This window comes from Syngnathus typhle, linkage group LG14, assembly GCF_033458585.1.
Source record: "Syngnathus typhle isolate RoL2023-S1 ecotype Sweden linkage group LG14, RoL_Styp_1.0, whole genome shotgun sequence".
In the NCBI taxonomy this organism is placed as follows: Eukaryota; Metazoa; Chordata; class Actinopteri; order Syngnathiformes; family Syngnathidae; genus Syngnathus; species Syngnathus typhle.
In genome coordinates, this window is record NC_083751.1 from 11,705,167 (window position 1) to 11,845,310 (window position 140,144).

Sequence of the window (140,144 nt, forward strand, 5' to 3'; positions counted from 1 at the left end):
AAAGGGTTGAGTCAGTGAAAGAATAATTAGAAATTAGAAGGGAAAAAGGGAATGTTGCAAAATGTTACTGCAATGTTGAAAGTGAAAATGTGAAATTTCAAGCTAGAAAGTGAGAGAAGGTGAATTGGAAAGTGAAAGAAGGTTAATTGGAGGAATTATGTAGAAGAAAATGAGAAATATTGAATGTGCCATGAAGAATGAATGGTGAAATATTGGCTTAAAATGTATAAATTTCTCAAAAATCGTAAATATTTAGAATATTTGGCATGAATATTTGGAATGTGTTAAAAGTGGAATGAGGTGAATCAGATGAATTCGTAGAAGTAGTTAAGTTAAAAAATGAATAAATGAAAAAGAGGCAGAAGAATGCAGAAGAAGTTGAATAATGATAAAGTCAAGGCAAGGCAAGTTTATTTATATAGCCCACAAGCAAGTCTCAAAGGGCTTCAAATGTACAAAAATTGACAATTTAAAGTACAGGAACAATAAGTGTGAGGGCCACAATGATGATCATGACAGCAAAAATATTCCTAATTGGTTTTGATAGGTAGAAAGGGGGAGCGTGGAAGGTTTTCAAACTTTGTGATATAGCGTGACTCCATTATCAAAAGTAAGCATTTAATTTTAAGAATTAGCATCAACAAAAATGAGAACGATAATCTTCAAGGTGATAGCGTAAGTGGCAGGAGGAAGCTGTGTATATTGTTTTTAAACATTATTTTTGGTATCATTATTTTTTAGGAGGGTCAGTTATGCTTGTGAGAAGATGACTGAGGGAACAAGGTAACAGTAAAAAAGGGAGTGCTCTATAAATTGTTGGTTCTTTGCCAGAGGTAGTTATTTGGAGGGATGAATTTAAACTGAAAGCCAAATGGAACTGTTTAGTGGAAGAAATATGGGAATGTGGAAATATTACAGCTCGTCACAAAGTGTCAAATAGTCTAAGTGTGAGATGTGAGCAAACTAAATGGGGAGTTAAATCATGTTCCAGCATTATGCATATTGGCAAACGATGAGAGGACAGGAAACCAGACAATTAGATATTAACTTTGGATTTAAAATAAAAAAGGGAAATTTTAATTGAGGAGAAAATTTTGCGTAGGGACGGTTGTTTTTTACAATTTAATATTGTATGTTTTTATGTGTGTGTTGTGGAATGACAGTTTGTTTGTAATGGTGTATGAATGTCAAGTCTGTGCTTGTGGTGTGGTGTTTGTGTATTGTGAATGGTTGACATGATTCAAAGTTGGGGTGATGTGATCACAGCAGAGGATAACATTCCTCTCACCTGAAAAATATAAAGATACTACAGATTTGAAAAAGCACAATTGATCAGGACTAATTTTGGACTAAATATGGGTTTAGGATTACTCAGGGGCACCATCGACAACAAAACAGTGCGATGGAGAAGGCCCATTTCAGTAATATGGTTAGACAAGACAGAACTGGTATTGAACGTTAAGACTTTGGACGATTTGACGTGTGACAACTTTGAGCTCACCCGACGGGGTGACGGACTAGGTGGACAGTGACCAAATGTTTGACGCTTGAGCTTGCTTGCGACAAGTGCACGCTCTGCTTTGTTTTTCTGTGTGACTTAATTTTTTTGCAGCAGCAGCAACAGCCACCAGCCAAGGAGCGGATTGCGCGCTGCTTGCGTAACTTGTTTTCGTTCTTGCAGGTTGTCAATTGCGTTCGTGGAAAATTTGTATTGAATTTACATGAATATGTTAACCATTGCCCTTTTGGTTTTTATGATGAACTTGTTGATGACATGGTTTTCAGGACATGATCCGCGGGCGCCAGGATTCATTTTATGACTGTTTTTATTTTGATACTTGATGTATGTTTTTGTGTGTACAAATGTCCGCTATCAGCAGGGCTATAAGCTCACTGACAGGAGTGCGATGATTTTTGTTTGTGTTGCCGAGCGTGTGGTGGACGAGCTAGAGGTTCCGCAGGCCTGGCTACAATGAGTGTGGTGATGAGAGGGGATGCTTAGCAGGTTCCTTTTGATACATAATGACACATTGGGTGAATGTGTCAAAAGGGGGAGTGGTAAAATAGAAATGGGTGAGTATGTGGTAAGATAGAATTGGGTGAGTAGGTTGTAAAATACAAATGGGTGAGTAGGTTTCAATTTGTAATTTTGATATCCAAAAATTTTTTCCAAATCCACTTGTTTTTAAGCTTTAACAGGACATGCCAGAATTCAACTAGCAGTGATGGAAGGAGCAGAGGAAGACCAGTGACAACTGGTTGTGGTGTGGTGACAACAAATTATAGCATGGCTTGCCAAAGGATGCATAGGGTATCTGTGCCCTCGTGTCTTTTGTGCCTCATAACCACTATAATGCCTGTAGTGGTTGTCCCCATTGAAACACAGAATCTCAATTGGAACATGGAGTCCCCACTGGCGGGGCTCCTGAAGTGAGCCAAAAGAGACGTTTTGCCCCCATGGTTGAGCGACAACGATCCAACATATATTGACGCCATAGGTGTGCCAGATAAGTATGAATTCGTTAATCAAGTGTCCTCGGGATTCAAAAGCATTTTCCTATGGATCACCCCCAATAAAAATGTATCATTTACAGCGGTCCATGAACAATTGGCATTGATGTCGTTCCAAAATAGAATTGCGTTGGACATGCTATTGGCTAAGGAACATGGTGTGTGCGGAATGTTTGGTGATGCATGTTGTACTTTCATCCCCAACAACACAGCGCCAGGGGGCCGACTGGCCCAGGCGGGAAGAAAGGACCGACAGCATGCTGGTCGCTGCTTGCTAGAGTAACGGGTGATGACCTCATAAATGAGGTCATGAGAGGGAATAAAGGGAAATGTACTTTCGGCAGTTTACAAACACATTTGATTAAGGCTCCGTTAGACACATATAACCATATCAATATAATTTCTAGTAGTAGTGTGGTTGCTTAATAAGTGGAAAGGAATGTGCAGGCTACATGAATTTGTTTTCTTCAAAGTATTGTGGAACAGGAGGTCCGGAAAGGGAGCATATCTCAAGGCCGATGGGAACGCGAAAAACAACTCGTCTTTGTGGTCCAGACACCTGTGCTGAGCAGGGGAAAACCCAAACGAGGAGGAGATGACCACAGACCATCGACCAATCACCACACAATCTTTTGCATGTTTGAATATTCATATTGTGTTTCTTTAAAACTGGGCAACCCGGAAGAATGTGTCGTCTTTCTGGTCACGAAGGCACACGAGTTTTTGTGTTAAGGACCCAAAGACCCAGGCGCCTGTATTAGCTTGCTTTGTCAAGATTAAACAATTGGTAAATTCGGTCTGATTGATCTACTGGTCTTCTCTTTGACAGAACGAACTCGCAAAATTGTTAGGTGCGCCAGTGTGTGGATTAGAACATAGCAATTTTTGTGTTAAGTGTTGATCACAATTTGGAGTCAGATCAATAGCTAAAATCCGTATCCTAACAGCATGCATGAGGATTACAAGTGTAACACTTTTCAATAAATACATGACTAATCATACAATCGAGAAGTGCGAATGTTTGCTGGCAACCAGTTGGAGGTCTACCTCACCTACCAGCCGCCAGAACCTAGTCGGAGTTGAGCAAAATGAATCTTTCAGGATTGGTGATAATTTCCAAGCTCTAAATGCTGCAACCTGCGTGGGGGGGGCATATTTGCCCCACCTTCCGGAAATGACGGCATTCGTGATCATTTCCAAGCTATAAATGCCACAACCTGCGGGGGCCATATTTGCCCCACCCCCACCCCCACCCTCCGGAAATGACGAGCTGTTGTTTATGTGGCGCCCCCTGCAGGCTCACATTGCACTGCAGCACATGCAGGCTTTTTTCTCCCCTAGTGACTCGTGCTTGGTTGGCGGGGGCACAGCCGCCTCGGGCTCCGCCCCGCCTCCCGAGGGTGACGTGTTCCCCTGGCGGATCGGGATGCGCTCCGCCTCCACACTGACTTGCAGACCAGGGTTTTGGCCCAGCTCAGACTGGTAAACCTGGACCGCCTCGCCTCCGCTCGCCATTGTGATTCCCTGGCTCTGGCGTGACTTGGCAAGTAACGCTATCGCCGCCTGGTGGGTCGCCCACACAGCTGCCTGGTGGGTCGCCCGCTCGGCCGACTTGTTGGTCACCCGCTTGGCCTCCTGCTCGGTCGCCTGCAGGGCCGCCTTGTCAGCCGCCTGCTCGGCCTCCCGCATGGCCACCTGCTCGGCCTCCTGCTCGGCCACCTTGTCGGCCGCCTGCTCGGCTTTGAGGATAAGCTCTTCTACCTCAGCGGTGCTGAGCAGATGGACGCCGTCCTGGCCATTGACCTCATGGACCACTAGGGGACACAAGTGCGAATGCGCCATGTTTGACGAGTGAGCCCTCCAACTTGAAACTTGCGCTTCCTCCCGCCTCTGCGATGAATCTGCACGACGCACAACATGCAGCACAACATCACCTTTCTGTTCATCCTCGTAAACTTTGATGCCTCCGTGAGAGCAGTTTACTGGAAGCTTGGTGTTTGAGGACAGGACGCGCGTTTCCCCCGTGGTCTTGTTTCGCTCCACTTTTATCTCCATCGAGTACACGGCTACGCGGGAAGAGTAAGGAGAGAGAAGCTTTGAGGCCCCGCCCGCAGATTGTCTGCCACCCGGCGCCCGCAGCCCCACTCACCTCGCTTCATCTTTGTCTACTCGCCCAAAAGCAAGATGTCTTGGGCGCACGGCAGGTCAGGCCTCGCCTCGGTTGCGTGTCGTCGTCTAGATGGCGCCGCTCCACTTGGCCGGCAGCTTTCGACTGAACGCAAGCAGGGAGCGCACATCCGTCATTTTGTTCAGGATTGGCATGTAGTATCAACATTGACAAAGCGACGCCATGCTGTTTTCGGATTGGCTCACGGCTGTCTTGCCTTCGAATGAGTCTTTTTTGTCCAATAGATGGAGTGTCTCCTCCTATGCGTCTACTTGACCAGCTCAGTGGCCTAGTGGTAGATTGTCCGCCCTGAGACTGGAAGGTTGTGGGTTCAAACCCCGGCCGGATCATACCAAAGACTATAAAAATGGGACCTATTGCCTCCCTGCTTGGCACTCAGCATTAAGGGTTGGAATTGGGGGGTTAGATCACCAACTGATTCCCGAGCGCGGCACCGCTGCTGCTCACTGCTCCCCTCTCCCCCAGGGGATGGATTAAAATCACACGGGGATGGGTTAAATGCAGAGGACAAATTTCACCACACCCAGGTGTGTGTGTGATGATCATTGGGACTTTAATCTTTAATCTTATTACACAGCAACACTGTGCAAGAGTGCCACGTGATCATTGATAGCACAGTACTTCATTGGTCAAGACAAATGTCACCGTTTTTTTTTTCATTGATTTTCATATTATGTATTACCGTTTTTTTCCGTGTATAGTGCGCAATATTTTACTAATTTATTGTCCTAAAATCTGGGGTGCGTATTATACATGGGTACAAAGAAAAAAAATTTTAATTTTTTTTTTTTTTAATTTTTTTTTTTTTTTTTTTTTTAAATAAAGTCATGGTACAACAAAACCAACAACAGGACTGACCGACAAAGTCGTGGAACAAAAAGACAGGGTGACATTACCAAAGACAGGAACAGAATGACAGTAACACATGCAATGATCCAACGGTGAGCGAGGGGCAGACAGGACTTAAATACAAAACACGTTACATCGATTGAGGTGACACAGGAAGAGCGGGGTGACACGAACAGAAACTATGGCAACCTAGACACATAGCAAAACTGGGGACGAGACATGACAAATCTCCCCCGAAATAAAACTCACCTTTCTTCTTGTTTGTTGTCAATCGCGCATCGCATTCAGCCATCCTGCCCAACACACTTAGTAAAATTCATAATTGACGACACATCGTTTGATGCGATGGTGCAATCCTCGATGGTGTGTTATTGTCAAATATTGTTTGTTTTTTAATCTCCATCGCGGACCGGACGTCATACGGAGGCCGCCATTACAGATGCGCAGAACGGTTGCGCAAGACACGTCAGCTATATAAAGAGCGAGAGTTCAGTTCTCCACCCATTAGTTTCAATTCACAGTTTAATTAGCAGTTTCAATCAGCAAATAACAAAATGCGTATTACAGGTAATATTTTATTTCACAACACTTTGCCTTGTTCCTTTCGTCTCTGCTGTTCATTTCAAACACGCTCCATACGACCGCAATGCTCTTGTATCAGACGCTCGCTCAATCACCTGCAAGTTTGCCGTCTGTCACAATGTACCCTACACAAATCCGAAACATTTGTTGCGGCTCCGAGTCACGACGAGGGGCAAGTTTTGGTTTCCAAGGGTGTTTTTATTCCTCTTCAACGTCTCTCCCATACAGAGCCGCCGTGTGCGCACGGAGCGCGGTGGTGCGTTTAGGGGCAGTCGGAGAAATCAACGCCAACAAAAAAAATGACATCCAGCCTAGTTAAGACCATACCAAAGACTTTAAAAATGGGACCCATTGCCTCCCTGCGTGTGTGACGATCTTTGGGACTTAAAAAAAAAAAAAATAATAATAATAATTTAAAAAAAAATTAAAAAAAATTCATAAAAATTGGGTGCGTATTATACATGGGTACAAGCTTTTTTCCAGCATCAGCATGCCATTGTTAGGGGTGCGTACTATACATGGGGGCGCACTATACACGGAAAAAAACGGTATTTGTGCCCTCTCTGCATCCATTTCAACCTGGTGATCCTGAAAGGGGGATCCTTCCATCTGTGGTCCCTTCTCAAGGTTTCTCATTTTCCCCTGGCAGGGGTTTTTGAGTTTTTCCTTGCCCTTTTGGGAGTTTAAGATCAGGGGATGCTTTGAGAATAATTGTCAATTTTTGTCTATGTGAAGCCCTTTGAGACTGCTTGTGATTTAGGGCTATACAAATAAACTTGACTTGAGTTGACCGTCTTCACGCCATCCCTGATTGACCACATTGTGTGCAAAATAGCAGTGTGCAAAAAGCCACAGTGAAGCTGTATTTTTTTCCCCAAGATTTGAATGAAGGTTTGACTCCCACCCCTTTATTTGGTCACAAGATGAAACCACGTCTGACAGCCACAAGGAACATTTTGCTTATGGCTTCTAGGTGGTGTCACGTTGATATTTGCAACGCGGGATGGTAGGTGCCATTTCCGATGACCAATGTGACGTCACGGCAACGGCGCCACGTTTTTGTGGATGAAGTAACATCCAGTGACTGCTATGTCCCTCTTGTCCGATAGTTGGCGCTAAGTTTCGCAAAACGTTCCTCACTAAAAGAAGATCCATTTGCATTTGTTTGAACTCGACGGAGTAAAACCTCCCCTAAACTGGGAAGAAGGGGAAGCCTTTATTGACATAGAAAGTGATATTTTAAAGTAATTTGCTTTCCTAGTGAGTAACTAGGAACTCATTAAAATCACTCCATTGTTTCATCATCAATTGTTTTGTACCGGCCAAACTACTGCACATCGTTGTATTCTCATCTATGGACGTTTTCCGTTAGCGTCATCTACAGGTGGAAAAGTGAAAGACTGGTTGTTTATTAGGGGTGTAACGATTCATCGATACACATCGATTAATCGATATAATGCTCTACGATTTATTGGCATCGATGCTAAACGTAAACATCGATTTATATCGCCGTGTTTGACCTCGGACATTAGACGCGACTTTATTTTGAAATCCAGTTCATTGTTGCTTGCGTTGCTACACGTGAAAGGGGAGTCGACAACTAGTACGCGGCTCCTGGGCTAGTGCTATGGCTAGTGTCCAAAAAGACGAGGAAATTTGCTCCCCTTTAGGCTTCAAGTCATTCGTTTGGAAGCACTTCGGATTCCAAAGAAAAGATGGCTCAAAGGACAAGACACGTGCAGTTTGTAAATCCTGCCATGCGGTGATCAAATATTCAGGGAGCACAAATCTCGCCGCACATTTAAAGAAAAAACACGACATCAAAGTTCAGTGTTAAAGTAAGCAATTTGTATACTACAATACTCTTGTAATTTCCTAAATAAAGAGTTTGCAGCACCTTGTTGATTTTGATTTTGTTCTATATTTTTTATTAAAAAAAATAAAATAAAAAAAAAGATCGGAGAGCACTATATCGCGATATATCGTGAATGAATCGCAGCAGGCTTTAAGATATCGGCAAATATCGTATCGTAGTTCTTTGTATCGATATATCGTATCGTGACAAAACCCGCGATTTACACCCCTATTGTTTATATATCTTAAAATTGTGGTCTGTTTTTTTGGGTGAAAGTGGATATTTAATTACTGTTTTTTTCCATGTATAATGCCCACCCATGTATATACTACGCACCCTAAAAATGGCATGTCGATAATGGAAAAAAGCCTGTATCCATATTACGCACCCAAATTTTGACTTTTTTTTTTAAAGTCCCAATGATCGTCGCACACACATCTGGGTGTGGTGAAATTTGTCCTCTGCATTTGACCCATCCCCATGTGATTTTCATCCATCCCCTAGGGGAGAGGGGAGCAGTGAGCAGCAGCGGCGCCGCGCTCGGGAATCATTTGGTGATCTAACCCCCCAATTCCAACCCTTAATGCTGAGTGCCAAGCAGGGGGGCAATGGGTCCCATTTTTATAGTCTTTGGTGTGACCCGGCCGGGTTACTTAAGTCCGTAAACGTAAAATTATTTCAGAAAATATATCATCTTTGGGAACAACCGGATGTTATTCTGCCAGTCAGTATCACTGCGAATGCAGTATTGCTACTGCACTCGATAGCGAAGAAATATGTGAGACTCTCAACGGGATCACCGATATTTGAGTGATGTTCCAAGTTATTTACCACAATTATTTGTTATTATAATAATATAATATATGATATATATATAATAAATATTTATTTATTATTCACAATTGTCATGGTGATCTTTCTGGTGATTTCTTAACTAGGCTGGATGTATTTTTTTTGTTGGCGTTGATTTCTCCGACTGCCCAGAAAGGCACCACCGCGATCAGTTAGGTTAAAATGAAAAGAGAGGAAAGTGACGTGCAGACATGTGAAAAAGGCGGCTCTGTATGGGAGAGAAGTTGAAGAGGAATAAAAACACCCTTGGAAACCAAAACTTGCCCCTCGTCGTGACTCAGAGCCGCAACAAATGTTTCGGATTTGTGTAAGGTACATTGTGACAGCAAACGAGCAGGTGATCGAGCAAACGTCTGATACGAGAGCATTGTGTTCGTATGGAGCGTGTTTGAAGTGAACAGCAGAGAAGAAAGGAACAAGGCAAAGTGTGTTGGGCAGGATGGCTGAATGCGCGATTGACAACAAACAAGAAGAAAGGTCATTTCAAGTTTTATTTCGAGGGAGATTTTGTTAAAAAATTGTTGTACCCATGTATAATACGCACCCACGATTTTAAGACAATAAATTGGTTAAATTTTGCGCATTATACATAGAAAAAAACAGTACTTCCTGTGTCTCCCCACCATCACTTTGTTCAGCCTTGACTTTCAACTTGAGTAGGGGGTGGACCTGGGTGCAGCACTGATAAATGTCTATTGCGACCACATTCTGTGCACTTTGTCTCCACCTTGCAGTCCTTTGCTAAATGTTGAGTAGAGCCACAACATTTAAAGCAAATCTTGTTGTCTTTAAGAAATGATTTACATTCTTCTATAGGTTTTGCTCTGAAGCTTTTGCACTTTTTAAGTGAGTGTGGCTTCTTATGTAATGGACATAGCTTGTCAGGACTCTCAGTGAGCTTCTTGTAACTGGGTTGAGAAAAACTAGAATCCGCAGGTACAGTCAAACCTCGGTTTTCGAACGTCCCGATTCTTGAACAAATCGGAATATGAACGAAAAATTCTAGATTTTTTTGCTTTGGTTGTCGAACACAATTCGGAGGTCGAACCTCGCGAGATGAGCCAAAAGGACCCGAGAAAACCCAACCGCGCGGCCCGGATGCCGACTGAGTCCGTTTGTTATTGTATTTTCGTTACTTTGAGGATTGTATTAACCCCTAATCATGCCTCCAAAGAAAGCAAGTGGGAGCAGGAAAGCCATCCTAAAACACAAAGACGCTCTTAAAGCAGCGAGACAGTGAGCGCCCGGCGCGCTGTGGTTGCACGATCGGAACAAATTAAGCTCCCTGCGCACTGAGGTTCACTTAAATTTTGGAAAGTACATCAGGACTTTAAATATATTTTCTACCGTTTTTTTCCATGTATAATACGCCCCCATGTATAATACGCATCCTAAAAATGGCATGTCAATGCTGGAAAAAAGCCTGTACCCATGTATAATACGCACCCAATTTTTTTTTTTTTTTTTAATTTTTTTTTTTAGTCCCAATGATAGTCACACAGGCATCTGGGTGTGGTGAAATTTGTCCTCTGCATTTGACCCATCCCAGTGTGATTTTGATCCATCCCCTGGGGGAGAGGGGAGCAGTGAGCAGCAGTGGCGCCGCGCTCGGGAATCAATTGGTGATCTAACCCCCGAATTCCAACCCTTAATGCTGAGTGCCAAGCAGGGAGCTAATGGGTCCCATTTTTATAGTCTTTGGTATGGTCTTAACTAGGCTGGATGTATTTTTTTTGTTGGCGTTGATTTCTCCAACTGCCCGTAAAGGCACCACCGCGATCAGTTAGGTTAAAGTGCGGACATGTGAAAAAGGCGTGCGGACATGTGAAAAAAGCGGCTCTGTATGGGAGAGAAGTTGAAGAGGAATAAAACCACCCTTGGAAACCAAAACTTGCCCCTCGTCGTGACTCGGAGCCGCAACAAATGTTTCGGATTTGTGTAGGGTACATTGTGACAGCAAACGAGCAGGTGATCGAGCAAGCGTCTGATACGAGAGCATTGCGTTCGTATGGAGCATGTTTGAAGTGAACAGCAGAGACGAAAGGAACTATTCGCATCGGATCCATAGTGCGCATGCTCAGTGATACTGCCTCCGTATGACGTCCAGTCCGCGATGGAGATTAAAAAACAAACAATATTTGACAATAACACAGGTTTCTGTTCCTGTCTTTCGTAATGTCACCCTGTCTTTTTGTTCCACGTCTTTGTCGGTCAGTCCTGTTGTTGGTTTTGTTAGAGAGTTATGTTAGTTCCAAGTCTGTGTTGAGTTCCTCCAATGAACCCTGGTCCAAGCTGCACTTGGTCGCCCTGCTCCTTTCCACACTCCATCCGTGACAAGATTTTCTTCAAAAATCGTTGTACCATGATTTTCTTAAAAAAATATATATATAATAAAAATTAAAAATATATATTTTTTTTAATTGTACCCATGTATAATGCGCACCCCAGATTTTAGGACAATAAATTTGTTAAGTTTTTCGCATTATACACGGAAAAAAACGGTAAATTGCAGCGACGGCTCTGTCACAATAATGAGACCAGCGCGGTGCAGTTGTGCGGTCGGTGGCGCACTACGGTTGCGCATTCGGCAGTGCGCTGCAGTTGCGCGATCGGACAAAAATGCGCAAATGAAAAAATGCTTAAAAAAGGCGTTTTTTTAGTCTTGGAACGGATTAAAATTTTTTCCATTATTTGTAATGGGAAAAATAGATTCGGAATTTGACTGATTCACTTCTCGAACCGCCTTCTGGAACGGATTGTGGTCGAAAACCGAGGTTTGACTGTACATCTGTTTTGTGCACGCTTACCACTCGCCTGTCATTGCCTTTGAAGCTTTTCTCATTTTTAAAGCTTGAGGAGGCAGGAGATGTAATGAGGAAACTCGTGTCATTTTTTATTTTGTCTTGTTGTCTTGTAAACTTTGAAAAGACGTTGAAAGGGGGGAAGGCGACTCTGTGGTCCTCTTTGTACCGTAATTTTCAGACTATAAGTCGCTCCGGAGTATAAGTCGCACCAGCCATAAAATGCCCAAAAATGTGGAAAAAAAAACATATATAAGTCGCTCCGGTGTATAAGTCGCATTTTGGGGGGCAATTTATTCGACAAAATCCAACACCAGAAACAGACATGAACGAGCAACAACAGGCTAAACGATACGGTATGCTAACGTGACAAACACAAACGAGGAGCTGAGAACGGGCCTGACGTAACATTCAGTTATTTAAAAAAAACTCTTACATAAATAACACGTTTATAAAACCATCTGTGTCACTCCAATTCATTAAATCCATCGATCGTCCTTTGTCAACAATGCCGTGTGCCGCGCCGCAGTTCAAATTATTCCACAGGCCCATACAACAATATATAAACTATATTTTAAATAACTATCACATAAACAACAATATTATCAAACCATTTGTGTCACTCCAAACCATTAAATCCATCGATTAAATTTCTCGTCTTTTATCGATCGTATCTTTGTCAACAATGCCGTGTGCCGCGCCGCAGTTCAAATTATTCCACAGGCCCATACAACGATATATAAACTATATTTTAAATAACTATCACATAAACAACAATATTATCAAACCATTTGTGTCACTCCAAATCATCAAATCCATCGATCAAATTTCTCGTCCTTTATGTCATCCTGGTGACAGAGGACATGTCCAGAGGATATGGCGCTTTAAAGTGTTAATTGTGTGAAGGCGAAGGCCTTCACACATATGTTATTCTACACCATTCTCTATTATTATTATTATTCTCTTTTATTCTCCACACTTTTTTGACACGTTTCATCTTCCACATAATTCATCCGATTCACTCCATTCCACTTTTCACGTATTCCAAATATTCACGCGACGAGCGCTTGTATTTTTCTCGTTCCGAAAATTTTCCGATTCCGCAAAATTCCCAAAATTCCGACAAATTTTTCCCCATTCATTCTTAATGGCACATTCGACATTTCACATTTACGTCGTTCCAATTTGAAATTCACATCATTCAGCACATTCTAATCACATTCGGAAGGATTCTCGACATTCCCAAAATTCCCAAATTCGAAAATTTCACGTTTTCACGTTAAAAATTCCGACAAATTTTCACAAAATTTCGTTTTTCACCTCTAACTTCTACATTTTTCAACCGATTCAACTCGTTCCAACTTTCAACTGTTCATCTTTTGCCTACCTATTCCACAACGTCCCACTTACCAAAAACTTCACATCTTTTATTTTGAAATTCAACCAAAATTCTCTAAAATTTCGTTTTTCTACTCTAATTTCTACATTTTTCAACCGATTCAACCCATTCCAACTTTCAACTGTTCATTATTTTTCTACTGATTCCACAACTTCCCACTTACCAAAAGCTTCACATCTTTTATTTTGAAATTCACACCCAATTCCTTTTCCCTTCTCATTTCTACATTTTTCAACCGATTCAACCCATTCCAACTTTCAACTGTTCATCATTTTTCTACCTATTCCACAACTTCCCACTTACCAAAAACTTCACATCTTTTATTTTGAAATTCACACCCAATTTCCTTTTCCCTTCTCATTTCTACATTTTTCAACCGATTCAACCCATTCCAACTTTCAACTGTTCACTATTTTTCTACCGATTCCACAACTTCCCACTTACCAAAAGCTTCACGTCTTTTATTTTGAAATTCACACCCAATTCCTTTTCCCTTCTCATTTCTACATTTTTCAACCGATTCAACCCATTCCAACTTTCAACTGTTCATCATTTTTCTACCTATTCCACAACTTCCCACTTACCAAAAACTTCACATCTTTTATTTTGAAATTCACACCCAATTTCCTTTCCCCTTCTCATTTCTACATTTTTCAACCGATTCAACCCATTCCAACTTTCAACTGTTCATTATTTTTCTACCGATTCCACAACTTCCCACTTACCAAAAGCTTCACGTCTTTTATTTTGAAATTCACACCCAATTCCTTTTCCCTTCTCATTTCTACATTTTTCAACCGATTCAACCCATTCCAACTTTCAACTGTTCATCATTTTTCTACCTATTCCACAACTTCCCACTTACCAAAAACTTCACATCTTTTATTTTGAAATTCACACCCAATTTCCTTTTCCCTTCTCATTTCTACATTTTTCAACCGATTCAACCCATTCCAACTTTCAACTGTTCATCATTTTTCTACCTATTCCACAACTTCCCACTTACCAAAAACTTCACATCTTTTATTTTGAAATTCAACCAAAATTCTCTCAAATTCCGTTTTTGTACTCTAATTTCTACATTTTTCAACCGATTCAACCCATTCCAACTTTCAACTGTTCATCATTTTTCTACCTATTCCACAACTTCCCAAATACTTCACATCTTTTATTTTGAAATTCACACCCAATTCCCTTTTCCCTTCTCATTTCTACATTTTTCAACCGATTCAACCCATTCCAACTTTCAACTGTTCATCATTTTTCTACCTATTCCACAACTTCCCACTTACCAAAAACTTCACATCTTTTATTTTGAAATTCACACTCAATTCCCTTTTCCCTTCTCCTTTCTACATTTTTCAACCGATTCAACCCATTCCAACTTTCAACTGTTCATCATTTTTCTACCTATTCCACAACTTCCCACTTACCAAAAACTTCACATCTTTTATTTTGAAATTCACACCCAATTCCCTTTTCCCTTCTCATTTCTACATTTTTCAACCGATTCAACCCATTCCAACTTTCAACTGTTCATCATTTTTCGACCTATTCCACAACTTCCCAAAACCTTCACATCTTTTATTTTGAAATTCACACCCAATTCCTTTTTCCCTTCTCATTTCTACATTTTTCAACCGATTCAACCCATTCCAACTTTCAACTGTTCATCATTTTTCAACCTATTCCACAACTTCCCACTTACCAAAAACTTCACATCTTTTATTTTGAAATTCGCCACAAATTCTCCAAATATTCTACATTTCTCAAGTAATTCAACACGTTTCAACATCGTTCGGCAGCATTCCCCGAAAAAGTTATTCATACATTTCGCCTTCACACGCAATTTCTCCAGAAATTGCAAAATTCTAGTTACTTTATTTGATTTTTTTTCTCTCTATTTTTCATGTTTTGAATATGTTCAAGATAAAGATATCAAAGCATGTGAAATGATCAACTATACTAAAAATAACATGTGAAGTGGTCAACTATACTTCTAAGTAAGTGACGTGTTAATGATCAAGTAAAAATTTGTGAAAAAAAACATATATAAGTCGCTCCTGAGTATAAGTCGCCCCCCCACCCAAACTATGAAAAAAAACACGATTTATAGTCCGAAAATTACAGCTATTGTACAGGATATTACAAGGTACCTAATCCGCTGGTGTTGTAGGGTTGCCATATGGATGCAGCCTGGTAGGATATTGTCTCTCTATTCCACCACTTTGACAGAAGCAAGCTGATTAGCTCAGTTGGTAGAGCAAGCGTCTCCTAACACGAGCCGTTTCGCCGTAGCGGGTTGCATTTCAAGATGGCGGCGCGTGCACATGCAGCGACCTCTCTCTGTCCCGCCCGAACGGTGTTTTGTTCGTTAAATGAGTGTTTGTCCGACAGTTTTATGTGTTTGTCTCGTCGTAGTAAGTCGTGCTACAAGTACAGCAGGCAGGTTCTGCTCGACATCGGCGAAAGCGAGGTTTGTGGCGTTCTGGACTTTGAAGCGGTGACTCTGAGTGCTCCGTTCTGTAACGTCACCGGACTCGCCTGCTATTCCTCCCCCGGATGGAAAGCGTCGGAAGCGGTGTGCGAGGAGGCAGAAGAGGGGCAAGCGCGGAGGCGTCCGGGCCAGGCTGGCGGCCAGGCCAGGCTGGCGGCCAACACAGCTCGCCCGGCCGTGCCTTCCATTCTTCTGGCGAATGTTCGATCGCTGGACAACAAAATGGATTACATTCGCCTGCTGAGATCTACGAACCGGACAGTGCGTAACTGCTGTGTGCTCGTGTTCACTGAGACTTGGTTGACTGTCAACATTCCGGACTCTGCTGTGCATCTGGAGCGGCTAGCGTGCTATCGGGCAGACCTTGGTCATTGTAAAAGGGGAAAATCGCAAGGAGGTGGAATATGCGTCTACATCCGTGACGAATGGTGTATGTGGTCTGTAGTGGTATGCAAGCACTGCTCGCCACTGGCGGAGTTTGTGATCATTAAGTGCCGTCCTTTTTACCTGCCGAGGGAATTTACTGCAATTCTGCTAGTCGCGGTTTACATCCCGCCTTCCAACGTCGAAGGAGACAGGATCGCGGCTCTTAGTGAACTGTACCAGGCTGTCAGTGAACAACAGACGTCGCACCCTGACTGTTTCACCATCTTTGCTGGGGGTTTTAATCGTGCTAACCTGAAGTCTGTTTTTCCGAGGCTTCACCAGCATGTTACTTTTCCAACACGTGGTGACAGCTTCCTGGACCTTGTCTACTCTACACATAAAGGAGCTTTCAAAGCCGCCCCCCTCCCCCATCTTGGACTTTCTGACCATCTCACTGTTATGCTTTTGCCTGCATACAGATAAACGGTGAAAGCATCCAGGCCGGTTCGCAAGCAGGTAAGGGTGTGGCCTGAGGGTGCCTCTGATGCACTTTGAGACTGCTTTGGCACTACTGACTGGGAAATGTTTAAGCAGGCGCCCACTTCCAACGATCGGACGGACATAGAGGAGTATACTTACTCTGTTTCCTCTTACATCACAAAGTGCATTGATGATGTGACCCACTCAAAATTCATTGTCACTCGTGCTAACTGGAAGCCATGGCTGACGGGGGCTGTCCTCAGGCTGCTGAGGGCCAGGGACAAAGCCTTCAGAGCGGGGGATGAGGCTGGCTTGAGGACAGTGAGGGCCGACCTGTCCCGGGGCATCAAGGAAGCGAAAAGGGCGTTCTCTTGCAAGATTACCGCCCACTTCAAGGACAGCAGGGACGCATGGCGCCTTTGGCAGGGCATTCAGACCATCACGGACTACAAGCCCACGCCGCACAGGTGTGAGGGCGACGTCCGTCTGCTCAACGATCTTAACCGCTTCTTTGCTCGCTTCGACGCTCAGAACAGCTTGCCCGCTGAAGACCCCTCCCCCTCCACACGAACAGCCCCTGTGCCTCTCTGCCGAGTGCTGATTTTGACCGAGTCCACAGAGTCCGACAATAAAAAAAATAAACATTTGTGTTTATTTTTCGTGCGTATTTGCTTCGCTTGAGTTCAATATGGTTTTTGGTCAAACGCGCATGTGCGTGAGGGGAAATCCCGCAAAGAAGGAGGGACAAACAGAGCGATTGGTTTTGCTGGCTTTTTAATGAATGGCGACTGTGACTACGGGGGCCCATTAGGTCCAGAAAAGCTGACAAGACGCTTGCCAAAATGGCAAGGAAAAAATGCACAGCTAAACGAATATATGACGATGAACACAGGACGTTTTTAACTGAGTTAAAGTTGTTTTTTGTTGAACGCTATGGCAAGCCATTCTGCCTGATATGTCGGACGTCATTGGCACATTTAAAGCTTCAAATGGTCAGCGCCACTTCAGCTCACTTCATGCCAATATCGATAAGGACTTTGCAAAAGGGACTGAATTTCGCAAGCACAAAAATAGGTACAGTTTTTCAAAAAAGAAATTACGAAGCACTCAGACTGTCACACTTGCATTGTTTCAACGGCTTGGAACATTGCACGGGCTAAAAAGCCATACAATAAAGTGGAGTTCGTTAAAATATGCCTCAGTGACGTTACTAAATTTTATTTTCCTCATGCTGCTGAGAATGCGCGTAGGAATACTGTCCACAGCGCTGCTTGCTTGTTATGAAGACAAATTTAGTTGTTGCGTGCGCGCCCGCGCCTGCCTGCCTGCGTGCGTGCGTGCGTGCACATACAATACCCAGCCTGGGTATTACATACCCCGCGCGCAGCCAAGATGGAAGAACCCGGGAGCAGCGAGAGACCAATGTTTTGCCTCTAGATTTGGGGGGGAAACGGAGCATAAGTTACGATCAATGCGGCCACGTTGAGTTGCACTTAGGCTAATGTTTACATTATGTACCAATATCAAGGACGATTATGTCACCCAGCTTATATCATTGATGTGTTTCGATAGTTGTGGGGTCGTCACTGATTATTTGCGTTTAGATAAATGTCTGAGCTATAATGGTGTAATTAATGATTAAAACTTGAAAGTATCTGTTTATTGTATTCGTTTATATGTTTAATAAAGACAAAGCCATCACAAAACTGTTGTAATTATTTAGATTTTGATCTAAATTAGCCTTGAATAAAGACTAAGCAGTCACATGAATTAACAGAAAAAATGGCCAGCCGGACTCGGACTCATGGTCAAGAGGGCGGACTCTCCACAGCCCTGGCGACCACAATTGTGAGTGATGTGAGTCACCCCGCTCACTCTTTGTTTGATCTTCTGCCGTCTGGGAAGAGGTACAGGAGCCTGCGCTCCCCCACCACCAGACTCACCAATAGCTTCATACTCCAGGCTGTTAGGATCCTGAATATTTGTCAATTTACGCACATGTCCTTAGTATTGTTAGTCACCTAAATGTTGAACAGAGGCTGTGATGTACCGAAGTCAAATTCCTTGTTTGGCACGCTCAAACATGGCCAATAAAAACTCTTGAATTTTGAAATACAACGCAACAAAGCGACGCAAAACGTCGCGCCTGGATAGCCAGCGGACTTTGTTGTGCACCAGGAGATCGGCATATTCGCTGTCAACTTCATCTAGCAATTCACAGAACTGGCGTTGGTTTAATTCTTTTGCGATTATTTTGTTCACAATATGGATGACAAGGTTCATTACCTCCATACACTCCGGTGGGAATGTTTACGCACTGTTGGAAAAATGTATATATATGTTATCATGCGTTCTCTTTTTGTTTCATTATTACTATATTACGATGAATGCTTTACCGCTATATTACTACGAATATGTGCTTGCTGCTCTGCTTTGCTGTTCTTGTTTTTACCACAGAAAAGGTGTGAGGCTACATCTGGGTCGGCGGGATGCAGCTGCAGAGAAAACAATGCCCTGCAACGGCATTGTGTCTATCAATCATCTTTCTTGGTCGAGTGGCTGTCACCGCACCCTCACACTCTCAAGGAACGGAGCGCTAGGAGCGCCCCTGGTTTCCTACCCAAGTGGTTGCTGAACTTGCTGAACTCTTAATGCCTCTTCCTGTATCGCCATATAAGTATGTCACCTGCCGTTTTTTACGTTTACCAAGCAGAAGCCTTTGCGCTTTCCCGTAGCGGTTTCTGCTACACTTTGTGGGTAGGGCAAACCCAAATAAAAAGAGCAAGGATGCAGACAGACATTAGTGTAGTTCGGTCATTGTAAGCTGTCTGTACTGCACTCCTTGCGCAAGCTAAGACTCGTTATTCTGCCTCACTTGTGGTCTGTCTGCTGATGCTTTTCTCTTAACAGTTATTCAGTCAGCGAATTAATCCTGACACGCACACAGCGCCTCTTGGTGCAATATGCAATGGAATGCAAGCAAATTTCGATCCAATGCTTACTGTCGTAAAGTCACAAACTTTTGCGACCCTCTCATACTCGGTGCGCCGTCTGTAGCGACTGAAATCAGGTAGCCAGTGTGTATCTCTGTCATTTAAACACTGCAGCACAGCCTCGCAGATGTCCTCCCCCCGTGTTTGGCCTTTTAGTGGTATCAGTTTCTTCTTGCGGTCCATTAGAACAGTGGTCCCAACCTTTTCTGTGCCACGGACCGGTTACATGTCAGAAATATTTTCGCGGACCGGCATTTATATAAATAAATAATACATTTATATAAATAAATAAATAATACATTTATAATAAATATATAAATACGATGAAATAAAATGATACGATTGACATAAAAACAATTACAGATGACAAAAATAAAACTCACCATTACGTTGAATTAGTGGGAGCACTGAGTTTGTTTCTCAGAAATGAGCCAGTCCCATCTAGACGTAGTCGGAGACAATGACACCCGAAGTGATTAAGGTTTGTCTTTTATTGCACGATGCTTGGTCTCCATGTGTTGAAGCAGTTTTGAATGCTTCATAGCCTGCTTAGTTAGCCTGTCGCCACATATTAGCTTTGCGGGCTCGACTGGGAAAACATGTCACGTGACCGGGACGAGTGTCTTGACCTGAATTAATTGATCGTCGATAAAAAAAAAATCTGTGCGGCTTGGCGGCCCGGTACCAAGTGACCCACGGACCGGTACTGGTGGTTGGGGACCACTGCATTAGAGTTCACGTACCTGCATTTTAGAGCTGTCTGTTTGATATCGGTCACGTCACACGACTCATCACAGGCAATTAAGAAAGCTGAAGCTGAATTGATGTCCTTGATTTGCTGATCGGTGATATTGTTTGCCATTCAAATTACTATTTCCTTCACAGTTTTTGCAGAGAGAGGCATGTCTTTAATTTTCTGAATGATCTCGGTTTTGTTTCTGAAGTCCGAAAATAGGCACTCTGATCTTTTAACGAATGAATCCTTCATGTACTCGCCATCGGTGAATGGTTTTCCGCGCTTTATTATCTCCCAGGCTGGAACCAAACTTGCCGCAGTAGTAGAGTTTGGAGATGCAATCCACTTCTTAGACTTAGACAGACTTTATTGTCATTTTGTAAACACTCAGTGCACACAAAACGAAATTTCGTGGCATACGGCTCTCAACAAAGGAATGATATTTCGGCTGGATAAAAAGTGACATTTCTATATAAATATGGAAGAAGATAAGATAAATAAGATAAATATAAAGTGCAGCAATGAAGGAAACAAAAACAGTATTTACAAAGTGCGCAGGGGAATGCTAAATTGACTGTTCAACAGTCTGACGACAGTAGGGAAAAAACTATTGCAGAACCTGGTGGACCTGCAGCGGATGCTGCGAAACCTCCTCCCAGAGGGTAGCAAGGAGAACAGTCCTTGGTGGGGGTGTGATGGGTCACTAATAATATTTCGGGCTCGGGACACGCAGCGCTGGGATGACAAGTCCTGAATGGAGGGAAGAGGAGCCCCGATGATCCTCTCTGCTGTCCTCACCACTCTCCTTACGTTATTCCAATCGGAGGCGCCGCAACCCCCACACCACACCGAGAGACAGCTCGTCAGAATGCTCTCTATGGTGCTTCGGTAAAACGTCCTCATGATGGGTGGGGGCAGGTGGGCTCTCCTCATCCTCCGCAGGAAGTACAAGCGCTTCTGTGCCCTCTTGACCGGTGTCGTGGTGTTCCCAGTCCAGGTGAGGTCGTCTGTGATGTGGACCCCCAGGAATTTAGTGCTGCTGACCACCTCCACAGCTGAGCTGTTGATGATCAGTGGAGCGTGGTGAGGCTGGTTCTTCCTGAAGTCGACGATGATCTCCTTCGTCTTCTCCACATTCAGGATCAGTCCATTGTCTCTGCACCAGCTCACCAACTGCTCCACCTCCTCTCTGTAGTCCAGGTCGTCGTTATCGCTGATGAGGCCCACCACCGTTGTGTCGTCTGCAAACTTCACGATGTGATTGGTGGTGAACCTGGGGACGCAGTCGTGTGTCATCAGGGTGAACAGCAGGGGGCTCAGGACACAGCCCTGAGGGGAGCCTGTGCTGAGGGTGATGACATCTGAGGTGTTCTGTCCGACCCGGACTGACTGAGGTCCGTTGGTGAGGAAGTCTAGCAGCCAGTAGCGAAGGGGGGTGCTGAAGCCCAGGCATTCCAGTTTTCCCACCAGATGCTGTGGAATGATGGTGTTAAACTCTGAACTGAAGTCCAGGAACAGAAACCGCACGTGGGAGTTCCTCTCCTCCAGGTGAGCCAGGCTCAGGTGAAGAACGGAGGAGATGGCATCCTCAGTAGAGCGGTTCTTCCGGTAGGCAAACTGGAACGGGTCGAATGTCGGGGGGAGTCTGGAGACGATGTGGTCTTGAAACAGTTTTTTCGTTCCTCAAATTGCATCTTTCCTCTCAGTTCCAACTGGGTGATCGTCAGCAAATTTAGCATGCTTTAGCTGAAAATGTCGCTCCAAATTGCTCTTCTCGTTATATTTGACAACTTCTCATCGCAACAAACATTCAGGCAATCCTTTAGCATTGGCAATGAAAGCAAATAGTTGAGTCCATTCTTTCTTAAAGCCTCTGTTCTCATCAGCAATCTTTCTCTTCTTGCCTTTTGAATGGGACATCAAACGCTTTGTGTGGCGGGCTCCATCTATTGTTGAAACTGAGAAGTGCAACAGAGTTGAGCTCAAGCTTCTTGTGCGGGCCATATTCAATTATGTTTTCAGAATTTGCTGCGGGCCAATAAAAACTGGACCGCGGGCCGCAGTTGGCACGCGGGCCGTAGTTTGGACACCCCTGGTCTACGCAATAAACGTCTAAAAAATCTTTCACATATAGACGTCTAATAGACGTCTATCCCCACGTCTAAAAAACGTTCACATATACCGTTTTTTTCCGTGTATAGTGCGCAAAATTTAACTAATTTATTGTCCTAAAATCTGGGGTGCGTATTATACATGGGTACAAAACCCATTTTAAATTTTTTTTTTTTTTTTTTAAAGAAAGTCATGGTACAACAAAACCAACAACAGGACTGACCGACAAAGTCGTGGAACAAAAAAACAGGGTGACAGTACCAAAGACAGGAACAGAATGACAGTAACACATGCAATGATCCAACGGTGAGCGAGGGGCAGACAGGACTTAAATACAAAACACGTTACATCGATTGAGGTGACACAGGAAGAGAGGGGCGACGCGAACAGAAACTATGGCAACCTAGACACATAGCAAAACTGGGGACGAGACATGACAAATCTCCCCCGAAATAAAACTCACTTTTCTTCTTGTTTGTTGTCAATCGCGCATCGCATTCAGCCATCGTGCCCAACACACTTAGTCAAAAAAATCCATAATTGACGACACATCGTTTGATGCGATGGTGCAATCCTTGGTGTGTTATTGTCAAATATTGTTTGTTTTTAATCTCCATCGCGGACCGGACGTCATACGGAGGCCGCCATTACAGATGCGCAGAACGTATGCGCAAGACACGTCAGCTATATTAAGAGCGAGATATGTTTTCTTCCTATTAGTTTCAATTCACAGTTTAATTAGCAGTTTCAATCAGCAAATAACAAAATGCGTATTACAGGTAATATATTATTTCACAACACTGCCTTGTTCCTTTCGTCTCTGCTGTTCATTTCAAACACGCTCCATACGACCGCAATACTCTTGTATCAGACGCTCGCTCGATCACCTGCTAGTTTGCTGTCTGTCACAATGTACCCTACACAAATCCGAAACATTTGTTGCGGCTCCGAGTCACGACGAGGGGCAAGTTTTGGTTTCCAAGGGTGTTTTTATTCCTCTTCAACGTCTCTCCCATACAGAGCTGCCTCTTTCCCGTGCGCGCACGGAGCGCGGTGGTGCGTTTACGGGCAGTCGGAGAAATCAACGCCAACAAAAAAAATTACATCCAGCCTAGTTAAGACCATACCAAAGACTATGAAAATGGGACCCATTGCCTCCCTGCGTGTGTGACGATCATTGGGACTTAAAAAAAAAAAAAAAAATTAAAAATTTTTTTTTTAAAAATTCATAAAAATTGGGTGCGTATTATACATGGGTACAAGCTTTTTTCCAGCATCAGCATGCCATTCTTAGGGTGCGTACTATACATGGGGGCGCACTATACACGGAAAAAAACGGTAGACGTCTAATAGACGTCTAATACACCTATCCCGTAGGCGTCCATAGCGTAGACGTCTAATAGACATCTACGTAGTCTACGTAGATGTCCATTAGACGTCAAAATGCTTGCATGGTTAAGTATACCATTATTATATAAATCGCATGAAACAGGCTTGCTGTTGCCATGTTCCATTGCAACCAGCAAAAAACATCAAATGCAAACGTGCTTATGTTTGAACACTGATTGCAACTTATAAATTATTGTGCAATGACTCACCCACGTCAGTAAAACTGCTTCCGCCAAGCACGCGCACCTCTGCAAAGAAGGTGCGTGCTCCCCACACTTAAGACTTGCTAGCACTTATCAAATCAAAACAAAGCCGCTATGTTTCGTCACAGCGTCGCATGTGACATTAAAATCATGCAAAAAACAAATCGGCAATTTACTGCGTGCGTGAACCAGTGAGCGCGCGCAACCGGAATTGGATGAATAATCTGGCATTCCGAAACCGCGCCCACTCAACCAATAAGCCTTTTCACAATAAAAGTCAATTCCGGAAACCCCGAGGACATTTTCAAAATGAAGTATAAGGCGTCATGGCTCGTTAATTTCCTAAATACGACAGTGGGGACAGATTTAATTTCATTAAACATTTTTGTTTTACAAGTAAAAGTAAATTAACAATTCCTTCGGGGTGGGGGGGCACAAGGAATGCATCAAGGTAGTGTTGCGTTCAACTTTCATACACAAACAGAACTTTATTTCTTTCAACAAGCAAATTTCAAATTAGTGTTTTAAAGTTTACATATCACATTTATAAATTCTTCAGCTTTACTCATTCAGTTGTGGTCTATCTAAAGTGGTACCGCGATGCTCTTGTCTGATTTGTCTTTTTGATAGCATCACAGGTCCCTCTTATACTTGTTCTGAGGCGCTCAGAGCAAGCTGTTTTGGAGCAGTCTCTTTAAATGCAAATGAGATACTTCACACCCCACTCCCTCCAGGCCACAAGATGTGCACCTCCCTTTCTGATCGAACATATTTGTACATTTTTAGCAAAGTTAGAGTTTACAGTTACGGCGCAAACTTTTTGATTGATTAAAAGATGTCAACGGCAGTAGACTTGTCCATACAACCATACATAACATGTAACAAAATAAATCCGCTCACAATATTTATGAACACCCCTTGTAAACAAGCACTGCAGTCAAGTTAACCAGTAAGCTAATGCTAGCTGTTGTGTTCCTCAATAAAACGGTCTTTGTTTAACTTCAACTCCTTTATTTCCACATGTCCGTTTCTTGTTAGCTGCTAGTTCCTTGCTCGCTCTCTAGTCATTTGCTGTTCTCGCGATAACATAAAAACAGCGATACTACATATTCCTCCTTTGTTTAGAATACAAAAACTTTTTTTTTCTTTTTACATCAATACAAGTTGTCTCACATATAACAACAAACAAACTTATAGTCTCTCTTTTCAAGTCTCTCTGTATCGGATGGGCTTTCCTATCACTCGGCCCTTCCTGGTAGTGATGATATCAGATAAAGCTGGGTCCGGTTCAGGTGGTCTCTCGGTTGCATGGTCGGTATTAGCAATCGGCACATCCACAGAGTCACTGTTGATTTGAGCATGAACCAATGGATGCTCAGGAACATCAAAGTCCATTATAATGGGCGTATGTCGTAGATGTTTGACATTCCTGATCACTTTTGATCCATCCTCTGTATTGACCAGCTCAAAAGAATTGTCGGCTGTGTTTCTCAAAAGAACATATCTGACATCTTTAAAAGTAGAATCCAGCTTTCCGTTCTCCATACTAGCAATGTAAACAACATCACCAACTTTAAAGTTGTGCTCCTTTGCTCTGTTGTGCTGGTCAGCATACTGTTTCATTTTAGTTTTGTACTCCGTGTGATGGCTTCTGATATCAACAGTTTTCTCCTTTTCTTTTGGTACTTCACTCGCCTTCTCCAGAGTTGGACACTTGGTGCGGATGTCTCGTCCAAACATAAGCATGGCTGGCGTCTCTCCTGATGCTCTGTGTGGTGTAGACCGATATGCCATTAAAATTTGTGAAAGCTCCTTTTTCCACACCTTTCCTTCACATTTAGTTGCTCTTAAGGCTTTCTTTAGGTATCTATGAAATCTCTCAATTTTCCCATTGCTCTTTGGATAATAAGGTGATGCTCTAATGTGCTTGATTCCACAGGATTTAAGGAAGTCTTCAAAACAGTTTCCTACAAACTGCCTGCCATTATCAGTGACTGCCTCTAAAGCAGGGGTGGGCAAACTACGGCCCGCGGGCCACATCCGGCCCACGGGACCGTTTAATCCGGCCCGCCAACCCTGAACAAATTGTATTATTAAACTTTTTTTTTTGTCATTTTGCCTGCAATGACTGCGTTTTCCCAGTAGATGGCGAAGCACTCGCCTGCGCATTTACTACCGGAAGCCGTGTCAGAAAGCTCGGTGCACACTCACAAGTGCGTGTACGTACTCAGTAGTACGGACTTGGCGCACTCTCGCTCTATTCGTATCAGTCCCGAATTTAGAGCGTGGGCTTTGACGACAGCATTCTTATAATTCGCGCGCTGAGCTTTCAGATGCAGTTTTGCGCTAAAGCCACCCACAAACCTTCCCCTGGAATCCTTCCATTAAAATGAGTGGCCCGAAAAAAAGAAGTGAGTGCCGAGTGTTTAAAAAAGAGTGGCCAATTTTGCTCGACGTACGCGACGTGACGTTCAGCCACATCAACATCAACCCGTCACAGATCAAGGTAAACGGACCAACACCTCGGATCTCCCCTAAGAATTGCCACAACAAATTTTACTCCAGACTATGACGCACTAGCAAAAAAGGGACACCAACAACACTGTTCCCACTGAAAATGAACGGGAGGCTCTCAAGTTTATTGTAAAAAAATGCATTTTGAATATGATTTGTACACATAGCAGGGATTGAAACTAGCGACCATTCTCATTTTCAAACAATGCAGGATGCTCAAGGACATTGATGCACCACCTATTTGCGACTAATCTTAACCTGTAAAGTTCTTAAGGCTTACTTTAAGCAAGTGTTTCCCGTTTCCTCACCTCTGTTACCAGGTGTTTGCGAGTTAAAACTCTGCTCTGATTTTCAGATACCCCTCACCGTGTTGCTGTTTTGATTACTTTATTTGGATGTATGCTTTCACCGATTCTTCAAGATGATATATTTGGTCAGAATGTTTGCCGTTTGATGTGATCTCATGAGATAAACATCTTTCATTAATCTGACCTGCAGGCATTGAAGTGATGGAGATTGTTATTCATAATAACAGTGTCGTATTTTATGAGAATCACTGATAGCAGTTTTTTAGTGAATTATTTTTTTTTAATGCTGTTAATAAATGCATTTGTTTTCAAAAAACTTGTTTGGAATATCCATGCTTTACTACCTACTAAAGGCCAAGATCTTTTATGCAATGACCTTTACAGGTCGCTTATATGACTTCACACAACGCCTACGTCCATCTGCTCCTGGTCCGGCCCTCCGGTCCAAATTTAGAACCCAGTTCGGCCCGCGAGTCAAAAGTTTGCCCACCCCTGCTCTAAAGGGTAACCAAATCTAGCAAACACCTTCTTTACTTCTGCAACTACAGTGTCTGATGAAATGTCAGAAATGATGACAGCCTCTGGAAATGAAGTATAGTAGTCTATCATGGTTAGGATGTACTGGTTCTGGATAGGACCTATCAAATCAATACCTATCTTGGTCCGTGGTCTAGGTGGTAGCTCTAATGGTTGAAGAAGTTGATCTTCATGTAATGGCTGGTTAAGAACACAGGCGGAGCAGTTTCTAATCAGTCTCTCAACATCAAGTTCCATGTTGGGCCAATAGAATTTGCTCCTTAGATATTGTTTTGTACGGACCACCCCTTGGTGAGTCTCGTGTCCGATCCTCAGTGCTTGTTTCGCCATTGCTCTCGGCAGCACTATCCTGTGTCCTCTCAGCACAAGTCCATCATACCTGCTCAAGTCTCCAGCACATCTGTTATAGGGCTACAATTCCTCTGGAATTGGGTTTGGCCATTTTCCTGTCTCCAGTATTAACTTTAGTTTCTCCATTGTGTCATCCTCTGTCATTTTCTGTTTTATGTCATCAATACTTATGGCTTGTATTTCATTCAGGGTTACTGACAACACTCTGTCCACGTATGTTTCTACATACTCACAGCAGTCTGTCTCTTGTAATGGAAGTCTCGATAGTAAATCTGCAACATTGGTCTTTCCAACTATGTGTTCTATTTTGTAGTCATATGGTAGTAGTCTTAAACCAAGTCTCTGTATTCGCGGTGGTGACAGTGTTGCTTTCTCAGGGTTGAACATGTAAATGAGAGGTTTATGATCTGTTTGTAAAGTAAATTTGGCCCCCCATAGGTAAGGTCTAAAATGTTCCACTGCCCATACACATCCTAAAGCCTTCCGTTCTATCTGTGAATAACGACGTTCTGTTGGGGTCAGTGAACGGCTTGCATAAGCTATTGGCTTGTTCTGTCCATCCGATTGTGTCTGCATCAAAACAGCACCAAGTCCAACTGGACTTGCATCACTGATCACAACAGTTGGTGCCTCTAGTTTAAAGTAGGCCAAGCATGTCTCACTCACCAAAGCATCTTTCATTGCTTGGAATGCTCTTTCTGTTTCTTTTGTCCACTTCCATGCTTGTCCTTTTCTAGTGAGTTTCCTTAGTGGTTCTGATAAATTTGCATAATTTGGTATGAACTTCATCAGAAATCCACAAGTACCTAGAAATGAACGAAGCAGTTGAATGTTCTCAGGTCTAGGCGCTTTGCAGAAAGCCTCAACCTTTTTTGGGTCTGGTTTGATTCCTTCGGAAGAGATCACATGTCCAAGTATCTCTATTTGTTGTAGTCCAAAAGCACACTTGTCTCTGTTCAGTTGCTCATCATTCTCTCCAAAAACCACTACATCATCCATGTAGCAAACTGTGCCAGGCATTCCGCATAACATAGAGTCCATAGCCTTCTGATAGGCTTCAGGTGCACTTGATAGTCCAAAGGGAACTTTCTTGAAACGGTAGCACCCTCTATGTGTGATAAATGTCGTCAAGGGTCTGGATTCTGGAGCTAGATCACATTGCCAAAACCCTTTCCTGGCATCCAGCTTAGCGAACACTTTTGCTCCCTGCACTGCTTGTAAGATGGTATCTACTAGGGGTGTAAATCGCGGGTTTTGTCACGATACGATATAATATCGATATAAAGAACTACGATACGATATTTGCCGATATCTTAAAGCCTGCTGCGATTCATTCACGATATATCGCGATATAGTGCTCTACGATCGATTTTTTTTTTTTTTTTAATAAAAAATATAGAACAATATCCTGATTTATAACAATTCATACGCAAAATCAAAGTCAAAGTCAAAGTCAGCTTTATTGTCAATCTCTCCACATGTCACAACACACAGAGACCGAAATTACGTTTTTCTCTATCCCACGGTGACGAGACACATAACACGATAGACATACATGTACGCGACACAATATAAAAACAAGAAGGCAAAAATTCTAACAATCAATAGGAAGAGTGATGAATAAATAATAAATAAATAGATAACACAATAAATAACGGAGCCAGCAAGCATAGCGCAAAAGTAAAAAACATCATAAACAAAAAGGCACAAACAATAAATAAGAGTAATAACAAATAATAAATAATAAGAGCCAGTGTGCAGTCAGACAGTTCAGACAGTAAAAGTACAGGACGCTACGCAGAACGGGGGAGCGAGTTCAGGATCCTAACAGCCTGGAGTATGAAGCTGTTTGAGAGTCTGGAGGTGCGGGAGCGCAGGCTTCTGTACCTCTTCCCAGAGGGCAGAAGCTCGAACAAAGAGTGAGCGGGGTGACTCGCATCACTCACAATCAACAAGGTACTGCAAACTCTTTATTTAGGAAATTACAAGAGTATTGTAGTATACAAATTCCTTACTTTAACACTGAACTTTGATGTCGTGTTTTTTCTTTAAATGTGCGGCGAGATTTGTGCTCCCTGAATATTTGATCACCGCATGGCAGGATTTACAAACTGCACGTGTCTTGTCCGTTGAGCCATCTTTTCTTTGGAATCCAAAGTGCTTCCAAACGAATGACTTGAAGCCTAAAGGGGAGCAAATTTCCTCGTCTTTTTGGACACTAGCCATAGCAGCAGCCCAGGAGCCGCGTACTAGTTGTCCCCTCCCCTTTCACGTGCGTGCTCTGCTCACAACACAACAACGCCGGGCGCACTGCTCCCGAAAAGAGGAAGCAAGCAACAATGAACTGGATTTCAAAATAAAGTCGCGTCTAATGTCCGAGGTCAAACACGGCGATATAAATTGATGTTTACCTTTAGCATCGATGCCAATAAATCGCAGAGCATTATATCGATTAATCGATGTGTATCGATGTATCGTTACACCCCTACTATCTACTGTTGGTACTGGGTGTCTTTCCCTAATCACTACTTTATTCACTTCCCTGAGGTCTTCACATAATCTTACTTCTGGCGTTTCTTTCTTGGGAATGATTAGGATATTAGAAACCCATTCAGATCCTTCATTCACTTCCTCTATAATATCTTGTTCTAGCATCTTGTCTAGCTCCTGGTTTACAGCTTCTATCATGTGGTAAGGGACTCTCCTTAGTCTCTGTGCTATAGGTGGTACTTTTTCATTGACTGTTACCTTGTGGCTGTATCCTTTAATCTGACCAAGTCCTTTGAAAACTTGTTGGAACTCGCTGACAAGTTTGTCAAATCTCTCTTCTTGTGATACTTTGTTCACCGTTTCTCCTGTGTTAAGTATTTCTAACTCAAAGCTTGTTTTTCTGCCTAACAGTGCTTCTACATTTCCTTCTATCACATATATGTTATCTTTGACTTCATTGTTTTTCCATCTCAATACTGCCTCAAAGTAACCTAAACATTTAAGTGGAGTAGTTTGTGCATATGCATAAAATCTCTTTTTAGTCGGTTTAAGTTTTGTTAAAGTGGATAATGTTCTTTGGAACAGGTCCTCTCCTATGAAGTTTCTTCCACTTCCTGTATCTATGACCATTTTCAGCCATTGTCCATTTACATTGACTCTTTCTGTGCCTTCAGGATCTACAGCATGGATAAACTCATCTGAGTCTGAATCAGAAACTTCCTGCACTACTGCTCTTACTGGTTTACCAGTCTTTGATTGATCTTTTTCCTTATTTCTGTCTTTATATTTGTCACTGTTACTTTCTCCCTGTGCTTTCTTTTTCTTCTTGAGACACATGCGAGCATAATGTCCCGTTTTCTTACAGAAAAGACACGTTGCTCTCTTAGCTCCACAGTCGTCTGCTGTGTGAGTGTCCATTCCACATCTGTAACACTGGGTGGTGCTGTTGGCTTACCATTGGCTGCCTCTCCTTCCTTGCTTCGCATCTCCGGTCCGTCTAACATCCACACGCACACTCCTCTCGGTGAAGCGAATGCGGTCGTCTCCAGCTTTGTGATAAGCACTCTCCGTGAAAAGTCTAGATTCTGCCTGCGCTGCTTCAAAAGCTCTTGCAGTTGACAATGCTCTATCTAAACTCAGTCCATCTTCCTGAAGCAGTTTGTCACGCAGCTTTCTCATTGCACATTTTTCCACTATTTGATCTCTTATCATATCGTCCTCCAGTGCACCAAAGTCACATGATTTCGCCATAGCTAACAAATGCATTCAACACATTTGGGTTCCCCAGGACAATACAGCACCTTCGATGCAATTCATGATACAACAACTCAAAATACACCCACAAGAAGTGAAAACAGAGAGCGCACAGCTCTAAAATCAACAGAAAGATTGACGCTAATACTATCAATTAGGGGTGCATCGCGGGTTTTGTCACGATACGATATATCAATACAAAGAACTACGATACAATATTTGCCGATATCTTAAAGCTTGCTGCGATTCATTCAAGATATATCTCGATATAGTGCTCTACGATCGATTTTTATATCCTGATTTATAACAATTCATACGCAAAATCAACAAGGTACTGCAAACTCTTTATTTAGGAAATTACAAGAGTATCGTAGTATACAAAGTGCTTATTTTAACACTGAACTTTTATGCCGTGTTTTTTCTTTAAATGTGCGGCGAGATTTGTGGTCCTTACATATTTGATCACCGCATGGCAGGATTTTCAAACTGCACGTGTCTTGTCCGTTGAGCCATTTTTTCTTTGAAATCCAAAGTGCTTCCAAACGAATGACTTGAAGCCTAAAGGGGAGCAAATTTCCTCGTCTTTTTGGACACTAGCCATAGCACCAGCCCAGGAGTCGCGGTTTACATCCCGCCTTCCAACATCGAAGGCGACAGGATCGCGGCTCTTAGTGAACTGTACCAGGCTGTCAGTGAACAAGAGACAGCGCACCCTGACGGTTTCACCATCTTCGCTGGGGATTTTAATCATGCTAACCTGAAGTCTGTTTTTCCGAGGCTTCACCAGCATGTTAATTTTCCTACGCGTGGCGACAGCTTCCTGGACCTGGTCTACTCTTCGCATAAAGGAGCTTTCAAAGCCGCCCCCCTCCCCCATCTTGGACTTTCTGACCATCTCACTGTTATGCTTTTGCCTGCATACAGACAAATGGTGAGAGCGTCCAGGCCAGTTCGCAAGCAGGTACGGGTGTGGCCTGAGGGTGCCTCTGATGCACTGCGTGACTGCTTTGGCTCTATTGACTGGGACATGTTTAGGAGGGCTGCCACTTGCGACGATCAGACAGACATTGAGGAGTATACTGACTCTGTTTCCTTCTACATCAGGAAGTGCATTGATGATGTGACTCACTCAAAATCCATCGTCACTCGGGCTAACCGGAAGCCATGGCTGACGGGGGCTGTCTTCAGGCTGCTGAGGGCCAGGGACTAAGCCTTTAGAGCGGTGGATGAGGCTGGCTTGAGGACTGCGAGGGCTGACCTGTCCCGGGGCATCAAAGATGCAAAGAGGGCGTTCTCGTGCAAAATTACCGCCCACTTCAAGGACAGCAGGGACGCACGGAGCCTTTGGCAGGGCATTCAGACCATCACGGATTACAAGCCCGCGCCGCAGAGCTGTGAGGGCGACGTCCGTCTGCTCAATGACCTCAACCACTTCTTTGCTCGCTTCGACGCTCAGAACAGCACTTACCCGCTGAAGGCCACTCCCCCTTCACACGAGCTGCCCCTATGCCTCTCCGCTGACAGCGTGAGGAGGGCGCTTGCCGCTATCAACATCCGTAAGGCGGCGGTCCCTGACAACATCCCGGGTCGAGCGCTGAAGGACTGCGCTGGTGAGCTGACGGATGTCTTCACAGACATCTTTAACACTTCCCTGCAGCAGGCCATCGTCCCGTCATGTTTCAAAGCTGCCACCATCGTACCTGTGCCGAAGAAACCCGCTCCGTCCTGCTTCAATGACTACCGCCCCGTGGCACTTACGCCCATCATCATGAAGTGCTTTGAGCGGCTTGTCATGGAACACATCCAATCCGTTCTCCCCCCCACCATTGACCCCTTCCAGTTTGCGTACCGAGCCAAACGGTCCTCTGAGGATGCCATCTGCTCTGCCCTCCACTCGGCCCTCACCCACCTGGAGAGGAGGGACTCGTATGTGAGATTGCTGTTTGTGGACTTCAGTTCTGCCTTCAACACCATTGTGCCACAACGCCTCATCAGCAAACTTGACACGCTGGGCCTCAGTACCTATCTCTGCAACTGGCTACTGGACTTCCTCTGTCAGAGGCCACAGGTAGTACGTGTTGGCGACAAAATCTCCGCCAGCATCACGCTGAGCACGGGGGCCCCCCAAGGCTGTGTGCTCAGTCCGCTGCTCTTCACCCTCCTGACGCATACAGCGACAACCGTATAGTGAAGTTTGCAGACGACACGACTCTGGTGGGTCTCATCACCAAGGGAGACGAGACTCAATACAGGCTGGAGGTTGACCTTCTGACCACGTGGTGCAGGGACAACAAACTCCTGCTGAATGTCGACAAGACCAAGGAGATTGTTGTGGACTTCCGGAAGGGTCACACCCAACACCTGCCGCTGACCATCGACGGTGCTGTGGTGGAGAGAGTGAGCAGCGCCAAGTTCCTGGGGGTGCACATCAGTGAGGATCTCTCCTGGTCCATCAACACCGCATCACTGACTAAGAAAGCCCAGCGCCGCCTGTACTTCCTGCGGAAACTCAGGCGAGCGAGCGCCCCTCCGGCCGTCATGACTACATTTTACCGCGGCACCATTGAGAGCGTCCTCTCCAGCTGTAATGCTGTTTGGGGTGGCGGCTGCACTGACTACAACTTGAAGGCCCTGCAGCGCATAGTGAACACGGCTGGTAAGATTATTGGTGCTTCGCTCCCCTCCTTGAAGGACATTTACACCTCCCATCTCACCCGCAAGGCGACCACAATTGTGAGTGATGGGAGTCACCCCGCTCACTCTTTGTTCGAGCTTTTGCCCTCTGGGAAGAGGTACAGAAGCCTGCGCTCCCGCACCACGAGACTCTCAAACAGCTTCATACTCCGGGCTGTCAGGATCCTGAACTCGCTTCCCCGTTCTGCGTAGCGTCCTGTACTTTTACTGTCTGTATGCACACTGGCTTTTATTGTGTGAAGGCGAAGGCCTTCACACATGTTATTCTACACCATTCACTTTATTGTGTGAAGGCGAAGGCCTTCACACATATGTTATTCTACTCCATTTACTTTATTATTAGTGTGAAGGTGAAGACCTTCACACTATTGTTATTCCTGTCCTTTATTATTAGTGTGAAGGTGAAGACCTTCACACTATTGTTATTCCTGTACTTTATTATTATTATTCAACAACTTATTCCGCTCACTTTTTTGGCGCTTAACTACTTCCACATACTTCAACCGATTCACTCCATTCCACTTTTCACTTATTCCAAAAAATGCATGGCATGGGTGCTCACATTTTTCTCATTCCAAAAATGTTCCGTTTTCGCATAATTCACAAATTTATGGCGATTTTTGCCCCATTCATTCTTAATGGCAGATTCAACATTTCACATTTACGTTGTTCCAGTTTCAAATTCACATGATTCAACACATTCAAATCACATTGGGGACATTCCCAAACTTGCCAAATTCAAAATTTTCACGTTTTCACTTTTAAAATTTGCATTAAATTTTGCAAAATTTCATAAAATTTCGTTTTTCACTTCTAACTTCTACATTTTTCCACCGATTCAACTCGTTCCAACTTTCAACTATTCATCTTTTGCCTACCTATTCCACAACTTCCCACTTACCAAAAACTTCACATCTTTTATTTTGAAATTCAACCAAAATTCTCTAAAATTTCCTTTTTCTACTCTAATTTCTACATTTTTCGACCGATTCAACCCATTCCAACTTTCAACTGTTCATCATTTTTCTACCTATTCCACAACCTACCAAATACTTCACATCTTTTATTTTGAAATTCATTCCCAATTCCTTTTTCCCTTCTCATTTCTACATTTGTCAACCGATTCAACCCATTCCAACTTTCAACTGTTCATCATTTTTCTACCTATTCCACAACCTACCAAAAACTTCACATCTTTTATTTTGAAATTCACACCCAATTCCTTTTTCCCCATTTCTACATTTTTCAACCGATTCAACCCATTCCAACTTTCAACTGTTCATTATTTTTCTACCTATTCCACAACTTCCCACTTACCAAAAACTTCACATCTGTTATTTTGAAATTCACACCCAATTCCTTTTCCCTTCTCATTTCTACATTTTTCAACCGATTCAACCCATTCCAACTTTCAACTGTTCATCATTTTTCTACTTATTCCACAACTTCCCACTTACCAAAAAATTCACATCTTTTATTTTGAAATTCACGCCCAATTCCCTTTTCCCTTCTCATTTCTACATTTTTCAACCGATTCAACCCATTCCAACTTTCAACTGTTCATCATTTTTCTACCTATTCCACAACTTCCCACTTACAAAAAACTTCACATCTTTTATTTTGGAATTCACACCCAATTTCCTTTTCCCTTCTCATTTCTACATTTTTCAACCGATTCAACCCATTCCAACTTTCAACTGTTCATCATTTTTCTACCTATTCCACAACTTCCCACTTACCAAAAACTTCACATCTTTTATTTTGAAATTCAACCAAAATTCTCTCAAATTCCGTTTTTGTACTCTAATTTCTACATTTTTCAACCGATTCAACCCATTCCAACTTTCAACTGTTCATCATTTTTCTACCCATTCCACAACTTCCCAAATACTTCACATCTTTTATTTTGAAATTCACACCCAATTCCTTTTTCCCTTCTCATTTCTACATTTTTCAACCGATTCAACCCATTCCAACTTTCAACTGTTCATCATTTTTCTACCTATTCCACAACTTCCCACTTACCAAAAACTTCACATCTTTTATTTTGAAATTCACACCCAATTCCCTTTTCCCTTCTCATTTCTACATTTTTCAACCGATTCAACCCATTCCAACTTTCAACAGTTCATCATTTTTCTACCTATTCCACAACTTCCCACTTACCAAAAACTTCACATCTCTTATTTTGAAATTCACACTCAATTCCCTTTTCCCTTCTCATTTCTACATTTTTCAACCGATTCAACCCATTCCAACTTTCAACAGTTCATCATTTTTCTACCTATTCCACAACTTCCCACTTACCAAAAACTTCACATCTTTTATTTTGAAATTCACACTCAATTCCCTTTTCCCTTCTCATTTCTACATTTTTCAACCGATTCAACCCATTCCAACTTTCAACTGTTCATCATTTTTCTACCTATTCCACAACTTCCCACTTCCCAAAAACTTCACAGCTTTTATTTTGAAATTCACACCCAATTCCCTTTTCCCTTCTCATTTCTACATTTTTCAACCGATTCAACTCATTCCAACTTTCAACTGTTCATCATTTTTCTACCTATTCCACAACTTCCCACTTACCAAAAACTTCACATCTTTTATTTTGAAATTCAACCAAAATTCTCTCAAATTCCGTTTTTGTACTCTAATTTCTACATTTTTCAACCGATTCAACCCATTCCAACTTTCAACTGTTCATCATTTTTCTACCTATTCCACAACTTCCCAAAAACTTCACATCTTTTATTTTGAAATTCACACCCAATTCCTTTTCCCTTCTCATTTCTACATTTTTCAACCGATTCAACCCATTCCAACTTTCAACTGTTCGTCATTTTTCTACCTATTCCACAACTTCCCACTTACCAAAAACTTCACATCTTTTATTTTGAAATTCACACCCAATTTCCTTTTCCCTTCTCATTTCTACATTTTTCAACCGATTCAACCCATTCCAACTTTCAACTGTTCATCATTTTTCTACCTATTCCACAACTTCCCACTTACCAAAAACTTCACATCTTTTATTTTGAAATTCAACCAAAATTCTCTCAAATTCCGTTTTTGTACTCTAATTTCTACATTTTTCAACCGATTCAACCCAATCCAACTTTCAACTGTTCATCGTTTTTCTACCTATTCCACAACTTCCCAAATACTTCACATCTTTTATTTTGAAATTCACACCCAATTCCTTTTTCCCTTCTCATTTCTACATTTTTCAACCGATTCAACCCATTCCAACTTTCAACTGTTCATCATTTTTCTACCTATTCCACAACTTCCCACTTACAAAAAACTTCACATCTTTTATTTTGAAATTCACACCCAATTCACTTTTCCCTTCTCATTTCTACATTTTTCAACCGATTCAACCCATTCCAACTTTCAACTGTTCATCATTTTTCTACCTATTCCACAACTTCCCACTTACCAAAAACTTCACATCTTTTATTTTGAAATTCACACTCAATTCCCTTTTCCCTTCTCATTTCTACATTTTTCAACCGATTCAACCCATTCCAACTTTCAACTGTTCATCATTTTTCTACCTATTCCACAACTTCCCACTTACCAAAAACTTCACATCTTTTATTTTGAAATTCACACCCAATTCACTTTTCCCTTCTCATTTCTACATTTTTCAACCGATTCAACCCATTCCAACTTTCAACTGTTCATCATTTTTCTACCTATTCCACAACTTCCCACTTACCAAAAACTTCACATCTTTTATTTTGAAATTCACAACCAATTCCCTTTTCCCTTCTCATTTCTACATTTTTCAACCGATTCAACCCATTCCAACTTTCAACTGTTCATCATTTTTCGACCTATTCCACAACTTCCCAAAACCTTCACATCTTTTATTTTGAAATTCACACCCAATTCCTTTTTCCCTTCTCATTTCTACATTTTTCAACCGATTCAACCCATTCCAACTTTCAACTGTTCATCATTTTTCGACCTATTCCACAACTTCCCACTTACCAAAAACTTCACATCTTTTATTTTGAAATTCGCCACAAATTCTCCAAATATTCTACATTTCTCAAGTAATTCAACACGTTTCAACATCGTTCGGCAGCATTCCCCGAAGAAGTTATTCATACATTTCGCCTTCACACGCAATTTCTCCGGAAATTGCAAAATTCTAGTTATTCTTCTATTTTATTCTCCACACTTTTTTGACAAGTTTCATCTTCCACATAATTCATCCGATTCACTCCATTCCACTTTTCACGTATTCCAAATATTCACGCGACGAGCGCTTGTATTTTTCTCGTTCCGAAAATTTTCCGATTCCGCAAAATTCCCAAAATTCCGACCAATTTTTCCCCATCCATTATTAATGGCACATTCGACATTTCACAAGATTTCGTTTTTCACCTCTAATTTCTACATTTTTCAACCGATTCAACCCATTCCAACTTTCAACTGTTCATCTTTTGCCTACCTATTCCACAACTTCCCACTTACCAAAAATTCCAAATTTTCAAATTTGAAATTCAACCAAAATTCTCTAAAATTCCGTTTTTCCACTCTAATTTCTACATTTTTCAACCGATTCAACCCATTCCAACTTTCAACTGTTCATCTTTTGCCTACCTATTCCACAACTTCCCAATTACCAAAAATTCCAAATTCTCAAATTTGAAATTCAACCAAAATTCTCTAAAATTCCGTTTTTCCACTCTAATTTCTACATTTTTCAACCGATTCAACCCATTCCAACTTTCAACTGTTCATCTTTTGCCTACCTATTCCACAACTTCCCACTTACCAAAAATTCCAAATTCTCAAATTTAAAATTCAACCAAAATTCTCTAAAATTTCGTTTTTCTACTCTAATTTCTACATTTTTCAACCGATTCAACCCATTCCACATTTATTCCCCTTATTCACCTTATGCTTACCACATTCACTCCCATTCACCCCCACTTCCACTATGCTTCCCACATTCACTCCCATTCACCCCCACTTCCACTATGCTTACACAATTCAACCCTTGACCCCCAATTCCAGTGTGGCGGCCATCTTGGATGACCCTGAAGTGCCACCAATGAACCCAGAATGAACCGGAAGTGCCCCAAATCAAACCGAAAGTGACCCCAAATAGACCGGAAGTGACCTCAGGTAAACCGGAAGTGACCCCAAATCAAACCGGAAGTGACCCCAAATGTACCAGAAGTGACCTTTTTAGACCGGAAATGACCCCTAATAAACCGGAAGTGACCTCAGACGAACCGGAAGTGACCCAAATAAACCGGAAGTGACCCCAAATAAACCGGAAGTGACCCCAAATATACCGGAAGTGACCCCAAATAGACCGGAAGTGACCTCTGGTAAACCGGAAGTGACCCCAAATCAAACCGGAAGTGACCCCAAATGAACCGGAAGTGACCTTTTCAGACCGGAAATGACCCCAAATAAACCGGAAGTGACCTCAGCTAAACCGGAAGTGACCTGTTTTAAACCGGAAGTGACCCAAATAAACCGGAAGTGACCCAAACTAGACCGGAAGTGACCCGAATCAAACCGGAAGTGACCTTATTTCAACACTGAGTGGCCCAAATAGCTACATTTGCGCTAACCTTTTCGTTTTTTGTCTGATTTAACCCGTTTCAACATTTTTACCCCAAAAGTGAACCTCCTGAGGCCATTTTTTTTTGTTTTGTTCCAAATTTAGAAAGATTTTGGCGCAATTGCTTTTTTTATTTTCCCATTCATTCTCTATGGGGATTCGACATTTGCTCTAACTTCTACATTTTTTAACTGATTCAACCCGTTCCAACTTTCAACTGTACATCTTTTGCCTACCCATTCCACAACTTCCCACTTACCAAAAATTCGAAATTTGAAATTCAACCAAATTCTCCAAAATTTCGTTTTTCTACTCTAATTTCTACATTTTTCAACCGATTCAATCCATTCCAACTTTCAACTGTTCATCTTTTGCCTACCTATTCCACAACTTCCCACTTACCAAATATTCCAAACTTTCAATTTTGAAATTCACCACAAATTCTCCAAATATTCTACATTTCTCAAGTAATTCAACACGTTTCAACATCGTTCGGCAGCATTCCCCGAAAAAGTTATTCATACATTTCGCCTTCACACGCAATTTCTCCAGAAATTGCAAAATTCTAGTTATTATTCTATTTTATTCCCGCCACTTTTCTGTCCCGCTTCTTCTTCCACAAAATTCATCCGATTCACTCCATTCCACTTTTCACGTATTCCAAATATTCACGACATGAGCGCTTGTATTTTTCTCGTTCCGAAAATTTTCCGATTCCGCAAAATTCCGACAAATTTTTCCCCATCCATTCTTAATGGCACATTCAAATTTCACAAAATTTCGTTTTTCACCTCTAACTTCTACATTTTTCAACCGATTCAACACATTCCAACTTTCAACTGTTCATCTTTTGCCTACCTATTCCACAACTTACCACTTACCAAAAATTCCAAACTTTCAATTTTGAAATTCTCCAAATATTCTACATTTCTCAAGTAATTCAACACGTTTCAACATCGTTCGGCAGCATTCCCCGAAAAAGTTATTCATACATTTCGCCTTCACACGCAATTTCTCCAGAAATTGCAAAATTCTAGTTGTGTGAAGGCGAAGGCCTTCACACATATGTTATTCTACACCATTCTCTATTATTGTGTGAAGGCGAAGGCCTTCACACATATGTTATTCTACTCCATTCACTTTATTATTATTATATTTTATTCCTTGTCCCGCTTCTTCTTCCACATTTTTCATCCGATTCACTCCATTCCACTTTTGACGTATTCCAAATATTCTCGACGTGAGCGCTTGTATTTTTCTTGTTCCGAAGATTTTCCGTTTTCGCAAAATTCCGACAAATTTTTCCCCATTCATTCTTAATGGCACATTCGACATTTCACAAAATTTCGTTTTTCACCTCTAATTTCTACAATTTTCAACCGATTCAACCCATTCCAACTTTCAACTGTTCATCTTTTGCCTACCTATTCCACAACTTCCCACAACTTCCCACTTCACATCTTTTATTTTGAAATTCAACCAAAATTCTCTAAAATTTCGTTTTTCTACTCTAATTTCTACATTTTTCAACCGATTCAACCCATTCCAACTTTCAACTGTTCATCATTTTTCTACCTATTCCACAACTTCCCACTTATCAAAAACTTCACATCCATTATTTTGAAATTCACACCCAATTCTCCAATATTTCCTTTTTCCCTTCTCATTTCTACATTTTTCAACCGATTCAACCCATTCCAACTTTCAACTGTTCATCATTTTTCTACCTATTCCACAACTTACCAAAAACTTCACATCTTTTATTTTGAAATTCACACCCAATTCTCCAATATTTCCTTTTTCCCTTCTCATTTCTACATTTTTCAACCGATTCAACCCATTCCAACTTTCAACTGTTCATCATTTTTCTACCTATTCCACAACTTCCCAAAAACTTCACATCTTTTATTTTGAAATTCACACCCAATTCTCTTATATTTCCTTTTCCCTTCTCATTTCTACATTTTTCAACCGATTCAACCCATTCCAACTTTCAACTGTTCATCATTTTTCTACCTATTCCACAACTTCCCACTTACCAAAAACTTCACATCTTTTATTTTGAAATTCACACCCAATTCTCCAATATTTCCTTTTTCCCTTCTCATTTCTACATTTTTCAACCGATTCAACCCATTCCGACTTTCAACTGTTCATCATTTTCCTACCTATTCCACAACTTCCCACTTACCAAAAACTTCACATCTTTTATTTTGAAATTCACACCCAATTCTCCAATATTTCCTTTTTCCCTTCTCATTTCTACATTTTTCAACTGATTCAACCCATTCCAACTTTCAACTGTTCATTATTTTTCTACCTATTCCACAACTTACCAAAAACTTCACATCTTTTATTTTGAAATTCACACCTAATTCTCCAATATTTCCTTTTTCCCTTCTCATTTCTACATTTTTCAACCGATTCAACCCATTCCAACTTTCAACTATTCATAATTTTTCTACCTATTCCACAACTTACCAAAAACTTCACATCTTTTATTTTGAAATTCACCACAAATTCTCTAAATATTCTACATTTCTCAAGTAATTCAACACGTTTCAACATCGTTCGGCAGCATTCCCCGAAGAAGTTATTCATACATTTCGCCTTCACACGCAATTTCTCCAGAAATTGCAAAATTCTAGTTGTGTGAAGGCGAAGGCCTTCACACATATGTTATTCTACACCATTCTCTATTATTGTGTGAAGGCGAAGGCCTTCACACATATGTTATTCTACACCATTCTCTATTATTATTATTATTGTGTGAAGGCGAAGGCCTTCACACATATGTTATTCTACACCATTCTCTATTATTATTATTATTCTCTTTTATTCTCCACACTTTTTTGACACGTTTCATCTTCCACATAATTCATCCGATTCACTCCATTCCACTTTTCACGTATTCCAAATATTCACGCGACGAGCGCTTGTATTTTTCTCGTTCCGAAAATTTTCCGATTCCGCAAAATTCCCAAAATTCCGACAAATTTTTCCCCATTCATTCTTAATGGCACATTCGACATTTCACATTTACGTCGTTCCAATTTGAAATTCACATCATTCAGCACATTCTAATCACATTCGGAAGGATTCTCGACATTCCCAAAATTCCCAAATTCGAAAATTTCACGTTTTCACGTTAAAAATTCCGACAAATTTTCACAAAATTTCGTTTTTCACCTCTAACTTCTACATTTTTCAACCGATTCAACTCGTTCCAACTTTCAACTGTTCATCTTTTGCCTACCTATTCCACAACGTCCCACTTACCAAAAACTTCACATCTTTTATTTTGAAATTCAACCAAAATTCTCTAAAATTTCGTTTTTCTACTCTAATTTCTACATTTTTCAACCGATTCAACCCATTCCAACTTTCAACTGTTCATTATTTTTCTACTGATTCCACAACTTCCCACTTACCAAAAGCTTCACATCTTTTATTTTGAAATTCACACCCAATTCCTTTTCCCTTCTCATTTCTACATTTTTCAACCGATTCAACCCATTCCAACTTTCAACTGTTCATCATTTTTCTACCTATTCCACAACTTCCCACTTACCAAAAACTTCACATCTTTTATTTTGAAATTCACACCCAATTTCCTTTTCCCTTCTCATTTCTACATTTTTCAACCGATTCAACCCATTCCAACTTTCAACTGTTCACTATTTTTCTACCGATTCCACAACTTCCCACTTACCAAAAGCTTCACGTCTTTTATTTTGAAATTCACACCCAATTCCTTTTCCCTTCTCATTTCTACATTTTTCAACCGATTCAACCCATTCCAACTTTCAACTGTTCATCATTTTTCTACCTATTCCACAACTTCCCACTTACCAAAAACTTCACATCTTTTATTTTGAAATTCACACCCAATTTCCTTTCCCCTTCTCATTTCTACATTTTTCAACCGATTCAACCCATTCCAACTTTCAACTGTTCATTATTTTTCTACCGATTCCACAACTTCCCACTTACCAAAAGCTTCACGTCTTTTATTTTGAAATTCACACCCAATTCCTTTTCCCTTCTCATTTCTACATTTTTCAACCGATTCAACCCATTCCAACTTTCAACTGTTCATCATTTTTCTACCTATTCCACAACTTCCCACTTACCAAAAACTTCACATCTTTTATTTTGAAATTCACACCCAATTTCCTTTTCCCTTCTCATTTCTACATTTTTCAACCGATTCAACCCATTCCAACTTTCAACTGTTCATCATTTTTCTACCTATTCCACAACTTCCCACTTACCAAAAACTTCACATCTTTTATTTTGAAATTCAACCAAAATTCTCTCAAATTCCGTTTTTGTACTCTAATTTCTACATTTTTCAACCGATTCAACCCATTCCAACTTTCAACTGTTCATCATTTTTCTACCTATTCCACAACTTCCCAAATACTTCACATCTTTTATTTTGAAATTCACACCCAATTCCCTTTTCCCTTCTCATTTCTACATTTTTCAACCGATTCAACCCATTCCAACTTTCAACTGTTCATCATTTTTCTACCTATTCCACAACTTCCCACTTACCAAAAACTTCACATCTTTTATTTTGAAATTCACACTCAATTCCCTTTTCCCTTCTCCTTTCTACATTTTTCAACCGATTCAACCCATTCCAACTTTCAACTGTTCATCATTTTTCTACCTATTCCACAACTTCCCACTTACCAAAAACTTCACATCTTTTATTTTGAAATTCACACCCAATTCCCTTTTCCCTTCTCATTTCTACATTTTTCAACCGATTCAACCCATTCCAACTTTCAACTGTTCATCATTTTTCGACCTATTCCACAACTTCCCAAAACCTTCACATCTTTTATTTTGAAATTCACACCCAATTCCTTTTTCCCTTCTCATTTCTACATTTTTCAACCGATTCAACCCATTCCAACTTTCAACTGTTCATCATTTTTCAACCTATTCCACAACTTCCCACTTACCAAAAACTTCACATCTTTTATTTTGAAATTCGCCACAAATTCTCCAAATATTCTACATTTCTCAAGTAATTCAACACGTTTCAACATCGTTCGGCAGCATTCCCCGAAAAAGTTATTCATACATTTCGCCTTCACACGCAATTTCTCCAGAAATTGCAAAATTCTAGTTCTCTTTTATTCTCCACACTTTTTTGACACGTTTCATCTTCCACATAATTCATCCGATTCACTCCATTCCACTTTTCACGTATTCCAAATATTCACGCGACGAGCGCTTGTATTTTTCTCGTTCCGAAAATTTTCCGATTCCGCAAAATTCCCAAAATTCCGACAAATTTTTCCCCATTCATTCTTAATGGCACATTCGACATTTCACATTTACGTCGTTCCAATTTGAAATTCACATCATTCAGCACATTCTAATCACATTCGGAAGGATTCTCGACATTCCCAAAATTCCCAAATTCGAAAATTTCACGTTTTCACGTTAAAAATTCCGACAAATTTTCACAAAATTTCGTTTTTCACCTCTAACTTCTACATTTTTCAACCGATTCAACTCGTTCCAACTTTCAACTGTTCATCTTTTGCCTACCTATTCCACAACGTCCCACTTACCAAAAACTTCACATCTTTTATTTTGAAATTCAACCAAAATTCTCTAAAATTTCGTTTTTCTACTCTAATTTCTACATTTTTCAACCGATTCAACCCATTCCAACTTTCAACTGTTCATTATTTTTCTACTGATTCCACAACTTCCCACTTACCAAAAGCTTCACATCTTTTATTTTGAAATTCACACCCAATTCCTTTTCCCTTCTCATTTCTACATTTTTCAACCGATTCAACCCATTCCAACTTTCAACTGTTCATCATTTTTCTACCTATTCCACAACTTCCCACTTACCAAAAACTTCACATCTTTTATTTTGAAATTCACACCCAATTCTCCAATATTTCCTTTTCTCCTTCTCATTTCTACATTTTTCAACCGATTCAACCCATTCCAACTTTCAACTGTTCATCATTTTTCTACCTATTCCACAACTTCCCACGTCCCAAAAACTTCACATCTTTTATTTTGAAATTCCCACCCAATTCCTTTTTCCCTTCTCATTTCTACATTTTTCAACCGATTCAACCCATTCCAACTTTCAACTGTTCATCATTTTTCTACCTATTCCACAACTTCCCACTTACCAAAAACTTCACATCTTTTATTTTGAAATTCACACCCAATTCCTTTCTCCCTTCTCATTTCTACATTTTTCAACAGATTCAACCCATTCCAAATTTATTCACTTAATTCACCTTATTCTTCCCACATTCACTCCCATTCACCCCCACTTCCACTACGCTTACACAATTCAACCCTTGACCCCCAATTCCAGTGTGGCGGCCATCTTGGATGACCCTGAAGTGCCACCAATGAACCCAGAATGAACCGGAAGTGGCCCAAATCAAACCGAAAGTGACCCCAAATAGACCGGAAGTGACCTCAGGTAAACCGGAAGTGACCCCAAATCAAACCGGAAGTGACCCCAAATGTACCGGAAGTGACCTTTTTAGACCGGAAATGACCCCTAATAAACCGGAAGTGACCTCAGACGAACCGGAAGTGACCCAAATTAAACCGGAAGTGACCCAAATAAACCGGAAGTGACCCCAAATAGACCGGAAGTGACCCCAAATAGACCGGAAGTGACCTCTGGTAAACCGGAAGTGACCCCAAATCAAACCGGAAGTGACCCCAAATGAACCGGAAGTGACCCTTTTAGACCGGAAATGACCCCAAATAAACCGGAAGTGACCTCAGCTAAACCGGAAGTGACCTGTTTTAAACCGGAAGTGACCCAAATAAACCGGAAGTGACCCAAACTAGACCGGAAGTGACCCGAATCAAACCGGAAGTGACCTTATTTCAACACTGAGTGGCCCAAATAGCTACATTTGCGCTAACTTTTTCGTTTTTTGTCTGATTTAACCCGTTTCAACTTTCAACTGTACATCTTTTGCCTACCTATTCCACAACTTCCCACTTACCAAAAATTCCAAATTCGAAATTCAACCAAATTCTCCAAAATTTCGTTTTTCTACTCTAATTTCTACATTTTTCAACCGATTCAACCCATTCCAACTTTCAACTGTTCATCTTTTGCCTACCTATTCCACAACTTCCCACTTACCAAATATTCCAAACTTTCAATTTTGAAATTCACCACAAATTCTCCAAATATTCTACATTTCTCAAGTAATTCAACACGTTTCAACATCGTTCGGCAGCATTCCCCGAAAAAGTTATTCATACATTTCGCCTTCACACGCAATTTCTCCAGAAATTGCAAAATTCTAGTTATTATTATTCTCTTTGATTCTCCACACTTTTTTGACACGTTTCATCTGCCACATAATTCATCCGATTCACTCCATTCCACTTTTCACGTATTCCAAATATTCACGCGACGAGCGCTTGTATTTTTCTCGTTCCGAAAATTTACCGATTCCGCAAAATTCCCAAAATTCCGACAAATTTTTCCCCATTCATTCTTAATGGCACATTCGACATTTCACATTTACGTCGTTCCAATTTGAAATTCACATCATTCAGCACATTCTAATCACATTCGGAAGGATTCTCGACATTCCCCAAATTCCCAAATTCGAAAATTTCACGTTTTCACGTTAAAAATTCCGACAAATTTTCACAAAATTTCGTTTTTCACCTCTAACTTCTACATTTTTCAACCGATTCAACTCGTTCCAACTTTCAACTGTTCATCTTTTGCCTACCTATTCCACAACGTCCCACTTACCAAAAACTTCACATCTTTTATTTTGAAATTCAACCAAAATTCTCTAAAATTTCGTTTTTCTACTCTAATTTCTACATTTTTCAACCGATTCAACCCATTCCAACTTTCAACTGTTCATTATTTTTCTACCGATTCCACAACTTCCCACTTACCAAAAGCTTCACATCTTTTATTTTGAAATTCACACCCAATTCCTTTTCCCTTCTCATTTCTACATTTTTCAACCGATTCAACCCATTCCAACTTTCAACTGTTCATCATTTTTCTACCTATTCCACAACTTCCCACTTACCAAAAACTTCACATCTTTTATTTTGAAATTCACACCCAATTTCCTTTTCCCTTCTCATTTCTACATTTTTCAACCGATTCAACCCATTCCAACTTTCAACTGTTCATTATTTTTCTACCGATTCCACAACTTCCCACTTACCAAAAACTTCACATCTTTTATTTTGAAATTCACACCCAATTCCCTTTTCCCTTCTCATTTCTACATTTTTCAACCGATTCAACCCATTCCAACTTTCAACTGTTCATCATTTTTCGACCTATTCCACAACTTCCCAAAACCTTCACATCTTTTATTTTGAAATTCACACCCAATTCCTTTTTCCCTTCTCATTTCTACATTTTTCAACCGATTCAACCCATTCCAACTTTCAACTGTTCATCATTTTTCAACCTATTCCACAACTTCCCACTTACCAAAAACTTCACATCTTTTATTTTGAAATTCGCCACAAATTCTCCAAATATTCTACATTTCTCAAGTAATTCAACACGTTTCAACATCGTTCGGCAGCATTCCCCGAAAAAGTTATTCATACATTTCGCCTTCACACGCAATTTCTCCAGAAATTGCAAAATTCTAGTTATTATATTTTATTCCCGCCACTTTTTTGTCCCGCTTCTTCTTCCACATTTTTCATCCGATTCACTCCATTCCACTTTTCACGTATTCCAAATATTCACGACATGAGCGCTTGTATTTTTCTCGCTCCGAAAATTTTCAGATTCCGCAAAATTCCCCAAATTCCGACAAATTTTTCCCCATTCATTCTTAATGGCACATTCAACATTTCACATTTACGTCGTTCCAATTTGAAATTCACATCATTCAGCACATTCTAATCACATTCGGAAGGATTCTCGACATTCCCAAAATTCCCAAATTCAAAAATTTCACGTTTTCACGTTAAAAATTCCGACACAATTTCGCAAAATTTCGTTTTTCACCTCTAATTTCTACAATTTTCAACCGATTCAACCCATTCCAACTTTCAACTGTTCATCTTTTGCCTACCTATTCCACCTCTTCCCACTTACCAAATATTCCAAACTTTCAATTTTGAAATTCACCACAAATTCTCCAAATATTCTACATTTCTCAAGTAATTCAACACGTTTCAACATCGTTCGGCAGCATTCCCCGAAAAAGTTATTCATACATTTCACCTTCACACGCAATTTCTCCAGAAATTGCAAAATTCTAGTTCGTTGTGTTATTTATTTATTTATTATTCATTGTTACTCTTATTATTTGTTTGTGCCTTCTTGTTTTTTATATCTCGTTGTTTACTTGTATGTCTATCGTGTAATATGTTTTGTCACCGTGGGATAGGGAAAACGTAATTTCGATCTCTTTGTGTGTCTCGGCATGTGAAGATGTTGACAATAAAGCAGACTTTGATTCTAGTTCTCGACTCCCCTTTCACGTGCCTGCTCTGCTCACGACACAACAATGCCACGCGCACTGCTACCGGAAAGAGGAAGCGAGCAACAATGAACTGGATTTCAAAATAAAGTCGCGTGCAATGTCCGAGGTCAAACACAGCGATATAAATCGATGTTTACGTTTAGCATCGATGCCACTTAATCGATGTGTATCGATGAATCGTTACATCCCTACTATCAATACGAGGGCATCATAGAATATGAAAGTGAAATGGTTTATTAATTTTGTGTCATCTCAAGCTTACCACTTTACTGTCTGTCGTTTCCATAGATTGAAGGAATTGAACCATCAACAAAAAGTCTTGCGGCGAATCCCTCTCTATACTGACAAAAGATTTCTGAAACACTCGTCCTTGAACAAGCAGGGAACTGCTTGAAAAATGAATTTTGACCAGGCACTGCTTTGAGGTTCTAATGCTGGGGCAAAGAGTTGTGTGGATTGATGCATCTAATACAGTGCTTCTCAAATAGTGGGGCGCGCCCCCCAAGGGGGGCGCGGTGCTATTCCTGGGGGGGCGCGTGTGACCCTGGGGAACAGGCTTTTTTTTTGGCAGTACTAGAATAAAGTGTAATTGCGCGTTTACTACAGCAGGGGGCAGTGGCGCTGTCATTGTTACTTCTGTCACGTTTGCGACAGTGCAACATTTTACGACTTACAAGACAAGTTAGGATAGTCACGGTGGGGAGGGGGGGCGCGAATAGTTTTCTTCTTGCTAGGGGGGGGCGTAACAGAAAATAATTGAGAAGCACTGATCTAATAACAGAACATTTTGATCTTCCGACTTTGGCATCCTTGAGTTGTGTGGACTACATTAGTCTCTTCGAGTAATAAAGATGGCGGATTTGCGAAACCATTACCTTTTGGTAGTCCCTCCCCAAAGGATGTGACGTAATAGATAAATACATAATAGAAAATTGAACAGAGTAAAAAATAGCCCCCAAACAGATAATAAAAGTATCTCTGCAACACCTGGAGGGATAGATGACACTTTTCTACAATCTTGGAGACTCCAAGGGCACAATAAAATGAACATAAAAGCAAAAATAGTGGATTTTCCATGATATGGCTCCTTTAAGACGAAAACATTTGAGTTCCATAAAACTACCGTTTTTTTTCCGTGTATAGTGCGCAAAATTTAACTAATTTATTGTCCTAAAATCTGGGGTGCGTATTATACATGGGTACAAAAAAAAATTTTAAATTTTTTTTTTTTTTAATTTTTTTTTTTTTTAAAGAAAGTCATGGTACAACAAAACCAACAACAGGACTGACCGACAAAGTCGTGGAACAAAAAGACAGGGTGACATTACCAAAGACAGGAACAGAATGACAGTAACACATGCAATGATCCAACGGTGAGCGAGGGGCAGACAGGACTTAAATACAAAACACGTTACATCGATTGAGGTGACACAGGAAGAGAGGGGCGACGCGAACAGAAACTATGGCAACCTAGACACATAGCAAAACTGGGGACGAGACATGACAAATCTCCCTCGAAATAAAACTCACCTTTCTTCTTGTTTGTTGTCAATCGCGCATCGCATTCAGCCATCCTGCCCAACACACTTAGTCAAAAGAATCCATAATTGACGACACATCGTATGCTCAAGACACGTCAGCTATATTAAGAGCAAGATATGTTTTCTTCCTATTAGTTTCAATTCACAGTTTAATTAGCAGTTTCAATCAGCAAATAACAAAATGCGTATTACAGGTAATATTTTATTTCACAACACTTTGCCTTGTTCCTTTCGTCTCTGCTGTTCACTTCAAACACGCTCCATACGACCGCAATGCTCTTATATCAGACGCTCGCTCGATCACCTGCTAGTTTGCTGTCTGTCACAATGTACCCTACACAAATCCGAAACATTTTTATTCCTCTTCAACGTCTCTCCCATACAGATCCGCCTTTTTCACGTCCGCAGCCCATGCGCGCACGGAGCGCGGTGGTGCGTTTAGGGACAGTTGGAGAAATCAACGCCAACAAAAAAAATTACATCCAGCCTAGTTAAGACTATACCAAAGACTATAAAAATGGGACCCATTGCCTCCCTGCGTGTGTGACGATCATTGGGACTTAAAAAAAAAAAAAAAAAAATTTAAATTTTTTTTTTTTAAAATTCATAAAAATTGGGTGCGTATTATACATGGGTACAAGCTTTTTTCCAGCATCAGCATGCCATTCTTAGGGTGCGTACTATACATGGGGGCAAACTATACACGGAAAAAAACGGTACATTGAAAAAATTGGATTTTTTCCCCCAAATAAAGCAATTTTAAATGCTTTTATTTGAAACCTAAAAGGATCACCTGATAGATAAATTGTTAAACCGAACAACTGCATCCAAGTACTGTATTTTCCGAACCATAAGGCACTTTGGGTTGAAAGGTTTAACCTACACATAGGGCGGGCGCACCAGATTATAGGGCGCATGCATGCCATGATTTACGTTAAATTAAAGAAACGTCACGGGAGCAAGACAGTGAGTTTGTTTGTACTTTTTAACCATGTACTCTATTTTACTCACGTTATTGTTAATTGATATTCATACGCAAATCCGTCCATGTCCTCATCTTCTGTATCCAAATTAAACAGTTGGGCAAGTTTCTTCTAATCGTTGTCACGTTGCTCTTCTGCAATGATCCTGGCTTTCAAGAAAGCTCTAATTGTGCCTCGTAAGCATGTCTCGCTGTCTGTCATTATAGAAGGTCCTAATGCTGTTTTCTTTGCACAAACAATATTTATTTATCAGTGGCGGCTCGTACTCTACATGTTACGTACAGTTCTCGGACTGGTTTTTGCCCCGATCTACATAAAATGTAATGTCCTGATTGGTTCATCCGATCTTCATATTACGCCTGTATAATACAGACACCACACAAAACAACTTTTCGGATTTTGGAATTTGGTCCACACAAAAGCGCACTTATTAAAAGGCGTACGTTCGTTTTTTGAGAAAATTTAAGCCTTGTGGTGCAGAGAATACGGTACATATATGCATGTATATATCTATGTACAAAGCATATCGGTCTTTACCGGTATGCGTGTATCAGATGAGAAGACAATCCAACCCAAGTAGTTGAAATGCAGAATGGAGCAGTGAAAATATTGGCCGACAATAAATAAATAAAGAAGAGTTTGCAGAGCAAAAGACCAGTTGGACGGTTGCCACTTTGGCTTTTCTTTGGTATCTGTGTTGCCTGTCCTCTTAGCGGTCGCCAACGCAGGCCTAGGGAGGCTTATGCAAAGTCGAGTGTTGGCACATTGTGATAATGAGCTTCAGCTTTTAATGTGCTGGATGGGAGCTTCATGCTAACATCAGGATTATTCAGTCCTCCTCAGCCACCTGAACCACCGGCAAATCATTCTTCTCGCCAACCCTAATTAGCGCTGCCTCAAGAACTTGCTTGTTGCTAGCAAACGCACAGGGACCCTTTTGTAGACTGCTAGCATTAAGCTCCTAGACCAGTGACAGGAAGTCATGACCAGAGTACTCTTAAATGAGCCATTGACAAGGGTTGCGGCAGGTTTCAAAGGTGTGTCTTTAACCACGGCAACTGTGGAGTCCTCACCATGAAACTAGAACTCAACCTTGCAAGCGGGGAAGGTTTCTTCCTGCATGGCCACGGTGCTGTTGCTTCCCAACACTGTGATTGACAGCCGCGTTTGTTGCTCGCGGGTGTCCTGGTACCACTCATGCATGGCCACAGAATCGAATGTTGGGATCAGCGTAACCTGGGGAGGTGGAGCAATCAGAAGGTTCTCCAGTCAACACAAGTAAACCACCACAGCGTCCCCTCACCTGTGCGTCAGGCCAGCTGCTCTTTCCGTCAAGGAGAGCGTCCAGGATGTTTCTCATGGCTGCCGCCTTGACACACTCCTCACCGCTCACCACGTAATAGGAAGCGCGGAGGCGTCGGAAAAATTCTGCGTCAACTGTGGATGAGGCAGACCCGGACGGCAGGTAGGCTAGGTCGACGTGGACAGCAGAAGTTCTGGACACTGAGCAAAGACGTGACCATTTTCAACGGATTGGATGCCAATCTTACAGAATGCTGAGCCCTGAGGCAAAATGGCGACAAGATCCGATGGCGCTTGCTCACCTGACACCGAAGATTTGGCGCTTGCATTTCGTGATCCGCCCAGCAAAATCTGGCCAGATACTTTATTGTGAAAGGCGGGGCCCGATTTAAATGCCGCGGCGCTACCGGCCCTGGACTTGACATTGTGGACCGCTAGGCTTCCCGAAGAGCCTCTTTCCAGGGTTCCTGCTGTTTTCTTTGTCTTGCTGACATAAATCTTTTGGTCCTTGATCGAGACATCAATGTCTGCCATGCAAGCTTCAGGGTGCGGAGGTAACGGCGGCGAGTCCTTGATTGGGGCCGATGGCGGGTCGGGCGAGAAACGCCGAGCCGGAATCAAGGCAAGGCTCACATCAGGAGGCCCAGGATAGAGGGTACTACTGGAGCCGTCGTAAGAGTCCGTGGCCAAGGGAGAAAATTCCTCTGCGGCCATGAGGAGAGAGTCATTGGCTGATGTGGGCAGGATTTGCTGGCCCATGCCACTGCCCTGCTCCTGGGAGGACGGCGGAGAGATGAGAAGCTGCAGCTGGTTCTCGGATGCTTCTGCGTGTTGGTGCTGGAACTCGCAAGGCGATACCAAGCACAGATCAACGCCGCCCTTTGATCCGAGTACGCAGCCATCATTGAACGACGGGGCAAAATCCTGACTCCGCTCGTGATACGAATCGGTCAAACGTCCGTCGAAGCGGAAGTCTGTCGACGAGTCCGTTTTCGGCTTTCGTTCCGAGGACATCGAGAGGGTATCCTCAGCTTCAGTCATCTCAGTGGAAAGAGAAGGTGACGTGGGCAAGGAGTGTGGAATGTTTCTGGCTGTGTGAGTGGACTGCTTGTTCTGAGTAATGAGGGATCCTTCCACAAAAGGGCTGCAGCTGCTCAAGTCCAGATTGGGAAGTCTTTGAGCTTGATGATTTTCTGAGAGTGCACAAGCTTTCGAGTTGACAGAGGAGTCCTTATGAGCAAAGGCCTCAGTTCCATGGGGCTTTTTTCTGGAACTGTCACTGGTAGTTTGGATCCAGTTCCTGTTCCCATCTTCAGTGGTCAAGTCCCGTTTGTCCCCCTCTAAATGAGCTTTTGTCACTTGGTTTGAAGTGCCCATCTTCAGACTACCGACTGAGATTTTTTTCACTTCACCTACTTTCGGCACTGATGCCACCATTTTCTTGTCGTCCTTCTTCCTGTAAACTTTGGCTTCAGCTCTGTTTTCTCTCTTTGTTGTTGGACTGTTTTTCAGACTTTCCTTCTCTTCTTTCTTAACAGCAATAGCATTCACCCTTTCGTCCTTCTTTTTCACTTCCTTCTTTGAGGTGAGCATCTCTGATGGCTCTTTTTTTTGTCCCAAAGCAGCCTCTCTTCCGGCTTTTGGCTTTGGTTTCACCTCCTGTTTTTTCACAGCAACTCGCCCACTTTTGTCCTTCTGTGAGGCAACGACAGGTCGCATGTCTCTGGACTTGAGGCTTTCTCGACTCTCTGCATGCTTTGGCAACTTGTCGATTTTGGATGTTTCCAGGTCCTTTGAACTGAGCACAGGAACACTGGGAAAATCCAAATGATTGAGTCTTTCAAGTCCATCCAGGATTTTGGCCTGGGGCGTGCATCCCGGGAAAAGGACACGGACGATCTTCTCTCGATTGCTGAAGGGATGCCAGACCAGCAAAGCACAAATGGAAGTGAGGCATGCTAATTGAAGATCTGAGCTCTTGATGGAACTTTTGGGCACGGTGTGCAGCAAGTCATCTAATTCTTTACTGCCGCTCACTGGGTTCAAAGGGTACAACTCCAGTCGGCCAACCCCCATCTTGTGGAACAAGACAAGCGGCTGGATGGAGGGCCCATTGGACCGCCACAAAGGTTGTGCTTTGAAAGAGAGTTTTTCGAAGTGCTCCAAGATCTGTGCACCCTGCTCGCCACTGTGGAGCTCACTGGGATCTCCCCGGCTACCCTTCAGTTTTTCCGGGATATTAAGAAAAATCACTCCGATCTCCGGGGAGATGAGCTTTTTCATCCAATCCTCTTCAAGCTGACGTTCAGCTAAGGTGCTGTCCTGCTCGGCGACTTTTCTCAGTAGCAGACTGTTCAGCCCAGGGAGATTGTCCGTTCCGACATGTGTTACAAGGACAGAGTCAATTCTGTCCAGATGTCGAACGAGTTTCCAGAAGCAGGCGCGGGGGTCCGAGCCTCCGTTTACTAAGACATTGAACCCATTCACGGCAAAGAAGGCACAGTCCCCCCTCCCAGCAGGGAAGATGTAGCAACACGGCCGAGAAAGTTTCAGGAATCCCACGGTATTCGGGGGCTCCAGGAGCTCAAAGGGTGACTCTGGCTCCAGTGACTCCGAGAGGTACTCTGTGAACTCTTGCAGACCCTCCATCTGAGGCAGGAGCAGGGGAGGGTTCACTTGAATGTTAAGGAATTCTTGGAGGTTGTGCTCCTTGAACAAGGGGTCCCTCCAAAGGCCCACATTTGGACAGCTGAGGGTCAGAGTCGCCTTTGCCATCGGGTCCATTGTGTTCCACAAGAGACCAACCTAGAAACAATGTGACCAAAAAGAACATGTGACAGCGTATTGTTCACTTTCTTTCTATTGTGATCTTGCAGACTAGAGCCGGTCGAGAGTATCACGCAAACCCAAACGAAGCATGCCTAATGTGGTGGTGGCAACTGACCTGAGCAGCTGACTGCAATTCACAAATGAGCGTGAAGGCCTCACATGGCAGCAATGCTTCAGGCTAACTAACCTCTTCATCAGCACAGATCTGGATCAAGTCACCAAGGGAGAAGAAGCCTTTCTGCAGCACCATGTCTCCGCTTTCCTCCACACACTGGCCGGCCAGAACCAGCAGTTTGTGTCCAGAAGGCTTGCACAATAGACGTCGTACCTACGCACAGAAAACTGACTTTGTTTGAAATGTTAAGCACAACAACAAGAATCTTTAAGCGGTCTCACCTCCGAGCAGACGAGGTCATGAGCTGGATTCAACACTACTTGCACTTCCAGAATGTCTCCACGGTGCTGCAACGTCCGCTGACCTGTGACCAAGAAAACAACAACACGTTGAAATCCATCCATCCATCATCTGACCATAAACCCGCCAATGGTGAAGAGACCTCATCTTGGTAAAGGTCAGCTTGAAAATCGTTAAAACAAAGGAATCTTCGTGATGAAACATCGCTTACAGTGGTTCTGCTTCGTAGAAACGTGACAAAATCGCACAATCATGTTTGAGCTTCTCACCGGGGATCACCTCTGACAGGAAGGCTGAGTGTCTGGACACGAAAAGCTTCAGCTGCTGGTCCAGAACGGCCAGTTTCATTGGGACACACCAGCAGCGCACGCCTGGAACGTGTATACACGCTTTATTCATAGAAAGAAGAACAGACTCCCTCATCTTATGTTGGGAACCCAAAGCATGTGATATCATTCTCATGATGCACTGTAACAAACAACCATGACTTGAGCGTATTAGGCAAACAGGAAATAATTGAATACATTTGTTAGTGTCCATGCCCTTAAGTTCAAGTGACTGGAGACGCGCCTTTCGCCCTATATCTGGTAGGAACACGTAACCGAATGTTCTACTCGTTAGTGTGACGCCAATTTGACCTCACTTCAACCGGAAGAAAAATGTGTTCATCCATATTTTTGCCACATGTGTTGTAGAAAACCTGAACAAGAGTAGACTTTTAATTCCCCAAGACGTAAGCAGCCTGTGATGATCAGGAACGGAAAACCAATCACTGTAAAATCGAATTGAAAAGACGCTCCGTTGAGAAACTCTTTCTGCAAACTCGTAGTACTGTACTTGGTATGCTCCTCGCTCATGCCTGACCCTAACTTCCCGGTCTGGGGTGGCGACAAAACTTTGCATCAACTCACCCGACTCGATCTGTACCAACAACCGCTCAAGGTGCCCCCTGGTCCGCAGCGCCCCGACCACCACCAGCATTGAGTAATCCGCCGACGCGGAGGCCGAAGCAGAACCGATGCCAACTCCCCGTCCTGCCGCCATCATTGAATTATGGCCAGTCCAGTGGAAACTTCGACACATTAAGGCTCAGGACGCGCCCCTCCCGCCATGTCAAGGGCGGGCAGATGGAAGAATGCGACCAATTGGCAAAGGCACGCGAGTAACCGCGACAAAAGATGACCAATGAGAAGCGAGTGGTGAGTTTAGTATTTTACACAGATAGCAAAACCACTTGCAAAGTCAACAAAACTTATTTCCTATCATTGTCACGTATTTTTGTAACAAAAATGTTAGTTTGATGAACGCTAGGATAAAAGTGGCCCATGGTCTAATTTATTCGTTGTCGACTGCTTCCTTCCTCCCTTCCGCAGTTAGATTATGCTAGAAGCAGAACCAACTTCTATCGCTCGCCTACTCTCTGCGTGAACGCAGCCCGACGACTCGGCCAACATGGCGGCGCTCGAATGCGACCGAAATGGCAAATGTGCCTTCTTTGTGGACAAAAAGAGACGTTTTTGTAAAATGGTCGTCGCCAAAGGCCATAGGTTTTGCGGAGAACACGCCAACATGGACACGAACGTCTACGTAAGTTGGATGCGTTTTCAAAGTGCTTATGGAAAACGTTGACAATCATGAGATGACATTCAAGCAACACATCGACAGATGAACAACACGGTAGACGAGCGGTTAGCACAAACGGTCACGAAGTTTGGGGATTTTAGCAATCCTGTGTGTCAATGGACCGGCGACAAATGCAGGGCGTACCCCGCCTCACGCTCAAAGTCAGCGGGCACTGACTCCAGCTCACCCACCATCTGACAATTAAGATAAAAATCTGACTGGATGGACTGTCTGAATACATATACATTTGAATATGTAAATGTTTAACCAGTACACCAGCTTAAACTGGCGAATACAGATAGGCGTCTTTAGTCATTTGTTGTGAAAGCTCTGCTAATGGTGTTGAGCTGAAATATTTTCAAAAATACAATGGGTAGGTTTCTGTGAAGTAAATGAAGGAAATAATCCCATAACCTCTGCATTGTGTTCAAAACAAAGTACCACTGTCAGATTTAGGGCAATGATTATGATTGGCCACCTCTACTCCATTCTGTGTTCCCCGTTCTAGGAAGAAGGCTGCTGCAGGAGAATCGTCTGTCCACTCGACCCCAAACAGTGAGTGACACCAACTTTTTTGAATTTACACATGTAGAGTCTGTCAGGGTTTGCACTGCTTTGCATTGTGGGTAGGAGCAGACCTGTTGAAGTCAACGCTGCGCGATCGCTGTTTGAAGCACGCCAGCAGAACTCCAGATGGTTAATTACAAGCTGTCAAACTGAATGCAAGCTCAATTTATATTGTTTGTTTTGGGTGTGGTCAGTACGGTCAGCAAAGACAATCTGTACAAACACTTGAGGAAGTGCAACTCTCGCGACAAAGCAAAGCCGGTGAGCGATTAGCCTAATTTTTTTTCAGCACTGTCACATGGAAACGATGAACATGCTTGCCGTTCTCCTCAGGTTTACTATGTGGAAAACATCAACGCCGGCTCAGTCGACAACACAGAACACTCGCTCCAAGAGGTGACGCCTGCCTTGATTTCATTCTGGACTGTTTCAATGGTAACATTAGTGCCCACACCCACAGACAACTTTGTGTGAGAGAAGCGCCACCCAATTACAACACCTGCTGGACAAACTGGACTCTGCTTCGAAAGGTGACTGCGCTCAGCTTCACACATGTCTTGACTGACGACCCGTCTCACAGATGATCCGTTCCTGTCTGACGCCAATTGTGGTATCTGAAGGTCTGCCATGTGAGCCGGAAGAGCTCTTCATGTCTCACGGTGTTCTCCAGGAGGTAATCGATAATCCCAAGAATGGCGATTCTGCCTGCAAACACCTGAAGCAGCAGGTAAAACCCGCCGGCCGGCTGGCCAGCCACCCGCCCAGCAAAGTCTAACCGTCCAACGTTTTCCCCGCAGTCTTCCATCTTGGGCCACTTGGAGGTGTTGGGGCTGCTGCGACGCGGCCGCTGCTTTGTAGAGTTCGGGGCGGGGCGAGGGAAACTGTCACACTGGATCCTCCGGGCCCTGGAGGGCGACCGGCAAGAGCACCTGCAGATACTGCTGGTGGAGCGGAGCAGCACCCGATTCAAGGCTAGGCAGCAAACTCGGTCCGGCCCCGTTGGAAACGGGGCAAAAGGGACTGTCGGTGGCTTCCTGCCCTGCGACCCCACCTAACCCAATGAAGCCCCTTTTCTCCGGTGTGTTCAGGTGGACGGCAAGCATCGGGAGGGCGACGTGGAGTTTGCCAGGCTGCAGATTGACATTCAGCACCTGGACCTGAGTAAGTCCCCGGCCGGAGCGATCCAGCTCGGTGGCACGATCCCACTCATGCGCCGGTACTTGCCTCTGTTCCAGGTCAAATCCCGCTGCCTAAACACGGGCTGCCGCTGGTCGCCGTCGGGAAGCATTTATGCGGCGCGGCCACAGGTGAGAGTTGGGCTCGCCTTGCTGCGCGCCGCTCAGGGTTCTGGCTTTGTGCAATCTTTGGCCCTGGGCGCCTACAAAGGCGCAAGTCTCCGTGCTTTGTTTAGATCAGTGCTTCTCAATTATTTTCTGTTACGCCCCCCCCTAGCAAGAAGAAAACTATTCGCGCCCCCCCTTCCCCACCGTGACTATCCTAACTTGTCTTGTAAGTCGTAAAATGTTGCACTGTCGCAAACGTCACAGAAGTAACAATGAGAGCGCCACTGCCCCCTGTTGTGAAGATTCGCAATTACACTTTATTCTAGTACTGCCAAAAAAAAAAGCCTGTTCCCCAGGGTCACACGCGCCCCCTCAGGAATAGCACCGCGCCCCCCAAGGGGGGCGCGCCCCACTATTTGAGAAGCACTGGTTTAGATCGAGTGTCAAGCGTTTTGCTTCAAGGAAGTTCTTATTGAACATTCTGGCGCCCGAGGCTGAAGGTGGCCGGATTGACTCATCCCAATTTGACGTTAGCGATGTTCCCCTTCAGACCTGGCTCTCCGCTGTCTCTTCCAAAAACGGTCGGTGCAGGAAGCAGGCCGGCCCTCGAAATGCGACCCGGCGACGAGCGATCCCAGTGGGGTTGCGGGCCTGGCGCTGGCGCTGTGCTGCCACCACCGCTGCGAGTGGCGTCACTACGTGGGACGGCGCTTCTTCTCAGATCTGGGTTTGGGGCCCGCCGAATTTTCGGGATTCTGCCGCATGTCCAGCTGGGCCACATGCAGCTCACGAGCATCGTGTCAGACGGCGGAAGTAGCGCCAGGGTTAGCCTTTCTCACCTGGACGTGCGTGCGTGCTGGAGAGAAGAGTCGTTAGCCACCAACTTTGCTTGTTTGCCTTTATTTCCCGTCGGCAGGTGGCTGTCGCCGGCTGAGCGCGAGCGGATTGGTCGCCGCTGCAAGCATCTGCTGGACGCCGGCAGAATCGAGTTCCTGCGCCGCCAAGGATTCTGTGGACGGCTAACGCGTTACGTTGACACTCAGGTGACCCCGGAAAATGTCCTGTTGACGGCCACGCCCCTCTCGCCTCCGTCTCCTCCCTCCTAATTGGCCTCATCAAGCGCTCTCTTGCGGGCCTCCTGGATGTACGTCAGCATGAACTCTCGTCCGAACATCTCACGCTCCTCCTCCTCCTCCTCGTCGGCGGCGTCGGCCATCTCCAGCGTCAGCGGGTTGTCCCGGAAGTTCACAAACCTTCACACAAGAACAGCCGAGGCGTCCCATCACCGCTGAGGAACAGGTGCGCCCACACGCACGCCACGCAAAGCGTTGGACAAAAACATTGCGTGTTTCCTCACTTGATGAGCAAACTGAATAATCAGGAAGAGAAAAGTAAAGGAATATCGCGTTGACCAAATGATGGCCTTGCCCAAAGCAATCGTTTACGAGCCAAACATTTTGACCAAAACTTAAAGTTAGCGGTAAAGCGGGCGACTCCCAACCAGAAGGTCCGACCCTCAGCCACACGTGTCAAAGTGACACTGAAGCCCTGGTTGTCATCGAAAGTTGGCTGAGGAAGCGGGGTCAAGACAAGTCCAGCCCATTGAGCATTTGACAACAACGTCAACATTCTCACCACATCTGAATATCAACGTGATGTAAAACGTACTTCTTTGGTTGACTTACTTTAAGTCCAAACACTAAACTGAGTGCTGCGTTCCCTTACTCTCATTTGAAAACAACCTTCCTATAAGTGAATTCTGTGTGCTATTTTCAAACTAGTAACTTCACACCTTTTCTCTTTGATGTTGCTATGCCAGTTGTACGCAAATTGTCATTACCAGATAAGTGCCCTTCAAGTACGGCGAGTTTTTGGAGACAAGAAAGTTTTGGATTGTATTCTAAGCCGTGAAATGCACGTTTCATGGCGGGGAACTCGATGTATTGAAGCTGCTGGGCTCGAGAAGGCAAGATGGCCATATGGGCGGTACAGCAGATTCTTTATGCCCGTGCACACGAGGCAGCAACCGAGCGGGTGACAGACTTAATCATCGCACCTCACAAGGACCCCGCAGTTCCTATGATTTTGTTGACGTGCATGCGAGAGGGCAGCCTTTACCTGAGGTTGTCCATCTCCTCCATGACTGGGGGGATGTCACTCAGCCGGTTACCGCTCAGGACCAGTGTGTCCAGGCGGGACATCCTGCCCACACTTTCCGGAACTGTCTCCAGCATGTTCCTCTGCAGCCAGAGGGCGCGCAGCTTCTGCATCCTGAAAGAGGAAGAGGGAGGGGCGTGGTCGTTTGGCACGGACGGAGGTGTAGACGTTTGGCACGAACGGAAGCGTGGGCGTTTGGCACTAATGGAGGTGTGGCCGTTTGGCACGATTGGAGTCGTGGCCATTTGGTGCCCACCTGTGAATGTCTTGGGGCAGGGAGCAAAGGCGATTCCCCGCCATGTCAAGCCACTCCAGTGCCGGCATGCGCAGCAGGCAAGGCGGGATGGTGCCAAAGGCATTCATGGACAGGTCCACGCGAACCAGGCGCCTCAGCTGGCTCAGCTGGAAAGCAGATCGGAGCGGAAGAAAGGCCACATCGTTGATCTTGTGCCACCTTGCGCCACTGGGCCCACCCACGTTTTTAACACAAGACGACTTAGACTGTGCAATGCTGCGTCGTAAACGGACCCTGACTAAGCTCCTGTGACATGAGAGTGTGAGTAGAGTTGGACGCTCTCTTTGTGAGTGTTGCTGCTTAATGCGTGGCAGTTGTCTCAAGGCGCTTTGCATGATGAGGCCAGTATTACTGCTTAAATATGCAATGTGGAATCCTCTCTCTTCTCTTTTTGGGGCTGGACTTTTTGCCCTTTGCCCGGAAGAGGCTGCGAGTCACCTCGGGGATGCTTGTACAAGTCACTAAGCTTCAATAAGGTGAAATGTGTCTTAGTTTAAATTCTAAAAGCTTGGGTTCTCTTTGAATTGCAGGAGTGAAAGCAGCCAGCTAACCTTTGGCAGGCCGGTCACGGTTTTACCTTGTCCGGAAGCCGGTCCAGCTCGCGGTTGACGGCAAGTTCCAGCCTCTCAAGGCTCTCGCAGTCTCCCAGTTCCTCCGGAACCAAGCGGACTTTGTTATAGCTGAGCAAAAGTTCCCGAAGTTGCGTCAAGCTGCCTGCGACACCACAACGTGCTGAAGTCACATATTTCGTTTTAGGGTCTACGTGTTCTCTTCTGACAACCGCCCACCGATGTCTTTGGGGATCTCAGTCACCCCGTTCCGCGACAAGTCGAGGACCAGGAGATTGCTGAAGAGGGAGATGAAGCTCGGAATCTTCTGCAGTCCCGTCCGGTGGATGTGCCACTCTTGGACCTGACTCAGCCGCACCAGGCAGCCCGGCAGTGCCTGGACAGGCACGTCACAAAATCAATCTCAAAGGTTCACCTCAGGGGAGGGAATACTTTGCGGTCGCTAAGGATAAAAGTACTGCTCCGACTGCTTTACGTACTGGGAATCTAAAACTATAGACGTTGAAGTGTACTTAAGTGCCACAGTCCAAAATAATTTGGGCTGTCAATCAGGGCAGTAGATGGCTGTTTCTTCTGCCTTACAAGACGCATCTCAACTGCGTTTGATTTTCTCTCTCGATTACATCGTATTGCCTATTCGCGGACGTTGGGGGTAGGGGTGTAAATCGCGGGTTTTGTCACGATACGATATCATATCGATACAAAGAAACACAATACGATATTTGCCGATATCTTAAAGCCTGCTGTGATTCATTCACGATACATCACGATATAGTGCTCCACGATCGATATAGAATAGGGGTGTAACGATTCATCGATACACATCGATTCATCGATATAATGCTCTACGATTTATTGGCATTGATGCTAAACGTAAACATCGATTTATATCGCCGTGTTTGACCTCGGACATTAGACGCGACTTTATTTTGAAATCCAGTTCATTGTTGCTTGCTTCCTCTTTCCGGGAGCAGTGCGCGCCGCGGCGTTGTTGTGTTGTGAGCAGAGCAGGCACGTGAAAGGGGAGTTGACAACTAGTACGCGGCTCCTGGGCTGGTGCTATGGCTAGTGTCCAAAATGACGAGGAAATTTGCTCCCCTTTAGGCTTCAAGTCATTCGTTTGGAAGCACTTTGGATTCCAAAGAAAAGATGGCTCAACAGACAAGACACGTGCAGTTTGTAAATCCTGCCATGCGGTGATCAAATATTCAGGGAGAACAAATCTCGCCGCACATTTAAAGAAAAAACACGACATCAAAGTTCAGTGTTAAAATAAGCACTTTGTATACTACAATACTCTTGTAATTTCCTAAATAAAGAGTTTGCAGTACCTTGTTGATTTTGTGTATGAATTGTTATAAATCAGGATATTGTTCTATATTTTTTATTTTAAAAAAAATGTATATATCGATCGTAGAGCACTATATCGCGATATATCGTGGATGAATCGCAGCAGGCTTTAAGATATCGGCAAATATCGTATCGTAGTTCTTTGTATCGATATGATATCGTATCGTGACAAAACCCGCGATTTACACCCCTAATAAGCACACCCCCCGGAAGAGAAGCGAACCCGCAGAATTTGATTTGACGTCACACTATACCACCCCCCCCCCCCCCCCCCCCCCGGAAGAGAAGCGAACGCGCAGCGTTTGATTTGACGTCACACTAGCACCCCCGGAGAGAAGCGCTTGACGTCCGATTAGGCCAACCCCCCCCCCCGGAAGAGAAGGGAACGCGCAGTGTTGGACATCCCACTAGCCAACCAACCCCCCTCGGAAGTGAAGGGAACGCGCAGCGTTGGACATCCCACTAACCCCTCCCCGGAAGAGAAGGGCACGCGCAGCGTTGGACGTCCCACTAGCCCCCAGGGAGAGAAGCAACAACAAATACCGTTTTTTTCCGTGTATAGTGCGCCTCCATGTATAGTACGCACCCCTAACAATGGCATGCTGATGCTGGAAAAAAGCTTGTACCCATGTATAATACGCACCCAATTTTTATGAATTTTTTTAAAAATTGTTTTAAATTTTTTTTTAAATTTTTTTTTAAATTTTTTTTTTTTTTTTTTTAAGTCCCAAAGATCGTCACACACGCAGGGAGGCAATGGGTCCCATTTTTAAAGTCTTTGGTATGGTCTTAACTAGGCTGGATGTCATTTTTTTTGTTGGCGTTGATTTCTCCGACTGCCCCTAAACGCACCACCGCGCTCCGTGCGCACACGGCGGCTCTGTATGGGAGAGACGTTGAAGAGGAATAAAAACACCCTTGGAAACCAAAACTTGCCCCTCGTCGTGACTCGGAGCCGCAACAAATGTTTCGGATTTGTGTAGGGTACATTGTGACAGACGGCAAACTAGCAGGTGATCGAGCGAGCGTCTGATACAAGAGCATTGCGGTCGTATGGAGCGTGTTTGAAATGAACAGCAGAGACGAAAGGAACAAGGCAAAGTGTTGTGAAATAAAATATTACCTGTAATACGCATTTTGTTATTTGCTGATTGAAACTGCTAATTAAACTGTGAATTGAAACTAATAGGTGGAGAACTGAACTCTCGCTCTTTATATAGCTGACGTGTCTTGCGCAACCGTTCTGCGCATCTGTAATGGCGGCCTCCGTATGACGTCCGGTCCGCGATGGAGATTAAAAAACAAACAATATTTGACAATAACACACCATCGAGGATTGCACCATCGCATCAAACGATGTGTCGTCAATTATGAATTTTACTAAGTGTGTTGGGCAGGATGGCTGAATGCGATGCGCGATTGACAACAAACAAGAAGAAAGGTGAGTTTTATTTCGGGGGAGATTTGTCATGTCTCGTCCCCAGTTTTGCTATGTGTCTAGGTTGCCATAGTTTCTGTTCGTGTCACCCCGCTCTTCCTGTGTCACCTCAATCGATGTAACGTGTTTTGTATTTAAGTCCTGTCTGCCCCTCGCTCACCGTTGGATCATTGCATGTGTTACTGTCATTCTGTTCCTGTCTTTGGTAATGTCACCCTGTCTTTTTGTTCCACGACTTTGTCGGTCAGTCCTGTTGTTGGTTTTGTTGTACCATGACTTTATTTAAAAAAAAAAAAATTAAAAAAAAAAAAATTAATTTTTTTTTCTTTGTACCCATGTATAATACGCACCCCAGATTTTAGGACAATAAATTAGTAAAATATTGCGCACTATACACGGAAAAAAACGGTAATGGCCCCCGGGCCCCTTCACGTTACTAAATATGGCCCTCCTTGCAAAAAGTTTGGACACCCCTATCGTAGAGCATTATATCGATGTATCGATGAATCGTTACACCCCTAGTTGGGGGGGTGGAGCAGGAGGCTAACAGCAGAAAAAAGTACAGACACCCGAAACCCCTACAAGAGTTTAGCAACAAACCATTTGTGTGCGGTTAATATGCACCATTGTTGGAGTTCCGGCGTAAGCCTGATGGAGCGGTGACGTGACGATGAACTCGCTCACCTTCCACTCCTCCTGCTCCAGGCACAGAAGCAGCCGGCCATCTTGCATCGTCACTTTGTCTCGCAGGCGAGCCAGCGTGTGGCGCTCTTCCCAAACGTCCGCCGCAAGCAATCTGTGGCGCATCAGATGTCACGACCTCCGTCCCCATCTCAAACAAGCCCTGTGTCCAAATTAGCGGGCCGGGTTTTTGGCCACGGGACATCACAAATGCACGTTGGGTTCAAAGTGGCCGTGCATTATGCGGTCCATGGAGGAGGAGAAAAGGCCCAAAGACCCAGCCCTTATCTAGAATTTGAAAATGATGTGCAGGCCAGTTGCGTTGCCGGAGCTGACGTCATGCAACCCAAAATACGGCTTTCGGACAACACAGCCTCTGAATCTGATACGGCCATTGTGCCAACTGGCGACGGTCCGTCAGTGACCGTCAAACAGGGCCAGTATTCATTTCTTCGAGAAAAAAGAAATGGTTGTATAAATTTCCTCATGATTCTCTTGGTTGCTCGGCTTCCGGTCGTGTGTATGTTCGATTTTGTTTGATCTCAGGATTTTCTCTGCAGGTGAGTAGGATCTGAGGAAATATTTGTTTTCAAGACGGACTGAAGGAATGGGGTCGAAATACAAAAAGTCCAGCCTAGCTAAAACAGATATGCTCAAACCTCATTGAAAAAAGTACATAAACAGAAAAGTATATCCACATATTAAATCAATAAAAGAAACATTTTAAGCATATAATTATACCTACCCTCTGTGAGTGTCTGCTGGGAACGTCTGGCGGAATCCCCTGTCAGGAAGAGCTTCAACTCCCACCTCCGGCAGTGCTTTTCCCACGTGCCGGGGGAGGCGGGGGACATTGAGTCCGAGTGGACCTTGTTCCACGCCTCCATTGTTGAGGCGGCCGACCGGAGCTGTGGCCGTAAGGTCATTGGTGCCTGTCGTGGCGGCAATCCTCGAACCCGCTGGTGAACACCGGCGGTAAGGGATGCCGTCAAGCTGAAGAAGGAGTCCTATCGGGCCGTTTTGGCCTGCGGGACTCCGGAGGCAGCTGACAGGTACCGTATGGCCAAGCGGAACGCGGCTTCGGCGGTTGCTGAGGCAAAAACCTAGGGGTGGGAGGAGTTTGGCGAGGCCATGGAAAATGACTTCCGGAGGGCTTCGAGAAAATTCTGGTCCACCATCCGGCGTCTCAGGAGGGGAAAGCAGTGCAACGTCAACACTGTTTACAGTGGAGATGGCGTGCTGCTGACCTCGACTCGGGACGTCGTGTGTCGGTGGGGAGAATACTTCGAAGACCTCAATTCCACCTACACGCCTTCCATTGTGGAAGCAGGGCCTGGGGACTCTGAGGTGGACTCTCCAATCTCTGGGGTCGAAGTCACTGAGGTAGTTAAAAAACTCCTCGGTGGCAAGGCCCGGGGGTGGATGAGATCCGCCCGGATTTCTTAAGGGCTCTGGATGTTGTGGGGCTGTCATGGCTGACACGTCTCTACAGCATCGCGTGGACATCGGGGACAGTGCCTCTGGATTGGCAGACTGGGGTGGTGGTTCCCCTCTTTAAGAAGGGGGACCGGAGGGTGTGTTCCAATTACAGGGGAATTACACTCCTCAGCCTCCCTGGTAAGGTCTATTCAGGGATGCTGGAGAGGAGGGTCTGTCGGGAGGTTGAACCTCGGATTCAGGAGGAACAGTGTGGCTTCCGTCCTGGCCGTGGAACAGTGGACCAGCTCTTCACCCTCAAAAGAATCCTTGAGGGTGCATGGGAGTTCGCCCAACCAGTCCACATGTGTTTTGTGGACTTGGAGAAGGCGTTCGACCGTGTCTCTCGGGAGGTCTTGTGGGGGGTGCTTCGGGAGTACGGGGTACCGAGCCAACTGATAAGGGCGGAACGGTCCCTGTATCACCGATGCCAGAGTTTGGTCCGCATTTCCGGCAGTAAGTCGGATTCGTTCCCAGTGAGGGTTGGACTCCGCCAAGGCTGCCCTTTGTCACCGATTCTGTTCATAATTTTTACGGACAGAATTTCTAGGCGCAGCCGAGGCGTTGAGGGTGTCCGGTTTGGGGACCTCAGCATCGCGTCTCTGCTTTTTGCAGACGACGTGGTGCTGTTGGCTTCTTCAGGCCGTGATCTCAAGCTCTCACTGGAGCGGTTTGCAGCCAAGTGTGAAGCGGTCGGGAACTAGGGTCAGCACCTCCAAATCCGAGTCCATGGTCCTCGATCGGAAAAGGGTGGAATGCCCTCTCCGGATCGGGGATGAGATCCTGCCCCAAGTGGAGGAGTTTTAGTATCTTGGGGTCTTGTTCACGAGTGAGGGGAGGATGGAGCGCGAGATCGACAGGCGGATCGGTGCAGCGTCGGCAGTAATGCGGACTCTGTACCGGTCCGTCGTGGTAAAGAGAGAGCTGAGCCAAAAGGCAAAGCTCTCAATTTACCGGTCGATTTACGCTCCTACCCTCACCTATGGTCACGAGCTATGGGTCGTGACCGAAAGAACGAGATCCCGGATACAAGCAGCCGAAATTAGTTTTCTCCGCAGGATGTCCGGGCTCTCCCTTAGTGATAGTGTGAGAAGTTCGGTCATCCGGGAGAGACTCGGAGTAGAGTCGCTACTCCTACACGTTGAGAGGAGCCAGATGAGGTGGCTCGGGCATCTCATCAGGATGCCTCCTGGCCTCCCTGGAGAGGTTTTCCGGGCATGTCCCACCGGTAGGAGACCCCGGGGACGACCCAGGGCGCGCTGGAGAGACTATGTCTCAGCTGGCCTGGGAACGCCTTGGGATCCCCCGGGATGAGCTAGATGAAGTGGCAGGGGAGAGGGAAGTCTGGGAGTCTCTCCTGAAGCTGCTGCCCATGCGACCCGACCCCGGATAAGCGGAAGAAGATGGATGGATGGATGGATTATACCTACACACCAAATCAATAAAGAAGACATAACTAGACATTTTTGATAGGTGGTAATGACAAAGGTTTTTATAACTTTATGATCTGATATATATTTCTGAGCACTTTGAAATAACAAATGTTTTTTGATATATTGCCGGAATAGCTTAATGATCCTTAAGGAACTGTTCAATGCATGCCTGATGTTTTTCTAAACCACGGACACTGCCAAAGTCGTCTAAAAATGTTCAGTCCTTGATTGTATCTTATGTTTTGACTAATGCTAGACGCCAGTTTTCGATTACTACTGACCGTTCTGCACAGAGGGAAATATTTTGCCTAACAAAGAAAAGATACGGTTGGAAGCATGATTAAACTAAGAATATAATGACTTAAGCAAAGACATGGAGTATCAAAAGAACAAGCTTTTCATAGTCAGGGAACATTAATAGATTAAGGATGTCACAGCCAAAAAGCTCACAATTTCGTACAAAATGACAAAATTGAAAGAATGATGAAAGAATGAGGTGCGACAGTGTATGTGCAAGAATGGAGGAGAATGTTTACAGGAAGGTCACTTAGAGATAAAAACCAGCAGGTGCCAGAGGGAGTCAGCCAAGGACTCAGCCAAAGATGATCGCCAAGGCCGAAAGACGGGATGGAAAACAGCCCCTACCCAAGGACTCGGCCAAAGATGATCGCCAAGGCCAAAAGACGGGATGGAAGACAACAGCCCCCACACACACCGAATCGCCCATAATCAGCGCCCACTCCCATGGAATCAAAATCTCCTCCGAACTTGCCCCACTCCAAAGACTCATCACCCATCAAACTCGGCCCACACCGGCATGTGCAACTGAATATAAGCTGACCAAAGAACCTTGAACGTTGCCTTTTCGGAATGGAGACTTTCCGCTCTTGAAAGGCCCAGCGCTCTATTGTACTTTCCTGAAAACAGAGCTTTCTTAACAAGAATTGTGATTGAACTCAACCAACTTGTGTAAGTCTAATTTCTGCTTCAGTGTCTTAGCATTTTCCTAAATCTGAAAAACGCAGTGAGTACCGTTTTTTTCCATGTATAATGCGGCCCCATGTATAATACGCACCCTAAAAATGGCATGTCGATGCTGGAAAAAAGCCTGTACCCATGTATAATACGCACCCAAATTATTATTATTATTTTTTTAAGTCCCAATGATCGTCACACACGCATCTAGGTGTGGTGAAATTTGTCCTCTGCATTTGACCCATTCCCGTGTGATTTTGATCCATCCCCTGGGGGAGAGGGGAGCAGTGAGCAGCAGCGGCACCGCGCTCGGGAATCATTTGGTGATCTATCCCCCCAATTCCAACCCTTAATGCTGAGTGCCAAGCAGGGAGGCAATGGGTCCCATTTTTATAGTCTTTGGTATGGTCTTAACTAGGCTGGATGTATTTTTTTTGTTGGCGTTGATTTCTCCGACTGCCCGTAAAGGAACCACCGCGATCAGTTAGGTTAAAATGAAAAGAGGAAAGTGACGTGCGGACATGTGAAAAAGGCGGCTCTGTATGGGAGAGAAGTTGAAGAGGAATAAAAACACCCTTGGAAACCAAAACTTGCCCCTCGTCGTGACTCGGAGCCGCGACAAATGTTTCGGATTTGTGTAGGGTACATTGTGACAGCAAACGAGCAGGTGATCGAGCAAGCGTCTGATACGAGAGCATTGCGTTCGTATGGAGCGTGTTTGAAGTGAACAGCAGAGACGAAAGGAACAAGGCAAAGTGTTGTGAAATAATATATTACCTGTAATACGCTTTTTGTTATTTGCTGATTGTATTAAATCACATTCATTGTCAGTCAAGAAGAGAAGAGGAATATTCGCATCGGATCCATAGTGCGCATGCGCAGTGATACTGCCTCCGTATGACGTCCAGTCCGCGATGGAGATTAAAAAACAAACAATATTTGACAATAACACAGGTTTCTGTTCCTGTCTTTGGTAATGTCACCCTGTCTTTTTGTTCCACGTCTTTGTCGGTCAGTCCTGTTGTTGGTTTTGTTGGAGAGTTATGTTAGTTTACCAAGTCTGTGTTTTGAGTTCCTCCAATGAACCCTGGTCCAAGCTGCACTTGGTCGCCCTGCTCCTTTCCACACTCCATCCGTGACAAGATTTTCTTCAAAAATTGTTGTACCATGATTTTCTTTAAAAAAGATTAAAAAAAAATTATTAAAATTTTAAATTGTTTTTTAAATTGTGCCCATGTATAATGCGCACCCCAGATTTTAGGACAATAAATTAGTTAAATTTTGCGCATTGTACATGGAGAAAAACGGTAAATTGGATAACAGGGGATTAGCAATGGCTGTCAGGGTTTTCCAAACTATCTTGATCCTATGATTATGTTGGAATGTATGTAACCAGTAATAAATAACCTAGCTAGATTAGTTTTATGCTTATGTTGGTGTGTAACCAGTAATAAATAACCTAGCTTGTCCCATTCTACACAACGTCGTAAAACTTTCCCATGCTATGTTTTGACTAGAGGTCAAGGGCTTTCTCTTCTGTATCTAGTCCACTCTCACCCCCACCCTGTTTCTCTTAATAAAAAGGCTCTTGTGGGAGGCCAGAGTCAGACGTCATTCGATCATTGCTGTACGCACAGTGACGAATGGACTCTCCGCCTGCAGGTGCCCTAAAAGACTTAATTGTCTCCCATGTGGTTCCTGCAAAATAAGTTGGAGTGAGCACCACTCTAACATTTTGGTGCCGAAACCCGGGACCCTCATACCCGCCATCTGGCTAAAGGAGGAAGACGTGCTGCATTGTCGACAAGCCAGCGTCCATTAGGAGGACCTGGAAAAGAAAGTCCTGGGAAGAGAACTTCTTCACTGGGCCAGCATCTTAAGTCTCCCTTCGTCTGACAGGTGCTAATCGGACGTCAAACGCTGCGCGTTCGCTTCTCTTCTCTTCTCTTCCCGGGGGTGGGGGGGTGGCTGCTAATGTGACGTCAAACGCTTTGTGTGGCGGGCTCCATCTAGTGTGGAAACTGAGAAGTGAGCTCAAGCTTCTTGTGCGGGCCATATTCAATTATGTTTTCAGAATTTGCTGCGGGCCAATAAAAACTGGACCGCGGGCCGCAGTTGGCCCGCGGGCCGTAATTTGGACCTGCGGCCCGCGGGCCGTAGTTTGGACACCACTAATCTAGATAATGATGGTAATGATCTAGATCAGTGGTTCCCAAAGTGGGCGGTACCGCCCCCCTGGGGGCGGTGGAAAGCTCTGGGGGGGCGGTGAGGAAGAAAGGGGCGGTAGGGGGGCGGTAGGGGGGCGGCAGTTGATTTGTACACAACACGCACGCCGCTCTGGCCCAGTCAGATACGACAGCATAGCTACAAAAGCAAAAGCTCAGGTTTGTAATTTCAAGCTTGTAATGTTCAGAATTTTATCTTATAATAAAAACCGCATCAACATCATCTTGAGTTCAAGTCAACATGAAATTGGGGACTCGCCAGAACGCGCCGTGTTGTGTTGTGTTGAGCTGGTTAGGGCAATGGTCCCCAACCACCGGGCCGCGGCCCGGTACCGGTCCGTGGGTCACTTGGTACCGGGCCGCCAAGCCGCACAGAATTTTTTTTTTATCGACGATCAATTAATTCAGGTCAAGACGCTCGTCCCGGTCACGTGACATGTTTCCCCAGTCGAGCCCGCAAAGCTAATATGTGGCGACAGGCTAACTAACCAGGCAGTGAAGCATTCAAAACTGCTTCAACACATGGAGACCAAGCATCCTGCAATAAAAGACAAACCTTAAATCACTTCGGGTGTCATTGTCTCCGATTACGTCTAGATGGGACCGGCTCGTTTCTGAGAAACAAACTCAGTGCTCCCACTAATTCAACGTAATGGTAATGATATTATAAATGTATTATTTATTTATTTATATAAATGTATTATTTATTTATATAAATGCCGGTCCGCGAAAATATTTCTGACATGTAACCGGTCCGTGGCGCAAAAAAGGTTGGGGGGGGGGGTGGTAGGAGGGGGGCGCTAGGAATTCACTGGGGAGCCAAAGGGGGCGCCAGCCTGCAAAAGTTTGGGAACCACTGATCTAGATGAAGATACAACGGTCTTCTTCCAAAGTTCCCAAAGGGGGAGAGGAAGAGACCATCAAGGTCGAAGGCCACCATACAATTCAAAACCCCTATCAGATTCTGACAACTGTTGGAACTGTGGGAAACGTGGTCAAAAGAGTGTTTTCAAAAAAAACAAAACCAATCAAAGGGCGGAGGAAGAGGCAGAGGAAAAGTCACATTTACAGCATGACAAGCTTCCTCCACTTTGACCGCTCATGCTAATACAGAGAAAGAAATAATAGATGCCCATATGACAGCAAAACATGTCATTGTCAAATTATTAGAATATTTTTTGTTTTGGCTTATTGGAGCTCCTGTCCATACAAGAAGTATGACAATGCTGTTTGTATGCCCAATGACAAATGACCAGAAGAACAAAAGTTAAAATTTGCAAATCAAGTGGTAAATAAATGCAACTTGCTTCTAGAAGATAAATAAAAAGTTAGAATGTGCTGTCCTCGTGTGCGTGGGAGGGACCAGCTCATGTTCGACCACAGGAAATGGCCAGCCTGTGACGAATCATTGGTGCTGGGACCTACCTTACGCGCGCGAGAGCTGTCCATGTGTCCAAATGATGAAAATTGGCTAAACTTTTAGTGTAAAGAAATTTGCTAGACTGTGGTCTATCCAATTTGCACCGCAGAACAGAAACGATTTGGAAAGATAAAAAATGAGAGGAAAACAGAGAAGTATGTTTGCGAGCAGAAATTGATCCACACTAGTGCATGTTAAGTGTCGAGCCGTCATGAGAAATTCGGAAAACAAAACGACAGAACATGCTTTCAGGAATTGGAAGAAGCAAAATTGTGAATTTAAGACATTGCAATGCTACATTTAATAGGAATAATTGATTGATGGTGTTATAAAATTACACAAACCTCTATATACTAGCTAAATCTGAGAGATTGAGTTCTTTAAATTTAAAAACATCGAAAAAATCCGGATTAATTTGCCAGTAGTTTTTTTGTGTTGAGTTTTTTTTAGATTGATAATTAACTAGAAAAACAAACAAACTGGAGAACCAGTAACACATGCAGAAGATGTGTGAACTGAGAAATTGAGAAGCGTTTTGGAAGGAAAGTCAAATGATGATGGAATCATATGAAGTAAAGAACACATTCTCCCAAAATGTTTGTCAAGGTGTGAGGCATGGGCATTGCCAAGCCTCAGAAGGAGGGAGTGAGTAGGACAGATAGTGAAAGATAGTAAAAATACAAGACTTTACGACATATGGATTTTGTAATACATTTGGTGTCATACTGTGGTAAATTTTTATTCTGGTATCATGCAATGTATATCTCACTAAAGCCTAAGTGTGACCGGGTCATGTTTCGGGTCAGGCTCGTGCGGGATTGTTTGGGCCTTGGTCCATGATCTCATTGGCCCGAGACATCTGGTTTCCCTTAACAACTGACAAGATATGCACCCGAGTGAAGAAAGGGAGGCTAACTCATAAATAATGAGGAGATATTGGGAATAATCTGTTGGTCCTTTCTTTAAGACCCCTTAAATGGCTTCGTGGTGTAGATAGGTTAGCAACACGAGAGATTTAGAGGTTCAAAAGAAAGACAGTTAAAAGAAAACAACATTATTGATTTGGACAGTTGCAGGCTAACAGGAGCATGAGAAAGAAGAGCTAAGAAGCGGGATCCAATTTGATCAGGGAGATTGGAAACTCACAGCACTATATTCTAAGTCACATTTTTGAGCAAGCATGACACAGGTAGTAACGTTTGAGAGGTCAAGACATAGATCAGGGCTAGATGTAGAACGCAGACCTCGATGCGTTAATTTTGAATAATGATACTGAAAACACATTGTGCTGTCCCATTAAATTGGAACCATAGATAAAACGTAGCTCAAAAATAGGATGAGTTGCAGGACTTACAATATAAAGACAGGATCGTTGTTACTAGGAGAATTTTAAGTTTGGTAAACAAACGTTACTAGCGAATTGATGGCAGCAGCTACATTTGGTTACAAGTTTGATGTCCCAGTCTGTCACTCTCAGTGCCAGGATCCCTGAAACTCGATCCCGAGACTCCGCCTGCAGCCGTGGATGTCTACAAAACGGTGCCTGGCTTCGAGGCATCTTTGACCTTTGGCAAGGACAAGGAAAGACCGTTGTTGTGCTTGGAGGGGAATAAGTACACTCCTGAGTAAAGACGACATCCTCGGGGACGAGAAAAAACAGTGAGAAGCGGAGGAACTCACAATGATGAAAATGGACTCATTTGAACAATGGACTCATTCGAGAGTGATGGTTGGGTGGCTCTGAAGCAACAACAAAAGAACACCAACTTGAGAGTGTGAGGTGCGGCAAAAGATATGGACTTGAAGTGTCCGACGACCAAATCGCACTCCTTTCTGTGGCGTTACCAAACTTGGTGGAGCTTGGGTCAAAGTGGAAGGGAGCTTCATTGTGCACTGGGTTTGACAGAACTGAGGAGATTTGTTAAAAAATTAAATAATGTGTAAAGCTACAGAGAAAAGCATCATAATCGGAGACTGAACAGATTTGGATAGGACAAATAGGCTAAAACGGTAGGAAACAAGAGCGACATCTGACATTTTGGCTCGTCAGGCTTAACAAGTAGAGGTCGAGTTACGTATATAGATTTTAGAATAGGACATTTGGACTAAAGTGAATTCAGTCAAGAGGAAGCTAGGTTGCTCAATGTACCTACTCAATAATATAGTAAGTTCGTTGCCCCACAGTGGAGTTTGGGTGGTCAGAAAGTTGGATACGTTCAATTTTTGACTTTCACACAATCATGCATAGGAGTCGCAGAAGGCGACAGTTAACAAGACAATGACTGCAATAGGGGTCACTTACGACTGCACCGACATGGAAAAGTAGAAGCAAGGGAGTTGAGTAAGGGATTATATGCTAAACAGTCCCCTATACCAGTGGTCCCCAACCACCGGTACCACTTGGTACCGGGCCGCCAAGCCGCACAGAAAATAAAAAAATGATCGACGATCAATTAATTCAGATCAAGACACTCGTCCCGGTCACGTGACATGTTTCCCCAGTCGAGCCCGCAAAGCTAATATGTGGCGACAGGCTAACTAACCAGGCAATGAAGCATTCAAAACTGCTTCAACACATGGAGACCAAGCATCCTGCAATAAAAGACAAACCTTAATCACTTCGGGTGTCATTGTCTCCGATTACGTCTAGATGGGACCGGCTCGTTTCTGAGAAACAAACTCAGTGCTCCCACTAATTCAACGTAATGGTGAGTTTTATTTTTGTCATTTGTACTTGTTTTTATGTCAGTCGTATCATTTTATTTCATCATATTTATATATTTATTATAAATGTATTATTTATTTATATAAATGTCGGTCCGCGAAAATATTTCTGCCATGTAACCGGTCCGTGGCGCAAAAAAGGTTGGGGACCACTGCCCTATACAGTTACCAATAGGAGGTTCTATCAAAGAAGCTACATGAGAGATGTATAGAATCCATTTGTCTGTGTTTTGTGTTCTGTGTTCGTGCGTAATCTCTGTAAACTTGTGTCAGGCTGTTGTCATTTGTCTGAGCCTTGGGTGCGCGCTTGGTGTGTGTGCGTTTATGTGCACAACCTGTGTGGGTGCGAATGTGTTAGGGGGGACGGCATGGATAAGGGAATCTCCTTTAAGACAGGAGGCAATAAATGGGAAAGCCCCTGTCATGAACGGTCTTTGGTTAGGAGGACTCATTAGGAAGTGCTCAAACTCTTCTCGCAAACACTCCTATCTGCCTCGTTCAAAAGGGCATTACAATTGACTACAAGAGTTGCAAAGGGCAGATGAAGAACAGTCCTTGGCAGATTATCTGATCAGGACGCTCATACTGAAAGATGTGTCCAATGCAATTTTACTGCCGCCTGATCTTTCCTCCTCACAGGTCGACAACACCATCAATCCAGGAGACTGGGTCTACGTCAAGGTCATCGAAGGAAAGAACTGGGCCAGCCACGGTGGGAGGGACCATTCCAAGTCTTGCTGACTTCCCGCACCGCAGTGAAAATCGCTAAACGGCCCAGCTGGATTCACCTCAGCCACTGCAAGCTACAGGGAGTGCTGGACCCCTCATTTTGGGGTAGTGGCGAAGTCTGCGAACAACGATCCCAACTCCGCTAGGTGGGGGTATGTCTCGGTGTTCCTGTCTTCCTAGAAGCAACGGGGCTCCACATGCCAGGTGGATCCTCTGCTGCGTTGTGGTTGGAGCGTGCTATGGTCTATGGACACATCTGAACAGACCAAGTGACAATGTTGACCGTGGAAAACGATGGTCACACAATGAGAACTTTGAGGACTGGACATGAGATCCCAGAAACCCATACAAAACCAACACTTGGTACCGGTATGTAAAGGTCATTGTGGGAGCCCACACACAGGAGGGATGCTGTGTGTTCCAACCTCCCCCCTTCCTCCACACAAGTTTACTTGGAGGCAAGAGCTATGAATGTCACTGAATCGAAATGTATGGCATCTATGGGGGGAGTTGGATATCAACACCGTGCTGTCACAGACAGTGACGCTACCCCTACCGCCCTGGACTCGCAGAAATGGATCTGTGATCAAACTCTTTTGGATTAATCCCAATGTTGGAGGACGACGGTTGCCACAAGTGGCCTAAACCAGGAGGCTACCTGAAATGGACTACACCTGTTTCATCCAAGAAAATGAAACCCACGAATGCATAAACGACAACTGCTCTCCAGGAGGAAACTGGATGAGAGCTTTGGACATCACCACTGTGTGCCAGGATAGGAGAGCCATTTCAAGGCGTAAGGGCTCTCCTGCCAACATGGCTGCACCATTGGACGAGAACTACTTCATTCAGAACGGATTGTGGCTTTGTTTTTTTGTTTTTTATTGATAGCATTCTAGTCGCCTAAGGCAGAGGGACCGTGTGAGACTTTTCCTGCGATTTAACATCGGCCAGCAGGTTTTTAGATCACACACTAAGTTTGAACTGGAGTATTGAGGAAAAACCTCATCTTCACTGGAAGTTATTGCTATCATTGTTTGTTGTTTTTGTCATGTTTCACCCTACACAATCCCCAACCTGTCCGCTGTCATCTCTGTTTTTATCGATCCTTTTTTATTAGTGTTTTTATTATTTTTGCTATTCTTCTTTATATTTTCTTGCTTGTGTTTGTGGATTGGGTTGACATAATCACATGATAAAACAGGAGGGATATGTAAGGGTTTTCCAAACTATCTTGATCGTATGATTATGTTGGAATGTATGTAACCAGTAATAAATAACCTAGCTAGATTAGTTTTATGCTTATGTTGGTGTGTAACCAGTAATAAATAACCTAGCTTGTCCCATCCTACACAATGTCGTAAAACATTCCCCTGCTATGTTTTGACTATAGGTCAAGGGCTTTCTCTTCTGTATCCAGTCCACTCTCACCCCCACCCTGTTTCTCTTAACAAAAAGGCTCTTGTGGGAGGCCAGAGTCAGACGTCATTCGATCACACGCACAGTGACGAATGGACTCTCCGCCTGCAGGTGCCCTAAAAGACTTAATTTTCTCCCATGTGGTTCTTGCAAAATAAGTTGGAGTGAGCAACACTCCCTAAATTGTGGACAAAATCCAACAGGACCTTTCAAGAAAAAGCGCACCTTGTGACTCTGGCACGGCCACCGGCATTTCTGACTGGCTGCCATCAAGACGGAAGATGTGCACAGGTGACGACTAGCTAGCTTTGACTAGCTGACGCAGCTAGCAAAAAGAGGAATAACAGACACCTCTGGTGAGTGTCATGCATTTTATTCCAGGTTGACGTCACGTTATTAGATGAATGCATGGGCTACATCCTAACTCCGTATTGTACTGCAGAGGATGTCGTGCTGTTAAGTTGAAGTTAATGTTTTTTGCTTGAGTGATGAGTGTCGTCGCCCCAAATCTGGCAATTGCTGCTCCTCTCCTGCTAATGACACACATGGTCATATTGGATTTTTCTAAGATTGCAGTTTAGCATTGCGGCTGACGAGTTTATTGGCTACTTTAGCCCCCCCCACCCACGTCCCAAATGCACCGGCATCCATCAACCTACAGGGTGGCAGGGAGCTGGAGCGAGCGTATTCTCCCAGTTGACCTTGGACTATGCCCTGGACCGGTCGCGAGTTCGTCACAGACACTGATGACCATTCCATCACTGAAGGAGTGCGCGAACTCACAGACCAAAGAATGACGTGGTCAAAGGTGTGTGGCCAAAATTATTATCTTAGCTTGACGGTCAACAGCATCATGTGGCAACAGTCTCACCTGCTGCCTGGCTTCCTTCTCTGCTTGTTGTGATTCTCCTGAATTTTCTGGATCTTGGTCTCCCACAAGGTCTTCATGGTGCTGACCGAGGCGCTCGCCAAAATGGCCGCCATTTGATGTCACAGCGTGACAACTGGGACCCTGCTGGCAGCCATCTTGTGCCGTCACAAAATTGCATGGCAGCAGGAGTGTTGGGTACTTTGCTTAGCAGATCTCGCTCTTTCTCGCTTTCTATCTCTCTAGTCATCTCTATATTAGCTTAGCATAGCTGCATGTGTACATTGGTACTTAAACGTTAGCATTGGCTTAGCATAGCAGCATGTGGTCTACATCGGTGCGTAGAGGTTAACCCGGGACAGCAGTGTGTGCTGCTCTTGGTTAATAAGTCATAGTTGTGAGGTGTGTGTTGTATTTTGAGAAGGCAGAGGTGTTCGTAAATGTGTTTGTTTGCAATGTTGCTCACCTCGTTTGCGCTCTTCAGCTGATCACAAGCTAAGCTAAATTTAGCTAGTGGCAAGGTCGCTTGAGCTCTCAAAAAAGGAAACGCTTGCAGTTGTTGCAGTGTTCCACCAAATGGCACTGTGGCTCACATGTAAAAATGACCTGTGCTTGTTTGCGCATATCAACTTGATTCAAAGAGCAACCGAAAAGATATATGAGCATTTATTTGTTTCTATTTTAATACAAGAGTGTGCCGGCTCGTCCCTAGACGAACTGAGGCAGTAACAGAGCGTAACAAGAAACGCCACCGATAATCACATCGCAAGATCAAATGACTGCCTTCTGAAAGGGACAGTGTCAGTCATCTGTGAGTGGGAGTGGCCAGTGGAGGGTGACCTCTCTATTCAGGCACTCCTTTCTTTCTGTCTGTCAGGAAGGCCATTGAGGCGGAGCCACTTCCTCACGATGATGTTCGGGAGGGAGGCAGCAATTCACTTCAGGTGCAGCAGCATGCTGGCTGGATTCTGCAGGAAGTCTCGCCACATGTTGGAGAAGCGACACATGGTGGCGCCGTCGATGATGCGGTGGTCGGCCGACCAGCTGACATTCATGATGTGAGCACGGGTCACGTGACCGGAGACGTCGAAGCGTGGCAGCACCTGACCACAAACGCACAGGAAGCGGCTCAGTGCCCTGCAACGCCGTCAGAAGCTGGCTCCAACAAATGCGCCCACCTGGATTTTCCCCAGTGCCCCGATGGCGACCTCTGGCGGAAGGATGACAGGCTTGGCGTACGTCCCCCCGATCTGTGGACACGACACACCAGCCGCGTTTTGCTTGTTTGTTTGTGTTTGTTTGTTTGAGAGTTGACTTCAATAGCGGAAAGCGGCCACTGCCGTGTTGAAGGAACGCTGGCTGGCCGACTCACCGATCCAATGTTGGACAAGCTGAAGGTTCCTCCGCTCAGGTCCGCTGTTCCCAGCTGGCCGGCGGCGCCAAGCTCCTGGAGCCGGTTAAGTTCCTGCGCCACTTCCAGGATGCTGAGCAGCTGTACGTTCTTCACGGTGGGAACCAGCAGACCAAGGCTTGTGTCCATGGCCACGCCGATGTTATGGGATGCCTGGCGACACGTCACCACACCACACGCTGACAACGTTACCACGTGACGCCAGCTAGTGGGCCTCACCTTGTATGTGATGTTCTGGCAGGACTCATCCAATGAGGCGTTGAGGATGGGAAAACGGGTGAGGCAGAGGGAGGCGGCCTGAGCCAACGAGGGTGCAGCATTAACAGACACGTCAATGAAAGGGATCAGAAACAAAGAGTGCAGAACAGGTGGCAAGTGTCAAATGAAGCGACCCTGAGCTGTCGGACTGTCTGATAAAACCGCTGTGACATCACAATCAGGCCCGTTGACATCGTCAGCTGGTGGTGGCGGCGCCGCCACCCTAACCCAGCAGCGGGGAACGACGAATGGAGCAAACCTTAATGAAGAAGGGCATGTAGCTGAGTTTGAGCCCGTGACCGCGGGCCTCGGTCCTCAGCTCGGCCCGGAGCGCCACCAGGCGGCTGAGTTCCACTTGCTCGCACAACCCCAAGTGAGGAATGCTAAGCGCTGCCATCATGCTCTTCACCATCGCCTTTTGGAAGCCTGCAAGGACAAAAACGCTAAGCTAGGTCACGCTAATGTTAGCACACACGGGATCAACCTTGACCTTTGAGCGGCTCGGTCACGTCTTTGCCAGCCAGGACGCGGAGGGATGCAGCAAGCGGCGGTGGCTTGGGGGCCGGAGAAGGAGTCCGGATCTCCCCAAAGGGACTCGGGGGCAAGATGGCTCCCGTTTGCTTAGCCAGGAAGTTGAGAATGTCCTCCTTCAGGATGCGTCCATCCTTTCCAGAGCCTACCACCTCACTCAGCTTGATCTGAAGCAGAAGAGCAAGCCGTGTTCAAGCAACGCAACCGTGTTCAACTTTGCGAGGGGATCGAGGCTGAATTTGAAACGTTTGAGTGCTACGAATGCCAACGTTGTTCTCCATGGCGAGGCGTCTGACGGCGGGTGTAGCCTGGGTCTTGAGTCCTTTGATTTCCTGGTGGGTGTGTTCCTCTCGAGCCATGGCGGGCGTCTCTACCACGTCTTCTTCCTGGATCACATCTGGGCGGGGGCAACAAGTGTGTCAGCATTACATGCATGCACACACGCGGGCGTGGCAGGACCGCCTTGCGTTGTTTTTTGTGGGGGCCCTAACCAAGCGCTGATAAACGCTGATGTTTCTTTTGCCGTTATGGCCGTACCAGTGCATTCATGTGCCAGTGCTTTCTGCTCTTCTGTGGCACGACTCGTTCATGCACTCACCTTCCGCTCTTCTAAAGGTTTCTGGAAAAACACCCAACTCTGGAACTAGACTCTAATCATCGTCGCACAGCCTCGGTTCAACGCACCCGAAGTGGACTCGGTCTCGATGTCCACCAACGGTTTGCCCACCAGGGCGATGTCGTCGGTGTCATAGTAAAGTTTTGTGACGACGCCGTCGTATCGACTGGTGATGGTGACCGACGCCTTGTCGCTTTGCACCTCGCAGATGCTGTCAAACTGAGACACTCTGTCTCCCTCCTTCACGTACCTGCATGCACATACGTAAACACGCGCACACCAGTGCCTTTCAGAAAACGCTCACTCCATAGGAAGCCAAGCGTCGGCGCCGCTTCGGGAATCCTTTGCTCAACCCCCACTCCCAAAGCCCCGCAAAAGGACGTTGGAGCTACTATCTGAAAACCCTGGCGTAGTGATAAGCGAATGAGCAAAGGATTACCAAATGGCCTGTTAGGCGCTCTTGGACATACCACTCCTTCACCGTCACCTCCGTGATTCCCTCGCCGATATCAGACAGTTTGAACTGGACGACGGCTCTGTGACACGCTGCACGTTCGCGCATACAGAGACTGTCAGTAGCATCAGCAGTGGGCTCATCATCAGCGACAGCCCAAAAGGTGTCCAACCTGCAGACCCGTGCAGAGTACGGCCCAACATCTGGAAGCTTCTGCTGCACACCTGCAACTTCCTGTCCAATGTGGGGGTAGGAAGCAAGCGAAGCGTGGCAAGGCTGCGCTCCTCCTGTACACTTAAACATCGCCGGCGGTACTGATGGATCAGCTGACGGGAAGACACACACGTCAACAGTTTTCAAAAGCATCTGCCCTTCTCGTAGAGAAAGTCCAGGGTTAAGGGACCATTTAAAGTCACAAGAGGAAGGCTGTCAATACATTTGATGCGGATTGCATTCATCCATTTTCACACTTTTACATGGATTTAATTTGCCTGGACTCTTCATGTGTGTTGAATTATTGTGACAAAGTTAAGGAACGTGTTTGGCTTCATCGACTTTCAGATGGTTGTCATTGTGATACAGTGAAACGAAGTCAGATTGATTAGTTCGCGGTTCATTCACCTTTCCACCATGCTGGGCTAGGCGAGCCACTGTAAGGGTCGAGGTACACTCACTGTTTTGTGCTAGCATTAGCATTTATCCGGCAGGTCGTGGTGTGAAGTCGCGTCGCTAAAGCTCAACGCGCTTGTCCGAGAAACGCTTTGAGATCTGATGCCGTTTGTGTTTTAAGGATTTTTGTTGTTCTTACCAATCTTCTATAGACCACGGCAGAGCCTCTTGCAATTGTCGCCATTTTTCTCCGTCGACGTCACGGATACACGCCCCGCAAGCCGCCAATCAACGTGCAGTGGCGTCACACGAGTGCATGGTCGCCATGAACCCTCCCCGATAATCTGATGGAAATAGCCATTTATTATCAAATTTTTTTTTTCAAAGAGGTTCTCATCCCCCCGTACCCCCCAGATTTATTAGTTGGATAATTTAATTTGCAAGCCAGTACAGTGAAAGGAGTTTTTAAAAATGGGAAAATAATTAATACGCCGCAATATCTTGATTCTCAGCTCAACCTTATTTACAGACCACTTTAAAAACAACCACAGATGCATACAGCTCAGTGGCCTAGTGGTAGCGTGTCCGCCCTGAGACTGGTAGGTTGTGGGTTCAAACCCCGGCTGGGTCAAGACTATAAAAATGGGATCCATTGCCTCCCTGCTTGGCACTCAGCATTAATGTTCAGAATTGGGGGTTATGATTCCCGAGCGCGGCACCGCTGCTGCTCACAGCTCCCCTCTCCCCCCAAGGGGATGGATTAAAATCACAAGGGGATGGGTTAAATGCAGAGGACAAATTTCACCTCACCCAGATGTGTGATAGGGATGGGCGGATCGATACCAAAATAACGATATATCAATCCAGGCTGCTCATTTTTGCGTATCGAACCACCTAGCTAAAATATCGACACTTACAATTATTTAATTATATTTTTCCTCATTTTTTTCTGCTCCAATTTGACGACTTGCACTCATGCTAGCACTACTTTTCCTTCCGCCTGCTGCACCGGCGTGTCCTGCTCTGTTCTGCTCCCGCCCCCTTTTCTCACAAGCCAAGCCCTCCTCCTCCGCCCCCCGTTCTAATCCAAACACAAACAAGCATGGCCACGGCGGCGGCCCAGTCCGAAAGTAAGAGAAGTCTGGTTTGGAGGTATTATATTTTAGTTAATAACAACGAGGCAAGATGTGAAATATGTCACAAAACGATTAAATATTGTGGCAACACCACAAACCTAACAAAACATTTAAGTAAAATTCACCCCACGGTTCATGAAGAGCTGCAGTTGAAACGTGCCGCAGACACTAAGGCAGCGACGGAAAACCCTGCAGCCACACCGAGGCTAAGGTACCAAATAGGGGTGTAACGATACATCGATACACATCAATTAATCGATATAATGCTCTACGATTTATTGGCATCGATGCTAAACGTAAACATCGATTTATATCGCCGTGTTTGCCCTCGGACATTAGACGCGACTTTATTTTGAAATCCAGTTTATTGTTGCTAGCTTCCTCTTTCCGGGAGCAGTGCGGCGTTGTTGTGTTGTGAGCAGAGCAGGCACGTGAAAGGGGAGTCGACAACTAGTACGCGGCTCCTGGGCTGGTGCTATGGCTAGTGTCCAAAAAGACGAGGAAATTTGCTCCCCTTTAGACTTCAAGTCATTCGTTTGGAAGCACTTTGGATTCCAAAGAAAAGATGGCTCAACGAACAAGACACGTGCAGTTTGTAAATCCTGCCATGCGGTGATCATATATTCAGGGAGGACAAATCTCGCCGCACATTTAAAGAAAAAACACGACATCAAAGTTCAGTGTTAAAATAAGCACTTTGTATACTACAATACTCTTGTAATTTCCTAAATAAAGAGTTTGCAGTACCTTGTTGATTTTGCGTATGAATTGTTATAAATCAGGATATTGTTCTATATTTTTTATTTTTAAAAAATCTGTATATATCGATCGTAGAGCGCCATATCGCGATATATCGTGAATGAATCGCAGCAGGCTTTACGATATCGGCAGATATCGTATCGTATTTCTTTGTATCGATATGATATCGTATCATGACAAAACCCACGATTTACACCCCTAATATCCAGGTATCAGGTGCTAACCGAAAATCGTAAGCATTTGTGGTTGATGTGCTATTCGAAGCAATAATTACTGCGCTTTAGTCAGTCATTTATAAATAAAGTTTTCCCCTTTTCAATTTGTGGTCCAACGCCATACGTTTTATTTGTAACTCCACTTCCTATAAACAACACTAAAGTATTACAATATTAAATGTAAGTATACAGTGTCTTTACAAATTGATAGTTTTGCTGCTCATGACGATTAAACCCTGGATCTCTGTTGGTACCATGTCTCTTTTTACAATATACTAAATGACAAAACTTTTTCCCCAACAACAGAGAGAGAGAAAAAAAAGTAAAGAATAGCTCCTTTTAATTAAAGTTATACTATTAATATGCATCTTCCATTAATGTTTTTCTAAAAAGGTTAATAATTCATGTACACTTCCGGATGGAATATCGGATCGATATGGGGTATTTTTGGGCAGGAAATACTTGGTATCGGATCGAATCAAAAATCATTGGTATCGCCCATCCCTAGTGTGTGACAATCATTGGGACTTTAATCTTTAATACAGAGTGCTCCCCATAAAGTAAAATGAGACATATATAGACAGTGAAGGAATGGGGTCGAAATACAAAAAGTCCTGCCTAACAACAAAAACAGATATGCTCAAACCTCATTGAATAAAGTACATAAGCAGCCAAGTACATTCACATATTAAATCAATAAAAGAAACATTTTAATCATATAATTATACCTACACACCAAATCAATAAAGAAGACATAACTAGACATTTTTGATAGGTGGTAATGACAAAGGTTTTTATAACTGATATATCTGATCTATTGATATATTTCTGAGCACTTTGAAATAACCAATGTTTTTTTGATATAATGCCTGAATAGCTTAATGACCCTTAAAGAACTGTTTAATGCAGTGGTCCCCAACCTTTTTTGCGGCACGGACCGGTTACATGTCAGAAATATTTTCGCGGACCGGCATTTATATAAATAAATAATACATTTATATAAATAAATGAATAATACATTTATAATAAATATATAAATACGATGAAATAAAATGATACGACTGACATAAAAACAAGTACAAATGACAAAAATAAAACTCACCATTACGTTGAATTAGTGGGAGCACTGAGTTTGTTTCTCAGAAACGAGCCGGTCCCATCTAGACGTAATCGGAGACAATGACACCCGAGGTGATTAAGGTTTGTCTTTTATTGCAGGATGCTTGGTCTTCATGTGTTGAAGCAGTTTTGAATGCTTCACTGCCTGGTTAGTTAGCCTGTTGCCACATATTAGCTTTGCTGGCTCGACTGGGGAAACATGTCACGTGACCGGGACGAGTGTCTTGACCTGAATTAATTGATCGTTGATAATTTAAAAAAACTTTTTCTGTGCGGCTTGGCGGCCCGGTACCAAGTGACCCACGGACCGGTACTGGTCCGCGGCCCGGTGGTTGGGGACCACTTGTCACAACCGTGCCAGAGCACGGGCTGCCTGCACTTCCCTCGGCCACACCCCTTTCGTTACCGTAATGTCTGTCACCTGGTTCCTCTTGTTACCCTGGTCGGTGTCTACTGCTGTGAACCGTCCCTGTCCGCGCCCAGTGTTCCTGTCGTTTGGTTTTCCTCGGTCTGTCTGGAGGCTCACGGTCAGAATTTTATCCTTGTCCAAGTGTCCATGTATCCAAGTTTCCAAGAAGACTTCTGTCTGTTTTCTGGCCGTGAGTCTCTATCCCGTTTGTGTCTTCGTTTCCCCACCTGACTCCCTTCCAACTCCCTTTCCCTTCAATAAATCCTAGTCCAAGCTGCATTTGGTCGCCCTGGCTCACCTCATTCGTGACAGAAGACACCGACCAACACAGCGACCAGCGCTTGGACCCCCCTCCACCACCAGCTTCCGTTGCCAAAGCCAAAGCCAAGCCACAGCCAAGCCACAGCCGGGCCACAGCCAAGCCACAGCCAAGCCAAAGCCACAGCCCAAGCCACAGCCGAGCGGAGCCACAGCCGAGCGGAGCCACAGCCGAGCGGAGCCACAGCCGAGCGGAGCCACAGCCGAGCGGAGCCACAGCCGAGCGGAGCCACAGCCGAGCGGAGCCACCGCCGAGCGGAGCCACCGCCGAGCGGAGCCACCGCCGAGCGGAGCCACCGCCGAGCGGAGCCACCGCCGAGCGGAGCCACCGCCGAGCGGAGCCAAGCCGAGCCAAGCCCCATCTGCGACGCCATCGGACCCGTGGCCGCCATCGGTTCCCCAAGTCGCCGCCCGAGTGCGGTTCATGTCCCCCAGGTCGCCGCCCGAGTGCGGTTCATGTTCCCCCAGGTCGCCGCCCGAGTGCGGTTCATGTTCCCCGAAGTTGCTGCCGATTGCGCGTCAGGCCCCAGTGTGTGCCGCGAGTGTGGCCCTGGGCCCCTGACCTCCGCTGAGTGCAGTTCTGTTCCCCAAGTTCCTGCCGATTGCGCGTCAGGCCCCCAGTGTGTGCCGCGAGTGTGGCCCTGGGCCCCTGACCTCCGCTGAGTGCAGTTCTGCTCCCCAAGTTCCTGCCGATTGCGCGTCAGGCCCCCAGTGTGTGGCCTTGGGCCCCTGACCTCCGCTGAGTGCAGTTCTGTTCCCCAAGTTCCTGCCGATTGCGCGTCAGGCCCCCAGTGTGTGCCGCGAGTGTGGCCCTGGGCCCCTGACCTCCGCTGAGTGCAGTTCTGTCCCCCAAGTCGCCCCCGAGTGCGGCTCTCTGCCCCTAGGCGCCGCCCCCCGAGTGCGGCTCTCTGCCCCTAGTCGCCGCCCGAGTGCGGCTCTCTGCCCACACGCCCCCCCCGCGTGCCGTCGTGAGGGATTGGATTTTGGGACGTCGGGAGCCGTCCCTTGTGGGGGGGGTACTGTCACAACCGTGCCAGAGCACGGGCTGCCTGCACTTCCCTCGGCCACACCCCTTTCGTTACCGTAATGTCTGTCACCTGGTTCCTCTTGTTACCCTGTGTATTTAAGCCCTGCCCGTGTATTTCTCCCGGTCGGTGTCTACTGCTGTGATCCGTCCCTGTCCGCGCCCAGTGTTCCTGTCGTTTGGTTTTCCTCGGTCTGTCTGGAGGCTCACGGTCAGAATTTTATCCTTGTCCAAGTGTCCATGTATCCAAGTTTCCAAGAAGACTTCTGTCTGTTTTCTGGCCGTGAGTCTCTATCCCGTTTGTGTCTTCGTTTCCCCACCTGACTCCCTTTCCCTTCAATAAATCCTGGTTCAAGCTGCATTTGGTCGCCCTGGCTCACCTCATTCCTGACACCACTGGTTTAATGCATGCCTGATGATTTTCTAAATTACGGACACTGCCAAAGTCGTCTAAAAATCTTTAGTACTTGATTGTATCTTATGTTTTGACCAGGGCTGTGGACTCGGTCGGATTTTTGCACCGGGTTCGAGTCCGAGTCTTGACCAGGAGTCCGAGTCCGGCTGTCCATTTTTTTCTGGTAATTCATGTGACTGCTTAGTCTTTATTCAAGGCTAATTTAGATCAAAATCTAAATAATTACAACAGTTTTGTGATGGCTTTGTCTTTATTAAACATATAAACGAATACAATAAACAGATACTTTCAAGTTTTAATCATTAATTACACCATTATAGCTCAGACATTTATCTAAACACAAATAATTAGTGACGACCCCACAACTATCGAAACAAATCAATGATATAAGCTGGGTGACATAATCGTCCTTGACATTGGTACACAATGTAAACATTAGCCTAAGTGCAACTCAACGTGGCCGCATTGATCGTAACTTACGCTCCGTTTCCCCCCCAAAATCTAGAGGCAAAACATTGTTCTCTCGCTGCTCCCGGTGTTGTGCTTGATTTGGTTCCCCCGTGAGATCTTGTTCCCCCTGCCGCGGTAGCGCGCACGCCTTATTTGGAAAGCAAAAAAACGATGTCATACGGCGTAAGCACTATGTTGTTTTCAATAAAAACATGAAGAACTCACGTTTGCGTCAGTCAATTTTAATTTTTATAAAGGATTATTCTCATTTGATGTCTTTAAATTCATCCGCGTTCTGCCATTGAAGCGGGGTGCATTCAACGACCAGTCTAGCATTAGTCAAAACTTTTGACTAATGCTAGACGCCAGTTTTCGATTACCGTAAATTCCGGACTATAAGCCGCGACTTTTTTCCAAAATTTTGAACCCTGTCTTATAGTCAGGTGCGGCTTTGTTAGGGTTTGCAGAATATCTTCATCGTATGATTATTATCACCACCACGTTGAATGGAAGAAAAAGAAAAGAAACCATTGCTTTTAGAGAATGTAGTCAACCAAAATTGTATATGTACCGACATGCCAAGATCTGGGAAAAAGCTGGAAAAAACAAAAACACAATATCTTTAAATTTGAGAGGCGACGATGATCTGACTGAAATTGATGCAATTAGAGTCCCCAGAGGAGTTCCTGATTAATAAGAATTAATTGACCAAATTGAAGCGGGATGGGAGTCCTCCATTTGCTGCTGGTGGACGATGAACAAGAACGTTGACAGGATAAATTACATCCATTGCAACATGCAGAAATTGGGCAAACGGACACAAGCGGGACTTGAGGCAGTGCACGAACAGCTAGCCACGCCTTCCCTAATGTCAATCCAGAACCGCAATGCTCTTGTTATGTTGTTGTCTGGGAAAGGAAGGGTCTGCGCAATGTTCAGGGAACAATGCTGCACCTTCATCCAGAATGACACCGCCCCTGATGGGAGCCTGACGAGAAGATGAAAGAGCACAACAAGTGGATGACTGCTTTTGGGAAGTATAAAGCCCTTGTGTCCTCAATTACTGCTATACTCACCTTGTGTGGATGTTGTTGTATTCCATGTCTCCGTGCTCTGTTTAATCGTCTTATCACTACAGCAATCTCACCCATGGACGACGAGATGGCCCGGGTATGCCTAATGTCTGAACGGCAGCATGTTGATGATAACGATGATGGTGATGCAATTTTTGCACTTGAGTTTACAGACTTTTTCCCAGATCTGTGTGTTTCCGAATAATGATGTCGCAACATTTAACCTCTTTGGTGGAAATATTTGTGCGCATACTTGTGATCCGACAACTGAAAATCAAGAGAAGTGGTTGTTTTTGGTAATGTCATAGATTGTTGTTGATCAGAACTGTTTTTCTTTGTTAAACATAGTTTGAAGTAGTTGCGTACAAGTTATCCTATATTTACTCAATGTTTGTTTAAGGAACTGCATACCAGTTACCTTACATTTATTTAACATTTGTTTTAGTGTTTAGGACAAGTTACTTATTGTTATTGAGTGTTAATTTGCTAAGTAGATAAAGTATAGCAAAGGTCTAGTTGCATTGTTCCACAGGAAAGCGGCAATTGAAGTTATCTGATCTCACTCGCGGACTACTCGGCCAACAACTGGAGAAGAACAGATGGACAAACTCTGCGGGGGTCACGGGCCGACAATGAAGTGCTAGTTCACACCACACTACATTCCTTAGCTAATCAACGTTGCTACAGACACAATCTTCCCTCCCTTTGGTGTAGCAACGCCTCTGTAACCAGGGCAACCAAAACAGTGATGAGAGGAGCAGAAGAAACATCTCAAATGACTAATGCAAAGGTTGCAGAAAAGGTGCTGTTTTTTGCTGTTTTCCGGACGTGCTGCTGTCCTTTCGGTGGCGGATCCAGGTCCAGATCACCCCAACGTTCTGACTGAAGGTCCCAAGAAGGAGGGGGACGGAGCCTGCGTCGACTGGACCCTATAAATTGGTGGAGCGCATCTCACATGCCGTCCGGCTGGCCGGCAAAGGAGGATCGTGGTATCATCTGTCCCAGTGCGCCCCAGTGAAGGGTTCCTGCAAGGACCCAGACCAGCCATCGACAGTCCCCGCCCCAGTTCATACAGAGGCAGAATAATCCTCTTCCCCCTTGGTGGCCAGGTAGTCCACCCTGAGCCACTGAAGACAACGACCACGCAGCAGACATTCCCAAGTTCTCCCCGGACGGAGCAGATCTGCGAAGGGGGTGAGAATCGTGCTCACCCTCCACCAGTGGGCGTGCCAAGCCCCCAACGACTGAACAATCGCGAGCAATTTTTATCTTGATTGATAACATTCTGGTCGCCTAAGGCAGAGGGACCGTGTAACTCTTTTCCTGCATTTAATCTGGCCGCAGGTTTTTTAAATTACACACACAATTTGGACTGGAGTATTGAGGAAAAACCTCATCTTCACTGGAAGTTATTGCTTTCATTGTATTTTCTTACTTATGTTTGATTGATCGAGGTTGACATAATCATATGATAAAACAGGAGGGATATGTTAGGGTTTGCAGAATATCTTTATCGTATGATTATGTTGGAATGTAACCTGTAATAATTTAACTAGTTTGTCCTGTCTAGACAAAATTAGTTTACCAAAGTGCTAAGAACCTTTCAACTGATTGACTAGACGCAGAGGAAGCAATCAAAGTTGCGTTGTTTACAGAAAGTCGTAAAAGGCCCCCTGCTATGCTTTGATCAGCAGGGGACCGGCTGCTTCACCCCAACCTGTGTATTCCCACACCCCCACTTTCAACCCCACTCTGTTTCTCTCAATAAATAAGCACCTGACGAGGCCTGAGTCAGACTTCATTCGACCATCGCTGTAAGCACAGCGACGAGTGAACTCTCCGCCTGCAGGTGTCTAAAATGACTTGCTTGACTCCAGTGTGGTTCTTGCAAAATAAGTTAGAGTGAGCACCACCCTAACACTTAACAAGAATTGTGATTGAACTCAACCAACCTGTGTAAGTCTAATTTCTGCTTCAGTGTCTTAGCATTTTCCTAAATCTGAAGAAATAAAACGAGCACGCAGTGAGTAAATTGGATAACAGGTGATTGGGTATGGCTTTTGCCGTGAGGCGTGGATAGCGCGCTTCCCAAATTGTGGACCAAATCCAACAACACCCCTGCTGTACTGTAAAGCACTGTGGGATGATGTACATTACGGACTTTTTGCTAAAATTCCGAACTTATCAGAATTTTCCAAATGTGACATTATCTTTGGGACTCTAAATATAGAAAAGAAATATGAGAATATGCTAGACACAATAATTGTGCTGGGTACCTTTTTTAATTATAAATGTCAACTTTTGAAGACAAAACCATCCTTCTTCAGTTTTCACAAAGAATTCTGCCCCTTCGCATATGTAAAGTTTATGGACAAAAAATAAGCTGTTGTACTGTATACTATGATTAACGATTTTAACCTTCCAGAAAGCCCCTAGTTTAGTTTAGTCTATATGTTCTTTCTTTCTTTCTTTCTTTCTTTCTTTCTAAGTTTTTTTTTAAATTATGTTGATCACTTGTTTGTGGTGATGTAGCTTATTCTGACAAATCTCAAGTTAGAACTAGAATTTTGCAATTTCTGGAGAAATTGCGTGTGAAGGCGAAATGTATGAATAACTTCTTCGGGGAATGCTGCCGAACGATGTTGAAACGTGTTGAATGACTTGAGAAATGTAGAAAATGTGGAGAATTTGTGGTGAATTTCAAAATAAAAGATGTGAAGTTTTTGGCAAGTTGTGGAATAGGTAAAAAAATGATGAACAGTTGAAAGTTGGAATGGGTTGAATCGGTTGAAAATGTAGAAATGAGAAGGGAAAAAGGAAATATTGGAGAATTGGGTGTGAATTTCAAAATAAAAGATGTGAAGTTTTTGGTAAGTTGTGGAATAGGTAGAAAAATGATGAACAGCTGAAAGTTGGAATGGGTTGAATCGGTTGAAAAATGTAGAAATGAGAAGGGAAAAAGGAAATATTGGAGAATTGGGTGTGAATTTCAAAATAAAAGATGTGAAGTTTTTGGTAAGTTGTGGAATAGGTAGAAAAATGATGAACAGTTGAAAGTTGGAATGGGTTGAATCGGTTGAAAAATGTAGAAATGAGAAGGGAAAAAGGAAATATTTGAGAATCGGGTGTGAATTTCAGAATAAAAGATGTGAAGTTTTTGGTAAGTTGTGGAATAGGTAGAAAAATGATGAACAGTTGAAAGTTGGAATGGGTTGAATCGGTTGAAAAATGAGAAGGGAAAAGGGAAATATTGGAGAATTGGGTGTGAGTTTCAAAATAAAAGATGTGAAGTTTTTGGTAAGTGGGAAGTTGTGGAATAGGTAGAAAAATGATGAACAGTTGAAAGTTGGAATGGGTTGGATTGGTGGAAAAATGTAGAAATTAGAGTAGAAAAACAAAATTTTAGAGAATTTTGGTTGAATTTCAAAATAAAAGATGTGAAGTTTTTGGTAAGTGGGAAGTTGTGGAATAGTCGGGGAATGCTGCCGAACGATGTTGAAACGTGTTGAATTACTTGAGAAATGTAGAATATTTGGAGAATTTGTGGTGAATTTCAAAATAAAAGATGTGAAGTTTTTGGTAAGTGGGAAGTTGTGGAATAGGTAGGCAAAAGATGAACAGTTGAAAGTTGGAATGGGTTGAATCGGTTGAAAATTGTAGAAATTAGAGGTGTAAAACGAAATTTTGCGAAATTTTCTCGGAATTTTTAACGTGAAAGCGTGAAATTATTGAATTTGAGAATTTTGGGAAGGTAGAGAATCCTTCCGAATGTGATTAGAATGTGTTGAATGATGTGAATTTCAAATTGGAACAACGTAAATGTGAAATGTTGAATGTGCCATTAAGAATGAATGGGGAAATATTTGTCGGAATTTGGGGAATTTTGCGGAATCGGAAAATCTTCGGAACGAGAAAAATGGAAGCAGCATGAATTTTTGGAATAAGTGAAAAGTGGAACGGAGTGAAAAGTGAAATAAAATAGAATAATAACTAGAATTTGCAATTCCTGAAGAAATTGCGTGTGAAGGTGAAGAAGTTGAATAAATATTTAAGGAATGCTGCAGAATGATGTTGAAACGAGTTGAATCGGTTGAAAAATGTAGAAATGAGAAGGGAAAAAGGAAATATTGGAGAATTGGGTGTGAATTTCAAAATAAAAGATGTGAAGTTTTTGTTAAGTTGTGGAATAGGTAGAAAAATCATGGACCATTGAAAGTTGGAATGGGTTGAATCGGTTGAAAAATGTAGAAATGAGAAGGGAAAAAGGAATTGGGTGTGAATTTCAAAATAAAAGATGTGAAGTTTTTGGTAAGTTGTGGAATAGGTAGAAAAATGATGAACAGTTGAAAGTTGGAATGGGTTGAATCGGTTGAAAAATGTAGAAATGAGAAGGGGAAAAGGGTGTGAATTTCAAAATAAAAGATGTGAAGTTTTTGGTAAGTGGGAAGTTGTGGAATAGGTAGAAAAATGCTGAACAGTTGAAAGTTGGAATGGGTTGAATCGGTTGAAAAATGTAGAAATGAGAAGGGGAAAAAGAAATATTGGAGAATTGGGTGTGAATTTCAAAATAAAATATGTGAAGTTTATGGTAAGTGGGAAGTTGTGGAATAGGTAGGCAAATGATGAATAGTTGAAAGTTGGAATGGGTTGAATCGGTTGAACAATGTAGAAATTAGAGTAGAAAAACGAAATTTTAGAGAATTTTGGTTGAATTTCAAAATAAAAGATGTGAAGTTTTTGGTAAGTGGGAAGTTGTGGAATAGGTAGGCAGAAGATGAACAGTTGAAAGTTGGAACGAGTTGAATCGGTGGAAAAATGTAGAAACTAGAAGTGAAAAACGAAATTTTGTGAAATTTAGCAAAATTGTGTGCAAATTTTACAAGTGAAAACGTGAACATTTTGAATTTGGCAAGTTTGGGAATGTCCTCAATGTGATTTGAACGTGTTGAATTATGTGAATTTCAAGCTGGAACAACGTAAATGTGAAATGTTGAATCTGCCATTAAGAATGAATGGGGCAAAATTCGCCGTAAATTTGTGAATTTTGCGGAAACGGAAATTTTTTTGAACGAAAAAAATGTAAGCACCTATGCCATGAATATTTGGAATAAGTGAAAAGTGGAACGGAGTGAATCGGTTGAAGTATGTGGAACTAGTTAAGCGCCAAAGAAAGCTAACGGAAAGCTAGCGCAAAATGTTGTAGAATAACAATAGTGTGAAGGTCTTCACCTTCACACTAATAATAAAGTGAATGGAGTAGAATAACAAGCCTTCGCCTTCACACAATTATTTTGTAAAATAATTGTTGTACGTATTTGCATAATTAACCAAATTGCACGTTCGCAGTTCTCCTCCTGGCCAGTTAGGGCGGTAATGCCCCGTATGGTTAACTCATTGCCGAGAAACATCAACAAAGCAGCAGCAGCACGGCAAACAGAAAGTGCAGCTACCTCGGTCTCCAGCACGTCGGCAAAGTTACGACGCCCATAACAAGCAGAAATTCAGGTTGGAGTTAAGATGGAGTCGACACCAGTGGAGCTCGACGGCAGCGTGATGGAGGGCGTGAGTGACGACACAAGACGTCCCCGAGCAAGTTCGCAGCCCGCTGCTGGCTCCTGACTTGCCGGCGTCCTGTTCTGTGCTGTGCTGTTCTGTCCTGTCTAGGGGTGCAACGATACATCGATACACATCGATTAATCGATATAATGCTCTACGATTTATTGGCATCGATGCTAAAGGTAAACATCGATTTATATCGCCGCGTTTGACCTCGGACATTAGACGCGACTTTATTTTGAAACCCAGTTCATTGTTGCTTGCTTCCTCTTTCCGGGAGCGCACTGCGCGTGTTGTGAGCAGAACACGCACGTGAAAGGGGAGTCGACAACTAGTACGCGGCTCCTGGGCTGGTGCTATGGCTAGTGTCCAAAAAGACGAGGAAATTTGCTCCCCTTTAGGCTTCAAGTCATTCTTTTGGAAGCACTTTGGATTCCAAAGACAAGATGGCTCAACGGACAAGACACGTACAGTTTGTAAATCCTGCCATGCAGTGATCAAATATTCAGGGAGCACAAATCTCGCCGCACATTTAAAGAAAAAACACGACATCAAAGTTCAGTGTTAAAATAAGCACTTTGTATACTACAATACTCTTGTAATTTCCTAAATAAAGAGTTTGCAGTACCTTGTTGATTTTGCGTATGAATTGTTATAAATCAGGTTATTGTTCTATATTTTTTATTTTAAAAAAAATCGATCGTAGAGCACTATATCGCGATATATCGTGAATGAATCGCAGCAGGCTTTAGGATATCGGCAAATATCGTATCGTAGTTCTTTGTATCGATATTATATCGTATCGTGACAAAACCCGCGATTTACACCCCTAGTCCTGTCCTATCCCCCTATGTTTCGTCCGCTTCCTTCTCTGGGTTGTCTCCTCTTGCCTTCCTCCTTTGTCGTTGCTTCCTCGCAGGGCGGCCAAATTTTGAGAGTGGCGGCGGCGCTCAGCTGCATCAGCGGTTCATCCGTCACGATCGCCAAAGTCCGAGCAGGAAGGAGCACCCCGGGACTCAGGTTTAAAAATACAACACGGATACAAAAAGAAAATGCGGTCTTTGTTGTTTCGCTAGTCCAGTGCTTCTCAATTATTTTCTGTTACGCCCCCCCCCTAGCAAGAAGAAAACTATTCGCGCCCCCCCTCCCCACCCCGACTATCCTAACTTGTCTTGTAAGTCGTAAAATGTTGCACTGTCGCAAACGTGACAGAAGTAACAATGAGAGCGCCACTGCCCCCTGCTGTAGTAAACGCGCAATTACACTTTATTCTAGTACTGCCAAAAAAAAAGCCTGTTCCCCAGGGTCACACGCGCCCCCCCAGGAATAGCACCGCGCCCCCCAAGGGGGGCGCGCCCCACTATTTGAGAAGCACTGCGCTAGTCTCCAAAAAACACTCGGTGGCCGATGGCTGGCCCGGGGAAAGATTCACTCCAGTGACACACGGCTGATTGGGAAAATATTTTATTCAACCGATGTCGGGGTGATGTCTATCCAAAAGTTTGTGTGGCCCCAAAAGCAAAGATGTTTCAGCTCTCAACAGCAAAGATGTTCGCCCCAAAAAGCCCCGATGTTTTCCCTGTTCTCTCTCTCTCCCTTGCTCTCTCTTCTCCCCCATCATTTGTACCTCGTAAGACAACAGCTGTGGTCAGAGTCTCACTCTACTGGTTACTTCCGATGCTCTTAAAAGAGCATGGACAAAGGTCTTCCTGGTCACGGACGAATGGCCCTTCCATATTCTAAGTACTGAAACTAGAGCTTCTCTGTACCGCAAAAATAGCTTAGGGTCTTCTCACTGCTGCTAGGTCGCCATTTAAGGCGACATACAGAGACGCATAGAATCCAAAGTTTCACCACTATCCCCTTCAACAACAACCGGGCTCCTTTATAAGGGGCGGGGATTATGAGAACGAGAAGGCGTGTGAGTTCGAGCAGTTTTACAAAGATGGGGGCTAGGAATCAGAATCATCTTGACTGGCCGAGTCTATCCAAAGCCCATGAGGAATTTGTTTAGGGCAGTTGGAGCCATGCCAGCGTCAACATTGCTTCAGTTGGTTTATTCGTTGGGTTCGGGCCTGTATGTTGGCTTCGACTCAATACATTCCTTGCGTATTGTAAAGCCAGAGTAAGAAAGTCTCCGACGTGTGTCATTTCTTAAACCACGTCCCAAACGACCGATTCCTGCTCCTTGGTCCACAATTGCATTTGGTGTCTGTGTTTTTGCCAATGTGTACGCATCCAGAGCGCAGCAGCATCAGATACGTAGCGGGTCGATGACAACATAGAAAAGGGGCCCGAACCACCTAAACTATTGCCTCAAAAGAAAAAGAGACGCGGTGCTTTCCCTTCACTTGTGTCCCCTGCCAGGCCTCAACACCTGAGCGGCCTTCAGCTGGTTTCCGACATGTGCGGCGGTGTCCTGCGTGGCGGCGCCATCGGCAGTGCCAACGTCAGCCTGACGCCGGGGAAGATTCGAGCTGGAAAGTACACAGCGGACACACGCACGGCAGGGTGAGCGCTTCCACTAAGACGCTAACGCATGCAGATGTGCGCTTTGTAGTCATTCTTGCGCGGGCGTGCCAGGAGTGTGTGTCTTTTACTGCAGGTGGCGCTGCCCTGCGCGCTCTATGCCAACGCCACCACCACCATGTGCCTCCGAGGAGGAACCAACACAGAGATGGCGCCGCAAATCGATTACATTCTCAAGGTAGCCGTCTTCATCATTGTCATCCTCGCCGTCTCCGTTTGACCAGATGGACGCGGGCGGAATCTGCGAGCTGGTGTTTAACGGTGTCTTGGTACATCTTCAGGTCTTCAAACCCATTGTGGAAAAGTTTGGAGTCAGTTTTGACTGTGACATCAAAATGAGGTGCATGAGTGTTGGGCTTGTCCGCTACACAGTGGCCACATGGTGGCGCCTCCTGGTCACTTCTTCAGCCAGCCATTCCTGATGTGTTACCATGTGTGCGTCAGAGGTTTTTTCCCAAAGGGTGGCGGCGAGGTGACCGCGACGGTGCGGCCGGTCAAAGAGTTGCAGGCACTCACCTTGCTGGAGAGAGGAACGATCACCAAGATTCACGGGTGGGCCTACGTGGCCGGCATCCTGCCTTTCAGGGTACGTCGGCATCTCCGTGCTTGGGTTTGCGCCCGTCTGACAGGGTTGCTGCGCTTTTTGTGTCCAGCTGGCCAAGGACATGGCAGCGGCCGCCATGCGCACCATCCAGCGAGAAATCAAGGAGCTGGATGTCAACATTCAAGTGTTGCAGGAGGAGAAAGAGAAGGCCTGCGCAAACGGAAACGGAATCATGTGAGCAAATGTGGCAACGGCCAGACCGGGTTGGGCCTCATTTCACCTGCAATTCAGTGCATGTTTTATTGCTTCACCGTCTCTGGAGCCTTATACTACGCAATAAATTGCCAGGTGGCCCCTGTAGAGTGGAGAATAATAATGATTGGGGTTGTTGTGGTCCAAAGGGCTTTGCTCATACAAGCCATCATCATGTCATTGCGGTGGCCTGTTGACAATTTGAAAGGCTGCTGCGGATCCAAATAAGCAGGTGGCCCACGTGCTTTGCTTTTGCCGGGCTTGCGGCTTTGATGTCGCACTGCACTTGTTTTTCTGGGTCGGGATCACATTGCCGATCGTTGATGTCGCGGGCGAGTGGGAAGTCACGGCTGACAGCAACTTCTGCGCCGGTTGGTCTTTGGATGTTTCTCAGAGGCCAAGCTGAGGTGTGCACCATATACGCGGAGGCTGCCCAAGCGTTTGAAACCGCACCTTTTGCTTTGCAGCGCCAGTGTGAATGTTCAGCACCTCAACCTACACACAACGTAAGCGTAAGAATTCCTTCCCGTCCAAGGTCGGAAGGTATCAAGCGAACAAGCTACTTGAATATTGAGGTCACAAACTGGGCCGAAATCTGATGGGCAGTCGGTCTCGCCAAAATTGGGGGACTGGGACCTTTGTTCTTTTTCCTGGAGGCGGAGTGACTATTTTGTTGCTGAAGGAAGCATTGCTGAAACCTTTCACATTTGTTTCTTCTCAGAATTTTTGCAGAGTCTTCCACAGGGTGTCTGTTTGCAGGTTGCGCTCTGGGCAAGAAAGGTGAGGATAGCAGCGTTGGACATTCCTCTCACACCCTAGTCTTCACTGGACAGGTGCTTGTGTGTGCGCCTTTCAGGTGTGTCCGCAGACAAAATTGGCATAGAAGCTGGAGAGAAGCTACTCAGAAACATATGCCACAACGGCTGCGTTGATGAATTCCTCCAGGACCAGGTAAGCGACCCGCCCTGCAAGAGGATTAGCGGCTACCAAGCCAGCGTGTTGATGCCCACGCTCTCCTTCAGCTCATCGTCTTCATGGCGTTGGCCAAGGGGACCTCTCGGATCCGAACGGGCGCCATCAGCCTACACACGCAGACCGCCATCCACGTGGCCCAGCAGATGACACAGGTGAGAGGTCACATCGGACACACGCATACGTATCTGACCTGGGGCCAAAGGTCGATCCTGAGCAAGTCGCCTCTGCCATCATTGGTGCTTCGGCTTGGCCCCAAACGGAAGCCGTCCCAGCTCACTGGTCCCCTGCAAGTTTTCCACTATGCACTCATCATTGTCATCCTGGTTAGCTTTGAATGACATCGCGGCACCCTGATCGATAGTCTTCTCTTTTCCAGGCAAAGTTTGCAATAAGAAAATGTGAGGATGAGTTGAACATCACCTACGTCATAGAATGTCAGGGCTCAGGCGTCTCCAACCCAAACCTGTAGACGAGACACTCCACCCCCTCCCCCACTCTGAATTTCACTGAATGAATCATCAATAAATGCATGCATCAAGTGTGCTTTCTTTATTGCTTTTGTTTGGCAAGCTCAGAGCCCGAAGCACAGCTGACAGGTGATGTGAGCGCTTGTGAGCCCAGTGGACACGTACAGTCGTTTTTTCATCTTCTTGTCCCATTGGTTGGTGCGGCTGCCACATACGTCGACCCTACGCCTTCAGATAGCTTTGCCCGCCCCACTCCCTCCTGTGGCAAGTGGTGCTGTATCCGGTGCCACAAACAACGCTGCTGATGCCCGCATTCATTGTTCCTTTTCCGCTCTGGTTTTACAGTATTAGGCAGATGATGCCATTCATTTTGTAGCCCTGATAGCATTTCAATTGTTGCCCTCATCCCTGCAGACCAACCTTGCTGCTGTCTGTCCTTCCCGAGTTGAGGCTGTATCTTCTTTGGAGGTCGCCCATGTAGGCCCCACTTGGCCAGCAAGGAGCTTCCAGATGGGTATCTTCAACCCAGTCAAACTGAACTGATTGTCTTTGCCATTTATCTCTTTTGGGGGTCGCAAAACCAGATGTTGTCAAGTGGACCAATTCAATTGAAGAGCGGCCTCCCTTCTGAGACATCCCAAGCGTTATTGACCGTTTGACCCAGTGCAGATGGTCTTTCTGCCTTTGTTACCCGAGCCGAGCCCTCTGTTACCTGAGCTGAGCTCGATGTAAACTCACACTTGTGGAAGAAATCCGAGAGTCGGAACACATGACCAGAACCCCCCCCCACCCACCCACGCCCCACCCCCCAAGTTGCCCACTCAGTCCTCCGACCTGCAGCGCAATGCAGCGGGATGGTCGGCAGTTCGTCCAGCCTGCGAGACCAAGCACGAACTGCGTGTGGATCTCTCTGGTTGCAGGTGAGTGTGACGTCAGTGCTGTGACACAAACCTGCACATACTGTGATGGCACGCAGCTGACTTGGCACCTCTCTGTGTGTACACGGTGTTGTGGCGTCATGATCGACAAGCTGATGTTTGCTGATACTCGGTGTGACAAATTGTGAAGATTTGTCGAATTTGTTGAAGAAAAAGCAGCCGCAAGCTATCCGAAGGTTATGTGAAGAGTCAAATCATAACCCAACACCGAAAGGCGAAAAAACGGTTGCACAACCACGCACTTTTTATGCTGATATAAAACTATGCGTGGAATTATCAACGATGACGTGCGGAGAGGTAAAATAGCTTTAATGCGCAGCGCAAGTCTTTCCGACGATACAACTTACTATCTCTAATGTACGACTGACTGAGACATTTACCTAACTTCTGAATTTGATGGAAATGTAACAAAATTCGCAGAACCTTTAGAACCATTTTAGCAACGGCGAACTATAACTAAGTCCGTGAAAATTAGGCGATTTTATTTCCTTGCTGATTTCTTGAGAAGCGCGAAGTCGGCTGTGTTCCCAGGAACTGATAGGTTGCAGTCTGCACGGAAGCGCCGGTCGCCGTGGTAACGAGTCTTCGTGAGGACTTGTTCAATCTCACTTTTGGACCACCGCCGCCGACGGTAAACCCAGCTAATGTGCTAACATGCTAACGCGCGCTGATGACTTGACGGGCTGACGAAAGATTGAAAATTGCCGTGATAAGCGACCGAAAGTTTACCAGAGAAGCGCGTGCGTGATGGGAAGTTGAGGACAGAGATTACAACTTGTTGACGGAGCGGCTAGCTTCGCATTTAGCCTGCAAGTCGACAAGTTGAGCGTCCAGCATTTTGACGGACCCACATGACCTACACCACCCACAGCCCGGTTCTGTCCGCCTTGTTTGGCGTGACGGACGCCGATGCCGAACCACCGGGAGTCGCAGAGTTGATCAAAGGTGAAAAATATGCACGTACTTATTAAAATACAAGTAGAAATTGCAAGAATTTTGTGACAAAGAAATGTAGATGATCAATTTGCTCTATCACTTAGGCCAGCGGTGTCAAATTCTTTTGAGTTCCAGGACCAACCTCACCCCCAATTTTATCCCAAGTGTATATTTCTTTGTATTGAAAATTTGGGGGCCCAGAAATTTCAAGAAATATGCGAAAATATTCACATTTCTTCTTGTTGCAAGTCAGAGCCAAGTGGGTCTTTTGGGCACCACCAAATCTGACATTGCGGCTGTTGGTCCCAATAGGGTGGTGCCCTCTCTGAGTCGTGCATGTGACCTTGCAGCCAAGTCGAGGCACTCAAGTACGTTGGAAATGTGTTGACGAGTGAGACGAGGCAGACAGGCCAATCATACCAGCGAGGCTGCGTGAGGGGCCTCGATTTAGCGGTCGATTGGCGTTCCCACCCTTCCCCTCGTTGACAAGACGAGCCCGAATGTGTTCCCTCCAGAGGATTGTCTCACCCCCCCAAAAACGAATTGAGAAGCTCAATCGATGTCCCGCCGACAGATGAGGTGGATCGGGCCTCCCAGCAGATCGTTGCCATAGTAACCGCACGTGCGAGCACTACACTTTTGTCAATCTTAATTTCTGGCAAACGGGGAGTCGGAAATATGGAAGGACTGCCTTGGCGGTCATTGCTGACTCCCTGATCGCGCGCTTGAGGAACTATCCAGGTGGGCGAGTCAAAGCATGCAGTCCTGATCCCGTGTGCATGCCTCGCAGAGTGACAACTCATCCCAACACTTGCGTCTTGTGTGCCAGAGCGTCTGTATTTCGCCACACTACAAAGCAAACCCAAAAGCACGGCCAACACGCACTACTTCTGCACAGATGAGGAGTTTGTCTACGAAAAGTGAGTAGCAACCTCCCGGCTGCCTGCCAGCGGCCTCCCAGCAGGCTTCTCATTTGCTTCCTTTACTCTGTCTGGACAGTTTTTATGCAGACTTTGGTCCTCTCAACTTGGCCATGTTGTACCGGTACTGCTGCAAGCTCAACAACAAGCTCAAGGTGAGTTGCCGCTGCCACCGCCCTCCATTGGAATGTCCACCGGCCGCCTGCGCGCCTTCAGTCTCTCTGTGTCACACGCTATTTAGGCTGGCTGGGCCGAGAAAAAAACAATGTTGCTTCATATGTGATCTTGATTGTCAAGGCGCGGCGCAAACTCTTCCACTCAAAAAGAAGCATAAGTGTGCAGCGGTTTCTGTTCTTGAGTGACCTGCGCTACGCCACCATTTTTTGGGTTGGTTCAGCGGCACAGAGGTGCTTTTGGGCAAAACAAAGCGACCACAAGTCATAGCCACTTTGACAAGTTCCTGCCTTTTTGACAACTCAGACCGCGAATCAAGAAAAACGAGAGAGGAAAGCGAGCGGCACGTTGCGCTCACAAACGAGGGAGGGCGATGCTGAGTGCTTGTCAGGCTGACTCGGCAAGCTCTCCAAATGCTGAGCCCACAGTCAAAAGACTTGACGTTTTGGTTGATGATGGGTTTGCTGTTGTTTCATCGATTAATTGATGTCATGTTAAATTTTGTCTGGTGGCAAAAAAAAACTGATTTGAGGGAGGTGTCGCCTGACTGTTTTTGAAAGCGCTGCTTGTTTTGCCGGCTGAGGTTTGTGTGTGTGTGCGCGCGCAGTCCTTCACGCTGAGCCGTAAGCGAATCGTGCACTACAGTAGCTTCGACCAGAGAAAACGCTCCAACGCTGCCGTGCTCATCGGCGCATATGCGGTGAGACCCCAACGAACAAACGCATGCACGTGTGTACAAGCTGGCTCCCATCTTGACCTTGATTGTGTGTCTGTGTGGTTCAGGTGATCTACTTGAAGAAAACTCCGGAAGAGGCTTACAGAGCTCTGGTGTCGGGATCCAACGCCGCCTACCTGCCCTTCAGGTCCACACAAAGCCTTCTTAGGGTCTTAATTACATCTGCGTGTGTCTGCATGTGCGCGTTAGGGATAAAGGCCGCACGTGCGCGTCAAGGGTTAAGCAGCTGTTGGACTGTGTCGGCCCCAAAGGCCCTGCCCACTGAAGTCTTCACCAGACTTTGTGACGAATGTAAATCGTCTGAGTGGTTTTGCACATCCCGTTTTTTTCTTCTCAATGTGCTTGCTGCCGTGTGTGCGTAGGGATGTGTTGTTTGGGAAATGAATGGAAATCGTCCGAGTGGTTTTGTACATACCATTTTCTTTGTACATACCATGTGCCTAGGGACGCGTCGTTTGGGAAATGCACCTTCAACTTGAGCATTCTGGACTGTTTGCTGGGCATCTGCAAGGTGAGTCAATCGCAAGCGCCTGTGCCAACGTGTCGTTTCCAAGCAACTGCTGGCCTGTGGCATTGACGTTGTTTTGTCTGTGCTTTCAGGCTCTCCAACATGGGTTCTTTGACTTTGAGACCTTCGATGTGGACGAATACGAGCATTACGAGGTAGGAGGCAGTCATCCCGTCCCGTGCTGCTCTCTCTGATCCTCCTCCTCGTTGACTACCTATGCTCAGCGCGTGGAGAACGGAGACCTGAACTGGATTGTTCCTGGAAAACTTCTGGCCTTCAGTGGACCACATGCCAAAAACAAAATGGAGAACGGTGAGTGTTGTGGCCACCTCCCCAAAAGAGATGTGCGGCATTGCCACCGTTGATGGACTAGGCCCGGAACCTGCAGGCTACCAGTTCCACGCGCCTGAGTCATACTTCCCGTACTTCCGGTCGCGTGGTGTGGTGGCGGTGGTGCGTCTGAACAAGAAGATCTATGAGGCGGCCCGCTTCACCGATGGCGGCTTCCGTCACTGGGACCTGTTCTTCCTGGATGGGAGCACGCCTGGTCATGACATCACGCGGCGCTTCCTCGCGTTGTGCGACGCCACGCCCGGTGCACTGGCTGTGCATTGCAAAGGTGAGTGACTGCATGCGCACATGCGTGGCCCGCTTGGCCCTCCCACTCTCATGCGCTGGCGCTGCCCGCAGCCGGCCTGGGCAGGACGGGCACGCTGATCGGCTGCTATCTGATGAAGCACTACCGCTTCAGCGCCGCCGAAGCCATCGCTTGGATCCGCATCTGCAGGCCCGGCTCCGTCATTGGACCTCAGCAGCACTTCCTGGAAGAGTGAGCCTGAAGAAGGGACGGGGCCGATTCTCACCGTTGCGTACCGTTCGCTTCCCTTGTGACCAAGACTTGTATTTGTGGGCAGGAACCAGGCGTGGCTTTGGTTGCTCGGAAACCACCATCGCATCACCAAGGCCGCTGAAGACGAGGACCATCTCGGCGACCTGGCATCCGGGGTGAAGGTCCTGGCCTTAAACGACGTCGAGCAACTTTCCCTCGGCGATGACTGTCTGCGCCAGGTACACAAAGGTGCACGCCAACACGCGCGCACAGATACACGCCTTTGTGTTGTGTCGCCGAAGGGGAACGCCAGTGAGCGGTCGCCTCCGACTCAGGGAGACAAACTGCGAGCTCTTAAAGGTCGCCGCCTCTTCCGGCCCGCCGCCGCCGCCTCTTCTTCGGCTTTGAGGTATGAGTGGCTCCATCCCTCCACTCCGCTCAGTCAGTCAAAAGTTCCATGAGCTCTGAATGACATCCAGATGGTTCGCTTTGCCTTGCAGGGTAGAGCAGCGTGGCAACACGCCCACAAGGCCTATCAGGTCAGCGCACGCCACAAACAAATGCCCAGACAGGACGGGCGCATGACGAACATAGCGACAATGTGACAACAGAGACGGATGTTCCAAAGGCTTACTTGCTGATACAAGTGGCGTTTAAATAAGTCTGAACGCAATGTTGGATCATTGCAATGGAGGACTCTTTTGACTACTTTCTTCCGACAAAAGGCACAAGAGTCACTCTGCATCACAGAACCAAAGTTGAAAATAAGGTCCGTTTGCAAAAAAGTGCCATATCATCCCAAAAACTTGCCCTGTTTTTAGCCTTTGTCCCAAATAAGTGGTTAGCAAATAAACGTCTTAAAAAAAACATCAATAATTAGCATGACAAGAACCCTTATAGCAAGTTGAGCGCATCAGCCTGAAGTCAGCCATGTTTGCCTTTTGACTTCCCCCATCATTTAAAGGCCACAAGACTTATAGCGCTATCATCAGCCTTTGCAGGCCCCCATATCTGCTTCCGATACTCGCCTGTGCTTGGCAACGACGACAAAGACACTGACCATGACAAAATTCTGCCTGAAAAATGCCACAAAGGATTTCCAAATGCTGTCTCGTTGTCAGACTGCGGGTGGGTGCTGAAGGTGGCACCGCCCCCTCCCTGCTGAAGTCCTTCAAGTCGTCGGCGTCCTCTGCGAGGATCGCTCGCACCTCCTCTTCATCGACGAGCGGCTTAAGGTCAGACGCTTCCCTTGCTCCTTCTTCCTTTTGTCTCGCTCAGCTTATTGGCCGTTGTCGTCTTGATGTGTACGTGTGTGTGCGCGCGCGCACCTGCTCCCGAATGGCCAGCTCGCTCGGCGACATACACGCCGCGCGCACGCCCTTGTCTTTGCTCCCGCGTGGGTACGCTAACTCGTTGATGCCAGGACGCCATCTGAGCCGCTCCTTTCCTGTAAGTCCGCTGGCCCTGCCCCTCTGTGCGGATTGCTTTGCTGTGACATTACCAGGAACACGCTCGTTTCCTTACTTTCCGAGCGCATCTCTGTGTGTTTGCCGTGGATGCGTTTGGATGTGTGGTGTGTTGGTCCCCATGCCCCAAATGCTATCGTGTGACCTGCCCACAAAAAGTAGTGAAGTGTGATCACATCGTCATCATGAGGAACCGGCGGCTCGTGTCACGTGAATGTTGGCAACAAGCTCGTGAGCAACTCTTGAGTTTTTTTTTTTTTTCCTTTTTTCCAGTCGCTTTAGTCTGACTGCATCGACTTCTAGAAGGTCCCATGTCCCCTGAATGCAGCGCACGCATTCCAGATTCCAAGGTGTGTCTCTGGAAGCAAAGAAGGAAAGTTTCAATCAAGACGTCGCTATCAGCTGGGGGAACAGCCGTTCTGTTGTCACGGTTACCACCTTCAGCGTCCTCATTTTTTCAATGACGTTACCTCGGAAAGGCCTGATGAGGTGCGACCTATGACCTCACCTTTTGTGAGAAGATGAGTGACTCAGACCGGAAGGGTGTAAGCGCAGCACTAGCCGATGGCCCCAGTCCAGGGTCTGGTTTTAATGTTGGATTTGAATGTTGTTGTTTTTTTAATGTCACTTTCTCCTGACTTTGATGAAGGTGATTGGTCATCTGTGGACCTGTGACCAATCACACCATCACTCCAGTCCTCCACCTCTTCCGTTGGTTTTGTTATAGGAAGGAATTTTAAAGTAAGACTCGTGGGAACCAAGTCCCAGTCTTGCTCTAAATTTGATAGTCTCGACTTTGAAGTTTGTTCACTGGTAAATGGAAGCACGGAAGCGATTTCCCAAAAAAAGAGCAAGCACTGTTGTGATGAGAGCAGCATTTGCTTTTATTATGAAGGGGAGCTCCCCATTGATGTTTGATTATTTGGGAAAGACATCTATTTTCTTGTAAGTCCTTCAAGCAGAAGGAAATAAATTATTTTTATTGATGTCTTTTCTGCTCTAAGCGGTCACATTCTGTGACACAATATGTTGTCGTCGTACCAAAGCCAATCGCAAGTTGTGTCACCTGCAGCCCGCTGATGAGTCTGTATTGTGTCTTGCGTCAAGACGAGTGATGAGCGGAAGTGCGCATTTCCTGTGCCGGGCAGCAGGGGGAGCTCGCTCTTTGTCTTCCTCCGCTTGGGCTCCGCAGCTCTCAAGACCAAGCCGCTCACATGCACGAAGACTGGCACAGAGCTCGGAGGTCTGCGCCGCCAAACTGCGTCCGTACGTCCGTCCGTGATGACCGCCAGGCTTCGTCTCGTCTGCCTGTTGCTCTCAGGTGACCCTTTCTATCTTTGCTGCTGAGGTTCAGGGTTCCGACTAGAACAAGGGTCTCAAACTCCAGTTGTCGGGGCCCGCATTCCTACACGTTTTCCAAGTTTCCCTCGTTAAACACACCTGATTCAAATGATCAGTTCGTCCTCACGTTCTGCAGGAGCCTGATAATTGAATCAGGTGTGTTTAACGAGGGAAACTTGTAGGAATTCGGCCCCTGAGGACTGGAGTTTGAGACCCCTGGACTAGAGCTTACCTTTTGCTTCCTCCTGTGTGTATTCATATCAAGCGTAGCGTTGAAACAGTCAGGAATGAGCGCATGATTCACAATCGAACACACCTGATTTTGTTGGATGACGATGCATAGACTGAAAACATTGGTCGAAAAGACTCCCGAATCACAGCATTTTTAGATTTCATTGCTTAGACCTGCAATCAAATCCACAGCCCGGGGGCCATTTGCGGGCTGCAGGATGACATATTGCGGCCACCTACTTGACGTGAGAGTTAGGGCCATTAGAGGCAGTTGCTTTGGTGCAGTCCCGACTGTCCGTGTCTGCTTCAAGTCCCTGAGCTGGCTTGCGCCAAGGCCTGCTCTGTGAGTAAGCAAGCGCAGGCTTTCCCCCGCTGGACGTTGTCCTCGAGAGAGCGGCCGACGATGTCTTCCGATTGCTCAATGTGACGGTGCGCAATTCGGGCCTCTACCGGGTCAACGGCAGCAACCCCTCCAGCTGCAGGGACGGAATCCGATTGGAGAAACTCTCCTTTAGGGCGAAGGGGCGGTATACTCCAAAGTTCGCAAAAACGTCATTGCACTTGAAGTAGGGCCGTTACCATTGCTTGCTGCCCACCAAGGGCATCAAAAATGGTTGACGCTCCCAAAGACAAGACTCATTGTCGACCGTATGTGCTGCTGTGGTGGTGGGCGGCTGCGGTGCAGGTGTGCTGGCGTGGCACCGCTGCGGGGTGTCTCTGCGAGTGGATCTTTCTCCCAGCGGGCCGCTCTTCAAACTGGGCGAGCGGCAACAGCTGGCATGCTCCGTCGACGACTGCCCTGTCACGCCCGTCATTTCGTGGACGCCGCTCGACGACCGACCACTCAATGCCCGTGTCCGGACGCGGGACAACCTGTCACTGCTCACCTTTGAACCCGTGGATATGGAGCACGAAGGTCCCCTGCTGTGTAAAGTCACCTGCGGGGAGCAGCACAAACAGGCCAAAACACACATCAGACTTTACGGTCAGCTCAAGCACACGCGTGACATCCATCTAGCCTGACACGGATGGAGCTAGAAGGATTGATTGATTAGCCAACATCAGTCATGTCAACGCTTTTGTCTTTCAGCCTTCCCGTCAGACCCAGAGATCCGAGGTCATGACCCCATCCGCGCTGGGGAGGAGTCCACGCTGACGTGTCAACTGCGTGACCTTTACCCTGCCGAGAGCCTGACTCTAGATTGGCTGAGGGGAGGTCAGGTCGTGCGCAGCGTGCCGGGAGAGGCCGGGGCCACCTCCGTCCAATCGGCTTACACCTTCACGCCTCAGAGGGCGGAGTCTGGCGAGAACGTCACCTGCAGAGCCACCCTTGACCTGCACGACCTGCCCCCCCCGGAACGCACCCGGCAGACTGTCACCCGCCTCCACGTGACATGTAAGCACGTGTGTGATGCCATGTTGCCCTGTCAATTGGCGTTGCTATGGCAGCGATGATTACGATGATGATGGCAGCGCGCTTCCCTACAGTCGCTCCGGTAGTGACGGTGCTGTCGGACCCTGGCACGGTGTTGTCAGGGTCCGTCCTGATCCTGAGCTGTTCGACGTCCGGCAACCCAGCGCCCGTCCTCATGTGGACCTTCAGGCCCGAGGATGGTGGGCCGTTGGAGGTCAAAGGTCACAGTGAGACGCTTGTGCTGGCTGCGCAGGCGGGAGAGTTTCGCTGCGAGGCCCGCAACCACGAGGGAAAAGACAGCAAGGCTGTCCGCGTGCGCATCAACGGTGAGATGCTACCGTGTGCGTGCTCGTGCACAGCTCGCAAGAGGTCATGGGTCAGCAGGCGTGACTGCGCTTTTGGGCTGCCTGCAGCTTCGCCCAGCAACACCTCCATGTTGGTGAGTCCGGGTCGGGAGCTTATGGAGGGCCAGCGTGTCACCTTTACCTGTCGCTCCCATGGAGCACCGCCCCCCGTCCTGGTGCTGAGTAGGGAGGGGGTGGAGCTTTGGAGGTCTGACTCCAACCCCTGGCTAACTTTTAGCCTGTCCGTGCGGCCCAATGACGCTGGCCAGTACCGATGCGATGCCAGCAACTCCTTGGGAACGCAACGCGTCACACAAAATGTCACGGTGGCGGGTAAGAACCGCAAGCATACACGCTAGTGCCACACAATCAGGTGACGACACGCAAACAACACTCGAGGCGCCCATGCCAACAATTCAGCCGTGCAACCGCGACCAGCTCATTTGATGCCATCTTTGACAGTAGACAGTAGACATTTGTCTTCTCTTGTGAAATATGGCATATGAGTTGAATGGTTCTTGGTTGCAAGCTGACCAGTCCTTTTCGCTTCGTTGCTGTTGATTTGCATTTCTTTCATCGTGATGCAAAAGAGTCGTCAGAGAAAGCACACGTTGCAAAAGACTCAAGGCGGTGACCATTTTGGCCGGCTTTAGGGATGCAATACGAATCTTGTCACACTAACAAGGTCCTGTGCACATATTTGCCAAAGCTCCTCCCAGGAACACGACGGTGGTGGTCGCGCCATCTGCGGTAGTGTCGGCGGGCCAGAACGTTACAGTGTCCTGCCAAAGCGCAGGCTTCCCCCCGCCGGACGTTGTCCTCGAGAGACCAGCCGACGGGACGCAGCGCCGCTCTGCCGACGGCGTCTTCCGATTGCTCAATGTGACGGTGCGCGATTCGGGCCTCTACCGGGTCAACGCCAGTAACCCCTTGGGCCACCAAGTCAGAGTGTTCCGCCTCACTGTGACAGGTGCTGCTTTAGCTGCCCTAAGCTTTCACGGTGGCGTTTTCTGTCGGCCCAACTTCTACTTGGGTCTTTGTGTTGCAGAGCCCGGTGCTAGGACTCTGCCCGCTCTCGCCGCCATCCTGGTGCCCGTTGCCGCCGCACTGGTCCTGGACCACTTCAGAAGGTCCAAAAAGAAAGGGTCCTACCGGCTGACGTCCTCCACCCCTGCGCCTGAACAGCACCCTTTCAGCGCTTGAACGCCGCAGCCTGCGAAGACCCCCGACCCCACCCACCTGAAGTGGCCCCTCGCCATTGACCATGTTTGCCACTGGTGACTTGTCAAATGAGGTTGCAGAACCGTTGCTCACTCGACAATGCTTGCATTGGAGCTCATCAACTTGGAATAAAGAAACGGCCGGTGAGGCAGTCAAGGCAACCGGCTCTTCGCCCAACTTGTCGTGTAAGGCTGCGTTTGCTGGCAACCGGCCAAAGAGCCCCTGAATGGGGTCTGCGCACATTGGTCGCCCGAGCGGGCCAAGTTTGCGTTCCGGTTCCCAGCCTGTGCGCGAGGTGGGCCTTGGTGTTTCCCAGGCGACAGAAAGCCTCGTTGGGGAGCTGCTTGGGATTCATGCAGAGACCTCTGCAAAAGTTGTAAATGTTGGGTCTGCGGTGTTTTTCCACCTGCGACCTGTGACCCTCTTGCAGGCCACAAACAATGATTGTGCTGCATGTCAGCGTTTCAATGTCCCTCCTGATACATCCTGCTTGCCCACTTGCAAGAGCAAACATCAAACTTAAATTTGGCTGAATAAGATAATCTTTTGATCTTGGAAGACGTGAGCACGTCGTCCTCGTTTGGGTTTGAAGCTGTATTGAGGCGTTGAGCAAGATGACTTTTGGCTTCCATCCCATTTCATTCCACGCCGACCGAGGAGATTTGATGAGTCAGCAGTACGGAGGTGGCCGAAGTCGAGCGAAGTGGCGGGACAGCGCCCAGTTTCATGGTTGCTTCTGCTTCATCACTTGAAGCCGCACGCACGCAAATGCATCACTTCTCAACATCGATCGCGCCCGTCCGTCAGTCTTTTCTAAGATAATAAACGATGCAATAGGCTGTCAGCCACACGCGCGCGAGTTTACACAAACACCGGAGGACAACAACGCAGTCGTGCTTGCAGGCATTATTCCAAATTTTCTTTTTCTCTTCCTGGCTAGGGCTGGACGGTCTTGACTGGGGCTTCACGAATTACAGGGGCACAAAGTCGCACGGCCGTTCAGAGGCAAGCGTCTCCTACACGGACGCGCTCGCGGGTCACGCGCTCTGCGGGCGACTCCCTGTCAGTCCCAAAGCCGTCCTCACCGCCATCTGCCGTTCACATCAAGTGCAGCAGCCCACCGGAAGTGCCCTTTCTAGGCATTTGTTGGGAAATCCACGCGAGCGGAAACGTTGCACTAGCTTAACGTGTCCACCCGTGCATTTGTTTGTACGCGTGCGCGCTTGCCGTCTGCGTCTATGTGTCTGTGTGACAAGCATGTTGCCTTTATCCATCAAGGACGACGAGTACAAACCTGCCAAGTTCAATTTGCTGCTCAAGCTTTCAGGATGGATCAGGTAAGCGACGATGCTAACGCGGCCACCACGCAACACGAGCGCAAAAGAAAGCAGCAAGTTAACGTGCTCGTTTTGTTTTCTTTTGTTGGTGTGGGAGCGGGATACATTTAAGTGCTTTTATGCGTTCCCAGGTCTATTTTGTCCGACAAAACGTCGAGAAATTTGTTTTTCTTCTTGTGCTTGAACCTTTCCTTCGCCTTTGTGGAGCTGAGTTACGGCATCTGGAGCAACAGGTAAGCCGAAAAGCACAAACCAAAAACGTGCAAGGACAGTATAGCAGAAAGCAACGGGTGCAACGTCTGCAAGGCTCGCCAACCTTCACATTCGCCCCCGTCGCTTGCCTGTTGCGTGCGCCGTGGATGTGCCACGTATGTACGCACGTCTGTGCGTGCCGGTGCTCGAGAACAGGAAGTGACGCAACAGGAGGCACGCTGCATTCGGAGGAAGTGGGACTTCCGACTTCCAACTAGGAAAAGTGCACTCCAAACACCCCTTTGAACGGGAAGAACCGAGTTGCAAAGTGTGAAAAAAAAAGACTATGAGAATGCTCTTGTGCATGCCTTCAGTCTAGGTCTGATCTCGGACTCGTTCCACATGTTCTTCGACTGCACGGCGCTGCTGGCGGGCCTGGCGGCCTCTGTCATCTCCAGGTGGCGTTCCAACGACAGCTTCTCTTACGGGTGAGCTGTGGCCGGACGACATCATGGAGCGGGAGGCGAGCCCTCCAGGACCCGCCCACACCCAAACGTCTAACTTAACCATGTGTGTCAGCTATGTCAGAGCCGAGGTCATAGGCGGCTTTGTCAACGGACTCTTCCTCATCTTCACTGCTTTCTTCATCTTCTCTGAAGGCGTTGAGGTACCGTACACACACTCACATGAACAAAGCGTGGAAGTGTCATGTGCGTAACTCGATTACGCGTGTGACAGAGAGCTCTGGAGCCGCCGGACGTTCATCACGAGCGTCTTCTTCCTGTCTCAGTGGCTGGCCTGCTTGTCAACCTGGTGGGAATCTTTGTTTTCCAACACGGAGGACATGCACACTCGCACGGAGAGCAAGGTAACGTGCACGCCACCACAACCACTTTTTGCAAAACTTGGAAGAGTCGCACTTTGGCGTAGGACACTCCGTGAGTTGTGCGCTTGAATGGTGTTGACGTGACAACTGGTCCAAGCCCGCCACCTCGTCCTTTGTCTCCATCCCCCCACAGGTCACGGACACAGCCATTCGTTGTTTAACGGCAGCGCGGCCCATGAGCGTGGCCGCCATGGTCGCCACGACGGGCACGGCGGTCATGCCTACGAAGACCACGCCGGTCACCACGGGCATAGTCATCATGATCCTGACAGTAGGTTACTTGATAATGATGATGCGTGTTGTGATATAAACGAATTATATAATTTAAAATGGTGGCTATGGAAATAGTCTTTTCTTTTTTAATACAAAACTAAACTGACAATTTGTGACACTGAAAAGCATTCATGTCGCATGATGATGTCGCATGACGTGCAATGAAATGATGACATCATACGAAAACTGATGCATGCTTTGTGTCGACAGACGAGCGTCGACCGGGTTCCAGTAAACAGATCCTCCAAGGTGAGGTTCTCCTACTGCAAACCCAACTCCACTTATTTTACTGATGTCACTTGTGTGCACGCGCGCGCATCAGGTGTGCTGCTGCACATCATGGCCGACACTCTGGGCAGCGTGGGCGTGATCGTTTCAGCTCTTCTGATGCAGAATTACAACTTGATGATAGCTGACCCCATCTGCTCCATGCTCATCGCGATCCTCATTGGAATCAGGTGACACGGGGCTTGTGCGCAATCGCCACTTTGCGGAAGCACCTGACAGAGTCTTTGTCTGTCAGTGTGGTCCCGTTGCTGCGAGAGTCCATCGGCATCCTGATGCAGAGAACGCCTCCATCCCTGGAGCACGTCCTCCCCGAGTGCTATCAGCGGGTAGGTGGTGGTGCCGCCTACCGGTCTTAGGCACGCATCAAACGTGCGCCGCTGCTGCATTCAGGTGCAGCGGCTCGAGGGCGTGTACAACGTGCAGCAGCCACACTTCTGGACCTTGTGCAGCGACGTCTACGTGGGAACTCTCAGAGTGGCCGTGGCCCCCGACGCCGACGCCCGCTGGATACTCAGCCAGACGCACAACATCTTTACGCAGGTCGTTCGCCTTGCCATGTTGCCGTATGCGCGTGCGTCCCCAGGTTGGCTCAAATTGCTCTCACCACAAGTGTTGAACTTGGCTCGTCGTGTTCTTTTTTTTTGGTTCTCTGACTTCGTTTGATTCTGCCGGGCCCATATGTGTGTGTGGGACTCCACGGTCTAAACCTAATTCAACTATTAGGGGCAAGGCAATGTCACATTTGTGTATGTCTTAAGTATCGGTTGCCGATATCAGCATCCTTCATCATTACTTGATACCCTGAGATAAGGCCAGAATCGGCCATCCCTAGGAATAGTTGAACAATTTGTGTGCGTGTCGAAGGCACTTTTTTGTATGTTTTTTTTTTGTTTTAAATCAGGTCAGAAGTCAAGTGGCTTCTGCACTCACTGACATTGAGGTTGGGCTTGGGCACGTTGCTTTAGCTTGTTCTGCTGCGGTACCCCCTGCTGTAACCTTTGTGGTGTGCGCAGGTGGGCGTTCGGCAACTCTATGCAGAAATTGACATGGCTGCCATGTAGAGGCTCCCCCTCTCTGGACTTTGGGACCAATCACAGTCTGTGGCGGTGATCTCTGATCTCACCCGGGGTCACGGCGTGACTTTTCGTGGATGGGGCCTGACTGTGATGAACCTGGCCGGATCGCTCCACTCCCTCCGTTCGGCCCAGCCTTGCCCGCTTGGAGCAAATTGTCGGAAAGTGCCTTGGCTATTCATCATGGCCCTGCCCCCTGACACAATGCTGCTAGCTGATTGGACCGTGTGTGTGTGTACGCCCACGTGCCAATCCATGTGACCAGTCCCCAACAATAATAAAAGGTCGTTTGAGGTCAATATCGTTGTTTGAGTAGTACACATTTAGTTGATGTCATTGCATTCCAGGCTGACAGGAAACAAGATGCATGTGTTTGTGTGTCACAGATCACACCAGCATTTTTATTGCAATATTTTTTCTTTAAATTGTTTATTCGGGCAAGTATACAACACATTTATTACAGGTCCATTTCACATTTGACATGACTTGTGGAAAAGGAAAGTGGCTGGAAGCAATTGGCTTATCTAGTAGGGGTGTAACGATTCATCGATACTAGGGGTGTAAATCGCGGGTTTTGTCACGATACGATATATCGATACAAAGAACTACGATACGATATTTGCCGATATCTGCTGCGATTCATTCACGATATATCACGATATAGTGCTCTACGATCGATATATTTTTTTTTTTATAAAAAATATAGAACAATATCCTGATTTATAACAATTCATACGCAAAATCAACAAGGTACTGCAAACTCTTTATTTAGGAAATTACAAGAGTATTTTAGTATACAAAGTGCTTATTTTAACACTGAACTTTGATGTCGTGTTATTTCTTTAAATATGCGGCGAGATTTGTGCTCCCTGAATATTTGATCACCGCATGGCAGGATTTACAAACTGCACGTGTCTTGTCCGTTGAGCCATCTTTTCTTTGGAATCCAAAGTGCTTCCAAACAAATGACTTGAAGCCTAAAGGGGAGCAAATTTCCTCGTCTTTTTGGACACTAGCCATAGCACCAGCCCAGGAGCCGCGTACTAGTTGTCGACTCCCCTTTCACGTGCCTGCTCTGCTCACAACACAACGCCGCGCACTGCTCCCGGAAAGAGGAAGCAAGCAACAATGAACTGGATTTCAAAATAAAGTCGTGTCTAATGTCCGAGGTCAAACACGGCGATATAAATCGATGTTTACCTTTAGCATCGATGCCAATAAATCGTCGAGCATTATATCGATTAATTGATGTGTATCGATGAATCGTTACACCCCTAATGCTCTACGATTTGTTGGCATCGATGCTAAACGTAAACATCGATCTATATCGACCGTTTTTGACCTCGGACATTAGACGCAACTTTATTTTGAAATTCAATTCATTGTTGCTTGCTTCCTCTTTCCGGGAGCAGTGCGCAGCGTGTTGCGTTGTGAGCAGAGCAGCCACGTGAAAGGGGAGCCGACAACTACGCGGCTCCTGGGCTGGTGCTATGGCTAGTGTCCAAAAAGACGAGGAAATTCGCTCCCCTTTGGGCTTCAAGTCATTCGTTTGGAAGCACTTTGTAATTTCCTAAATAAAGAGTTTGCAGTACCTTGTTGATTTTGCGTATGAATTGTTATAAATCAGGATATTGTTCTATATCGATCGTAGAGCACTATATCGTGATGTATCGTGAATGAATCACAGCAGGCTTTAAGATATCGGCAAATATCGTGTCGCGATTTTTTGTATCGATATATCGTATCGTGACAAAACCCGCGATTTACACCCCTATTATCTAGCCCCGTTCTGACTTCAACCAGGGTTTCAATGTCTGACACACAATGTACATTATAGATTACCGTTTTTTTCCGTGTATAATGCGCCCCCATGTATAATACGCACCAAATTTTTTATTTTATTATTATTTTTTTTTAAGTCCCAATGATCGTCACACACGCAGGGAGGCAATGGGTCCCATTTTTATAGTCTTTGGTATAGTCTTAACTAGGCTGGATGTAAATTTTTTTGTTGGCGTTGATTTCTCCGACTGCCCGTAAACGCACCACCGCGATCAGTGCGGACATGGGAAAAAGGCGTGCGGACGTGAAAAAGGCGGCTCTGTATGGGAGAGACGTTGAAGAGGAATAAAACCACCCTTGGAAACCAAAACTGTGTCGTGACTCGGAGCCGCAACAAATGTTTCGGATTTGTGTAGGGTACATTGTGACAGCAAACGAGCAGGTGATCGAGCAAGCGTCTGATACGAGAGCATTGCGGTCGTATGGAGCGTAGGGGTGTAACGATACATCGATACACATCGATTAATCGATATAATGCTCTACGATTTATTGGCATCGATGCTAAAGGTAAACATCGATTTATATCGCCGTGTTTGACCTCGGACATTAGACGCGACTTTATTTTGAAACCCAGTTCATTGTTGCTTGCTTACTCTTTCCGGGAGCGCACTGCGCGTGTTGTGAGCAGAGCACGCACGTGAAAGGGGAGTCGACAACTAGTACGCGGCTCCTGGGCTGGTGCTATGGCTAGTGTCCAAAAAGACGAGGAAATTTGCTCCCCTTTAGGCTTCAAGTCATTCTTTTGGAAGCACTTTGGATTCCAAAGACAAGATGGCTCAACGGACAAGACACGTACAGTTTGTAAATCCTGCCATGCAGTGATCAAATATTCAGGGAGCACAAATCTCGCCGCACATTTAAAGAAAAAACACGACATCAAAGTTCAGTGTTAAAATAAGCACTTTGTATACTACAATACTCTTGTAATTTCCTACATAAAGAGTTTGCAGTACCTTGTTGATTTTGCGTATGAATTGTTATAAATCAGGTTATTGTTCTATATTTTTTATTAAAAACAAAATCGATCGTAGAGCACTATATCGCGATATATCGTGAATGAATCGCAGCAGGCTTTAGGATATCGGCAAATATCGTATCGTAGTTCTTTGTATCGATATTATATCGTATCGTGACAAAACCCGCGATTTACACCCCTAATGGAGCGTGTTTGAAGTGAACAGCAGAGACGTAAGGAACAATGCAAAGTGTTGTGAAATAAAATATTACCTGTAATACGCATTTTGTTATTTGCTGATTGAAACTGCTAATTAAACTGTGAATTGAAACTAATAGGAAGAAAGCAACTCTCGCTCTTTATATAGCTGACGTGTCTTGCGCATCCGTTCTGTGCATCGGATCCATAGTGCGCATGCGCAGTCATACTGCCTCCGTATGACGTCCGGTCCGCGATGGAGATTAAAGAACAAACAATAAAAACAACACACCATCAAGGATTGCACCATCGCATCAAACGATGTGTCGTCAATTATGAATTTTACTGACTAAGTGTGTTGGGCAGGATGGCTGAATTCGATGCGCGATTGACAACAAACAAGAAGAAAGGTGATTTCAAGTTTTATTTCGAGGGAGATTTGTCATGTCTCGTCCCCAGTTTTGCTATCTGTCTAGGTTGCCATAGTTTCTGTTCGCGTCGCCCCTCCCTTCCTGTGTCACCTCAATCAATATAACGTGTTTTGTATTTTAGTCCTGTCTGCCCCTCGCTCACCTTCTGATCATTGCATGTGTTACTGTCATGATGTCTGTTTGGTTTCTGTTCCTGTCTTTGGTAATGTCACCCTGTCTTTTTGTTCCACGTCTTTGTCGGTCAGTCCTGTTGTTGGTTTTGTTGTACCATGATTTTCTTAAAAAAAAATTATAAAAAAGAAAAAATAAAAATTAAAAAAGAATAAAAAAAAATAAAAATTAAAAAAAAAAAGTACCCATGTATAATGCGCACCCCAGATTTTAGGACAATCAATTAGTTAAATTTCTCGCATTATACACGGAAAAAAACGGTACTAATAATCTGGAGTTGGAAAATTATCTGTATATAGAAATGATTGGAATACAGCAATAACAATTTACAATGACTTGCAGTAACGTTTAAATAATTTCAAGAGAGTCTGAGTCACTATTCCGAAGGCACCCCGGGTATCGTCCCCAGCAATAGGCGGCGCTTGCACTAATCGATCACACGGCTAGTTGTCTCTCACACTGGCGTGCTGTATCCTGACCATTGTCGCGTTGAGACCAGCCATCTCACGACAGAGCATTTCATCTGATTTTTGCCCGCTGGTCCAGCTTGTCGTACAGGTGCAGCCCCATGAGGCTCAGAGCGAGGAAGCCGATGGCGATGAAGATGTACACATCCTCCACATCTTCCGTTTGCAACTCGTCAAGCAATGTTCCCTCCAAGCTGCGCCGGTGCGCAATCGCGCACTGCCCGCACATTCTCAGCGCACAAGAAAATCTATCCAGCGCATAAACAACATCAACATAACGTAGGGGTGTCCAAACTACGGCCCCCGGGCCAACTGCGACCCGCGGTCCAGTTTTTATTGGCCCGCAGCAAATTCTGAAAACATAATTGAATATGGCCCGCACAAGAAGCTTGAAAAAAAATGTTGGCCCCTTCACGTTACTAAATCTGTCCCTCCTTGCAAAAAGTTTGGACACTCCTGCGCTATACTAAATACCGTTTTTTTCCGTGTATAGTGCGCCCCCATGTATAATACGCACCCTAAAAATGGCATGCTGATGCTGGAAAAAAGCCTGTACCCATGTATAATACGCACCCAATTTTTAAAAAAAATTTTTTTTTTTTTTTTTTTTTTTTAAGTCCCAATGATCGTCACACACGCAGGGAGGCAATGGGTCCCATTTTTATAGTCTTTGGTATGGTCTTAACTAGGCTGGATGTAATCTTTTTTGTTGGCGTTGATTTCTCCGACTGCCCGTAAACGCACCACCGCGCTCCGTGCGCGCACGGGACAGCAAACGAGCAGGTGATCGAGCAAGCGTCTGATACGAGAGCATTGCAGAGCGATGCGCAGAACGGATGCGCAAGACACGTCAGCTATATAAAGAGCGAGAGTTCAGTTCTCTACCTAAATCCGTATTACAGGTAATATTTTCTTTCACAACACTTTGCCTTGTTCCTTTCTTCTCTGCTGTTCACTTCAAACACGCTCCATGCGACCGCAATGCTCTCGTATCAGACGCTTGCTCGATCACCTGCTCGTTTGCTGTCCCGTGCGCGCACGGAGCGCGGTGGTGCGTTTACGGGCAGTCGGGGAAATCAACGCCAACAAAAAAAATTACATCCAGCCTAGTTAAGACCATACCAAAGACTATAAAAATGGGACCCATTGCCTCCCTGCGTGTGTGACGATCATTGGGACTTAAAAAAAAAAAAAAAAAAATTTAAAAAAAATCATAAAAATTGGGTGCGTATTATACATGGGTACAGGCTTTTTTCCAGCATCAGCATGCCATTTTTAGGGTGCGTATTATACATGGGGGCGCACTATACACGGAAAAAAACGGTAGTCCCCTCCGTGAGTCGTCACCTTATCGTGGTGGAGGGGTTTGCGTGCCCCTATGATCCTAGGAGCCATGTTGTCTGGGGCTTCATGCCCCTGGTAGGGTCACCCATGGCAAACGGGTCCTAGGTGAGGGGCCAGACAAAGCACGGCTCACATTACCCCTTATGATGAAAACAATTATTGAATCAGGTTTTCCCTCGCCCGGACGCGGGTCACCGGGGCCCCCCTCTGGAGCCAGGCCTGGAGGCGGGGCTCGAAGGCGAGCGTCTGGTGGCCGGGCCTTCGCCCATGGGGCCCGGCCGGGCTCAGCCCGAAAAGGAAACGTGGGTTCCCCTTCCCATGGGCTCACCACCCGTGCATTGCAAGCTGGGCGGCGGCCAAAGGCAGGGACCTTGGCGGTCCGATCCCCGGCTGCAGAAGCTGGCTCTTGGGACATGGAATGTCACCTCTCTGGCTGGAAAGAAACCCGAGCTGGTGTGCGAAGCAGAAAAGTTCCGACTAGATATAGTCGGACTTGCCTCCACGCACAGTTTGGGTTCCGGTAGCCGTCTCGAGAGGGGCTGGACTCTCTTCCACTCTGGAGTTGCCCACGGGGAGAGGCGTCGAGCAGGTGTGGGTATACTTATTGCACCCCGGCTGGGCGCCTGCACATTGGGGTTCACCCCGGTGAACGAGAGGGTAGCCTCCCTCCGCTTTCGGGTGGGGGGACGGGTCCTGACTGTTGTTTGTGTCTATGCACCAAACGGCAGTTCAGAGTACCCACCCTTTTTGGGGTCCCTGGAGGAGGTGCTGGAGAGCGCTCCTTCTGGGGACTCCATCGTTCTACTGGGTGACTTCAATGCTCACGTGGGCAATGACAGTGAGACCTGGAAGGGCGTCATTGGGAGGAACGGCCCCCCGGATCTGAACCCGAGCGCTGTTCTGTTATTGGACTTCTGTGCTCGACACGGATTTTCTATAATGAACACCATGTTCAAACATAAGGGTGTCCATGTGTGCACTTGGCACCAGGACACCCTAGGCCGCAGTTCGATGATCGACTTTGTAGTCGTGTCATCGGATTTGCGGCCGCATGTTTTGGACACTCGGGCGAAGAGAGGGGCGGAGCTGTCAACTGATCACCACCTGGTGGTGGGTTGGCTCCGATGGTGGGGGAAGATGCCAGTCCGACCTGGCAGACTCAAACGTTCTGTGAGGGTCTGCTGGGAACGTCTGGCGGAATCCCCTGTCAGGAAGAGCTTCAACTCCCACCTCCGGCAGAACTTTTACCAGGTCCCGGGGGAGGCGGGGGACATTGAGTCCGAGTGGACCTTGTTCCGTGCCTCCATTGTTGAGGCGGCCGACCGGAGCTGTGGCCGTAAGGTCATTGGTGCCTGTCGTGGCGGCAATCCCCGAACCCGCTGGTGGACACCGGCGGTAAGGGATGCCGTCAAGCTGAAGAAGGAGTCCTATCGGGCTGTTTTGGCCTGCGGGACTCCCGAGGCAGCTGACAGGTACCGTATGGCCAAGCGGAACGCGGCTTCGGCGGTTGCTGAGGCAAAAACCCGGGCGTGGGAGGAGTTTGGCGAGGCCATGGAGAATGACTTCCGGACGGCTTCGAGGAAATTCTGATCCACCATCCGGCGTCTCAGGAGGGGGAGGCAGTGCAACGTCAACACTGTTTACAGTGGAGATGGCGTGCTGCTGACCTCGACTCGGGACGTCGTGTGTCGGTGGGGAGAATACTTCGAAGACCTCCTCAATTCCACCGACACGCCTTCCATTGTTGTGGCAGGGCCTGGGGACTCTGAGGCGGACTCTCCAATCTCTGGGGTTGAAGTCACTGAGGTAGTTAAAGAACTCCTCGGTGGCAAGGCCCCGGGGGTGGATGAGATCCGCCCGGATTTCTTAAGGGCTCTGGATGTTGTGGGGCTGTCATGGCTGTCACGTCTCTACAGCATCGCGTGGACATCGGGGACAGTGCCTCTGGATTGGCAGACTGGGGTGGTGGTTCCCCTCTTTAAGAAGGGGGACCGGAGGGTGTGTTCCAATTACAGGGGAATTACACTCCTCAGCCTCCCTGGTAAGGTCCATTCAGGGGTGCTGGAGAGGAGGGTCCGTCGGGAGGTCGAACCTCGGATTCAGGAGGAACGGTGTGGCTTTCGTCCTGGCCGTGGAACAGTGGACCAACTCTTCACCCTCAGCAGGATCCTTGAGGGTGCATGGGAGTTCGCCCAACCAGTCCACATGTGTTTTGTGGACTTGGAGAAGGCGTTCGACCGTGTCCCTCGGGAGGTCCTGTGGGGGGTGCTTCGGGAGTACGGGGTACCGAGCCAACTGATAAGGGCGGTTCGGTCCCTGTATCACCGATGCCAGAGTTTGGTCCGCATTTCCGGCAGTAAGTCGGATTCTTTCCCAGTGAGGGTTGGACTGCGCCAAGGCTGCCCTTTGTCACCGATTCTGTTTATAATTTTTATGGACAGAATTTCTAGGCGCAGCCGAGGCGTTGAGGGTGTCCGGTTTGGGGACCTCAGCATCGCATCTCTGCTTTTTGCAGACAACGTGGTGCTGTTGGCTTGTTCAGGCTGTGATCTCCAGCTCTCACTGGAGCGGTTCGCAGCCGAGTGTGAAGCGGTTGGGATGAGGGTCATCACCTCCAAATCTGAGTCCATGGTCCTCGATCGGAAAAGGGTGGAATGCCCTCTCCAGATCGGGGATGAGATCCTGCCCCAAGTGGAGGAGTTTAAGTATCTTGTGGTCTTGTTCACGAGTGAGGGGAGTATGGAGCGCAAGATCGACAGGCGGATCGGTGCAGCGTCGGCAGTAATGCGGACTCTGTACAGCTCTGTCGTGGTAAAGAGAGAGCTGAGCCAAAAGGCAAAGCTCTCAATTTACCGGTCGATTTACGTTCCTACCCTCACCTATGGTCACGAGCTATGGGTCGTGACCGAAAGAACGAGATCCCGGATACAAGCGGCCGAAATGAGTTTTCTCCGCAGGATGTCCGGGCTCTCCCTTAGAGATAGGGTGAGAAGTTCGGTCATCCGGGAGAGACTCGGAGTAGAGTCGCTACTCCTCCGCGTTGAGATGAGCCAGATGAGGTGGCTCGGGCATCTCATCAGGATGCCTCCTGGACGCCTCCCTGGAGAGGTGTTCCGGGCATGTCCCACCCCGGGGACGACCCAGGACGCGCTGGAGAGACTATGTCTCTCAGCTGGCCTGGGAACGCCTCGGGATCCCCCGGGATGAGCTAGATGAAGTGGCTGGAGAGAGGGAAGTCTGGGAGTCCCTCCTGAAGCTGCTGCCCCCGCGACCCGACCCCGGATAAGCGGAAGAAGATGGATGGATGGATGGATGGATGGATGGATAAAAATTAGTATAAAACAAATCTCAGTGCACAAGCATCGTCTTTCACAACACGTTCACTTAGATTTTCGTGTTACGATAGATTTTCACATTATTGATTGACTGTAACTAAAAAATAAAATATATTTTCAATTTAAATGAATGTGTGAAACAATACAATATAAAATATAATTACTTAAATTAATTAATGTATATACTAGGTCATCAAATCAGTGTCAGTCATGTCTGTCACCTAGGTTGCCTGTAGTATTTTTAGGGTCCAGCGGGTGTCAGCAATCAGCGACATAGTATTGACACACCGTCAATACAGTTTGGCAATGTGTCGAAACGATACACAACGCCTCATGGACCCATCACTAGTGGACAGTAGTACTCACTTTGTGTCAAAGACGCACACAATCACAGCAACACCAGCTCAGTGGCCTAGTGGTAGAGTAGGGGTGTCCAAACTACAGCCCGCGGGCCAACTGCGGCCCGCGGTCCAGTTTTTATTGGCCCACAGCAAATTCTGAAAACATAATTGAATATGGCCCGCACAAGAAGCTTGAGCTTAACTCTGTTGCATTTCTCAGTTTCCACACTAGATGGAGCCCGCCACACAAAGCATTTGACGTCCCATTAGCCACCCCCCCCCCCCCCCGGAAGAGAAGCGAACGCGCAGCGTTTGACGTCCGATTAGCACCCCACCCCGGAAGAGAAGCGAACGCGCAGCGTTTTACGTCCGATTAGCAGGGAAGAGAAGCGAATGAGCAGCGTCTGACGTCCGATTAGCCCCCCAAGAAGAGAAGCGAACGCGCAGCGTTTGACGTCCAATTAGCAGAAAAATATGGCTCAACGGACAAGACACGTGCAGTTTGTAAATCCTGCCATGCGGTGATCAAATATTCAGGGAGCACAAATCTCGCCGCACATTTAAAGAAAAAACACGACATCAAAGTTCAGTGTTAAAATAAGCACTTTGTATACTGCAATACTCTTGTAATTTCCTAAATAAAGAGTTTGCAATACCTTGTTGATTTTGCGTATGAATTGTTATAAATCAGGATATTGTTCTATATTTTTTATTTAAAAAAAAAAAAATCGATCGTAGAGCACTATATCGTGATATATCGTGAATGAATCGCAGCAGGCTTTAAGATATCGGCAAATATCGTATCGTAGTTCTTTGTATCGATATTATATCGTATCGTGACAAAACCCGCGATTTACACCCCTAGTGTATATGTCTCATATCTTCCAGAACAGGACCCTCAGCCAGGCCAAAGCAGGACTCTTCCCATGGCCAAAGCAGGACTCTTCCAATGGCCAAAGCAGGACTCTTCCTATGGCCAAAGCAGGACTCTTCCTATGGCCAAAGCAGGACTCGTCCCATGGCCAGAGCAGGACTCTCACATACTGTATAACATCTACACATCCCATTTTTCAGATTTTTGTCTTTTTTTAAGTGGACCAAATTACTTATTTAAAAATAAAGCGTGCATATCTGATATTGCTCACAGTAGTCCTCAGTTTGCTCAGGGAGCTTGTGTGTATGCCCAGATACATGAAAAATTAGAGGGAACATTGACGTCAAGGCATATGACACGCTACTTGCTCCAGCTATTATCGATTGTGTACCCTTGGTTGTGCCAATGTAGTTACCCCAGTGAAAATATGTATCCTCTGCCACGGGAGCGCGCACGCCTTGAATGGAAAGCGAAAACCGATGCCGTACTAATTTGTTTTTAATAAAAACATGAACACAGGTTAGCGTCAGTCAACTTCCATTTTTAGAAAGGTTTTTATTGTATTTAATTTCTTTAAGTTCATTGAATGAATGAACTTCATTCGCGTTCTGCCGTTGACAAGAGGTCCGTTCAATGACCAATCCTTCAGTCGGAACACTCATTCAAAAAGCAATGATAATTACATGAGCTGTTTGCATAAACCTCGATGCAAAGGAGGTCCACTTTTTGGGGAAGATTACATGCTACAAGGAGTATATATTACAAAGGGGACTTTATATTTCATTGTGATGATCATCCCCTGCGAGCATTTTGACGTCTAATAAACATCTATTAGACGTATATATGCTACCCAGACGTTTCGGCTAACACACGTCTAAAAATGGTCTAAAGGTGAAATAAAAATAGACGTCTATGCCGTAGACGTCTATAGCATAGATGTCTAATAGACGTCTATATGTGAAAGATTTTTAGACGTCTGCAGGATAGACGTCTATTAAATGTCTATTAGACGTGTAGATCATTAATAAATTTTTATTATTCAGGTATTTTTAAAGCAACTTAATATTAGGGGTGTAAATCGCGGGTTTTGTCACGATACGATATCATATCGGTACAAAAATCCGCGATACGATATTTGCCGATATCTTAAAGCCTGCTGTGATTTATTCACGATATAGTGCTCTACGATCGATATAGAACAATATCCTGATTTATAACAATTCATACGCAAAGTCAACAAGGTACTGCAAACTCTTTATTTAGGAAATTACAAAGTGCTTCCAAACGAATGACTTGAAGCCCAAAGGGGAGCGAATTTCCTCGTCTTCTTGGACACTAGCCATAGCACCAGCTGTTAGGGTGGTGCTCACTCTAACTTATTTTGCAAGAACCACATGGGAGACAGTTAAGTCTTTTTGGGCACCTGCAGGCGGAGAGTCCATTCGTCACTGTGCGTACAGCAATGATCGAATGACGTCTGACTCTCGCTTCCCACAAGAGCATCTTTATTAAGAGAAAAAGGGTGGGGGTGACAGTAGACTGAATAGACAAGTTAAAAAGCCCTTGACCTCTAGATTAGCAGAGCAGGGGATGTTTTACGACATTGTGTAGGATGGAACAAGCTAGGTTATTTATTACTGGTTACACACCAACATAAGCATAAAACTAATCTACCAAGGTTGTTTATTACTGGTTACATACATTCCAACATAATCATATGATCAAGATAGTTTTGGAAAACCCTGACATATCCCTCCTGTTTTATCATACGATTATGTGAACCAGATCAATCAAACATAAGTAAGAAAATATAAAGAAGAATAGTAAAAACAATAATAAAAAGATCAATAAAAAAAACTGAGATGACAGCGAACGGGTTGGGGAACGCGTAGGGTGAAACACGACAAAACCAACAAACAATGATAGCAACAACTTCCAGTGAAGATGAGGACTTTCCTCAATACTCCAGTTCAAACTTATTGTGTGATCTAAAAACCTGCTGGCCGATGTTAATATGCAGGAAAAGTCTCACACGGTCCCTCTGCCTTAGGCGACCAGAATGCTATCAATATAAAAAATAAAAAGAAAAACACAGAAACAGTACATCATTGTATCCATCACTTGCGAAGCATTTTCGATGGTCAAATCATCAAGTTTCTGTAAAACACGCTCAGTACAATAGCACCTACGCAATCCGCGTTTCATCATGGTCATCACATCCGTCACGACTAAGAAGTTGTATATTTACGTGTGCTACGGTAGAAGAGACGTACCTCGTCACAGCAGACTTCAAACATGGGATAACACAGGTCGTAAACAAGCACAACACCAGCACAACAAGCACAGGAGACACTAGTTTCAACAGCAGTTGCCACCAGTTGCCAGAGAATAGCCATGAAAAGAAACCCCACTGTTGTGGAACTCTGTCATTTGACATGGCCTGCTGTAAGTTCTTCAGCGAAGCCATGGCGTCGTAGATGTGTGTGTCATTTTCTCCAGGAATGTATGTGCAACAGGAAGTCCCAATGATGTGGCACACACCACCTTGTGCTGCCGTCAACAAGTCCAGAACCATCCTGTTTTGCAAGACCATCAGCCTAATAGCCTGAATCTCTCTATTTTGTCCATCGTTGACTTGTAGTGAGAGATTCACAAAGGATTGAAAACGATAGTTCAGTGTCTCGATGAAGAGTGAATGTTTTCCAACAACTTTGTCTCCAACGGACCATACTTTATGGTCGTCTGGAACATTCGCACCCCAGATAGGGTCATGAGGGTCAAAGGTTGCAACCGCTCTGCGTTGACGTCCAGAAGAGTTGCGTGCTGTCGTCAGCTGTCGATGTCGTATCCTGTAGGTGTGGTCCGTCACCCACACTGGTGCACACACTCCTGTCCAGCTGGCGGGCAGCATCGGATAAACCTTGTGACCACAAAGCCACCAGCCATTCTGGATGAAGTATGTTCCGTTCGATGGTGCAGACATGTTAGTCGGAGAGCCCTCCCCAACTGAAATGGCTCTCCTATCTTGACATTCAGCGGCGATGTCCAAAGCTCCCATCCAGTTTCCTCCTGGAGAGCAGTCACTGTCAATGCATTTGTGGGTCTTACTTCCTTGGATGTAACACGTATAGTTCACTCCAGGTCGCCGCTCTGTGTAGGCCACCTGCGGTAATGTTCGTCCTTTAACAGTCACATTGAGATTTGTCCAGAAAAGCTGATCACAGGTGCCTTCCGCAAGTCCAGGGCGGAAAGGGTCTTCATCACTCACTTTGACAACACGGTGTTGATATCCAACTCCTCCCATGGATGCCATACATTTTGCTTCAGTGACATTCATTGCTCTGGCCTCCAAGTGAACTTGCGTGGAGGAAGGGGGGAGTTTCGAACACACATAACATCCCGCCTGTGTGTGGGCTCTCACAGTGAACTTGACGTACCGGTACCACGTGTTGGTTTCGTATGGGTTTTTGGGGTCCCATGACCAGTCCTCAAAGTTCTTATCGTGTGACCATCGTTTTCCACGGTCAACATTGTCACTTGGTCTGTTCAAATGAGTCCATAGACCATAGCACGCTCCAACCACAACGCAGCAGAGGATCCATCTGGCATATGGAGCCCCATTGCTACTAGGATGGCAGAGACACCGGGACATCCCCTCGCCTAGCGGAGTGGGAATCGTTATTTTCTTCACCAACATTGAGACGTCCCACCCTAAACGATAGGACCCCTTTGAAGTTAGCCTTCCCCACCACTCCGAATTAGGGGTCCAGCACTCTCTGCAACTTGCAGTGGCTGAGGTGAATCCAGCTGGGCCGTTCAGCAATCTTCACTGCGGTGGGGGTAGTCAGCAAGACTTGGAATGGTCCCTCCCACCGTGGGCTGAGCCAGTTCTTTCTTTTAACGACCTTGATGTAGACCCAGTCTCCTGGATTGATGGGTTTGTCGACCTGTGAGGAGGAAAGATCAGGCGGCAGTAAATTTGAATTTGACACATCTTTCAGTTTGAGCGTCCTTATCATATTGTCTGCCAAGGACTGCTCTTCATCTGCTTTTTGGAAATCTGCAGGGAACAAAGGTAGGCTATATGGTCTCCCATGGATGATTTCGAAAGGTGTTAGCCCTTCTGAAGTGGGAGTACCGTTTTTTTCCGTGTATAGTGCGCAAAATTTTACTAATTTATTGTCCTAAAATCTGGGGTGCGCATTATACATGGGTACAAAAAAAAAAAAAAAATTTTTTTTTTTAAATTTTTTTTTTTTTTTTTTTTAAATCCCAATGATCGTCACACACGCAGGGAGGCAATGGGTCCCGTTTTTATAGTCTTTGGTATGGTCTTAACTAGGCTGGATGTAATTTTTTTTGTTGGCGTTGATTTCTCCGACTGCCCGTAAACGCACCACCGCGCTTCGTGCGCGCACGGGACAGCAAACGAGCAGGTGATCGAGCAAGCCTTGTCTGATACGAGAGCATTGCGGTCGCATGGAGCGTGTTTGAAGTGAACAGCAGAGATGAAAGGCAAAGTGTTGTGAAATAAAATGCACAGAACGGATGCGCAAGACACGTCAGCTATATAAAGAGCGAGAGTTGTTTTCTTCCTATTAGTTTCAATTCACAGTTTAATTAGCAGTTTCAATCAGCAAATAACAAAATGCGTATTACAGGTAATATTTTATTTCACAACACTTTGCCTTGTTCCTTTGGTCTCTGCTGTTCATCCTAAAACACAAAGGCGCTCTTTAAGCAATGCGACAGTGAGCGCCCGGCGCGCTGCGGTTGCGCGACCGCACCAAATTAAGCTCCCTGCGCAGTGCGCACTGAGGTCCACTTAAATTTTAGAAAGTACATCAGGACTTTAAAAATATCTTCTAAATTTCAGCGACGGCTCTGTCACAATAATCGACCAGCCCGGTGCAGTTGGGCGGTCGGCGGCGCGCTACGGTTGAGCGTTCTCTCGCACGCTCTCCCTCTCGCTCTCTCTCGCTCTCGCACACACGCAAACCGGATATCATACGGAGGCCGCCATTACAGATGCGCAGAACGGATGAGCAAGACACGTCAGCTATATAAAGAGCGAGAGTTCAGTTCTCTACCTAAATCCGTATTACAGGTAATATTTTATTTCACAACACTTTGCCTTGTTCCTTTCTTCTCTGCTGTTCACTTCAAACACGCTCCATGCGCACGGAGCGCGGTGGTGCGTTTACGGGCAGTCGGAGAAATCAACGCCAACAAAAAAATGACATCCAGCCTAGTTAAGACCATACCAAAGACTATAAAAATGGGACCCATTGCCTCCCTGCGTGTGTGACGATCATTGGGACTTAAAAAAAAAAAAAAAAAAAAAAAATATTTTTTTTTAAAAAAAAAATCATAAAAATTGGGTGCGTATTATACATGGGTACAAGCTTTTTTCCAGCATCAGCATGCCATTTTTAGGGGTGCGTACTATACATGGGGGCGCACTATACACGGAAAAAAACGGTAATTCTCATATAGAGCTTCACTAAGTCTAGGCACTCTGGCCAAGATCTGCCTGTTGTTTCCATGCATTTTTTCAACCTGCTTTTGATTAAAAAGATTAAAGATTAAAGTCCCAATGATCGTCACACACACACCTGGGTGTGGTGAAATTTGTCCTCTGCATTTAACCCATCCCCGTGTGATTTTAATCCATCCCCTGGGGGAGAGGGGAGCAGTGAGCAGCAGCGGTGCCGCGCTCGGGAATCAGTTGGTGATCTAACCCCCCAATTCCAACCCTTAATGCTGAGTGCCAAGCAGGGAGGCAATGGGTCCCATTTTTATAGTCTTTGGTATGACCCGGCCGGGGTTTGAACCCACAACCTTCCAGCCTCAGGGCGGACACTCTACCACTAGGCCACTGAGCTGGATGCCAAGCGCAGTGGTTTTTTAATGTTATCCCAAGGTTTACAGCCATGTTCTGTACAACTTGGTTCACAAAGTGTGGACCATTGTCACTGTAAATGGTTTGGGGGATGCCATGAGTCGGTATGATGGCTTTTGCCACTGTTAAGGCATCTGCTCGTTTAGATGGAACTATTTCCACCCATTTGGAAAATGCATCAATCATCACTAAGCAGTATTTGTGAGGTCCACTTTGTGTGAGCTCAATAAAATCCATGTGCATGATTTGAAATGGGTAAGACGGTTTTGGAAATGAGCCTCTCTTAGGTCTCATATTTCCTTGTGGATTATGTTTCACACAAATAGGACATGCTTTACAAAACATTTTTAGGTAAGCATCTAAACCAAAGGTACTCTGCAGCAACACTGAGGTCATAAAACCATTCCTGCAGTCTGCTGTTTGCTCAAAGGTTTTATTGTAGTCTGGCAAGATAAGAGTTGTAGTTTCTATCAGAGCCTGTTTCAGCACCACAAAAGCATCATCTGCTTCTGGTGTCCACATTATTTTTTCTGTCATTGCCATGGGGACTCCATGCACAATGTTCAGCAGCGGTTGTGTCTTTTCCGCATAATGTGGGATCCATGCTCTACAGTAATTGCAGAGCCCCAAAAATGACATTTGTGTTTTTGTTTCAGGTTTCGGTGCATCTGCAATGATCTGCTTTCTGGTTCTCTGTATCTGTCTTCCAGAAGCTGACAAAGTGTGACCTAAATAGTTCACTTCCTGTCTGACCCATTGTAGCTTGTTCTTGCTCACTTTATTCCCTGTTTTGCAGAGAAAGTGTAACAATGCTAAGGAGTCTTCCTTGCAAGCAGCTTCAGTTTCAGAGGCTATCAGGAGATCATCTACATAAACTAGAAGTTGGCTTTTGTTTGACATCTGAAAATCAGCCAGACAGGCCATGATAGCTTGAATGAAAATAGTTGGACTATCAGCAAATCCCTGTGGCAATCTGGTGTACGTATAGCTTTGTCCTTTAAAGGTAAACGCAAACCAAAACTGTGAGTCTGGGTGAATTGGCACTGAGAAAAATGCATTGCTAAGATCAATTACTGTGAAAAGCTTCTGGTTAGGTTTCAAAGTGTTCAGAAGTGTGTGTGGGTCAGGCACATTAGGTGCTCTTGTCTGCACTGCATCATTCACTGCTTGTAAATCTTGTATCATTCGCCAATCAATTTTATTGGCCTTTTGGACTGGAAAAATAGGAGTGTTGCAAGGAGAATCCGAGCACTTCCTAATGATTCCTCCTGTCAAAAGGTCATTTATAACAGGGGTAATCCCATTTATTGCCTCGTGTTTTAAAGGATATTGCTTAACTCTTGGACGCCACTCTGATCTTGGTTTGATCTGTACTGGTGGAATGGACGTTAAAAGTCCTGCATCAGATGGCCCCTTTGTCCACAGTTTTTCAGGAAGCCCAGCCAATTCCTCCTCCTCCTTCTCATTCAAACAAATGTCAACTAGTCAGGTTAGCGCACAAGCGCATGCCCTACCAACAGCTACTTCACACACTGTTTGCTTCCACATGTCACAACTGGTACTGTAGCTCCACCCATCACCTTTGTCCTCATAATCCAGTGCTTCGCAATTATTTTCTGTTACGCCCCCCCCTAGCAAGAAGAAATCTATTCGCGCCCCCCCTCCCCACCGTGACTATCCTAACTTGTCTTGTAAGTCGTAAAATGTTGCACTGTCGCAAACGTGACATAAGTAACAATGAGAGCGCCACTGCCCCCTGCTGTAGTAAACGCGCAATTACACTTTATTCTAGTACTGCCAAAAAAAAAGCCTGTTCCCCAGGGTCACACGGGGGGCGCGCCCCACTATTTGAGAAGCACTGTCATAATCAGTGACAGATCCAGCAAGTTTAATTCGGCAACCCACATCTGCCCATGTTATACTGTGAGGTTTGAACAATGAAATGTGGGGTACAGCCGACAACTCGTATTTGTCTTTCTGAGGAGCGGGTAGGAGCACAGCAGCAACTGCAAATGACCCGCGATCTGTGTACAGAGTAGTGATTGTTAAAGTTACTTCTGTGTCACTGAGAAAACTTTCAATATAGTCATCATGTGGATCAGTGAGGGTATTCATGGTGACATGGTGTCATTTCTGATTGAGGTCGTGACAATTGTTTTCGAGCTTCACTCAGCAATCTGCTTGGTAGCTTGAGATTCCGTTCGGGAGTGATGTCATAGGAGCAGGAAATCTGTTCACCTGCTTGTGCAGCATATCTCTCACTCTACATGCTCGCATGCCATCCTTTACTGGAATTATTGCAATTCCCAACCGAGTCATCAGATCTCGTCCCAGCAGGTTTATGGGACATTTTGGCGATAGAACAATCGAGACTGAAGCTATGACTCCTGTTTCGTCATCTCTCACTACAACTGGATTGGAGATACTCTCCTTGTGTACCTGCCCATCAGCAGATTTCACCCAAATTGTATTTTGGGAGGCCTTCAGATTAGGGACTTTAGTTTTTATTACGGTTTTACAAGCTCCGGTATCACACAAAAACTCTACTTCACTTCCTCCAATGTTTAAGGTAACATATGGTTTTTCTTTTAATGCACTCAGAATGTCCCATGCTGTATGGACATCTACTATTTCTTCCTCTGTAGGAGCACAAGAGGTCATAGGGGGGCAATCTAGTCATGCTGAGAATTTGGCTTTCCCTCTGCCCCTTCCTCCACCCCTTGATTGGTTTTGTTTTTTTCTAAAACACTCTTTCGACCAGTGTCCACGTTTCCCGCAGTTCCAACAGGTCTCTGAATCTGATGAGGATTCTGAATTATGTGGCGGCCTTCGACCTTGTTGGCCTCTACCTCCTCTGCCCCTCTGGGACCCTTGGAAGAAGACTGTTGTATCTTCATCTAGGTCATTAACGTCTAGATGAAATACATCAGAACCTTTGCCTTTTCTTATCACTTTTTCAGCATGTCTGGCCCATTGCATAGTTGTCACACTTGCAATATCTACTTCCACCAAATGTTTCCTCACCCAGTTGCCTATTTCAGGGCGGAAATTAGTAAGGAGGGAATTTTAAGCTGTTGCTGATAAGCACTCTCAGCTGCATCATTGAATGGGATGCCACTATGCACCCTGAATTCTTTTTCAAATCTCAAGCAAAAATCATCAGTATCTTCCCCAGGCTTTTGTTTTATTCCTGCCAAATGACCATAATTCGCTCGTCTTTGAAATATAGTTCGCACTCTTTGCACAAGATCATTCCATTGTGCTGCATACTCCCCTCCCAATTGATTTCCCTCAACGGGATAGGGAAAAGGCCCTTGATTATTTCTACCTGTGTAATTTCCTCTAACCTTTGCCCAGTCTTTTCCCAAGGAAGACATTGCAGCTTCTCCTGCCTCATGCCCATTTAGTCTATAGGAATGTATGATTCCAGCCATGTCTTCTGCCCATTTTTCTGGGTCTTCAGCAACAGGGGTAACGCCTTCAACTGCTTTCCTTGCCTCTTCCAAAGTCCATGGCCGAAAAACATATGTACGTGGAGGTTGGCCTTCCCCTACAATAGGGTTTGGCACTTGGATCATTGGGCACACATCAACATTGTCTGAATTTTGGGAAAATCTAGCAGCAGTGGTTAAACCTGTTGTTTGTACAGGGCTTCTAATCATTTGACCCTGACCTTTTTTGCTGTTATATGGGGGAGGGCGCAGGTCTGTTATGCTTGGATACAAGTTTTGCGCACAAGCGGACAGCCTCTCTTGCTCCTCTGCTTGCGCTGCATCCGGGACAGTGCGCCTGCGCACTGTGGCCTCATTGTCTTCCGGCCTGACAAACATGGTCGCAGCTTCATCACTTTTCATCTTTCTATCTTTTGTCTTTTGGATTTGTTCTCTTCTCTCTTGTGAAGCATTCAACCATATTCTAGCCCAAATCAATTCTTTCTCTTTTCTTTTCTTTTTCAGTCCCTCTGACTTCCTATTCACACTCTCCTCCAAAACATCAACCACTATCTTCCACACTTCAACTTTCAACTTCCCTTCTACTCCATACTTTTTCTTCCACTTCGGCATGTATTGCATACAATTAACAAATTTACTCGCCATGTACTTCTCATCTCCGTCAAGAGCTAGGGATTTACCGTTTTTATTTCCCATCTTAATTTGGTACTTTAGGTTTATACAATTTTTTTCTTAAAAATTTATTCTTTTTCTTTGAGGATCCTCAATGCAAGTTTAAATTGACCTTTCAACAATTACTAGCCTGTATTATTGCCGTGTATCAATGCTAGAACTGCTATTTAGTCCATTTATCCCACCAGTCACTCTCAATCACACAAACTCAAGCGCTTTTTATTTTTAGGCCTATCCAGGATGGATGAAAAACCCTTCCAAACAGCTTGGAAAAACGGAGAAAAAGAGAATCTACGCCCTCCTTCAATTAAGAAAAAAACCTTTGTTTTTTCTTAGCCCGTTCCTTCCACTAGGACTAGAATCCCAGCTGTTTCCTAGCTTGAAAAAACCAAAGCCGTATCTCATAGCTCGGACAAACCAAAGCCGTATCTCATAGCTCAGACAAACCAAAGCCGTATCTCGTAGCTCGGACAAACCAAAGCCGTATCTCGTGCACTTTTTTAACTTTTTACGCGTCTTACAACAACACAATCACACAACTTTAGGGCTTTAACTTACTTGTCCCCTTGATTCGCTGTTCAGCCGGGTCCCGTCAATCCACATCTGTCAGACGAAGGCAGACCTAAGATGCTGGCCCAGCGAAGAATTTCCTTCCTAGGTCTTTCTTTACCAGGTCCGGCTAGATGGACGCTGGCCCGTCGACGCTGTACAGCGTGTCGTCCTCCGTCAGTCAGATGGTGGGTATGAGGGTCCCGGGTTTCGGCACCAAAATGTTAGGGTGGTGCTCACTCTAACTTATTTTGCAAGAACCACATGGGAGACAGTTAAGTCTTTTTGGGCACCTGCAGGCAGAGAGTCCATTCGTCACTGTGCGTACAGCAATGATCGAATGACGTCTGACTCTCGCTTCCCACAAGAGCATCTTTATTAAGAGAAAAAGGGTGGGGGTGACAGTAGACTGAATAGACAAGTTAAAAAGCCCTTGACCTCTAGATTAGCAGAGCAGGGGATGTTTTACGACATTGTGTAGGATGGAACAAGCTAGGTTATTTATTACTGGTTACACACCAACATAAGCATAAAACTAATCTACCAAGGTTGTTTATTACTGGTTACATACATTCCAACATAATCATATGATCAAGATAGTTTTGGAAAACCCTGACACCAGCCCAGGAGCCGCGTAGTTGTCGGCTCCCCTTTCACGTGCCTGCTCTGCTCACAACACAACACGCTGCGCACTGCTCCCGGAAAGAGGAAGCAAGCAAGAATGAACTGGATTTCAAAATAAAGTTGCGTCTAATGTCCGAGGTAGAAAACGGCCGATATAGATCGATGTTTACGTTTGTAGTATCGCTGTTGTTATGTTATCGCGAGAACAGCAAATGACTAGAGAGCGAGCAAGGAACTAGCAGCTAACAAGAAACGGACATGTGGTAATAAAGGAGTTGAAGTTAAACAAAGACTGTTTTATTGAGGAACACAACATTTTGGCGATGAGGAAACGGTTTATCACGAACCCAGAAGCAAGAAAGGACGACTAGGATTCTACGTCCATACTGAAAAAAAAAAGTGAGAAGACAACTGTATCGCGTTGACCATGTCGAACGGCGATGGTGCCGGAGCCGCGCTGGGACAAGCTGCACCTGAACCCAGGTACGCCCAACTGAACGCGGCTGCTGCGTTGAACCTTGGGGCCTCTGATTTATTCACAGAATTTAGCCTGTGGAAGGACTCCTAGAGTTTTTTCGAAGTTGCCAGTGGAACTATTAATGCACCAGACTTAGTGAGGAGGGCCACATTACTGCATTGCATTGGAGCACCTACGCAAAGAATTTTTGCCAATCTACCTGGAAGCAAAAGTACGTATGCACAGACTGTTGCTGCTCTAGACTCGTATTTCACACCACGAAGAAATGTAGTCCTGGAGAGACACAAGTTTAGACAGAGAGCTCAGTGTACTGATGAGTCAGTAGATGCTTTTGTGAATGCGTTGAGAGAATTGGCGAAATCATGCGACTTTGGTGCACTGGAGGACGATATGATAAGAGATCAAATAGTGGAAAAATGTGCAATGAGAAAGCTGCGTGACAAACTGCTTCAGGAAGATGGACTGAGTTTAGATAGAGCATTGTCAACTGCAAGAGCTTTTGAAGCAGCGCAGGCAGAATCTAAACTTTTCACGGAGAGTGCTTATCACAAAGCTGGAGACGACCGCATTTGCTTCACCGAGAGGAGTGTGCGTGTGGATCCCAGACGGACCGGAGATGCGAAGCAAGGAAGGAGAGGCAGCCAAGGGCAAGCCAACAGCACCACCCAGTGTTACAGATGTGGAATGGACACTCACACAGCAGACGACTGTGGAGCTAAGAGAGCAACGTGTCTTTTCTGTAAGAAAACGGGACATTATGCTCGCATGTGTCTCAAGAAGAAAAAGAAAGCACAGGGAGAAAGTAACAGTGACAAATATAAAGACAGAAATAAGGAAAAAGATAAATCAAAGACTGGTAAACCAGTGAGAGCAGTAGTGCAGGAACTTTTTGATTCAGACTCAGATGAGTTTATCCATGCTGTAGATCCTGAAGGCACAGAAAGAGTCAATGTAAATGGACAATGGCTGAAAATGGTCATAGATACAGGAAGTGGAAGAAACTTCATAGGAGAGGACCTGTTCCAAACAACATCACCAACAAGTTTTCAAAGAACATTATCCACTTTAACAAAACTTAAACCGACTAAAAAGAGATTTTATGCATATGCACAAACTACTCCACTTAAATGTGTAGGTTACTTTGAGGCAGTATTGAGATGGAAAAACAATGAAGTCAAAGATAACATATATGTGATAGAAGGAGATGTAGAAGCACTGTTAGGCAGAAAAACAAGCTTTGAGTTAGAAATACTTAACACAGGAGAAACGGTGAACAAAGTATCACAAGACGAGAGATTTGACAAACTTGTCAGCGAGTTCCAACAAGTTTTCAAAGGACTTGGTCAGATTAAAGGATACAGCCACAAGGTAACAGTCGATGAAAAAGTACCACCTATAGCACAGAGACTAAGGAGAGTCCCTTACCACATGATAGAAGCTGTAAACCAGGAGCTAGATACAAGATATTATAGAGGAAGTGAATGAAGGATCTGAATGGGTTTCTAACATCCTAATCATTCCCAAGAAAGAAACGCCAGAAGTAAGATTATGTGAAGACCTCAGGGAAGTGAATAAAGCAGTGATTAGGGAAAGACACCCAGTACCAACAGTAGATAGCATCTTACAAGCAGTGCAGGGAGCAAAAGTGTTCGCTAAGCTGGATGCCAGGAAAGGGTTTTGGCAATGTGATCTAGCTCCAGAATCCAGACCCTTGACGACATTTATCACACATAGAGGGTGCTACCGTTTCAAGAAAGTTCCCTTTGGACTATCAAGTGCACCTGAAGCCTATCAGAAGGCTATGGACTCTATGTTATGCGGAATGCCTGGCACAGTTTGCTACATGGATGATGTAGTGGTTTTTGGAGAGAATGATGAGCAACTGGAACAGAGACTAAGACAAGTCTTTCAGAGATTCAAGAACAGAGGTTTAACCCTGAACAGAGACAAGTGTGCTTTTGGACTACAACAAATAGAGATACTTGGACATGTGATCTCTTCCGAAGGAATCAAACCAGACCCAAAAAAGGTTGAGGCTGTCTGCAAAGCGCCTAGACCTGAGAACATTCAACTGCTTCGTTCATTTCTAGGTATTTGTGGATTTCTGATGAAGTTCATACCAAATTATGCAAATTTATCAGAACGACTAAGGAAACTCACTAGAAAAGGACAAGCATGGAAGTGGACAAAAGAAACAGAAAGAGCATTCCAAGCAATGAAAGATGCTTTGGTGAGTGAGACATGCTTGGCCTACTTTAAACTAGAGGCACCAACTGTTGTGATCAGTGATGCAAGTCCAGTTGGACTTGGTGCTGTTTTGATGCAGACACAATCGGATGGACAGAACAAGCCAATAGCCTATGCAAGCCGTTCACTGACCCCAACAGAACGTCGTTATTCACAGATAGAACGGGAGGCTTTAGGATGTGTATGGGCAGTGGAACATTTTAGACCTTACCTATGGGGAGCCAAGTTTACTTTACAAACAGATCATAAACCTCTCATTTACATGTTCAACCCTGAGAAAGCAACACTGTCACCACCGCGAATACAGAGACTTGGTTTAAGACTACTACCATATGACTACAAAATAGAACACATAGTTGGAAAGACCAATGTTGCAGATTCACTATCGAGACTTCCATTACAAGAGACAGACTGCTGTGAGTATGTAGAAACATACGTGGACAGAGTGTTGTCAGTAACCCTGAATGAAATACAAGCCATAAGTATTGATGACATAAAACAGAAAATGACAGACACAATTGGACACAATGGAGAAACTAAAGTTAATACTGGAGACAGGAAAATGGCCAAACCCAATTCCAGAGGAATTGCAGCCCTATAACAGATGTGCTGGAGACTTGAGCAGGTATGATGGACTTGTGCTGAGAGGACACAGGATAGTGCTGCC

The 140,144-nt window shown here is 45.5% G+C and overlaps 9 protein-coding genes across 42 annotated transcripts; 5 read left to right on the forward strand and 4 right to left on the reverse strand.

Annotated features, from left to right (window-relative positions):
* Positions 1–24,270: 24,270 nt before the first annotated feature.
* map1sa (microtubule-associated protein 1Sa) lies at positions 24,271–57,219 on the reverse strand. 4 transcript variants are annotated; one of them, XM_061296437.1, is made up of 8 exons: positions 57,048–57,219; positions 56,406–56,525; positions 56,118–56,200; positions 55,909–56,049; positions 53,195–55,697; positions 52,894–53,093; positions 52,664–52,826; positions 24,271–25,581 (listed from the first exon to the last, which is right to left on the reverse strand). In XM_061296437.1, exons 1-7 carry the CDS (start codon positions 57,217–57,219, stop codon positions 52,671–52,673), a joined length of 3,375 nt encoding a protein of 1,124 aa, XP_061152421.1. In that variant the 3' UTR covers positions 24,271–25,581; positions 52,664–52,670. The 4 variants fall into 4 exon arrangements, with proteins under 4 accessions (XP_061152421.1, XP_061152422.1, XP_061152420.1 ...); XM_061296438.1 differs by lacking the exon at positions 24,271–25,581 and having other exon boundaries at positions 49,285–52,826; positions 56,406–56,507; XM_061296436.1 differs by lacking the exon at positions 24,271–25,581 and having other exon boundaries at positions 49,285–52,826.
* On the forward strand, positions 57,195–64,911 carry trmt13 (tRNA methyltransferase 13 homolog). 6 transcript variants are annotated; one of them, XM_061296458.1, is made up of 12 exons: positions 57,195–57,335; positions 57,510–57,723; positions 58,268–58,314; positions 58,521–58,587; positions 58,660–58,722; positions 58,787–58,856; positions 58,947–59,053; positions 59,124–59,297; positions 59,415–59,487; positions 59,562–59,633; positions 60,160–60,433; positions 60,526–61,366. In XM_061296458.1, exons 2-12 carry the CDS (start codon positions 57,589–57,591, stop codon positions 60,713–60,715), a joined length of 1,272 nt encoding a protein of 423 aa, XP_061152442.1. In that variant the 5' UTR covers positions 57,195–57,335; positions 57,510–57,588; the 3' UTR covers positions 60,716–61,366. The 6 variants fall into 6 exon arrangements, 4 of the variants coding, with proteins under 4 accessions (XP_061152442.1, XP_061152443.1, XP_061152441.1 ...); XR_009717812.1 differs by lacking the exon at positions 57,195–57,335 and adding an exon at positions 62,592–64,911 and having other exon boundaries at positions 57,342–57,723; positions 60,526–60,908; XR_009717813.1 differs by lacking the exon at positions 57,195–57,335 and adding an exon at positions 62,818–64,911 and having other exon boundaries at positions 57,342–57,723; positions 60,526–60,908.
* lrrc39 (leucine rich repeat containing 39) lies at positions 60,491–79,970 on the reverse strand. Of its 6 annotated transcripts, none has more exons than XM_061296468.1 (8): positions 79,835–79,970; positions 79,372–79,526; positions 66,103–66,214; positions 62,850–63,006; positions 62,639–62,775; positions 62,023–62,168; positions 61,728–61,880; positions 60,491–60,862 (listed from the first exon to the last, which is right to left on the reverse strand). In XM_061296468.1, the coding sequence occupies exons 2-8, from the start codon at positions 79,482–79,484 to the stop codon at positions 60,712–60,714; spliced, it is 969 nt and encodes a 322-aa protein (XP_061152452.1). In that variant the 5' UTR covers positions 79,485–79,526; positions 79,835–79,970; the 3' UTR covers positions 60,491–60,711. The 6 variants fall into 6 exon arrangements, with proteins under 6 accessions (XP_061152452.1, XP_061152449.1, XP_061152451.1 ...); XM_061296465.1 differs by having other exon boundaries at positions 66,043–66,214; XM_061296467.1 differs by having other exon boundaries at positions 66,043–66,214; positions 79,372–79,515; positions 79,835–79,939.
* A 48-nt stretch (positions 79,971–80,018) lies between these two features.
* Positions 80,019–83,591, reverse strand: dbt (dihydrolipoamide branched chain transacylase E2). Of its 3 annotated transcripts, none has more exons than XM_061296455.1 (11): positions 83,447–83,591; positions 82,811–82,964; positions 82,655–82,730; positions 82,253–82,434; positions 81,838–81,965; positions 81,528–81,735; positions 81,297–81,463; positions 80,999–81,076; positions 80,741–80,932; positions 80,547–80,618; positions 80,019–80,471 (listed from the first exon to the last, which is right to left on the reverse strand). In XM_061296455.1, the coding sequence occupies exons 1-11, from the start codon at positions 83,489–83,491 to the stop codon at positions 80,304–80,306; spliced, it is 1,470 nt and encodes a 489-aa protein (XP_061152439.1). In that variant the 5' UTR covers positions 83,492–83,591; the 3' UTR covers positions 80,019–80,303. The 3 variants fall into 3 exon arrangements, with proteins under 3 accessions (XP_061152439.1, XP_061152438.1, XP_061152440.1); XM_061296454.1 differs by lacking the exon at positions 83,447–83,591 and adding an exon at positions 83,260–83,440; XM_061296456.1 differs by lacking the exons at positions 82,655–82,730; positions 82,811–82,964; positions 83,447–83,591 and adding an exon at positions 82,106–82,187 and having other exon boundaries at positions 82,253–82,394.
* An 11,958-nt stretch (positions 83,592–95,549) lies between these two features.
* rtca (RNA 3'-terminal phosphate cyclase) lies at positions 95,550–101,037 on the forward strand. Of its 6 annotated transcripts, none has more exons than XM_061296464.1 (11): positions 95,550–95,727; positions 96,641–96,741; positions 98,053–98,232; positions 98,305–98,428; positions 98,532–98,590; positions 98,695–98,836; positions 98,904–99,028; positions 99,768–99,826; positions 99,903–99,997; positions 100,069–100,173; positions 100,398–100,560. In XM_061296464.1, the coding sequence occupies exons 1-11, from the start codon at positions 95,683–95,685 to the stop codon at positions 100,488–100,490; spliced, it is 1,128 nt and encodes a 375-aa protein (XP_061152448.1). In that variant the 5' UTR covers positions 95,550–95,682; the 3' UTR covers positions 100,491–100,560. The 6 variants fall into 6 exon arrangements, 4 of the variants coding, with proteins under 4 accessions (XP_061152448.1, XP_061152447.1, XP_061152445.1 ...); XM_061296463.1 differs by having other exon boundaries at positions 98,089–98,232; XR_009717815.1 differs by lacking the exon at positions 100,398–100,560 and adding exons at positions 99,441–99,552; positions 100,903–100,927 and having other exon boundaries at positions 95,577–96,741; positions 98,089–98,232.
* Positions 101,038–101,257: 220 nt separating this feature from the next.
* On the forward strand, positions 101,258–107,981 carry cdc14ab (cell division cycle 14Ab). 10 transcript variants are annotated; one of them, XM_061296447.1, is made up of 15 exons: positions 101,258–101,408; positions 103,192–103,282; positions 103,362–103,437; positions 104,064–104,156; positions 104,240–104,319; positions 104,637–104,703; positions 104,793–104,855; positions 104,925–105,012; positions 105,074–105,319; positions 105,391–105,529; positions 105,615–105,768; positions 105,832–105,938; positions 106,030–106,068; positions 106,651–106,764; positions 107,269–107,981. In XM_061296447.1, exons 1-15 carry the CDS (start codon positions 101,258–101,260, stop codon positions 107,315–107,317), a joined length of 1,557 nt encoding a protein of 518 aa, XP_061152431.1. In that variant the 3' UTR covers positions 107,318–107,981. The 10 variants fall into 10 exon arrangements, with proteins under 10 accessions (XP_061152431.1, XP_061152428.1, XP_061152429.1 ...); XM_061296450.1 differs by lacking the exon at positions 101,258–101,408 and adding exons at positions 101,490–102,371; positions 102,937–103,103 and having other exon boundaries at positions 105,615–105,938; XM_061296444.1 differs by having other exon boundaries at positions 105,615–105,938.
* Positions 107,982–108,118: 137 nt separating this feature from the next.
* vcam1b (vascular cell adhesion molecule 1b) lies at positions 108,119–111,702 on the forward strand. 4 transcript variants are annotated; one of them, XM_061296442.1, is made up of 7 exons: positions 108,119–108,316; positions 109,253–109,552; positions 109,658–109,963; positions 110,041–110,307; positions 110,395–110,658; positions 111,035–111,295; positions 111,374–111,702. In XM_061296442.1, the coding sequence occupies exons 1-7, from the start codon at positions 108,277–108,279 to the stop codon at positions 111,526–111,528; spliced, it is 1,593 nt and encodes a 530-aa protein (XP_061152426.1). In that variant the 5' UTR covers positions 108,119–108,276; the 3' UTR covers positions 111,529–111,702. The 4 variants fall into 4 exon arrangements, with proteins under 4 accessions (XP_061152426.1, XP_061152424.1, XP_061152425.1 ...); XM_061296440.1 differs by having other exon boundaries at positions 110,041–110,658; XM_061296441.1 differs by having other exon boundaries at positions 110,056–110,658.
* Positions 111,703–112,653: 951 nt separating this feature from the next.
* Positions 112,654–115,894, forward strand: slc30a7 (solute carrier family 30 member 7). Of its 2 annotated transcripts, XM_061297718.1 has the most exons (11): positions 112,654–112,883; positions 113,015–113,116; positions 113,450–113,563; positions 113,655–113,742; positions 113,814–113,943; positions 114,095–114,232; positions 114,445–114,483; positions 114,557–114,692; positions 114,758–114,848; positions 114,913–115,062; positions 115,536–115,894. In XM_061297718.1, the coding sequence occupies exons 1-11, from the start codon at positions 112,804–112,806 to the stop codon at positions 115,581–115,583; spliced, it is 1,116 nt and encodes a 371-aa protein (XP_061153702.1). In that variant the 5' UTR covers positions 112,654–112,803; the 3' UTR covers positions 115,584–115,894. The 2 variants fall into 2 exon arrangements, with proteins under 2 accessions (XP_061153702.1, XP_061153703.1); XM_061297719.1 differs by lacking the exon at positions 112,654–112,883 and having other exon boundaries at positions 113,190–113,563.
* An 11,064-nt stretch (positions 115,895–126,958) lies between these two features.
* LOC133167425 (uncharacterized) lies at positions 126,959–136,740 on the reverse strand. Its single transcript, XM_061298226.1, has 2 exons — positions 136,138–136,740; positions 126,959–129,500 (listed from the first exon to the last, which is right to left on the reverse strand). The coding sequence occupies exon 2, from the start codon at positions 129,248–129,250 to the stop codon at positions 127,739–127,741; it is 1,512 nt and encodes a 503-aa protein (XP_061154210.1). The 5' UTR covers positions 129,251–129,500; positions 136,138–136,740; the 3' UTR covers positions 126,959–127,738.
* Between the last annotated feature and the right edge of the window lie 3,404 nt (positions 136,741–140,144).

Coding starts and splice junctions, on each gene's coding strand:
- lrrc39 (XM_061296465.1), bottom strand. CDS start 79,484: ATGGCGGCCATTTTGGCGAGCGCCTCGGTCAGCACCATGAAGACCTTG. Junction 62,169..62,638: donor TGGACCGGCTTCCGGACAAG/GTAAAACCGTGA, acceptor TCTGCTTTCCAG/CTGAGCCAGCTGAGGCGCCT. Junction 61,881..62,022: donor CTGCCCCAAGACATTCACAG/GTGGGCACCAAA, acceptor TTCCTCTTTCAG/GATGCAGAAGCTGCGCGCCC.
- LOC133167425 (XM_061298226.1), bottom strand. CDS start 129,250: ATGTTGGTGAAGAAAATAACGATTCCCACTCCGCTAGGCGAGGGGATG.
- map1sa (XM_061296437.1), bottom strand. CDS start 57,219: ATGTGTCGAAGTTTCCACTGGACTGGCCATAATTCAATGATGGCGGCA. Junction 56,526..57,047: donor GTTGGTACAGATCGAGTCGG/GTGAGTTGATGC, acceptor CTATGAATAAAG/CGTGTATACACGTTCCAGGC. Junction 52,827..52,893: donor GCAGCTGGCCTGACGCACAG/GTGAGGGGACGC, acceptor CCACCTCCCCAG/GTTACGCTGATCCCAACATT.
- trmt13 (XM_061296458.1), top strand. CDS start 57,589: ATGGCGGCGCTCGAATGCGACCGAAATGGCAAATGTGCCTTCTTTGTG. Junction 59,298..59,414: donor GGAGCAGCACCCGATTCAAG/GCTAGGCAGCAA, acceptor CGGTGTGTTCAG/GTGGACGGCAAGCATCGGGA. Junction 59,488..59,561: donor CATTCAGCACCTGGACCTGA/GTAAGTCCCCGG, acceptor CCTCTGTTCCAG/GTCAAATCCCGCTGCCTAAA.
- vcam1b (XM_061296440.1), top strand. CDS start 108,277: ATGACCGCCAGGCTTCGTCTCGTCTGCCTGTTGCTCTCAG. Junction 108,317..109,252: donor CGTCTGCCTGTTGCTCTCAG/GTGACCCTTTCT, acceptor GCTGCGGTGCAG/GTGTGCTGGCGTGGCACCGC. Junction 109,964..110,040: donor CACCCGCCTCCACGTGACAT/GTAAGCACGTGT, acceptor TGATGATGGCAG/CGCGCTTCCCTACAGTCGCT.
- slc30a7 (XM_061297718.1), top strand. CDS start 112,804: ATGTTGCCTTTATCCATCAAGGACGACGAGTACAAACCTGCCAAGTTC. Junction 113,944..114,094: donor ACACTCGCACGGAGAGCAAG/GTAACGTGCACG, acceptor ATCCCCCCACAG/GTCACGGACACAGCCATTCG. Junction 114,693..114,757: donor GCGATCCTCATTGGAATCAG/GTGACACGGGGC, acceptor TTTGTCTGTCAG/TGTGGTCCCGTTGCTGCGAG.
- rtca (XM_061296461.1), top strand. CDS start 96,572: ATGTTTCGTCCGCTTCCTTCTCTGGGTTGTCTCCTCTTGCCTTCCTCC. Junction 98,837..98,903: donor CCGGCATCCTGCCTTTCAGG/GTACGTCGGCAT, acceptor TTTTGTGTCCAG/CTGGCCAAGGACATGGCAGC. Junction 99,827..99,902: donor TTGCGCTCTGGGCAAGAAAG/GTGAGGATAGCA, acceptor TGCGCCTTTCAG/GTGTGTCCGCAGACAAAATT.
- dbt (XM_061296454.1), bottom strand. CDS start 83,334: ATGCTAATGCTAGCACAAAACAGTGAGTGTACCTCGACCCTTACAGTG. Junction 81,966..82,252: donor CGAGACCGAGTCCACTTCGG/GTGCGTTGAACC, acceptor GCCCCCGCCCAG/ATGTGATCCAGGAAGAAGAC. Junction 80,472..80,546: donor GGGCACTGGGGAAAATCCAG/GTGGGCGCATTT, acceptor GTTTGTGGTCAG/GTGCTGCCACGCTTCGACGT.
- cdc14ab (XM_061296444.1), top strand. CDS start 101,258: ATGACCAGAACCCCCCCCCACCCACCCACGCCCCACCCCCCAAGTTGC. Junction 103,283..103,361: donor GAGGAGTTTGTCTACGAAAA/GTGAGTAGCAAC, acceptor CTGTCTGGACAG/TTTTTATGCAGACTTTGGTC. Junction 104,704..104,792: donor GTTTGCTGGGCATCTGCAAG/GTGAGTCAATCG, acceptor CTGTGCTTTCAG/GCTCTCCAACATGGGTTCTT.